The 134032-nt window shown below is 65.6% G+C and overlaps 7 protein-coding genes across 13 annotated transcripts; 2 read left to right on the plus strand and 5 right to left on the minus strand.

The window, feature by feature from the left end:
- Nucleotides 1–7714: 7714 nt before the first annotated feature.
- Nucleotides 7715–25777, minus strand: CYTH1 (cytohesin 1). 4 transcript variants are annotated; one of them, XM_054221675.1, is made up of 13 exons: nucleotides 25707–25777; nucleotides 16582–16664; nucleotides 15459–15523; nucleotides 14636–14702; nucleotides 14310–14428; nucleotides 13892–13972; nucleotides 13639–13751; nucleotides 13419–13567; nucleotides 13206–13317; nucleotides 10163–10239; nucleotides 9796–9867; nucleotides 9275–9429; nucleotides 7715–9035 (listed from the first exon to the last, which is right to left on the minus strand). In XM_054221675.1, the coding sequence occupies exons 1-13, from the start codon at nucleotides 25726–25728 to the stop codon at nucleotides 8957–8959; spliced, it is 1194 nt and encodes a 397-aa protein (XP_054077650.1). In that variant the 5' UTR covers nucleotides 25729–25777; the 3' UTR covers nucleotides 7715–8956. The 4 variants fall into 4 exon arrangements, with proteins under 4 accessions (XP_054077650.1, XP_054077648.1, XP_054077651.1 ...); XM_054221673.1 differs by lacking the exon at nucleotides 25707–25777 and adding an exon at nucleotides 19335–19760; XM_054221676.1 differs by lacking the exon at nucleotides 25707–25777 and adding an exon at nucleotides 11853–11855.
- A 108-nt stretch (nucleotides 25778–25885) lies between these two features.
- On the minus strand, nucleotides 25886–36871 carry USP36 (ubiquitin specific peptidase 36). Of its 2 annotated transcripts, none has more exons than XM_054221928.1 (20): nucleotides 36749–36871; nucleotides 36085–36358; nucleotides 35791–36012; nucleotides 34888–34998; nucleotides 34486–34588; nucleotides 33771–33838; nucleotides 33282–33352; nucleotides 32795–32877; nucleotides 32355–32466; nucleotides 31919–32059; nucleotides 31526–31626; nucleotides 31081–31219; nucleotides 30153–30848; nucleotides 29367–29491; nucleotides 28272–28796; nucleotides 27829–27995; nucleotides 27253–27423; nucleotides 26862–26977; nucleotides 26639–26771; nucleotides 25886–26565 (listed from the first exon to the last, which is right to left on the minus strand). In XM_054221928.1, the coding sequence occupies exons 1-19, from the start codon at nucleotides 36752–36754 to the stop codon at nucleotides 26640–26642; spliced, it is 3363 nt and encodes a 1120-aa protein (XP_054077903.1). In that variant the 5' UTR covers nucleotides 36755–36871; the 3' UTR covers nucleotides 25886–26565; nucleotide 26639. The 2 variants fall into 2 exon arrangements, with proteins under 2 accessions (XP_054077903.1, XP_054077904.1); XM_054221929.1 differs by having other exon boundaries at nucleotides 36752–36860.
- Nucleotides 36872–37442: 571 nt separating this feature from the next.
- TIMP2 (TIMP metallopeptidase inhibitor 2) lies at nucleotides 37443–48182 on the minus strand. Its single transcript, XM_054221889.1, has 5 exons — nucleotides 47827–48182; nucleotides 40026–40126; nucleotides 39834–39942; nucleotides 39347–39471; nucleotides 37443–38967 (listed from the first exon to the last, which is right to left on the minus strand). The coding sequence occupies exons 1-5, from the start codon at nucleotides 47951–47953 to the stop codon at nucleotides 38767–38769; spliced, it is 663 nt and encodes a 220-aa protein (XP_054077864.1). The 5' UTR covers nucleotides 47954–48182; the 3' UTR covers nucleotides 37443–38766.
- Nucleotides 48183–51041: 2859 nt separating this feature from the next.
- CANT1 (calcium activated nucleotidase 1) lies at nucleotides 51042–55757 on the minus strand. Its single transcript, XM_054222009.1, has 4 exons — nucleotides 55696–55757; nucleotides 53420–54059; nucleotides 53042–53245; nucleotides 51042–52589 (listed from the first exon to the last, which is right to left on the minus strand). Exons 2-4 carry the CDS (start codon nucleotides 54036–54038, stop codon nucleotides 52219–52221), a joined length of 1194 nt encoding a protein of 397 aa, XP_054077984.1. The 5' UTR covers nucleotides 54039–54059; nucleotides 55696–55757; the 3' UTR covers nucleotides 51042–52218.
- Nucleotides 55758–56518: 761 nt separating this feature from the next.
- Nucleotides 56519–62287, plus strand: C1QTNF1 (C1q and TNF related 1). Its single transcript, XM_054221919.1, has 4 exons — nucleotides 56519–56740; nucleotides 59953–60115; nucleotides 60235–60380; nucleotides 60828–62287. The coding sequence occupies exons 2-4, from the start codon at nucleotides 59967–59969 to the stop codon at nucleotides 61376–61378; spliced, it is 846 nt and encodes a 281-aa protein (XP_054077894.1). The 5' UTR covers nucleotides 56519–56740; nucleotides 59953–59966; the 3' UTR covers nucleotides 61379–62287.
- A 975-nt stretch (nucleotides 62288–63262) lies between these two features.
- On the plus strand, nucleotides 63263–68835 carry ENGASE (endo-beta-N-acetylglucosaminidase). 2 transcript variants are annotated; one of them, XM_054221917.1, is made up of 14 exons: nucleotides 63263–63431; nucleotides 63565–63641; nucleotides 64068–64269; nucleotides 65470–65618; nucleotides 65735–65892; nucleotides 66008–66156; nucleotides 66313–66478; nucleotides 66838–66941; nucleotides 67132–67240; nucleotides 67350–67522; nucleotides 67743–67897; nucleotides 67997–68099; nucleotides 68192–68306; nucleotides 68425–68835. In XM_054221917.1, exons 1-14 carry the CDS (start codon nucleotides 63319–63321, stop codon nucleotides 68827–68829), a joined length of 2178 nt encoding a protein of 725 aa, XP_054077892.1. In that variant the 5' UTR covers nucleotides 63263–63318; the 3' UTR covers nucleotides 68830–68835. The 2 variants fall into 2 exon arrangements, with proteins under 2 accessions (XP_054077892.1, XP_054077893.1); XM_054221918.1 differs by lacking the exon at nucleotides 66838–66941 and having other exon boundaries at nucleotides 67759–67897.
- A 3021-nt stretch (nucleotides 68836–71856) lies between these two features.
- Nucleotides 71857–93761, minus strand: RBFOX3 (RNA binding fox-1 homolog 3). Of its 2 annotated transcripts, XM_054221522.1 has the most exons (12): nucleotides 93629–93761; nucleotides 78685–78936; nucleotides 77745–77882; nucleotides 77214–77267; nucleotides 76594–76686; nucleotides 75347–75407; nucleotides 75012–75065; nucleotides 74595–74727; nucleotides 73959–73998; nucleotides 73305–73366; nucleotides 72904–72982; nucleotides 71857–71901 (listed from the first exon to the last, which is right to left on the minus strand). In XM_054221522.1, exons 1-12 carry the CDS (start codon nucleotides 93728–93730, stop codon nucleotides 71857–71859), a joined length of 1113 nt encoding a protein of 370 aa, XP_054077497.1. In that variant the 5' UTR covers nucleotides 93731–93761. The 2 variants fall into 2 exon arrangements, with proteins under 2 accessions (XP_054077497.1, XP_054077498.1); XM_054221523.1 differs by lacking the exon at nucleotides 93629–93761 and having other exon boundaries at nucleotides 77745–77879; nucleotides 78685–78903.
- Between the last annotated feature and the right edge of the window lie 40271 nt (nucleotides 93762–134032).

Below are 134032 nucleotides of genomic sequence, written 5' to 3' on the forward strand. Positions count from 1 at the left end.
GCCTGCACCCTGGGCATGACCCACCGCTCACGGTTGCGAAAGGGGGGACACCTCTGGGTTCAGAGCATCGCAGGATGCCAGCGCCGGGGACACTCCTTCTTAATCCCACTCCGGCTGAAGTGTCCTGGGACGCGTCTCACCTCCACAATCTTGTGGATCTTTACGCCCGTGTCTCTAATGGCAGCGTAGCGCTTGCTTAAGGTGTTTGCTTTCCCCTCCAGGTCCAGGAGTGCTGCCTCCTTGTTGTCCTTCCTTTCAAACAGGGGAGCGGCCGAGCACTCCTGCAGGGAGAAGAGGCCAGGGCTGCGCCGCTCTGCTGGGGAAGCGGAAATCCCGGCAGGAGGCTTCCCGGGGAGGCACTCGGAAAGCACCAGCCCAAGCTACCTCCATCAACTGGCTGATATTTTCCATGTTCAGCTTGGCTTTCTGGACCCTGGTCTGCAAGTCGTACAAGATGTCTCTCATCTCTTGGATGTACTCCATGACGCCTGGGAGGAAAACGCACGCCCGAGCCCGGCAGGTTACGCAGACCCCCCCCCCGCCACGGCAGCCAGCCGGGGCCGGGGCACTGCAGGGCTGTTCACCGCAGCGGGGACACGCTGTCCGGCCCCCGCCTCACCCACCCACCCACCCACCCACGCCTGCAGGGTGGGGGTCCTCGTTTTGGGTGTGATGGCTGTGGGGACCCGAGGGTAGTCACTGGGTGGGGGGCGAGTTGGGGGATGGGGACCCCCCCAAAACACACAAGGAGGGTCTCTGGCTTTGGGCGGACAAGGAGGGAGGGGTTTATACCTTCGTGGTGCCAAAAGAGGGTGTGCTCGGCGCTGGCCAGCTGCCCGTCCACCGCCTCCAGCTCCCTCGCCACCAGCGGGACCTCCACCGGCAGCAGCCTCCGCTTCACCTGGGGAGCCAAGGCGGGCACAGGTGAGGACCCCCACAGAGGAATGGGGTCCCCACCCCACCCACACGGCGCTTGGGGGGCAGAAGGAGGCCGCTGTGATGGCAGCAGCAGCAGCTTGGCGCTGCCATGGGACAGGCAGGGGCTCAGGGTGCTGGCGATGTGCCCGGCGTACCCCAACCGTCCTCCCCCCCGGGCTTCCAGGAGCCCTTGCATAAGGGTCTCTCCCCTGGGGGTTGCCCAGCCAGTCTCAGCCTGGCCAGTGCTCAGGGCATGGAAAAGCAGCCGGATTGTCTCCCCTTTGCAACCTGCCTCATTGTACCAGCCAACGATGAGATCAAGGTTGTCCACAAACTTTTGGAAAGTCTTATTTTGAGCAAAGAGGCTCTCGGCACTGCCCGGGATATCCTTCTGCTGCTGGAAGTTCAAGTACTTCACCTCCCGCAGAACGGCGACCAGCTGCGAGACACACAAGGCTTGTTAGTAAAACCCAAAATGTCTCACCACAGCCTTCGAGAAAGTCGGATTTACATTCAGGTGGGTGATCGCTGGTGTTCCCCTGCGCCAGCACCCACCTCTTTGCTGAAGTTCACGCTGAGGACGGAAGAGCTGGGGTCCCTCAGGATCAGCGGCTGCTCCAGGCTGAAGTGACAGTCCTGCCCAGCGCCGCGTGCCCACTCCTCGTAGACCTTCTGGCGGTAACCTTGCAGCAGTCCCATCATTTCTTCGTACTTCCCCGACACCAGTTTAGCTTCAGCACTGACCATCACACTGTCCGGGTCGTGATAAAGCAGCAGCTGCAGCAGCAGGGCACGGGAGGATCTGTGCCAGGCCGGATCCTGCCCTGGCTGCTGCCCCGTGTCCCCTCAGGGTGACGGGGTGACCCACACGTACGGGTGGCTGATGGCGAACAAGTCCTTGTGTGGCCCCTCCAGCCGCTGCTGCAGCTCCAGGGCCCACTTCAGCTGCCCGGCCACCGGCGGCATGTTTTTGTTGATGGCTGGGTGCCCCCCTGGCGGCAGGGACGTGGTCTGGGCGTCATACAGCACCTTCACATCCTCCAGCTCGGCCTCGAACATCCCCAGCAGGGCTGAGTAGTAGGGGGAGACCTCAGCCTTTATCAACGGGCGCTCCAGCAGGGAGGCGAACATGTGCACCAGCTGCCGGAGAAAGAGGCATCTGCTTCCGTGCTCCGGAGTGTCACCGGAACGGCCCGGTGACACCCCCACAGTCACTCCCAGGTGCGGGAGCACCGCGCCAGCTGCCACCCCCGCACACAGGCAAGGACCCCCCATGCCCAAGGGCAGGACGCATCGAGCCAGGGGGACACATGTACCTTCACAGCGGATGCCAGGCAGTTGCAGTCGTCAAAGCCTTGGCAGAGGATGGTGGCCAGCCGCCTGTCCACGTCCTGAATCTTCTTCTGGAACTCTGCAAAGTCTTTGTCCAATTGCTGCCAGCAAGAACAAAACGATTTAAGCCAGTGTGCTGCCTTCCCCGGTCCTTCCTGAAGGATTCACTGAGCCCAGGTTGCCCGCGACCTGCCCCAAAGCGAGCACACGTGCTGCCATGGGGCGGTTTTACACCCAGCTCTTACAGCACGTTCTGGCAAGCCGTTCTTTTTTTCACTTAGCAAATGCTTCCACTTCCATGCCATTCACTCACCTCTTCTGCGGGATCTAAGGGATCGTATTTGCAATCAGCGAAACTCTTGCTGAGTTCAGAGACCTCCTCGTAGATCTGAAACACGGGGCTCCCGAGGATGTTTCCTCTCACTCCTCCCAGCTCTGCCTTCTCCAGCTTCAGGAACTCTATAGCCGTCTGGTACAGCTCCTGGTGAGCACGAACCACCATCTCACCCGGCTCCTCTTGGTGCCAAACCCCGGCTCCCCGTGCCCCGGCGTGGCGGGTGCGAGCTCACCGCTCCCGAGGAGCATCCTTCCCAGGGATGCTCCAGGATGCCCGTCTGGTCCCGAGGGTGTGGGGACGACGCCACTGCGCTCCCAGCAACGCAGCGTGCTGGGCTCCCACCCCCACTCTGCCCCTCGCCTGCGCCGCAGCCCCCGCCTGCCCCGGGGCTGGAGCGGAGTTTGCTCCGGTGCCACTTGCAGGGGACCAGCCCCGCGTCCCCGGGACAGGGGGGGCTCACACGTCCCCTGGCGCTGTGCCCTGAAACGCTGGGCTGTCACCTCGATGGTCTTGAGCCTGCGCAAGAAGGAGTCCATCCTCCCGAAGACCAGGGAAGGGGGGAACTCCCAGAGCTGTGGCTCCTCCTGGAATCGGAGAGGGGCCGTGGGTGAGCGGGGCTGGCAGGGACGGGGGCCAGGTGGATCCGCACCGTCCCCCGCACCCACCGGGAGCAACGCGGGCATCAGGTTGGAGCAGTAAGTGTTGTAGGACTGGAAGAGCTTCTCTACGGTGGAAATGCTCAGTTTTATTCCCTCTAAGGTCTCTTCGGTCTCTCCTTGCAGCCCCTTCATCACGTCCTCAGGGCCCAGGAAGTTGCGGGTCTAGGACAGCGGGGGCCGTTGGCAGAGGGAGTGCGGGGGCTCCTCCTGCCCCCGGCCGCCCTCCAGCCCCGCGGGCTCTCTGGTGGTTGCCTGCAGCCCACCCCTGCCCCAGACCCCCTCCAGCCCTTCGTGGGGGCTCTGCTGGTCCCCTGACTGGGACATCCCTACGTCACCCCCGCTGGGCTCCCCACGCCTGCCCCGTGTCACCCCTCCAGCGGCCGGAGGCGGCGGCGGTGGCTGGGTGCTGGGGCTCTACCATCTCAATGAGGAGGTTGCAGATCTCCTGCAGGACGACGACGACGCGGGCGGGCGCGCTGTAGTGCTGGCAGTGAGCCCGGAGCAGGCGGACGGTGCAGAGCGCCCTGTCCACGAAGGGCTGCAGCTGTGGGAGCAGAGCCCCGTTAGTGCGGGGCCGCGGCCGCGCTAACGAGGATCGGGCAGAGCCGACGTGGGTCTGCACCCACAGCAGCATCTGGGGCTCAGCGCCGCCGCCTCTACCCGCATGAGGAGCCATGCTGTGCCTGGTTATTCTGGCACATATGATTTACCTGGGAGTAATCCGCTTGCTCCATCTCCTCCAGCAGGATCCGAAGCGGTTGCAGGTGGAGGCTGACGTCCTTGGCTTCCTCCAGGCCTGCGCCGGGGGAGAAACTCTGGGTTGGGGACAGGGAATCCTCACCAGAGGGGCGAGTGGCAGCTGCCCACCACGTCACCCGGGGGCTTACCGGCGCTGACGTCCTTGAACATGCTCTGGAGCGCTGGCCAGTAGCAGCTGTTGGCCTTCTCCAGCGTCTCGGCCAGCACCGCCACCCGGGGCGAGAGCAGCTGGCAGGGGAGAGGCGGTGGGCTCAGCACCGGGGTTCAGCGCCAGGGACACAAGGCCACTGGCCGGCCACGGGCGAGCAGTACCTGGTCGTTGATGCACTGCAGGTTGACTGTCCTGGTGTGCCAGAACTCGAACTCGGCCCTGGGCAGGGGGTGCAGCCCCTCCAGCAGTGGCTGCGCCGAGTCCTTGCTCAGGATATCTCTGATCTCGTGGGACCACTCGATGACGATGGTCTCGATGGAGTGCAGCACCGAAATGTCCACGGACCCTGCCAGGCTGGAAGGCAGACGGGTTACGTCCAGCACCGGGACTGGCCCTGAACCGCCCCGGGGGAGCCCCACGCGCTGGCTTGTGGCCACCTCCACCAGCACAGCAGCCAGGCAGGACCCTCCCCAAGATGCTCTGCCGCTGAGCAGCGGCGGTGCCCAGGGATGCTCGGGGACCGAGCTGGTGTCCCAGCTCCTGTCCCTCCCAGAGGGACTTGTGCTGCCCCGGGCCCCTGCAGCCCCCACCTGTCCAGGATGGTGCTGGAGCCATCCTGGCTGTCCAGATACTCCGGCAGTGGGAGCAGCGGCTTCCCCTGGATCTTCCCGCCCATCACGAACATCTCATTCTTCAGCTGGTGGGCTTGTCGCGTGATGTCCTCCACCACCACCCCGGGCCAGCCCGCCACATTGTCCTCGCTCAGGAGCAGGGGGAACAGGACCTGAAGGAGAGGGGTCGGTCCGGGGCTCGGTCGGGCTCTCCCATTGCAGACGGCAGCGTCCAGCCGTGCTGGTTTGCGCAGCATCCCCTCTTGCTGCCCGTCCAAGCATGGTCTCAGCCCAGCTGCAGCTGCGGCAGCCACTGATGGGTTTTGCTGATGATTTTCTCATCAGCGTGACCGGGAGCCCCCTCAGCCTGTGGTGGGTTTCCAACTCTCGCGGGCTGGGGAGTGCCGGCAGCGGGGCAGCGAGTGCACCCTGGCACACGAGCAAAAGCCCCCGGCACTGAGGAGGAGGAGGAGGAGAAGGAATGGCAGCGGCTCCTGGGGCCTGACTCAGCTTTCGGGTGCTCTGGGCTGGCAGTTCTCTGAGCGGGAATATTTATGGGAAATTTGAGAGAAATCCACCCAGACATTTCCCAGCTGCGGGGCACAGGGAAGGGGGAATTACGCTGAGTTTTTAAAACCACAGAGAGGAAGCGATTCAGCTGGGGCCTGGGAGAAAACAGGGCTCGTGACCTTCACCCAGCTCTGTCCCGGTGGGGCTCGGGCAGCACAGCGGGAGCCACCACGAGGCCAGGACCAGCGCCTGGGGCCTTTTTTCTTCTGTTAATTTAATTTAGTTTCTTTTCGAGCCCACCTAAAGTTTTGGCTACAATGGCCCGCAGCGGGTCTCCAGGCGGCAGCGGCGTGTGCAGGGAGCTTGGCACGTCCCGCTTGCCCCACGCCTGTGCCCGGTGCCCGCCCCTGCGGGCGACCCACCTCCTCCACCACGGTGATGAGCTGCTCCACTGGCGAGGGGCCGATGTCTCCCACCAGCAGCGCGCTCCGGCAGTTCTCCCGGGTGATGTTCTCCTTCTTCTTCTTCACAAAGTAGATGCCTTTGCCCTTGAGGGCGGGCGGGAAGCAGGCGTTGGGCAGGAGCTGCCCGGCGGGGTTCAGCCCCAGCACCAGCTCCAGCACGTCCTGCTGCCTGAAGAACTCGTCCAGCACAGCCCCGGCCTCCTCGCTGCCCAGAAACTTGTTCCACTTGTCCGGCTGGATCCGAAGCAGCAGCGTGGCAAAGCTCTTCAGCAAGCCATGCCGCTCGTCCGACGCGGCCGACATCCCGCCGGCACTGGACTCGGCCACGGCTCCCCTGCGCCTGGGGGCACAGGGGGAGCAGGCAAAGCCCCACTCAGCTGTGCAGACCCCACACCCCAACCCCTCCACACTCCCCTTGCTGCCGCCCCCACCACCCTCAGCTGTCCCTCTGCACCCTGCAGCCTCACGGGGAGCTGCTGGTCCCATCCCTGCCTGGCCCCATTATGCCCCCCAGCTCCATCACCCCCCCGTCTGTGCCATCCTTGGCCCCATTGTCCCTCCAGTTCCATCACTCCCCCCTGTCTATCCCATCCTTGGCCCCATTGTCCCCATTGTCCCCCCCTCAGCTCCATCACCCCCCCAGTCTGTCCCATCCTTGGCCCCATCGTCCCTCCAGCTCCATCACTCCCCCCGTCTATCCCATCCTTGTCCCCATTGTCCCCCCCCAGCTCCATCACTCCAGCTCCATCACTCCCCCCGTCTATCCCATCCTTGGCCCCATTGTCCCCATCATCCCCCCCCAGCTCCATCACCCCCTCCAGCTGTCCCATCCTTGGCCCTACCATCCCCCCTCTGGCTCCATTGCCCCCCAGCCTGGCCCATCCTTGCCCCCGTCCCCCCCCAAGCCTGCCCCAGTCCTGCCTGGCCCTACTGCTCCCTTCTCTGTCACACTCCTCAGCCCTCCAACAGCCTCCAGCTACTGTCCACAGCCCAACTGACACCGCTACCGGCCCCAACGGACACCGACACCAGCCCCAACCGACACTGACACCAGCCCAACTGCCTTGGAACCGCAGGGCTGCCCCCCGCAAGCGTCCCTCAGCGAGGGCTGTTTGCCCACGTATCCACCACCCCGGCTGGACCCACGCCGCGGTGCCGAGGGCTGCCCCGGCTCCCCGCCATGGCCTGGGTCTCTCTCTGCACCATGCAGGCGGCCGGCCCAGCCTCCCCCGGCCCCGGTGCCAGCGGCACGGCCGGCACAAGCTCTGCAGTTCCCAGTTTGCCCTTGGCCCTAACTTAGCTTTTGATCAGTCCCATTTACAGCTGGTACCACCTGGGTACGATCGTCGCGTCGCAGGCAGGGCAGGACCCTCCCTGGTGCTCGGTCACCTGGCAGCCAACAGAGGAGCGCTGGGATGTGATCGAGGGGTACCCCAGGGGGTGCCCCACCCCCCCCCTTGTCCCCAGCCCCTCTCACCGGTGCAGTGTGCCCCGGCTGTGCAGCTGGGGGGTCCGTCACCGCACGATCCAGCCCCCAGGTCCCTGCGGGTGGGCAGCCGCCCCCCTGCCCAGCCCAGCTCGGTGCCAGCCCTGCTGCACACCGGGACCGGGAGCTGGCCCACCCCGGCAAGGCCACCCCGTGCCCGGGTCCCCAAGGCACCTTCCTGGTGGCCAGGGGGAGGCTGAGGGGAGCTGGCGAGGGCACAGGGCACACAAACACCGGCCAGCGCACCAAGAAACGAGAGGCCTTGAACGGGAACAGGCAGCGACTCGAAGACGGGCCATGTTGGCCGCAGCATTGCCAGCTTCATCCAACGTGGCATCGCTGCGGGGCTGGACACGGAAATCCTGGGGCTGGGCAAAGCGTGGACCCGGTGGCAAAGCCGGGCCACAGGGCAGCGGCTGGCGCTGGGGGCCGGGGCTCCCACCCATCCCAAGCCGCACACAGACCACAGGAGGCCGAGGCTGAGCGTGGTTCGGCGTTTATTTGCTGCAGATCCTCAGCACTAGTTTACAAGGCCGTGGCAAAAAAAAAAAAAAAAAGGTTAGAATAAAAAAATCCTGCCACCCCCCACCCTCCGGAGAGGCCTCTGCACAGAACAACCCGACATACAAAATAATCTAAAAGGAGAAAACTATACAGGAGTATTTACACCTCTGATAAATAGACTAATACTGATCCAGGCGCGTCTCTCCAGACCGTGCGTGGTGGGAACAGGACAAGACACGGGTGTTTACGAGGCAGAGGCGCAAGCCCCCGGCGCAGCCAGCCCCCCTCGACAGCAGCCATCCCTGGCGCAGGCTCTGGGCATGTTTCACCACGCGCTCGGGAGCGAGGGCTCATGCTCGAGGAGACAACGGCCACCCCCGGCATGGCCTCGCTGAGGGAATCGCGCTGCCAGGATGCTTCCACCCAGTGCTGCCAGACCAGGGCCCTCATCCAAGCTGTGTCACCCCACGGCTGGGCGAGGACACGTCTGTGCCCCTATGGCACCACTGCACACTGTGACGGTGATAACTCCCTGCCCCTCAGCCCCACCCTGCGCCTGCAGTGACCGTCCCCGGTGCAGGGGACAGCTGGGGGGGGACCAAGGCAGTGGCGTGGGGAAGCCCAGGACAGACTCAGGCCCGCTACAACGAGGGCCAGGAGTTGTCCCTCCGCGGGGACCCCCAGCCGCCCTGGGGGTGCCACCCTTCACCCCGGCACCTGCAGCACCCTGAAACCGCCAGCTGCTAACCACCGGCCATGCACCTTCCCGAGGGGACACCCCAAGTGCTTCAGGACATGGGTGCTGGGGGACCCAGCGGTATGTGCGGCCCAACGCTCGCTGGGGGGATCGGGAGCGGGGAGGGTGCCCGTGACGCCCCGGCTGGCTGAGGCAGGAGGGGAGGATGGTACAGACACGCAGCACCCCCCATCCCACAGCCCATCCTGGGGACAGGACGGGGCTCCCTGCGCGCAGGGGTGTTGGTGTCCCAGTTCAAGCCCGTGAAGATGCTGTCCTGGAGATGAGGCAGTGATGGCGGGGGGGGGCAGAGCCACCGCAACGCCCATGCCCCCTCCTGCTCCCCACGGTAAAGAAACTGCGAAGCTGAAGCTGGGTCCTGGGCCCCGAGGGCCAGGCTGCAGCGTGGCCCCAGCCCCGCAGCCCTCCGGGAGGGGAGACGCTGGGGCTGCCAGGGGCACACCGGCCTCGCAGGGCCAGCGGAGGCTGCTAGTGTCTCTTGGTGGAGGAGACCTTCTTCTTCCTGGCGGCCAGCATCTCATAGAAAGGGTCCCGGCTGATGGCTGCCCTGGTGGGGGAATGAGGGCTGGGGCTAGCTGTACAGCCTTGGGTTAGCTGTACGGCCAGGCAAAAACTGCTGCAGGGCTGGGGCTGACCTCGGGCAGGTCCCTTTGCGCCCCTGGGAAAGCTCCTTCCCCCCCATCCTCGCAGGGTGCCCCGGGAAGCCCTGCCGGCTCCAAGTGCAGCAGACAGGTCCCCGCTGTGTCCCTGCCCGGTGCCGTGCCACCCGCTCCTCGGAGCACTCACTTGATGCACTTGATCCACTCCTCCTTCTCCTCGGGCGTGGGGGCCGAGATGCGGTACACCGTGTGGTTCCCCTCCACCACGCGCCCGTCCGCCTCCGTCTTGCAAGCCTTGATGACCTGGTCCTTGTTGTCGGGGATGTAGAGCTCAAAGCAGTTCTAGGAGGAAGGAGACCATTTAGAGGCAACCCCCACTTCCAAAGTGGACCCCAGGCCGGGAGGGACAAGGCAGGGCACCGGGGCTGCTCCCCTGGCACAGCCACCCCCAGCGCAGCAGAGAGGGACGGACACGCTGCGACCGTCACCCCACGGCCCCCAGCCATCGCGCCCTGCCACCAGCCCTGGACACCGCGGTGACCAGCCCCAGGCCACTGTGATGGGTGGAGGCAGAGACCGCTGTAGGGCCCTCCCGCCTCTCCCAGGGCATCCCTCGGGGGCTGCAGCCCCTCCTGGCCCCTACTCCTGCCCCAACCAAAGCACCAGGGCTGCCCCCCCAGCCCCAGGGGACCCTGCCGCAGCACTCACGGGCTTCTTCGAGTCCTCCACCTCGCGGATGCTCAGGTTCTCCAGGGGGATGATGCCACGGGGCTCTTTATCCTGGTGGGGCCAAGGAGAGGTTTAGCCGCAGGCTGGACACCCCCAAACCCCACCCGCGTGCCCCCAGGCAGGGATGGATGCTGCAAACACCCCTCTGCCCAGGCATTTAGTGCTGGCCTGAGGGCCACGTCCCACACCCCTACAGTCACCGGCACCCCAGCACAGCGGGAGGCAAGCGGCCAGCCCCGCGCCGGGATGCTGCGCCCGGTCTGTGCCATGCAGGCAGAGGAGCGCTGGGCCGGATCCAGCGCCCATCCCTGCCCCGGCTCAGCGCACCCCGAGCCGAGTCACTGACCGTCGTGTACTCGAAGTAGTAAAGGCAGTTGTCGGTCAGGATGAACCAGCGCCGCTTCCACGTCTTCACCCTGCCTCCTGGGGGCAGAGAGGGGCAGGTTGGGCACAGCCCCGGCGGAGCGCGGCCGGGGCACGCGCCGGGAGGCTCGCGGCACATGGAGGCTACGGCAGAGCTGGAGCCCACGCGGACACACACAGCCAAGCACCGGGCGCCGGGGCGCAAGCAGAGGCAGGCAGCCCGGCGGGCGCAGCAGCAGCAGGCAGCACACACCACGCCGGACAGGGGACGAGCAGGAGCGGAAAGCAGACGGATGAGGATGGAGGTGGAGGGTGACGGGGGGTGGGGGGGGCCGAGCCGGGAGCACTGTGCCCGTTCCCACCCAAAACACTGATTCAGCGTGGCCAGAGGATGCTGCAGCCAGGCCCCTCTTGGGTGACGCGGGGACTCTCTGTTCGCACTGACCACGGTCCCGCTGCGTCCCAGCCAGTGCAACGCGGTGCCGGGGCAAAGCGTGAGCCCAGGGCCACGACATGCGGACTTTTGGTTTGTAGAGAGTTTCACAACCACCACTGCAGAGGGAGAAGCCACTCCCTGGGCTCGGGGACCGCTCACCCCTGGGCCCGGCACCCCCTCCACTGCGCCAGCATGCTCTGGCCACCGTGGGATGCCGGAGTGTGCTGCTGGTGCTGGGGGTGCTGCCACCGTGGGACGAGCACGCAGGCCGTGCTGCCTGGGGCCAGCATGGCTGTGAGGAGGCACCGTGTGCGCTGGGGACCCCCATCCCACCGGGAAGGCCCCGTGTCTCCCTGCTCCCCCATGCCCGCTGGCTGCCCACCCCAGTCCCTGCTCCAAAGCCAGGCTGGCACCAGCACTTCCTAGAGGAAAAAGTCCCTCTGCCTCCCTCCAGCCAAGCCCACCCCAAAACCTGGGGCTTGACCCTCTCCAGCCCTGGCCAGGGCTGCAGGTGGGAAGAGGCCACGTGCCAGAGCAGGGTCCCACAGCACAGGGGGAGCCGGGGTCTAGGGCCCGCAGGGGTGCAGGGCTCCATGGGCTCAGGCAGCGCTTGCAGAGCCGTAAGGAACCAAGGGCGGGTGCAGCCCCTAGGGAGGCACCAACGCTCCCCGGCACCCCGTGGCTGCAGGTGGTGGAGCCAAGCAGCGCCGGCACCCAGCGTGGGGACTGCCGCGAGCCCCCAGTGCGGCACAGACGGCTCCTGCCTGCTCCCACCCAGCTCCAGGCACTCACCACCCCCAAGCCCCCCGCACATGGACTGAAGCCCTTCCTGAGGACACCCCAAATCCGTCCCCATCCCTTGTGGCACCGAAGGCAAAGACCCGCTGCGGCCAGTCGAGCTGCCTGCGCACACGGCGAAGCACAGACAGGCGGGTGGCCCCCACCAGTAGCTGGGCAAGGAGCGGCCCCCGTCCCCGTCCATCCCCGGGCCGTGGGGTGGCACCAGGGCAGCGGAGGGGGCCAGCAGGCCGGGGGGAGCGTTCGGCATCGGCGGGGCCAGTACCCCGCGTCCCTGCCCTGGTGGCGGCAGGAGCGGGGCTGTCCCCTCGGCAGGCGAGGTCCCCGGGGCGGTGCGGGTGGTTAGCAGCAGCAGCAATGAGACTAATCACCAGCAATTAAAAACGAAAAGGAAACGAAGCCCCAGCGGCGTGAGCAGAGCGGGGAGAGGGGTACGTACCTCCTGGAGTTGGGGGCAAGGAAAGGAAGAGCCAAAATCATGGAAACATACAAATGAGGGAGAAAAGAAAATTAAAAAAAAAGGAAAAAAAAAAAAAAAAAAAAAGAGGAAACCCCAAAGAACCCCCCTCGCCCCGCGCGGGTCAGTGGGGCAGGGCTGCAGCAGGGAAGCCGTGAGGGGCCGGGCGGGCGGCACCGCCGCGGGGGCCAACCTGCCCTGGCTCGCTGTGGCTCTGCGGGACGGATCTCCTCAGCTGGGGGGTGCAGGACCTGGCTCCCCCCACCCCATGGCCTCCCTGTGGGTCCCTCCCTGCCCCAGAGTGGGCTGATTCGTGGCAGCTGGTCTGGGGCCCGCAGCGGCTCTGCCGCCTCTCTGCCCCCCTGCGCCGCCAACAGCCCCGACAGCGGCAGTCGCCAACATGCCGGGCAAGGCGCCCTTCCGCCAGCGGGACACTGGGCTTGCTCAGGGACAGGAGAGGCAGGTCTGCGGCTCTCCCCTGCGTCCCCCCACCCCAGAGCTGGGGGGCAGATGGGCCCTGCTCAGCCCCAAGGCTGGGCTCTGCACTGGTCAGGGCATGGTGGGGGGCAAGGCCCCTCTCCCATCCCGAGGGGGTGGCAACATGGCAGAAACACCCCCCGGTGAGAGGACAGAGTCCCATCCCCAGCCAGAACCCCAGGGAAAGGCCCCCACTAGATCCCGCTCCTGCCAGAACCCCGTCCCCCCTCGCTTAACCCGGGCAGAGGACTCCCCAGAGCTGCCGAGAGGAGAAGCCACAGGAGCCAGGGCGTGGAGCGGGCTCGCCGGCCTCGAGCCGGGCTGTGCAGCGGGGCCGCGGGGATGCCATGCACGCTGCCTGCATGTGGAGCCGGGATGCGGAGGTGATAATGCTGTGGGAAGGTGAGGCAGGGACCAGTCTGTGGCATGGAGGGGGGGGACACACGCAGCCTGGGGCAGCTCGCCGCTCGCTCCCGGGGGCCTGCTCCGACAGGACCCTGCTGTGACTCGGTGACGAGAAGGGCCTCGTGGTCTCTGTTCTCCGACACCGGACCCTGGTGCCATCTCTGCACCCCGGGGCTTGCCCAACCTAGGGGCAGAATCCCCCAGGACGCCCACCCAGCCGCACCGCGGGGCCTCATCAGCTGAGTCAGCTCCTGCCGCCCAGCCCAGGGAAGATGGAGGGCTGCTGGACCTCTACGGGGGCTGTGCCCCTGTCTGCAGCCTCCTGCCCCCTCCCCTCCACAGGACCACGCTCCAAGGAGCCAGGCCAGCAGGAGAGGTGCAGGCAGCCCAGGGGCGTCGCACCCACAGCCCAGCTCCTCCCCGGGCCGCGTCTGCCCGGTTGCCAGCACTCACCTAGCTTCAGCAGCCAGCCCTCCCGGTCTGGGTTGAAGAAGGTGTGGGTGAGGTCATTGCCATCGTCCTCAGGGATTTTGAAGGGTTCGTTCTTGATGCTCTCATAGAGATTCTGGTACAATGATACATGGCGTCAGCTCTGCTCCCCTGAGGAGCCCTGCGGCAGGCCAGCTCCACAGCCCAGGCCTGTCCCCTCCGCGTCCCCTCCCTCACCCGGAGCAGCTCCTCAGGTAGGTCCCCCCCATCGTTGATGCCACGGTTCATGGCGATGAAGCGCTCTGCCGTGGGTTTGTCCTTGACGTTGGGGTTGTGCAGGCTGGTGTTCAGCATGATGATAGCAAAGGAGAGCACGTAGCAGGTATCTGCAGGGGCAGAAAGGAAAGTCAGCTGCAAGGCAGGACGGACGGGGAGAGGGGCTGGGACAGGCGCTCACCTGTGGACTGGAAGACGCCAGGGTTGCACTGGCAGTACCTCTGGGCAAAGGCCTCCATCATCCGGTCGATCTTCTGCGCCTCCCCAGGCAGCCGGAAGCTCCACAGGAACTGCCTGTGAAGAGCGAGGTGTCGCACTGCTTTGGGGGCTCCATGTGCCCTCCGGCCACGCTCACGTCGCAACAGCCCCCCTGCCAGCCCACTGCCCATCTCCCCTGATGGGACACGGCTCAGCTCCCAGCCCCCTTCGCTCACCGCAGGGCCTGCACGAGGTTGAGGTCAGTGAACTCGTGCAGCTCCACAAAGGCATGCAGGACTTGGATGTTGAACTCATCCCTGCGGGAACAAAGCCAGAGCACGAGGGATGCATGATCAGCAAGTCCTGTGACTGCCGAGCGGCCCCACGTCTCCCTGCTCCCCTCCAGACTCTGCTCAGCTGTGGGAGGAAACTTGCAGCTGCCCCCCGACTCGAGTCCTGGGCTAGTTTGCACACACTGGCCTCTTGCAAGTGCTGACCACGGATCGAACATCCCCAGCCGGTCCTAGCACTCAGGTTGCCCAGCCCCCCGCGTACCCCCACTCAGCTGCCCTGGAAGCTCAAAGTGTCCCATCTCTCAGGTGGTGAGAGCCCAGGGCATTCCCAGGAGACCCAAGCCGCCCCAGGCCAGCATACCTCTCGCCCAGGTAGTCACCGATGGCTGTCTTGTTGAGGCCCTCTCCCTTGTACAGGAACTGAGCGATATCCTCGCATGTGGTCTTCAGCAGGTCGTTTTCGATCAGGAACTGGATGCCCTGGAGCGGTGCAAGAGGCGTTGCTCTGGGGCTTGCTGCTGACCCCGCCAGCCCGCCCGCTGCCTCCCCAGCCCCGGCCCTGGGTGCTGGCTCTGCCCCGGCCCCGGTGGGTGGCCAGGCACCCGGACCACAAGGTGGCAGAGCCCAGCATGGCCCTAGATGGGCTGGTGAACTGCCCCGCTCCCCGCCCAGCCCACCCTGCAGTACCTTCTTGGGATCCATGTTGAACTTCTTCCTGCCCATGGCCACCTGCTTGTTCCTCTGCATGTTTTTCCTGCAAGGCACAAAGCAGCTCTGAGCACCCAGGAGGGATCTGGCTGCCTCCTGCCTGCCCCGTCGCCCCTCGGGCAGAGCACTGCGCGGAGGGGACAGCCTGGACCGAAAGGGAGCCCAGCAACTTTGACGGGGCCAGGCCCCCTGCGTCAAACCTGCACAGGGTGAAGCCAGCACACTGCTCCGTGTCTCTGCCCTGCTCCATGGCAGAGCAGCATGGGGCTGCTCTCGGCCTGACGGGGCCCGGAGCAAAGAGGAGCTGCCATGCCCCGTCCACTGGGTCACCCCGTGCAGAAGGGGTGCCGGGTACAGCACCTCTGCATGGGGGGAGGCTAGGGCAAGCTGGGTGCGGCAGGGCTCTGGGCAGAGCAGCCTTCAGCCCCCAGTGGGGCCAGCAAGAGGGTGACAGCCTTCATGCCCCAGTGAGTGATTGGAAACGACGCTGGGAGTCAGCTCCCGTCGGCCGCTGGGACCCCCTAATCCCAGGCTGGCACCGCCTGCGCCAGCTCAGAATAACAAAGTCCCACAGTCGCCGTGGCCAGACAGAGGGGCCGAGGCTTGGAAAAACAGACCTTTGGAGCAGCAGTTCAGACTGGGATCCTGCTCCTCCTAGGATTTCAGAGTGCCTGGGAAAGCCAGCCGGACCAGCACCCATGGGATGGGGCTGCCCACGGCTCCCACACGGTGCAAGTGAGCCGGCGTTCAGGGGAGGGGACGCAGCGGAGGCCATGGGCTGCCTCGACAGCAGAGGACTCACCTCTCCTCCGTGGACCCCAGGTTCTCGATCTCATTCGTCACTTCTGCTATCTCATCTTTCAGACGCTGAGGGGAGAGAGCGCACTGAGACAGGAGGTGCCCCCCTTCCTCCCTCCCTCCCTCCCAAACCCTCCAGCCCTCCCCCCTGACAGTAGCCCTGGGGCCATTCCCCCAGGAGGCTGCAGCAGCCCCTCCTTCCTTCCTTCCCTCCTTCCCACCCCGAGTGCTGCCCTGGGGCTGAACCAGCTCGGGGGACACTCACAGAGGGGGCTGGCTGCACCCCGCTGCTAATCCCCCTGCAGCATCGCTATGATCCGAGTGTGCAGGAAGGAAGAGATTCAGAGGTTAACAAAATTACCCCCTAATCCCTTTAGATCATGCCCAGCATATGGCAGTAATTAGCCCCTGCTGCCTTAATCAGGGACACGGCTGACAAGTGTCCCAGATGAGCGCTGACCTCGCAGTCGCTTGCCAGGGCAGTGGCCTGGCCCAGAGACACGGTCCCTGCCCGTGCCAGGGAGGGGCTGGCACGGAGACGCCGGTGCCCCGGGCTGTGGGGAATGGCACAAACGCACAGCCCGGAGCTCCGCAGGGCGCAAGGAAAAGCCACAGCTGCCTCGGCCCGGCAGGGCAGGACCACATCCCCTGCTGGGACCCTCGCCCCAGCCCTGTTGACCCGCAGAGGCAGCGCTATGGGCAGCAGCTCACGGGCTCCCTGCAGCAGCTGCCAGTGCCTGCCCGCGGGTGCAGCTCCCCCTGCCCTGTGGGTCCAGCAGCTCCAATCCTCTGCCCCAGAAGGTCCACAAGAGCCCTCAGGGGCTGCAAGGAGCCAGGGGCTGGCAAGGAAATGAGACGGAGCACAAACCCGAGCCATGGCCCTGCTCCTGCACGGGCTCTGGAGCACTGCATCCCGATCCCACAGCCGTCACACACAGCCCTGGCCGGGGCAGCCTCTCCTGGGCCACCCTCCCCGATCCCAGCAGCAGGGGTGGGGTGGCAGGCACCCTGACCAGTGACATGGGCAGGGAGATCGTCCCCTGTCTCCCAGGGGACAGCCCTGAGCAAGAGGCTGCTACACCCAGGACAGGGGGATTGTGCACGGGTGGTGGCCCTCAGCATCACACCTGTATGTCAGCCAGCAGCTCCTGCTTGCGGCGGCGGATGTTCTCCAGCTCCTGGCACTCCTCCGGGGTCAGGTCACTGGGCACTGGGCAGAGACACAGTCAGGTCAGCATGCGTGGCCCTGGAAACCATCCCCACCAGGCTCCAGACGCAGCCGCTGATCCTGGCCGGCAGCGTGGGGCCCGGCAGGAGCTGGGCTGTGGAGCTGCCGGGTGCCAGGAGGAGCTGGGATGGTGAGCAGTGTCCATGCAGCGGCTGAGTGCCACCGACGGCATGCGAGGAATGCGAGGGCCAGGGCATCTCCCCGTAGGGTAGCAGCAGCGGCGGGGGAGCCGGGCGCTGCCCGTTCCTGCTGATTCAGCCCGCAGCAGCAGGGCAGCGAGGGCAGCAAGGACCAGCACGGCCCCTGGACCAGCTCCAGCATTCCTCCCCGCGGCCCTGGCCCTCTGCTCTACCCTAGCTGGGCTGGTGTCAGTGCCCGTCCCGGTCCCTGCTGTGGCTGGGTGGCTCTGTTGTGCCCCACCACACTGGGCTGTGCAGAGGCCTGGGGCCCCACAGGTTGCTCTGCCGCACCGGGCCAACCCCAGAGAAAACCAGCTCCTGGCTGCCCTTGCAGATCCCTCTGTGCTGGATCCATCCTTCCGAGCCAGGGCCCGGAGCTGGCGCACCCTCCGGACAAACCTCGCCCACACGCCATGACATCTACACCTCCCTGTCACCCCATGGCAGCCAGGCACCCCCTTCCCAACACCATCCCCAAGGCTCAAGCCCGGGGCTGCCGCACGTCCCGCCTTGCTCCCGAGCCCTACAGCTCCTGGGACATTCCTAGTGCTCCCTGGCGCGTGACCTCCCGTTCCACAGTGACACGGCATCCCATTTCTGTTCCCTCCCGTCCCCAAGGTCACCCGCTCCTCCAGCAGTGCTCCCGTCCCTCTCTACCACCCGCGCCTGCCACCTCTGCCAGCGGGTTCCAGCAGCTCCCTCGCACGTCACACCAAGGTTGCCTGCGAGAACACCGAAGCACCAGCCCTCCAAAGTTCTGTCCCCGAGGGCGGTGGCAGCAGCACCCGCCGGCTCAGCCCTCACGCCGCCTCCCGCCCAGGGGTGCCGGGGACAGGCGCCCGGCAGGGCTGCCACCGCCCTCTCCTTCCCCAAACGTCACAGCTCCATTCTGCCGAGGCCCTGCGTGCCACCACGGCTGTGGTCTCCAGGCCACAGCTGCCACCAGCCCCGACTCACCCACAGCGTCCCCAGCACGACCGCCTGCCCCGTACCAGCGCCCACGGACACCACGTGCCTTCGGACCTCAACCGCACATCGTTTCTCCCCGCGCCGCCGCCTCCGTGAGAGCTGCGACCACGCAAACCGAATCTCTGAACTCAGCACTTCCCTGGCTCCGCTCGGGCTTTCTGATGAACTTCCTCCTTCGCAAAAATCCCCCGCTGCCACGGTTGGAGGCAGCCTCAGCTTGCGACACCATCCCTCCAGACGCGACAACAACAGTTCCCAATATTTTCAGTCTCTGACGCCAGGAAGTATGAACCAGACAACCTGGCTCATAGCACCAGGTTAAAAGTTATTTAAACTTAAAATACCGTTGGTCTTTCCTTATCGACACATCCAAGCACCTTTCGCACACCCCAGCGCTGTTCCCGCAGGGCTCGGCCCCTCCTGCCCGGAGTCCAGGGCACCCGGCAAGCCCAGGCTTGCTGCGGGGGGGCCGGGCTGCATCGCACGTCCGTTGCCAGACACAAAACCCTTTAAATCCCTGAGCTGCAGCACACGCCGCAGGACCCTCCTGCCCGGCCGCGGCCGCAGGGGAGGTGAAATTCGGTGCCAGGCTGGACCTGTCCCGAGGCGAGCCGGCCGAGGGCTGCAGCCAGCAAAGCGAGCCCCGGCAAGAGCAGCTCTGCCTCCCCCTGCCCACCTGCGAGCGGGTTGGGGGCTCGGCGGGCCCCGGGGCAGGCGCAGCAGAGGATGAGAGGCTGCAGGGCTGAGGGGGCCGGTGGGTCTGTTCCGGAGCTGGGGAAGGTCCCTCCCCGCCTGCGCTGCTGCTGCGGAGGGTGAGCACTCGTGACAGCAGCCCAGCCATGTCAGCAGCAGCCAGAGGAAGAGAAACCCCAGACGCAAGAGCTTTTCTGGGGAAGGAAGAGGGCGTTAACCCTTCCCCGGTGCTCTGCACAGCACCCACCCGCAGTGCTGAGCGGAGCCCAAATGGCTCCCGAGAGGCCGGCGAGCCTTGCCGTGGGCTGCAGGGAAAGGGAGGCCGGAGCAGGCGCTCGCTGCCCCAGCTTCATCCCAGCACGGGAGCTGGGGGACAGCGGGACTGTGGGGACCCCAGCACTGGTGTGTGCTCCCCACCATCATGAGGCCCCAGCGCAGGGGGCCCGGGGGCTCCGCAGCTCCTGCTGCTGGCAGCCGAGCCTGAGACCCTGTATGCCGGCGGCAGCAGGAGGGCACAAGGGGCACCGGCAGGATTTGTCCGTCCGTCCCAGGCTCCGAGGTCGCTGGGGCCTGTGGCAGCTGGGAGCAGGAGCAGCAGCATGGCCCCCACTCCCGCCGTGCCCAACACAGAGTGAAGCCCCCTGAGGCGTGCAGAGACTACGCTCCCCCCTGCCATGCTCCTTCCTACCCCGCTGCCCCCAGACAAGCAGGCAGGGCCAGTGGCACGGGAGCGGGGCAGATGCGGAGCCGCTCACCCGCCTCCCCTCGCCCCGGCCCCACCACCCTCCCCATGTCCCCAGGCCAGGCTCACCGCTGCCCTCCGCCCTGAGCACCATCCTGGCAGGCCCGTCTCCAGCAGCTCCGTCGGCTGTGCCTGTGCTGCCTGCGGCTCCGGAGAGCTGCTGCTGTTTTGGGGCGCGGACACCTGCCCGCCCCGGTGCTTCCCGGGGTGACTCAGGGCTGCTCCGGGCCAATGAGCTCTGGGGACACCCGGGCGTCATCCCGGCCTCGCCAGGAGCCAGCACCAGCAACACCCTGTTCCTGCCGCAACGAGCCCGTGGCCGCCAGCGCCTTAACTCCTCTGCTCCCGGCCGGGCGGGGAAATGGGGCAACCGGGGCCCTGCTCCCCCTCCTCAGCCTGGGGTCAGGGGACGTGATGTGTTGGGGTGCTGGCCAGGCAGGCACAGGGGGCTGGCCCAGCCCTTCCTTCCTTGAGGGCTGCCAGGACCCTCAACCCAGCACATCTTGAGCTCGCTACGGCAATGCTGGGGCCCCCCACCGCACCAGACCCCCGTCCCAGCCCCACAGCTCCCTGTCCGGCTCTGCCAGACCCCCTGTTACAGGCCCAGGTCCTGTCTAGGCTGTAAGGACCGAGCCCCGGGCAGGACCGGGAGGGCTGTCCAGGCTCCGCAGCAGGAGCGAACCCCCGGCACGTCCCCGTCCCGCTGTCAGCTGCCTGGAGAGGCCGCCTGAGCCTCGGCCGCCTTGACTCAGCTAAATCCTGCTCAGCAGCGCGAGATGGAGAAACAGCACCCAGAACGCTGGCTACGGAGCGAGGGGAGGAAGGGCTTGGGAAGCCTCGTGTTGGTCCTTTGGCCCACAGCTGTGCCGCAGCACTTGCCAGCCCTCCCGCCAGCCCACGCCATGCCTGCGCCGGCCGTGCCGGAGGGGCAAAGGCACCGGGTTTAGGCAGTCCACGGGGACGAGCCCAGGGTACCGCCAGCGGCTGTCCCTGGGCGCTGGTGTGGGGTGCTGCTGCCCGCTCCCGCCATGCCCATGGCTGGGGGGGCCCAGGGGGCCCCCAGAAGCTTCCTGCCCGTCTCAGCACACCACATCCTGTTTTCACCGCGCCGCGCGCACATCCTGGGTTGCGTCAGCCCCATCCTTCCCCACCGACAGCCGAGGTGCCTCAGGAGGAGTTTGGGGACAGGCAGCTCCAGGAAAGACCCTCCCAGGCGTCCAGACCCCGCACCCGGAGCCAGCCAGGGCCCTCGTGCTGCTTCGGAGGAGCGCTGCCCATTGCCCCACTCCCTGTGCCCAGAGCTCCCCAGGGAACCCACATCCGCAGCCGCCTGCCTCACTCCCTGGCAGCTCCAGGCTCCCACACCCCCCACGCACAGAGCCCCAGCCCACGGTGTGGCCAAGCAAGCACCGGCTCGGCCGTGTCCACACGCACCGAGCAGGTGCCGGGAACACAGCCCGGCAGACACCTCGCTTGCTCCCCGCACTGTTCACCGTGCCAGGCCTCAGGAGGCGCAGAGCCTGCTGCTGCTCGGCCTCAGCTGCCAGCAGGGCGCAGGGCTGGCCGGAGGAGGTCTCACACCCTCGTGCCCCACGGCACAGCCACCCTCGGTCACAGACTCGGGGCAGGAACCCGCAGACCGCAGCAGCAGCTCACACAAGGGGCCAGCCTACAAGGGCAGCTCCAATGCAGCAGGCGCTGGGCGGCGTGGCACAGATTTCGGTTTGGAGAGTGCTGCCCCGAGCTGCCCTTGCAGCTACAGGCACCTGCAGTGGCGAGGGTGGCCGAGTGCTCACGCATCGCCCAGAGCAGGGCAGGTGGGTGAGGGGCCGGGGCAGGACCTGCCACAGCCGTGCTGGGCTGCGTGCATCCTCCCGGCCACTGCCACCAGCTCCTGAGCCCCCCCCCGCCCCAGCGTGGCGCCCACCACCGGTGCGGGACAATGCCAGGCGAGGCAGCCCAGTGCCCAGCTGCCCTGCCAGGGCTCAGCGCCTGCAGAAGCCGGAGCCTGTGGAGGCCGGTGGTGCGCGGGGGAAGGAGGCGGCGAGACAGCGAGGACTCTCTGTGCCGCTGTCAGCAGGAGCCATATGGAGCCGGAGCCGTGGGCACCGCCGCATCTACTGGGGGGACAGGGACCCCACGGTGAGCAGAGGGGAGGGCACAAAGCGCCTACCTGCCTTGGCAGCCACCGAGGGGCAGAGGAAGGCCTGGAAACTGGAGGCACAGAGTTCGCTGACCGTCCCCATGCTGCGGAGGTCCGACTCCGACGGGGCAGGCAGAGGCCTGGCAGGTCCCGTGTGGCTGAGCAGCGGCTCCCCGGCGCCGGGGCCCGCGGGCAGGGTGCAGGCAGGTGAGCCGGAGGACTCCCCGCTCTGGCTGGAGCCGGGGAAGGCGGCTCTGGCAGGGGAGCTCCAGCGGCGGGAGCCCACGCACCAGCCCCAACCAATCCCTGCCGCTCCCTGCCTGCACACCAGCCCCGCTCCCTGCCTGCACGCCAGCCCGCTCTGCTCCCGATGCTCCGGATGGCAGCTCAAAGCCACTTAGAGGACAAGGAGTTTGGGAACTCCCCGGCAGCCCCCCCGCCCAGGGCCGTCTGCCCCCCGGCAGCCCCCTTGCCCCCGCGGGGGGCCGGCAGTGGGGTATTTTTAGAGCGGTTTTATCCCTCCGTATTAGAGCATTAAGCATCGGGAGCCGGCGGTCGCGTAGCAACCATCACTGCATAAAGGAAGGTGCACCAAGAGACAAGGCGGCTCTGGCAAGGCGTGGGGAGCAGGGGGTGCTGCCACAGCCCCGGCTCGTGGGGCGCAGGGCCCAGGCGCTGATCCCGGCACAGCCCCAACAGGCTCTGCCTGCCCCGCGTGCCATGCACGGGCAGGCCCGCTGCGCCTTCTGCCAGCCCCCCGGCAATGCCGGTCAGACGGCTGAGCTCCGGGCATGCCCCGGCGGCAATGGAGGTGCCTCCTGCTCTGCTGCGGTCCTGGAGTACAGGGGGGTCCTGCAGCAGGAACCAGGGGGATCCTGCCCTGGGATCCCGCCCCCCAGCCCCACTGCACCTGCGTCCCCCCAGCAAACCCAAACCGGACCGACAGCTCTTCCCCTCAAAGCAGGAGCAATCCCTGAGCGCAGGGCATGGCCGTGAGTAACAAACCCCAGAGCCTGTTGGGGCACGAGGCAGCGTCCTGTGGGCAGCCCGGCCGCCGGCTCTCGGCTGCCAGGAGCCAGCAAGCTCTGCTCGCCTGCGCCAGCAAGCACTGGGACGCGCTGAGCTAGGAGAAACCTGAGCCGGGCAGGTTCACCAGGAGCCCTGACGGGGCAGGCAGCAGGGGAGGGCACCCTGGAAGAAGCTGCCCTTGCCGGCAGAAGAGTGTAGGTCAGGAGGGGACCCTGGCTCCCAAGAGCAGTATGGCTGCAGACAGGAGGAAAGGCGGAAAAAGGCAGCTCCCAGGGCTGCGAGGGCGGCCAGGTGCTTGCTGCTGACATGACCGACCTTCTAGTTTCAGCACCGCTTCCCCTTTCCCAGGGGCCACAACGCCAGGAGGCAAAAGGGCAGGTGAGAGGAGCCGGGGGGCTGAGCCGGGCACGTGGTATGGCAAGCGCCCTGGACAGGCATCTGGAGAAACCCTCGGGCAGCAAGGGCACCCATGGGTGTTCCAGTTGGCTTGAAGCAAGGCCAGGCGTCATCTCCCTCGCAGAGCGACCCAGACACCCGGCTCGGTCCTCGCACCCTGGCCAGGCAAGGCAGGGTGTTTACAAACATCCCAGGATTAAGTTAACCACAGTCTCCAGGCCTTGATCCTCCCGCCTGCCGGAAAGCGGGGCCCCGGAGAGCAGCCTCCCCCTCCCTCAGGCCCAGAGCAGAAACGGGCCAAAACAGCTGCTCAGGGACACGCGGGCCTGGCTGCATCCCTGACGTGTAATTGCTGAGCGTCAGCGACGTGGCTTATCATTCCCTGCTGCCGAAGATCTCAGGAGAGGCACGGGTTCATTGCCTCTGCCCGAGCCCTGCCAGCCCCTGGCTCTGCTCTCTGAGCCCGGTGCCGTCTCTCCACTGTCCCCGTGTCTTTGACCTGGGAGCCCCAGAGCTCTGCGGAAGAGCCGCTCCCCGCACCGGGCCCAGCAACTTGCCTCGGCTCACCCCTGCGCCATGCCAGGGGAGGAGCTGGTGTGTCACTGGCAGCGTCCCCCCCTCCAGTCCCCTCAGCGCCGAGGCGCATGCTGTGGTCAAGGGCTGCCACCGAAACCGCTGAGCCCACACCAAAGGGCCTGCCAGCAAAACAGGGCTGTGCAGAGTGGCAGTGAGGAGGGGGCAGGGATTCCCACCGGGTAGGGACCCCCAGCCTGCTGGGGAATTTACAGCCCACCCTCCTTCAGGGATCTCCCGCACCTCACACAGCCCATCCTGCCTCCTGGCACCAGCCATCCTACCCTAGACAGCGAGGCCCCCGAAGCACAAGCCGCTTTGCGGGAGGCTGCATCAGCCCCGCTTAGAGAAATCCCTTAATCCCCCGGGCCAGAGCGAGCAGTAATCCCTCGGGTGCAGCAGGATTATCAGCACTGCCCAATCCCCCTTGCCCCAGGGCCGGACCTGAGCCAAGACAGGGCCCAGCTCAGGACACGGTGCCAGGACGGGATGGCGCTCCCTGCAGCAGGCCTGGGTCCCCATCACAACACTGCTGTCCCACCGCTCCAGAGGCACTTGCCCCTGCACCTCCTCGCTCAGTCAGCTCTGGTCTGGGGATGGTTCAGCGTCACTATCATCCCCGCAGGGAGATGCTGGGAAGGGGGTGGGAGTGCAGCCCCACGCCCTGGCAGGAGCGGGGGGAGCCCGCATCTGTGCCGCCAGCTGCTCACCCCGGGATTTGCTCTCTGCTGAGGCAGACGGCTGGAGAGGGGCTGCGTATCGCGGGGCAGACACTGGCGTCAGCACAATCCCACCAGCAAGAGCCTCCCGCGTTGGGCTCCCACCACACTGAGACCTCAGCAAACCGTCCTCTGCAAAACCAACAGAGCTCAAGGGCTTCGGGAGAGCTGTGGACCGTGATGTCCCTGCAATAGGGACAGCAGCGGAGACCTGGAGGCAGCTGTGCTGCCCATTCTGAGCGCCGCCCTGCGGTACGGTGAGCGGGCAATTTCTGATGCTGAGAGGCAACCCGGGACGTCTTCCAGGCAATTCTGGGAAGCAGCAAGAGGCTGCTCGCAGAATCGCTCCCTGCAGTGCTCTCCCACTAATGGGCTGCATACAACAACGCCCATGCTGGGCCGCACACACCAGCAGGGCTGGGCGCTTGCACCTTATCTCACACATTAAACTCCCCACCGCCGAGTGCAGTCACTTCTGGGTGGAACAGCAGCCTCCTAATCAGCTGCGTTGCACAACTGCGGCAGGCAGGAAGCTGGCCCGTGAGCCAGCACTGCCAGCACCAGCATCTTCACCGGCACCGGCAGCACCCGGGTGACCTCAGCTCCCTGGAAGAACAGTCACCAGCACGGCTCACAGCATCGGGACCTTGGTTTCAGATCTCACCCAGAGAGACCCCAGCCTCCCCCTCAGCAAAGTCCTCGCCCAAGGAAAACCCACCTGCTCACAGGATTTAGAAAGTCGAGGCACAGGCAGTGCCTTCCTGCCTGATCCTGCTCCTCTAGACATAGCGGATGGAGGAAAGCGGGAATGCAACCTGCATGTGCACCAGAGGGAACCTGCAGCCCCTGAGCCAGCTTGCCCCGGTCAGCTCACCGTGGGCACACAGGACCGGGGTGGTTTGTGAGACATTCAACAGACTCCATCCACCCCAGCCTGCCCTGCGGATCCGCAGAGCCCCAACTCCCGGCAGCGCTCAGAAGCATCATCTGAACACGAAGTGTGAGCGGCGGAGGGAAGGTGTGCAGGCTGCGGGTCCCGGAGCCCGGCAGCACCGGCACTGCAGGCAGCAGGTCCCACACCGCAGCAGCAGGTTCGCGGCCCGGCAGCACCGACACTGCAGGCAGCGGGTCCCACACCGCGGGCAGCTCGCGAGCTGTGGCAGCAAAGCAGCGGCGGGGGTGAACCCGGGGAAGGACGAGGCCGTGCCGCCAGCGAGGCGGGAGCGCCCGGGGGGGCCCCGCGCCGGCTGCGGGCCCCGGTCTCCTCCCGGTGCTTCCTCACCGCTCCCCGGCCCCGCCCGGCCGACACCGCGCGTGGGCGAGCGGTCGCCCTGTCACCTGCGGGCGCGGGTCCCGCCGCCCCCGAGCCCCGGCCCGACCCGGAGCCACCGCCCCTGGCCCCGCACCTGGGAGCGGCCCCCGCCCCACCAGGGACCACCCCCCCCCCCATCACGGGCCGCCCCGGCGCCTCGCTCCTGCCGCCTGCCCGAGGCCGCGGGACCCGCCCCGGCCCTCCCCTTCCCCCGCCGCGCCCGGCCCAGGTGGGGGTCCCGGAGCAGCCCGTCCCGGCCCCGCACTGACCGTAGCCGCCCTCCTCCTCCATCCCGCCGCCACCGCCGCTCCGGCCCCGCCCGCGTGACGAGGGCGCCGAGGCCGCCACGGGCGGCGGCACGTGACGCGGGCGCGGGCGGGGCCGCGCAGGCTCCTCCCCCCGGCGCCGCCAGCGAGCCCAGCCCGGACACCGACACCGACAGAGACACCACCCGTTTATTGCCCGCCGTCCCGGCGGCAGCGCCCCGGCCCTGCGGGGACCTGCCCGGGGCGGGGGGCCCAACGGTTCCACTGCGACTCGCACAGGAGGACGAGGGGGGACAGGGAAGGGTAAGCCCTGGCCGGGCAGGGGGGTGGGAGGTGGGGGCAGGAGGGGTCAGAGCATCCCCAGGAGACAAACACCAGCCCTGGTGCTCCCAGCCCCGCAGTGGGGGCCGGTGTCCCCCTCCCCAGGGGTGGCACGTGAACCCAGAGCAGCAGGGATGAGCTGCAGGCACTTTCCAGGAATCCCCCCCAGCCTTGAACTCCAGGCTGGGGGGGAGAAGGGGCTGCTCTAGCCCCAGGCAGAGGCACAGAGGAGCTGCGGAGGAGCCTGAACGAGGCAGGGGAGCGGGTCGGAGCTCGACAGGCTCCTCCGCAGCCGGAGAGCAGAGGGAAGCAGCCCCAGCCCACAGGGACCCCGGGGCCTGCAGGGACAGCAGCTCCCAGAAGGGGATGGCAGGGGACAGCAGGGGACAGCAAGCGCTGCATGACCCCCAGGGCTAGGGGCAGGGAGACATGCAGGACGGCGTCCCCTCCGCAGCAGGGTCCACCAGCCAGGACAGTACTCCCCAGCCGGTCCTTGACCCAGGATGGCTCCGTGCACCGGCTGGGGGACGCAGATCTCAACCTGGGAGGAAAGGAGCGGTGTTAGCACCCTGCCAGGCAACTGCCCCCCTCCCTGCCACCCTGGGCTCACTCACCTCAGAGCCGATGGCTCAGGCTGGTCACCTTGGCAGGATGTGTCACCGACCAGAAGTTGCGCCTGTTCTGCAGCTGCTGGAAGGAATTGAAGTGTCTCCTCCGCTCCCGCTTCATTTTTTTAATCTTCTTTACCTGTCCAGAGGCAGGAAGGCTCCTGGGGTCAGAGCGCAAAGTCCCCCGTCTCCCCCCACCCACCCCAGCCAGGACATGGCCAGCACCCACCTTCCCTCTGTCAAACTCCTCGTCCCACTCATCGATAACAGTCTCGCTCCGGGCCCACGCTGCGTCCCGAATGGCGTCCTGGCTGACAGCCGAGATCTCGCCCTCCCAGGTCAGGACTGCAGAGCAGCACGGTCAGCAGGGAGCACCACGCTGTGCATGCTGCACCCGCCTGCACAGGGCCCCTGGGGCAGCGGCAGCAGCCCCTCGCTCCAGCACCCCCAGCAGCCCCTCGGGCAGGCGCATCGGCCCACCTCCCAGAGCCCCACAGCTGTCTGCACCGGTGCTGGGGGCAGCTCAGGCCCTGGCAGAGCACAGAGGGCTCTGCCCACCTCCAGGCCTCGAGGCAGGGGAGCTGTGTGGCTGTTCGCCCACCCAGGTGAGCGGGGATTACCTTGTTTGCCATAAGCCTTGTCCAAGGAGTTCCTGAGCAGCTCTTCCACCACGCTGGACTCCTCCTGGCTCCTGGGTGCTGTGCCAGCCCCACGGCCGGGCTCAGGGCTCGGGGCAGTTGGGCAGGGCCCATACCCATCTCCAGCCTGGCTGTCCCAGGCACGTGCTGCCACTGCGGAAACAGGCGGGGTGAGAAGGCGGAGGGAGCAGAAGGGAGCTCCTGTGTCGCTCCATCCCCAAGGAAGGTCTTGCCCCAGGAGACATTGTCAGGATTTAACAAGGTCCTGATGGCCCATGGTCTTTGGTCATATTGGGGCCCCATCTTCACCCCTCAAGGGCCCATCCCCTCGAGTCTGGAGAGGAGCACACCCTCACCCAGGGTACAATCAGGCTGCTCTCCTGCACAGCGGCACACAGGCCTGCGGGCAGGCCAGCCAAGGACTGGGGTCAGGAGGACGGGCACCTCCAGGCAGTTGTGGGGACCAACAAGCACCAGGGACTGGACACCAGTGCTCTGAGGGGCTGTGTGGGCAGACGAGCAGCCGGCTCCAGGCAGGGTGGAGGCACATGGTCATACCTGGAGCGCTGTCTGCAGGGTGGATGCCGTTGGCAGCCGGCTGCTCCGAGGCTAGGCTGCTGAGGCTTTCCCTCCGCTTGCGCTTGCGGTGCTCGCTCTCTCCAGCCCCAGCCTCCACACTCCGCTGCTGCTTTGTCCTCCTGGGCTCCATCTCAGCCCTCCTAGAGCTGGGGAAAGCAGGAGGGGTCAGCTCGCTCTAACCAGACCAGAGGGGAAAGCGTTCGAGCTCCCTGCAGGGCAATGGGACGCAGGGACACCCGCACCCCAGCACTGGAACTTGGCGAGGGGTGAAACCACCCCCAGCAAGCCAGTGCTTCAGCTCGCTCCACGGCAAGGCTTGTCCCACCCACAGAAAGACACGAGGCACCCAACCACAGCCCAGGGAGCCTAACTTCAGGCAGAGCGGAGGTGCACAGGGCTCTCGCGTGACCCTAGCCCCTCACCTGCCCGAGGACAGTGTCCCAGAGCAGTGCTCTTCTGTCTCCTCCATTCTCCTCTTTTTCTTCTTCTTCTTCTTCTTGACTGGGGAGATGGGCTCCGTGTCCCGGTAAGTACTGGGGTCTGTCACTTGCTGCTTGGGCCGGCTCTCCAGGTCCTGACGGCCCGGGCCCTCCTGGCTACCGCTGGGACCCTTGCTTGCCACCTTCTTCCCCGTGAGGGACACCGAACCCTCCCGAGCAAGATTTTTCTTCTTCCTGGGGGGGCTGGAGACTTCATCCTTGCCCTTCACAGGTGGAGCATGAGGGCTGCTGTCTGCTCCATGATGATGCTTTCGCTGCTTCTTTTTGGAGGAACCAGGGGTGGTCTGGCTGGGCCCCCTCTCCCTGCTGCAGGGAGGAAGGTGGTGCGAAGGGTGGGCAGTGGAACCGTTGGTCAGGGGGGAGGCTGGGAGCCAAGGGGCTGAGTTGAGGATGAAGCTGAAGGTGGGCTTTTCAGGATTTGGCAGTTTGGGAGCAGATGAGGACAGCCTGAAGGACAGGAAAAGAGGCTGACATGATCTGAAAGCCAGGTCGGGAGCAGGAGCGCCTCTCTCCCTTCCCACCCCGAGGTGCACGAGCACAGCACCCAACTGCTACTGTCACGGCCACAAAGTCTGAATCAGACCCTACTCTCAGAGCAGCAGCTGCAAGCGCACAGTGACCCTGCAGCTGCCCAGCGCCAGCCACGCACAGGGCACACACTGTCCCACGGGGGATTAGCAAAGAGCGAGTGTTGCTGCAGCACATGCCGATGGTGAAGGTTACAAGGGAGACCTGGAGCAAGATCTAGACCAGGCTGGTGCCTCCTGATCCCACAGGACACTAATACGTGGTCAGAGCCTGCAAAGCTCCCTCACACCCTGTACCGACAGTCAGAGAATCTGCCCTGCTTCTAGGATCCAGAACAAGCACTGCCAGCCAGGAGAACAGGAGAGCTGGCTGCCAAAATCACCCTCTGAGCCAGCTGTGATGCCAGACAGCTGCCTCGTGGAGCACCCCACGGCTGCTACTGGCCTTGCTGCTGTGGTGCAGGAGCCTGGGAGCAATGGCACCGCTTACCTCGACTTGCCGAAAGGCCAGGGAGTGGAGTCGGGGTGGGTGGTGTTCGTGGGGTAGGTGTCAGCAAATTGTGGGTGAGGTTGTGCGTGGCGATCACTTCTGCTCGCCTTCCGCGGGGTGCTGCCCTGCAGTTATTGACATAAATAAAAACTTGGTGGTCTAAAGAAAAGAGGTTTCCGTGAGCCAAGAGGAGAAAATAAAAAGGGGAGCCCAGAGAAAGGGGAGGGGAACAGACACAGACGGGGGGAGGGAAGTGAGGGGTGGTAGAAGAAGAATCAGAAGTGTTTTCAGTTAGAAGCACAAAGGAAAAAAGGAAGGAAGGAAATTTAAAGAACAGAAACCCCAGCACACTGTCCTGCGCCCTGGCTGCACAGTGGCACGCCGAGGGCCAGTCCCACACTACTGCCCAGGGAGAAGGAAACTCTGCAGCCCTCCAGCTGCGGCGTCGCCTGCTCCCACTCGCCCCAGGGGACACGCTCCCCGAGAAGGCTGGTGAGACCGCTCTGCTGCAGGGGCTGGCACAGCCACCCCTCCGCCGAGCACGAAGGCAGAAGCCATTTCTCCTGCATCACTCAGCGATGTGAACAACAGCGGGGACCTGGCCCCACTCCCCAACCCAGAGGGAGGGCAGAGCCACTGCTACAGCCCTGGGCTGAGGGGGTCTCCCCACCCACTGCCGGCTTAGCAGGACACCCAACATTAGCTCTACCCTCACCCTCAACACAAGCCCCAGTTCAGAAGGCACAAGGCTCTTACTGAAGTCTCTGGGCAGATGCTCAGACTCACCTTTTTGGCGGAGAGTGCCAGCTTCTTGGCCGGTGGTGGTGACATGGTGCTGCTCAGCTCCAGAGCAGCGCTGGCCAACAGAGAGGATTTCAATTTTGCCGGCTTGGAGTCTTCAGGGGCAGCCAGCTCGGCGCCGGGGCCCTCAGCAAGGTCCGTGCCACAGTCTGTTTCCTGAGAGGTGCAGAAGCCGCCGGATTCGCTCTTGGCCTTCTGGGACACTTTGGCCAGCTTCCCCGCTGCACCGTGTGCTGGGCTGGCAGCACTGCTGCCGCAGGAGTCCTTCTCCAGCGTCCCGGCGTTCTCCCCACTGCCCCCGGGCTCCTGGCTCGGGCTGGGCTCCAGCGGCAGCTTGGGTGAGGTAGGTGGCTGCTTGCTCTCCCAGGAGCTCTGCTGGGGCAGCTCTGCTTTGGCCCCATTTGTGTTACTGGTGTCGCAGAAGCCCTGAGCTGCTCTGGGTGTGGGAGGCAGCTGCGGGAAGGAGAGCGGCTTCTTGGGCCTCCGGGCTGCATCATTGGGCAGCGCTGTGGACGCGTGGGTGGCTTTCAGGGGCAGTTTGGGTGATGGGAACCCAGCAGGCACCTTCGGCGGAGCAGTTCCATTCTGCAGCTTCGGCCCCATGCCAAACGTGCTGCGGGCCACAGGCACTCCAACCTCCTCCGGCCCCGGCAGCTTCTTTCCCGGCAGCGTGTCCGCTCTCTAGATACAGAGAGAGAGAAATTCAGCGAGGAGAGAATCCAAGGAGACAAGGATGCAGAGTGATCCTGCCCTCCCTGTCCCTCACAGAACCCTTGGCTCAGCAGGATCCCTCCTGCCCATTAGGAGCAGCGCGCCCACCTCTGCACGAAGCTGCAGCCACCCCCCCTCGCGGAGCAGGCAGAGGGGCAGCAGCTCCCGGGAGCACTGGCTGAGAGCAGCCCTCAGGACTCACCCGGCCCATCAGCGGTGAAGACAGGGGCCCGTTGGTCACGGTTTTCTTGACCTGATCAGAGATGCTGCCAGTGCGGCCAGGCAGGCTGGAGGCAGCTTTGGCAATGGACCCCTCTGAGCTCTTCCTGGGGCTGGGGATTCTGGTGAAGGCAGAGAAGCGCACGCATTAACTGCGAGGGTTTGTGCGACTGGAACGCTCTTGTCAGAAATGCACACAAGAAACAGGAGCCAGAGGCTCCGAGGAGGTGAGGTGCTCTTGATCTACAGCAAAACCATGACAAGGGGCTGGACCTCTCCCTGCCACCCTCCTCCGGGCCAGTGCACACACGTGGGCATTGGGGCTACTTGGACCAAGCTCCTTCCCACAGCCAGGCAGGTGCTGACAGCCCCGTCCCAAATGCTGAGAGCAGGGGACAGAGGGACTGGGGGACGCAGGGTGCTCTCACCTCAGGTAGAACAGCACATAGGCCTGCTGGTTGAGGACCACTTTGATGTTGCTGCAGCGGACCAGGTCATCATTCATTTGATACCACTGCCCATTGCTGGCCTGCAGAATGAGAGAGAACATGGTTGGGCTGTGTCCAGGGACTCTCCCGGCCTGAAAAGCAGCAGGAATGGCACCTGTCAGCAGAGCTCCTCTCCCCAAAACACCCACAGGTGACCCAGGGCCGGCAAAGGGACTTGGTAAGAGCAGACCCCCACACTTCCTGCGGCGGAGCACAGCCTGTAACCCCCATCCAGTGCTCCACACCATCCACATCTGCTGAGCACCCTCCTTTCTGTGCACACAGGGACCCACGAGCACCAAAGGGGGTGCCAAGAAAGCACCCGGGGCTCACCTTCACGTAGCAGTAGTAGTGCCCCGCGTGGCAGCTGTACCCAGAGTGCACCAGCACTGCATAGAGTCCATACATGACAGGATCCCCGTTGTTCTGAGACATGTAAGGGCGGATATTCAAGAACTCGGGGTACCCCACGTCCTGCGGGGAGAGGATGGCTCAGGAGCCTGTACAACAGACGCCTTTCTTGCTAGAGCAAGAGTAGCCCGGCTGTCCTACGAGTCCCATCTCTTAAGAGAGAGGGACCAGCTCTCCCGAGGCAAAGGGCATAGTGATGAAGATGCCAGGACGAAGCAATCTCCCACCGCACAGCCGGGGATAGGCTGCAGGCCTGCGGCAGAGCTCGCACTGCGCACCGGACCACCTCCCACCCTGCCCTGGGCAGCAGGGCTTCAGGCCAGGAGACAGCCCCAGCTCTGGATTGCAGAGCCCTCACCTTTGTGATTTTGCCTCCACCGAAGTTGGCAAAGCGCTTCAGCGAGAGCGTGAGAACATTGGAGGCTCGGTGGATGGTGAAGCGTTTACTGGCCGACACTTTCTTCTTGCATCTGCACAGGAAGATCTCGAGCTATTCGAGCTGTTCCACCTCCCAGGTGATTGCCAGCCCTCGCCAAGCGGCAAACCCCATGGCAATGACCCTGCTGACACCAGGCACTGCTCCAGGGCACCTGCTCACGGCCATGGCTGCTGGCCCAGGTCCTCCTCATGATAGGAGGGAGCTGAAGAGCGGCAGGCTTCATCGCAGGCTTCCATGGCCACGTACCTCACAGTTTAGCCATGGAGCAGGTAGAGAAGCCCTCCCGTATTGCAGCTTTCCACCTGCCTCCCACCAGCACACCAGCGGGCCCCCTCCCGCCTGCAGCCCCACACACTCACTTGGCACACATGTAGGCATTCTCCCCGCCCAGCACATCCGACTTCACAAACAGCTCCAGTGCCCGCACTATGTTTGCGGCTTGCTGCAAGGACAGAGGAGAGGTCAGGGCACGAGCAGCCTGTCCACACAACAGCCCAGCTCCCTGCCAAGACGCTGGCCCCAAGAGATAACACAAGCACAACGCCACAGACTACACCAACCCCGTGAGCCTACCACCAGCTTGGCATTGGCCAGCATGCCACAAGGGATGGCTGCACTGTCCCCCCCCCACGGAGACTCAACAGAGGAGTTGTGGCTCATGCTCAGGCAACGGGCACTGCTCTGCCAGACAGAGAAGGCAGCGCAACAACAGAAGCTGCCTCCCTCTTGCCTGCACCATGCCTTGACCCTGGCAGGTCAAGAGCTTTGAAAGTAGTAACGGTGCAGTTGCAGGAACATCCCCCATGAGAGCCGAGCTCCTCCCCATCCCCGACTCTGCCGCCATACCCTGATCTCCAGCGCCAGGTCCAGGTAAGGATCATAGGTGTCCGAGACCGTCTTGCACACTGAGCACTTCACTGCAAAAGAAAGAGCAATGGGTGCGCCCCGGCACCACACCTGCGCCCACCACCACCCTGGCACAGCACAGGCACCCGCAGTATTCCCCCTCTTCACGTTTGGGCTCTGGGATGTGAGCGCCAGGATTCACAGCCTGGCAAGGAGGAAGGCTGGCAATTCCACTACGTGCTGGGACAGCAAGCGTTGCTAGATAGCTGGCAACACAGGCTCCTTTGCTGGAGCTGGGGACCCACAGCCAACAGCTTTTTCCATTGCCACAACAGGGGTCATGACCCACAGGCATCACAAGACCAACCAGCTGCAGCTCTGGATAGTTTACACACGCCTAGCAACCTTCCCAAGATTTTTACTGCACAGCTCTCAGGGAAAGAGCAGCTCTGAGAGTCACAGGCCTGGGACCCAACAGCCAGCACTCACCACGGGACCGCAGGTAACCGCCAAAGATCTGGTGGACCAGCGTCGTGGCCTGGGTCTGGCGATCCAACCTAGAGACAGCAGCACCGGATCTCACACCGCCCTCCACAACGGACACCCCCACGGGCCACCGCTGGGTCCTCAGGACACCTCCCCTGCGCGCTCTGGCCAGCGGATGGGCTGCAGAGCTCTGGGAGCAGCGGGAAGTCACAGCCTCTGCCCGTCTGCTCTCCCAGTGTCGGAGCTCAGGGGGTGGCACCAGGCTCCGATGTGCACCTTCCTCCAGAAAGAGCAGAAACTCCTGGCTGGAGCTCAGAGCTGGGCACTGCAGACAGAGGCAATGCAGACTTCCCGGGATCGAGGGCCTGGGGAAAAGCTGCTCAGCCACAGAGCTGGAGCTGAACTAGCAAGCATGCCTAGATTCCCAGCAACTGGGACAGGATCCAAACCCACAGCAGCCTCAGGACTTGGGGACAGGACCACAGCTATGCTGGGGTGGAGATGTCAGGAGAAGGGAAAAGGCAGACAACAGCCCAGAGCTGTGTCACAGAGGGGCAGAGGGCTGGGCCATCCACCCGAGGCCCCTGGAGTCAGTACCTCCCTCTATGAGCCAGACCTGAGGGACACATTCACCCCACAGCCCCCTCCCGTGGGCACAGGGGACCAGCAAGGGGACAGTGGAGAAGAGCAGTGACGGGCCATCAGAGGCCCCACATACTTGGTACAGCCATTCAGGCAGGCCTTCTGCATGGCATCAATGGTGTAACGCAGGAACTCGTGCGCGTCCTCCTGATTGCCGAACCGGATGTGCTGGGCAATCTCTGCAGGAGAGGGAGGAATCAGCCCCAGCACCTGCTGCAACAGAAACAAGCCCCCCCCACCTCGGGGCAGCGACTTCAGGGTTTGAGCCCCCTCAACCCAAACCAGATGTCAGACTCATGCTGGCCACAGGGGAAGCCCCGCACAGCCCATGAAGTCATCAGCCCCTGGCAGGGTCAGTGAGTCATCTCAGCAGAGCCATCTGCCAAGACCTGCCCCTATCTCAAAGGTTTTGCTCCTGCCTTAGTCACTGCTCTCCTGCACGGGCTACGGGAGGGAAGGGGAGGGCAACCATCCTTACTCTTGAGGTCTCGGATGAAGGACACTGGCTTTATTGCGTTGCCGCTGTTGGCAAAAGCCTGGATCATGTGGTTCTGCATAACGCACATCATGCAAAATCCTCCTTGGTGACCTAGAGCAGGAGAGAAGACAGGACGTTGGGGACAAACACAGGAGAGACGGAGGCAGAACAGGGGAGAGCGGATCTCTGGCCCAACACAGCTCAGCCACTCTCAGTTTTCCCTACGAGCTCTGTGCTACTGTACAGCTACCTCTGGGGCATCCCGGGTACCCAGGGACCAGCACACGCCACCCTGGCTGGCACAGCCCCAGTGACAGTACCAGCCACCGCAAGCCCCCAGACAACACAGCATCCACATGGATGGGAACCAGGTCACAGGTACTTGCTGGAGGAGCCCACAGGTCGGCCCTGAGGAGCAGATCCCACTGGAGCCCTATGGATGGGGCTGCGAGCCCCATGTGCTCACCTTGATCACAGCTTGGAGCAGTGCCCACTGGGTTCCCTTCCAAAGCCACCCATCAACAGCACTGCCTGCCTGTGGGCAGCCTTCTGCCCTGCCCTCAGGGAGTCCCCATAGGCAGGGGCTGTTTGGGACCCCCAGCTCAGCCTCCAGGAAAGCAGCAGATCCCCTTGGACCCATCTTAGTCCTGGCTACGCCCAGCAGAGACAAAGCCTCCCCAGAAATAAGGATGCAGAGCTTGGGAACACTGCTACGGCCAGGAAAAGCGAGTCATATGCAGGAATGACCGCTCGATGGAGAAAGGGGCAGGAGGGAGCTGAGAAGGCGCATCCTGACACCCGCGCAGCCCTCGCCAGAGCCACGCGCAGAGGTGCTGAGCGCAGCACTGGGAGCAGGACATGCGGGCGCTCCTGCTCCCCGCCGAGCCGGCCCTCCCCACTCACAGGTGCGGCTGTGCTCCTTGGAGAGCAGGTAGTTGGCGAGCGGTGGGGTGTAGGTCAGGCACTGCACTGTGGAGTTGAGGAAGCAGGTGTTCCCCAGGTTCTGCAGCCCAGCGCCGATCCGGTAGATCCGTTCCCACTTCATGGAGAGGCGCTCCACGGGGAAGAGCACCTTCTGGGGCGCGGGGACCCCATCCCCCAGACCGCTCGGGGCATGGCTGCCACCTGCGAGGAGAGGGGTGCTGAGCCGCGGGGGTGCGTAACGTGGGGAGGGCCCCCCTCGGCCCCTCAACCTACCCTGCTTGCCGGGCGCTCCCTCCTCAGGGCCGCGGTGGCGGCCGGTGGCCTCGGCGCGGGGGTTGAGCAGCACGTACTTGCCCCGCAGCAGCTCCAGGTGCCCGGAGACGCCGCGGCTGGCGGGCTCGAACTCGATCTTCTGCAGCAGCACCTTCTTGGCGGAGGCGGCCAGCAACCGGCCCAGCTCCCCTTCCTCGCCCGCCTCCCGCCGACCCGGCTTCAGCGCCTCCTTCAGCTTCTCCACGATCGGCATGGCGGGGCCCGGAGGCCCCGGCTGCGGGGAGGGGGCTGCCGGTCGGGCGGGGGCGCCGGGCGGTTCCGCTACCGCTGCGGGGCCGCGCGTTGCCGGGGCAACGGGTCGCGGCCTAGGCCCGCCCGCAGGCCCCTGCCCCTGCCCCCGTCCGCGGGGCCTAGGCCCACGGCACGGCCCCCGCCGCCGCGGGCACCGCGCCGCCCGCCCGCCGCAGCCCGCGACCTTGAGCGCCGCCGCCACGTACGGCCTGCCCGGTACCGACGCCCCGCCGCGCCCGCCCCACGGCAACCCCGCGGACAGGGTAGGGGGGGAGGGAAAGGGAAGGGAGAGGAGAGGAGGGCGGCGCGATGCGGAGCGCGGGCCCCGGCGCCGCCGGGCCCACCCGGTGCCGTCCCGCCCGGCCGCACTCACCACCATCCGGGTCCCCGCCGCCACGCGCACGTGTCGCCGCCGGAGCGAGGAGGAGGAGTCGTCGCCGCCGGAGCGAGGAGGAGGAGGAGGAGCCGCCGCCGCCAGCTGCTTCCGCGCCCGGCCCGCGAGGGGGCAGTGCCAACGCCGGACACGCCCCCCACTGTTGACGACAGCCCGGGGGCGGAGCTACGTCCGGGGGCGGGGCCACGCGGGGCGGGGCCGGTTGGGCGGGGCCGCGGCTCCATGGTTGTGCGCAGGCGCGCGGCCCCGCAGCGGGGGCGGCCCCGATCCGGACCCCGCCCCCCGCCCCCGTTCTTCCCGTTCCCGTCCCCGTTGTTGCCCTTCCCCGCCGCGGTCGGCGCTGCCGGGAGTGGCTGAGAGCGGCCCCTCCCTTCGCCGCCCTGTTCGTTGCCCGGCGGATCCGGGCTGTCACTCCCGCGGGATCCCGCCCGGTGCCCCGGGGGCACCGGCCGCTCGTCCCCCGCCGCCGGCGCAGCCTCCCCACCCCCGCCCGGAGCCGGTATGAGCCCGGCGGCTGGCGAGGAGAGAGAGAAATTAGAGCACAGGGAGCACAGAGGCGGTGGGAAACAAGTGGCGATATTGACTGACAGACAGATACCAGCGACAGCAGCAGCGGGTACAACCATACAGAAAGCGAACGGGAGTCGTATATGGGATTGATTAGAGGTTGGGGTTTTTTTTTTCTTTTTCTTTCTTTTTAATTTTTCTCTTTAATATGTTGAAATGGCCCAGACTGGTCCAGTACGACATCTTAAACCTCCCAGGGACGCACAGCATGAAAACGCCCCCGGAGCAGGGCTGCGGGGATGGTTCCCGGCACGCTCCCCAGGGCTGCGGGACGGGGCGGCGGGCGCACCGGAGCTCCGCGGCACACGCCGGTGCCGCTGCGACCTGGGAATGGCTCAGAGAAAGCGGGGCCCGAGGTCTGTGGGAGGATTCCCTGGAGGGGACGGGTTTTCCTGCGGCTGTGCCAGGTGCCGGCCTCCATCCCTGCCGTGGCAGAGCAGGGAGTGGGACTGGCCGGGATGCTGCAGCGCTGCCAAAGGCCAGGGCTCGGCTCAGCAAACAGCTGCACGAGGCGATGGTAAACACCCTGCACCGTGCCGCCGGGGCTCCTGGGGACCTGCTCCTGCCTCGGGTGCCCTGCCGGGGGGGAATGCCCTGCCAAGCCCCGCTGCCTGCCAAGGCCGGTGGGGCTGAGCCCATCGGCGGTGGCAGAAGGGTCTGGCAGCAGCTTTCCACCCATCCAGGGGTTTGCGGTGGACCCCCGTGCAATGCTGGGGAAGGTGGTGAGTGCCGTGCTCACCTCTGCGTCCCCATGGGGCAAGAAGCATGTGGAGAAAGGGGCAGCAGCACCCAGGTGCATGCAGGGGGGTCACCCCAGCCATGCGCCCCTCTGGCTTTTTGGGACATGGCGCCTGCGCAGGAGCCATCCAGCCCTCTTGCACAGAGACGGGGCTCTGACGCACGGTAAAGCCCCGCCAAGCCCGGGCCTGGCGAGCTGTGCCCTTCCTGCACCCCAAAGGGACGGACAAGCAGTGGGTGGGGAGGGGGGTGGGGGGTCCCTGGTGCTGGAGGGTGTCTGGGGATGCTGTGGTGGGGAGGGCTGTCTGGCAGGAGCTGCTGGGGCGGTTGCCTCGCGGCAGGGGCACTGGTAGACCTGCTACGCAGACGGGGCAGCTCCCGCCACTCACGAGGGCTCCATTCCTTCTGGGGCGCCAGGGCTGAGCGTGGCCGGGCAGGGACGTGGCCCTGGTGGGGGGGGTCCCCCTGCGCCCCACTCAGCCCTGCCACTGGCATGGCCGCGGGCTGCCAGGTGCCTGCGACGGAGCGGGTCCCCGTCCCTGCCCCCCGCACGCATGTGGCAGGCGCCGCAGCCCAGGGGCCCCCGCAACCGAGCGGATTTTCATGCTGTCTCCAGGAATTGATATCAGCGTGGACCAGTCTAACATCTCGCAGGTTTTTTTCTACTGGCTACTGGAATGCGCTCGTTTGGCTTAGGGGTCCTCGATGTCGAGAAACTCTTGCTTGGGGGGGGCCATGCCGCGGTACCAGGCGCACGAGCCGTCGCTCCTCTTGATGCAAGCGTAGTGCTTCGCCTGCCGCCCGTCCACGTTGTTCTTCTCCATCGCCCAGTCTGTCCAGAGACACTCGTCCGAGGAAGAGACGAAGCAGGGGATGGAGAGGCAGCGCGAGATCTGCGCACAACAGAGACCGTCACCCACCACCCCCGGGGTGGAACGCTGGGGCGGGGGGAAGCAGCACAGGGCGGCTGGGGCTGGTGGTCCAGCTCTGGACCAGGGACGCCAGGCTGCCCCATCCCAGCAAGGCGCAGCAGGGATGTGATCCCGATGCAGGGGGACTGAGGGGACCCCTGGGTATGGGTACCAGGGCTGGCCTTGGTTCCCAGCCAGGGAGAGCCAGAGGCTCGGCAGCCCTTCCCGTATCCCCGGCTGTGTGCTGTGCCCCCTGCACAGCATCATCCCTGAAGGACGGGGAAGAGCATCCGACTGCGGAGCCTGCGCCCACCTCGAGGCTGCAGACCCCCCCGCGGTGGGGGGAGCTGCCCGTGCTCACCTTGCACTCGCAGCCCATCTGGTACCGCTGGTTTAGGCTCTTCTTCTGGGTCGGGCTCAGCGAGTCCCAGGTGGAGACCAAGTCGCAGAGCGTGATGTGCATCTTGCCGTTGCCCTCTGACTTGCCTGGGGAGAGGCCACACCGACCGCTCAGAGGGACCCCCCAACCCCTGGGACCCGACCTTGACTTGGGGTGCCGGGGGCTCAGCCGGGCCTGGGGGGCTGGAGGCTGCTGCAATCCGTCCCCGCCCGCCATGCACTGTCCCCACAGCCCCAGGGAGCAGAGGCTTGTCCCCCAGCTGCCCCTGCCACAGCCCGGGGCTACCAAACACGGCCAGGACACAGCCGGGGGGGCCACCGAGGGCTGGTGGTGGGAGCCAGGGGGGCGCTATGCACAGGGAGCGGGCACGCAGGCGTCTTGGGAGGCATATCTCAGGGCCAGCCCTGCCACCAACGTCCCCCAAGAGCCCTCCCTCATGGCCACCCACCTGCGATGAGATATTCCTTCTTCCCGCCGGTGTCCAGCAGCCGGCCGCACACGGCAGTGGACGGAGCCGTGTAGATGAACTCTATGTCCTTGTCAGGGCCCTTAAACATCTGGAGAGAAGGAGCAGGAGTGAGCAGCTGGCGCAGAGGCTGCCCCGTCCCCCCCGGTCTCCTGCCCCAATGTGCCTCGTTACCTTGATCTGCTTGATTTCATACTGGATTCGTTTGATCGGATTCCCATATATATCGTTCCCCGAATCCACCTCTTTCGCAGAGACGGCTTTTGCTCGGATCACTGCAACGGAGAGACGTCGAGGTCAGCGGGGGTGGCTGGGGACCAGAGGCGCTGCCGGGTGGGACGGTCCCACTCAGCCCCCCCATCCCACAGGGGCTCCCACCTTCGCGCAGGGCTGGCTGCCCGCAGCGAACCCCCCGTCCCCCCTGCAGACACCCAGCTGCCCGTGGACCTGGCTGTCATGTGCTGTCCCCAAAGGGACAGGGCTTTGGCATGCACAGGACGGCGACGGGCAGTGTTGCAGCAGTGCCTTCACGGCGGGTGATAAGGGAAAGTCACCCCAGGATTGCCCGGCCCCACTGCCACCAGCCGTGCTGGACCAGTCACCCTTGGCCAGCACTGGCTCGGTCCCTGCCCAGCCCCTGCTGGACTCATGGGCACAGGTTGGCCCTGCCCGGGCTCGTGCCTGTCACCCAGATGGCACTGAGACAGCTAAAACCTGCCAGCAGCGTCCTGGGAGCACCGCACTATTTGCCCACTGTCATTAATTAAACCAGTCTCTGATGAGGGTCCCAGCCAAGTGCCCGCGTGGCCTGGCAGGGCTGGAGGAGAAAAGGGCAGAGGGAGCTGTTTGGAGGGTCACCTTTGGGTGCAGAGGGAGGCAGGAGCCGTGTCCCCATGGCACCATCCCACCAAGTGCCCCCACAGGCAGCCCGTGGCGGGGTACCCGTCCCCACCAGGTCCTCGTGCCCTGCAGCCCCCTCCCAGAGCGGCCAGGCCAGGGAACCCACCCAGCCCCTCCAGACCTCCACCCTGGGGGAGCGGGGGTCCTGGGGTCAGGCTGCCTTTGCCCCCCGCAGCCGGAGCAGGGGGTCCCCATCCCACCACGGAGGGGTCCTGGCTGCCACGGGGTGATGCTCTGGCTGCCGGCTCCCTGCCAGACCCCCAGCGACTGCGCGCGGAGCCTCACACCGTGCAGGCGCAGAAACCGCATCCTCCGGGGGCCGCGGGGCGTCGCTTCCTGCCCTCGCTGCCTGCGAAAATAACCCGGGGCCGCCGAGGGCTGGGGCAGCAGAAAAACACGTCCTGGTGAGGGGAGGCAGCGAGCTCCCCAGCCGACAGCCCCATGTGGCCCGGCCAAAGGCAAGAGCACCCCCGGCTCTGCGCAGCCCCGGTGCCGTCCCAGTGCTGGGTGCCAAGGGACAAGGTCGGGTGCCCCACGGCCAGCGAGGCCGCAGCGCCCCGGAGCCTGGGGACAGCTCTGCCCTGGAAGGGTCCCTGCGGTCACGCTGCCAGCGCAGCCCGGGGACACAGAGCAGCACGTGAGCGCTCGGCACGTGGCAGTGACCTGCGGGGCGGCCGGGGCGAGCAGGGCAGGCAGGCGGCAGGCAGCCAGCTCACCCTTACTCACCGGCTCAGGACACGGTGGGCTGGTTGGGTGCCACGCTGTGCAGGTCGCAGCCGCGTGTGGTAGCTGCAGCCCCTCAGGCGTGCAGGGTCTGGGTCCCTGCGCCGAGACCTGCGGCTCGCTGCCCTGCCTGGCTCCCTCCGATGGCGTGGGGATGGGAGCTCCCGGCCGGCCCCAGGCAGCACCGGGGACACTGATGGCGCTGGGGACAGTGACAGCCCCAAAGCCGCAGCTCCTGCTCAGCATCCTCACAGCTGGGGAGGGGGCCTGGCTGCAGGGCAGGGGCTCGCAGGGCTCCCCCATCCCTCGGGGGCACCCCTGGCCCTGCCAGCCCCGCTCCCCGGGCATGCCTTGGGGTGGGGAACGGGGAGCTGTGCTTTGGCCAGGGGGGCAGGAGGGCAAGCGCCAGCCAAGCTGGGGACATGGCTTGTCTCCCCCACCAAAAGGTGCTGGGGTGGGAGCAGCCGGGGGCTGCCCGCCAGCCTGGCACAGACACGCTTGCCTTCTTTTGCCTGGCCCAGCAAGGAGAGGGAATCTGACCGCACTCTATAAATACCACGGGGGCACGCAGATGGGCTATTTGAGCTGAAGGTCGGCGGGGCACTGCCCCACGTGGGTACCAGTAAGTGCCGACTGAGTTTAGTCTGGAGAAGGTGGCCACCAGCACGACCAGGGGCCAGACTCCCCAAAACAGCCGCTCCCATCAATGTGGCACTCGCTCGGGGCAGGGAGGTGGATGCAACATCTGCTGCTACCAGGGCTGCACGGAGGGCTTTCCCGGCCATGCTCCCTCCCCCGGGGAAGGGCCCGGCCCCCTGGGCACACTGGCAGCACAGCAGCAGCGAGGCCACGCGGGACGCCCCACGCTCCTTGCCCGGAGCAGGGCGAGCCCCTCGGCATGGCCCCTGCCCGGGGCTGGAGGAGCTCTGCTCAGCGAGCGCCGGCTCCGTCCCTGCCAGCAGCGCGCCTGGGTTACGGCAGGCAGGGCTGCCCCTCACCCCCGACCCCGCGTCCTCCCGCGTCCCCCTGCGCTGCTCCGCACCCGACTGCGGCGCAACTTGGGTGCATTCAAGCTGGAGAGCCGCGCGCCGACTCCGTCCCTGCGGCTCCAGGCGCGGGGAATGGTTACTGGTTCAGTGGGCTCCAGCCTTTTCCATTCACGTGCTGATGAATCACTTGACAAAAATGCAGCCCAATTCTAGGCGGATTTGTTCTGAACAGTGCGGCTTTGTGGAGGGGACGGCTGCGCTGCGCTTTCCCCGCCAAGACCCCAGCGGAGCAGCCAAGCTGCTCTGCACCAGCCAGGAACCGGAGCGGCGAGGAGGGCGTGCTGCAGGGACGGCGGAGGGGAGTCCTGCAGGAGAGCCCGGCTGAGATCCCCGGGACGAGGAGGCAGGGCTAAGGGACGGAGAAAACCCCCGGGTGCCCAAGGACCAGCAGCCGGACCTCCCCAAATGCCAATGCCCCATTGGCTGTGTCACCCACCGCTCCTGCCACTGGTCTGGACAGCCACCAGCCGCGGGAGCCTGGACCGTTGGTGAAGCTCTCCCGGCACCCGGGGTGCACGGCACGCACAACGCGCCATCAGCACCGGATGACCGAGTCTGACCAGGACAATGCTGGAAATGCACCTTCCCCAGGCAGGACGAGCTGTGGCAAGAAGATGCACCGTGGAGCAACCCTGTCCCGGCAGGGTGGGAGCCCCACCGGTGACAAGCCCTGTGCTGGCCCCCAGCGCTGCACGTGCAGGCACCCCGTAATGAGGACCCCGGACCCCTCTGGGGGCAGACCCCTGCAAGGCAGCTGGTCCCCTCACTGCCCTCTGCCACCAGGGTCAGTCCCACCGCCTTGGCAGTGCAGGGGGCTTCACCACCATGCCGGAGCTGCCGGCTGGCAATTCCCTGCCTCCGCACTGGGAGAAACGCCAGCGTTTGCCTTCACCTCTGCACAGAAGCTGCTGCATGAGCAGTGATGCGCTCACAGCCGGGGCCTCTGGAGACCCCTGTCCCCTGCCCACCGAGCAGGGCTGCCCCCTGCTCCTGCTGCCTTGGGGGACTCGGGGCTGGGGCCAGTTCCAAGGGCTTTCAATAGCCCCCCACACACCTTGCTGCAGCTGCCTCGGCACGGCCCATGGCCGCCTCCCAGCCCCGCTCCTCGCTGCCCGTCCTGCCTGTGGCGGGATGCAGGAACAGGCAGAAGGGCCGGCAGGGAGAGGGGCATCTGCCCCTGGCTGCAGAGGGATGGGGGCCACGGGGAGCTGGTGGGACATGGTGACTTCCCACCCTGACCAGCCGGGGCTGCCTGCGGCTGAGGAGTCCAGGGCATCCCGCAGCAGAGCGGTCCCAATGCCACGGCGGGCAGCGGGGCCACCAGGAAGGGCCCCATGCTGGGGCCCGGCCGACCCCACGCTGCTCCCCAAAGCAGGCGAGGAGCACGCGACCAACTGTGACAGAGACGGGGGCAAACAGAGTCACCCAGAGCCACAAACCCACCAGGACGTCTCTCTGGACTTGCCAGCTGGCAGGATGCCGTCCTCCTCAACGCCTGCTGCGCCGCTGCCCCAGCTCGAGGGCTGCACCCCGTGTTTCTGGCTGCTGAGCTGGGGGTTCCTGCTGCGGACCGTTGCCATCGCAGCAGGAGTGGGCAGCCAGTGGGGAGATGCTGCGAGACCCAGGTTCTCCCTGGGGAGGAGGAAAGGGAGTCTGGAAGCGGTGACCTGCCCTGGCGAGACCTGCCAAGAGGGGAAGCTGCGTGGGTGCTGCCCTGCAGCCGGGGTGGATCCTGCCATCGCCCCCCGCCAGCTCAGGGGGAAGCTGCTGAAAGTGCCCGCCTGTGTGTGCCCCACGGGCAGAGGGGCTGCACGAGGAGCCTCGGCCCACAGACTCCCCTCCTGGCCAGAGATGTGCCGAATGGCCACCCCTTCCTCCGCCATCCAACCCCAGTCCCCACCGTGCGGCCCCGCCAGCACCCACCCGCGGCCGCCCGGGAAGCGCCGGTGCCCACAGACCGCGGGGGCTGCTGCCGGGCTGAATGGCCAGGGAACAAAGCTCCCTTCTCCGGGGCTGCTGGCAGCCGGCTGAGCGAAGGGGCCGCCTGCCAGTGCCAGCACTGCCCGCCCCGCACCACCACCCGTCCCCGCACTGGGGGCAGCCCCAGGGTCACTCCAGCCCTGCCTGAGGCCAGTGGAGATGGAGAGCCGGCAAACGCCCCCGGGAGGGACTCAGCCCCAGCCCTGCCTGGCACATGGGCAGCAACCAGCGCCCGGGTGCCTGCCCGCACCCCGGCAGCCGCAGGGGCAGCAGAGCAGGGCACCCCCGTCCCGGCACAGCAGCGGGGTGGTTTTGGGGATGCCGGAGGGATGTGGCACTGAGCACGGCAGCCCCACAGGGAGAAGCAGCGGAGGTCACGGGGGCTCCCCGGTGCACGGCAGCGTCCGTGGGGAGGGGGGAGGCAGCGCCCGGGCGCCAGGCCCCGCTCGCCGCCGGCCTGCGCGGGAGCCATGGGTTGTGCGCTGCCATGGCTGCCTGCGTCATTCCAGCCCTCTGACGGGAGCGGGACGGGGCCCAATCAGCGGCGGCACCAGCAGTCAGCCCACGGCCCCTCTGCGCCAGCCGCACGGGAAGGGCTGCGACCACCGGAGCTCGGCAGGGCGGCACTGGGGACCCACAGGGCTCAGCAGGGCCCCCCGGGCAGCCGCGCTCCCCCCGCAGGGGCTGCTCCCACCTCTCTCCCCAAACCCTCAACCCTGCCCGGTCCCTGCTGTCCCTCCCCTGCTTCCACACTCTCTGCACCCCATCCCGAGGAACAGAGCGCTGGGACTACTGGGATCGGTGCAAAGATGCCAGGGGCCACATCGAAGGTGCCCCCGTCCTGGGAGGCACACTGAGCCCCTGCTCTCCACTGCTCCATCGGCCCCTCCTGGCACTGGCACTGCCACACAAGGCCAAAGCCATGGCTGTGCCCAGAAGAGCTGAGCATCACCTCCCTCACCCCCGACATTCCCACGCTGCTCCAGAGGACACCAAGCAGAAGCCCCTGCAGCCCCTGGCCTGGCCACATCCTCGGCATCTCCCGACAGCTGAGCATCTCCCATGGCTGAGTGGCCTCAGCAGACACAGAGTGGCCCTTGGCCTCCATTGCCCGGGCATGGCCCCGGCAGAGGAATGGCAGATGGGGTAGCCCTGAGCCCTTGGGCCCTGCAGAAACTCACTGCCCATCTCATGGGCCAGGAAGCGCAAGCTGGCCAGGTCCCTTGGACCAAGTCGCCAGCTCTGGTGATGTGACCCCCAGCCCCTCCGGCACCCCATGCCCAAGGCAGACCCGCATCCGCCTCCCCCTGCCCCACCTGGAAATGCAGCCCTCCAGCTGCTCCAGTCCCGCTCCGTGACACAGAGCGGAGCCTCATCTGGCTGCAGCGGCATGAGTGAGGGCAGAGTGGCCGTGGGGAGGCACAGACGATCGTGGCAGGCACACCCTATGCCATGGAGCAAGGATCCCAGCACCCACACTCACACAGCTTCCCCCTGCCGAGTGATGAATGCGAGCCCTGCAGCTTGTTGGCTACCCTGGGTGCACCAGGCACCGCAGGGCATCAGCCACCTCCAAGCCACCACATCTCCACCGAGGGCCCAGTCTGGACACAGGCCACTCCACCCCAGCAGGACCCAGCACCCCAGGCTCTCCCTGGGCTCCGTGCGCCCACAGGGATGGAGCTGGCGGAGGAGCCTCCCAGCCCCAGAGATCATCCAGGGGCAAGACAAGAAGCACCAAGAAGGGCAGGGATCACAGGATGCAGGAACGGATCCATGTTGTCTGGGAAGAGAAGGCTGGGGAGCTCGTCCCAGGATGAACCCTGCTCCCCCCAGCCCAGCACTGTCCCCACCTCGGGTCACACAAGACCAGACCAATCCAGACCAGCCGTGCAGGGGACTCAGGCTGGGAGCCAGGAGGTGCCAGCGCTGCGGGCAGCGCAGCCCGGGAGGATGCTGCCTCCACAGGACAGGTTCCAGATGCCCGCAGGACAAGCACCTGCGGAGGGCAGCGGGGCAGCCCCGTGCTGCCCGGCCACGCTGCGCCCTCCCGGGGCAGGGCTGAGACAGCCGGGGCTGCCGAGACAGACGGTGACTCAGCAGCTGAGTCAGGGCTGAGCCGGCACCCCAGGACGGACAGTGAGTCACGAGTGCCCCGGAAAGCTGAGCTCTGCGACAGCATGACGGGAAGCCACAGTCCCACTCCTGGAGCGGGCCCGGGGGATCCCGTGCTCCAGAGGCACCGGCTTGACCAACAGCTCCGAAAATTCAGTGCTCCATTTTGTCTAGAAACCTCCCTGTTCTCAATCTGCTTCACAGCATGCTGTGCCCAGCAGCAAGGCCAGGCAGCGCCGGGTACACGAGGGAGCAGCCAGATACCGAGGGAGTTACTCCCACGGAGAAGAAACGCCAGGATCTGGGTGTGGAAGGGGTGAGGGGAGCCTGGGAATCCGTCAGGAGCATCCTGGCTCCCGAGCAGGGCATGGGGCAGGGCCGTCCAGAGGTTGGGGCTGCCTAAGTGTTTGGGAATGTTACCTCTCCAGCTGAGCCTGGGAACAGCCCCGCAAAGGAGACTGTCAGGAACTGGGGCTGGTCTGTTTATTTAATATGTTAAAATTTAATAAGGGCATTATTCATAGAAAGAGGAATCCAGATCCCGGCGCTGCCAAGCCCTCCCTTTCAGCAGCATCCAAGCCGAACAAAGTGGGACGGGGGAGAGGAAATGCCTGGAAATAAGGAGCAGACGGGAGGTGACCGAGCCCGACGGCCGGCCCTACCGGGCTGGGTGCCGCTGCCGTGCGGGAGGCGGCCGCGCTCGGAGGGCCCCGGCCTCCCCTGGAGCCGCCCGCTCCCCGCGCTGCCACGTCCCACCGCGGCTCCACCGGAGCTGCGAGGGGCCGGGTTCGCCCGCGGGGCCGGGGCTGCGCGGCGGGGACCCGGCCCGGCCCCCGCCCGGGGAGCTCCGCCGGGCGCGGCCGCGAGGGTCCCCCCGGGACGGCGGGAGGAGGGACGGACACACCCCGGGCGGACGGAGGCACCGGCCGCGCCCGACCGCGCATCTGCTCCCGCCGACACACCCCCGGGGCCGGCCGGGGCGCGGAGCCCGCAGCGCACCGCACCGCGCCGCGCCGGCTGCGGGCAGGTGCCGGGGAACGGGGCGGCTCTGCCCGCTCCCTGCCCGCCCGCTCCGCGCCAACTTTCCGTCCCTTCCCCCGCCGGGAAGTTCGCGCGGGCCACTGGGGCCACCGGGGCTACCGGAACCGCCGCCGGGGCTGCGGGGCCCCGCGGGGACAAAGCGCGGGGGGGCGGCGGGCGGCGCTCACCTACGTCGGCGTTGCAGAAGGCCTGTTGCGGGTGGATGGGCGAGCAGCTGCAGGCGTCGGCCGGGCGGGCCCTTCCGAGCAGCAGCACGGCCAGCCAGGCCAGCAGGCTGGGCAGCGCGGCGGGCATCTTGCGGCGGGGCTGCGGGCTCGGCCACCCGCCCGGGAAAAGCCGCGGCCACCGCCCGGCCCGGCCGAGCCGCCGCCGGAAAGTTGGGGGGCCGGCAGCCGCGGCCCCTGCGCGGCGTTGCGGACGCTGCTGCGGCCGCTGCTCCGCTGCCTTCTATGGAGGTGTTTTCTTCCTTCCCCGGCTGCCGCTCAGCCTCGCTTTTTAATGTGCTCCGGGGATTTGCTGCTCCTCCTCTGCATGGCGCCGGGCCAGCCGCCTGCTCCCGCCCCTCCGCAGGATGCGGCTCCGCGCTCGCCTCCCCCGGCCCGGCCCGGCCCGGCCCGGCCCGGCCCCCGCCGCCGGCACCGGCCGCCCCCGCCCCGGGACCCACCGCCCCCTCGCCCGGGCGGGCGCTGGCGGCAGCGGGAGGGGAAGGCGGCGGGGGCTGGCACCGGAGCCCGGCCCCGGCCTGCGCCCAGCAGAGCGGGGAGCTGCAGGGGAGGGCTGCGATTATGTCTGTGCCCAAGCATTTCCTCTCCGGCTCCTCCGGCTCAGCTCATCCCACCGCTCCCGTCCCCTCGCCTTCTCCCTCCTCCGCATCCACCGCACGGCCGGGCGATGGCCGCGCTCACCCGGGGGTCCCGCACCGCTGTGCCGTGCCCACGGCCCTTGGCCTGCAACCACCGGCCCTGAAGCGCGTTTCCAAAAACCCCACCTCGTCCCTGTCCTGGCTGCATCACCGCGGAGGGTGTCAGGATGCTGCCGGTCACACCGTACCTGTACTCCAGCAGCATGAGCGAAGCGGGCAAAGAGCCCAGCTCTGCCTCCGGGCACGGACACGGCTCCGGAGCACGGCAGAGCCAGGTGCTGCGGGCACACGCTGGTGGTGACAGCCAGCACCGCGGCCACACAACCCGCTCCTGAGCCAGCCTCTGGCCACAGAACTGTCCTGCCACGGCTACTCATGTTTGAAGGAGGTGTCAGGGCTGCTTGCCCTTTAGGATGAGAAGAAGCAGCGGAAACGTGGGCAGCCGAACCCGCTCCAAGCCCTGCTTGAGCCTGCAGGGAACCTGTGGGAGGTGGCTGCATTCACGCTGATGGGATGCTGGATGAAACCTGAAGACAGAACTCCAGGTCCCTGACTCCGCTGTGGGGCACAGGGTTTGCAGATGCTTCGGCAGCAGTTGCCAGGAGTCCTGCCGGCCCAAGGCACCAGGTGCTGCCGCATGCCCAGGTGCTGCTGGGCGCTCGCGCTGCTCCCAGGGCACCGCGGGGCTGAGGGTCTGGGGGCCCAGGGGTTCTGTAGCTTGTTTGTGGCAAGGCAGGGGCTGAGGGTCCTGCTGTCCATGCCGCACCGCTGCCCCGGGCGCCTCCCAGGCCGCTGCTATCCTGCCTGCATGAGGGGAGATGTCAGATCGCCAGGAAAAGGGCCAGGACAGCTGGTGGGATGGTCTGGGGGCACAGGGGGACATGGTACAGGGTGGCCCCGCTTCACAGCGGGGTGCAGAACTCCCTGCCTGGCTGAGCCCAGGAGACAAGGAGCCACACAGTAGGGACAGCCACAGGGACAGCCACCGGCACAGCCCCGGGACCAAGACAGGTGCTGTGGAGCTGCCGACCCTGGGCCAGGAGAGTGAGCGAGGCCGGGAAAGGCTGTGCCAAGTGAAGCGCAAGGCAAGGGCAAAGTGGCCGATGTGGCCCGTGGCCAGCTGGCACCTGGGGTGGGCTGGGGACGCGCCCCGGGTGCTGCATGGCCCCAGAGGCCACGTGCACGGGCCGCATCCAGCTCTGCCCGTGGCACTGGGGATGGGTCCGTGCCCGGGGCAGAGCTGCCCCGCAGAGGAGACGAGCGCATCTGCTCGCAGCCCAGCGCCACATGAGTCATTGTCTGGGCTAAACGAAAACACGTGTCCAGCCTCGTACGCGCTCCTCGCTCGGCTCATGGAGGTGCCGGACACTGTAAACAGGGGCAGGGGAAGGCGGGGGGGGATGTGGCCGGCCCAGCTGGGCTCTCGGGAGGGCTCCCATCTCTGCCAGCTCTCCCCACTGCGTGTCCTCCCATCTGACCACAGCCAGTCACCGCATGGCTGGTCCCACAACAGGGCAGTGCCGGGGCAGGTAGGGGAGGCATGGGGGGCCCAGGGCCAAAGGAACCCCCCTGAACCGCAGTAGCCAGTCCTAGCTCTCTGAAGCCCTGCCTGCTGGTAGAGCTGCCCACAGGGCCGGGTGGCAGCAGGGACCCCCCAGCCGCAGGGCAGCCCGAACCCGTGGTGGTGTCAGCTGGGGGCTTGTGCCCAGAGCAACGAAGCAGCCACTTATCGAGCTGCGCCCCTGCCGGCTCCCGGGGCACAGGGTCCCTCCGACAGCAGCATCCCTGCAGGCACCCGGGACTGCCAGGAGGTCACCGTGGTGTCACATTGGACCCGTCCCCATGGGGCCCCAGACCACAGCTCTGGGGGGAGGGGGGTCCCGCTGCACAGCCAGGGTGGCGGAGAGTCCTGGCACCACAGTCACCCTGTCCCCCATCGGCTGCCCTGTGCCATCAGCTCTCCCCTGCCAAACCAGAGGGTCACCACGGAGCCAAACACCAGCCCCGGCCCCTCGCTGGTGGCTGGTGTGAAGCTGAGCTGCCCCACGAACAGGGGCTCGGCTGAGCCGGGGGAGCGTGGGGCAGGCCAGGAGCTGCTGTCCTTGTGGTCAGTGGGGTGGGAAGGACACCCCGGGGGCCTGCAGATGCCCATGTTTTGCTCTTTTGGCTCCCTAGAGTGGTGCAGGTTCCTCCCAGGGGCTGCTGCCATGATTTCACAATACTGCTGGCGAGCTCGGGAAGGGCTCCCCAGCCAGCCAAGCCCGGGGCTGCTGCGAACGCTTCCCAGCTGCTGCCGGCCTAAGGAAGCCAAGCTGGTGCTTCTGGCTCTCCCTCCCGCGCTGAGCACAGCAGCCCTTGAAGCAGGGATGGCCGAGGTGCCTGCCAGCTCCCGGCGGCTTCAGTCCAGACCCCGTCTTTTCCCGGAGCTGACAGCTCTGGGTCCAGAGGCACTGCCGGGGCCTGAGCCGTGCACAGCCAGGGCTGGGAGAAGACACGCAGCCAGAAAACCACGTACCTCCTTGGGGTGCGGGCTGGGAATGGCGTGGGGCCGGGTGTAGGGATGTGTCCACAATTACACCCAGCCACGGCTGTTGGCCCCATCAGGCGCTTGGGGCCACGCTCGCTTCCCCCAGCCCCATGGGCAGAGCCACTGTGCTGGTACAGCAGCACCAGGAGTGGCTCTGGCCCCAGCTGCCGGCGCTTGAGGCCTCTAAAAGCCTCTTCCCTGGTGCTACTGGCTGTGTGGGAACTGCTGCGTGCCCCCTGGAGACGCGGGCACAGGGACACCCCCACAACTGCCTCCCACATGAGACTTTCCCCAGAAAACAGTGCCCAGGGCTGCCATCACCCTGGCCATCACCTCACCCAGCATACGAGAAAAGGGAAGGAAAACCAGCTGCTGGGGAAACAGCTCGATGAAATCCCCCATGGTACGTCATGGCTGGCCCTTGCCTGCGACACCCCGCTGTGGCCCCGTCCCCCCAAGTCACCCTGACCTCAGGAGAGTCATGAATGGGGCAGGATCCAGCCAATTGTGCTCTCAAGGATGCTCCTCCACACAGGGATGCCCTTCCCCGTGTCTCTGGTGTATTCCCAGTCAGGTGCTGGGGACATGGAGAGGAAGGAGGGTGGCCTCAGGACAGGCTGCCAGCACGGCTGGCTGCCAGGGCCCGGGTCAGACTCGCTCCCCCAGGCACTGGGACAGTCCCGGTGCTCCGGCTGGACACCCCCTCCTCCACCCGGAAGCACCGCAGCATGGCAGGATGTAAGGCAGAGCAGCGGAGCTGGGGCTCAGGCTCCTCTGTGCTTGCAAACCCAGAGCCCAGATGTCACCAGAGCCACCGACTCACCGCAGAGGGTTTCTGTTGCAATTAGGGGCTGGCCGCTAACGGCTGCGGCGTGGGGCCTGCCTGGGGAACCGGCGCATGGGAACTTCGCCATCTGACTCCTGGGCTGGGGCTCGCAGCACCCTGTGGTGGCAGTCCCTTGCCACCAGGTGCCACTGCCGAAACACTCGCACCACGCCTGCTGGAGCAGAGCCAACGCTTTACAGGAGACGCCAAGGCCAACTACAGAGCTGGGAGCGCTGCCCAGCATCCCCCGGCCCAGCCCGGGGCAAGCGCCCGGCCAGGAGCTGGCAAGGCCTGCCCAGCGCCCTGCGGCCTCCCTCGCCCCTCAGGTCCAGTGCAAAAGTCGCTTAAATAAACTCAATGCCCTCGTATTTCACACTCCCAATCTTGGTCTCGGGTAGGAGGAAGCGCCCATCCAGCGTGAAGGCCATGATGTAGCTGGCGATCTTGCCATTATCCTCTTCCGATTTCAGCGCCACGATGATCTGGTCGTCTGTGTCCGGGATGAATTTGAAGGATGAGAAGCCGTGGGTGGGGATGACCTCGCCCACGCGTCCCACCGTCACATCCCCGAAGTCCTGGGTGGAGCTCAGCAGCAGGTTGGTGCCTCGCCGCTCGTCCGCCTTCTCGTTGTAACGCTCGTGGCTGGCGCGGCGCGGCAGGAAGAACCAGCGCTGCAGGGTGTCACTCCAGCAGGCCGACTCGTGGATCAGGTAACCTGTGGCAGGGAATGGTGTCTGACGGCACGGGGCAAACGGCTGGGGCAGGACCTTTCCCCGCTCCAAAAGACACCGCAGCCAGGGAGGTTGCAGCCTCGCGCAGGCAACCGCTGTGAACATTTACACCTCCTCCTGCCCCACTGCCCATGCAGCAGCCCCCGAGTCCCTCCCAGACTGGGCAGGGGCACCCCAGCACAGCCTCCTCTGCCCGGGGGCCTGGCTGCCGGCACAGCGCCGGCTGAGCCACCCTCCAGCTGCTCATGGCACACACAGGGGAGGAAACCAGCCAGGGCAGGCTCTGGCCTCTCCACCAGGACAGGGGGAGGTCTCTGGCCTCCAGCATCCTTTAAATCTCACACCAATCCCAGTATCTATGGGGAGGGAGACCTTAGCCCTGGAGCCCGCAGAGGGTGTGGGACACGGGGTGGCAGGAGGGAACCTTGCTCAGTACCTGGGGGTCGGATCCCCGCCGCAGCCCTCAGCGCATCGTAGTTCGCCACCCAGTTCTCATGGTCCATGTCGCCCTTGTAGCCGATGACCTTCACCCACTCGGGGTTCTGGTTCACCACCTCCCCTGTCGTTGTGGTCCACTCCTTGCCCAGTCCCCCCACGTAGAGGTGCTCGTCCTTCACCGCGAGCCACTCCGCCTTGAAGCCTGCAGTGGAGAGAACAGCATGAGCTGGGGCTCGGCCAGCACAAGGACATCAGACTGGCCCCCATCCCAGCCGGGCTTACAGGGTCACAGAGAAGATGCATCCCACTCCCGCGAGCCACAAAGAACCAAGGGCTTCACTGCTCTGCGCCTGCAGGGCAGGACGGGGGAGCTCACCTTTCCCCACTGTGCCGTCCCCGTCCGGGAGGATCACCCAGGGCACCACCTTGTTGCCCTCAATCTGGTAGACCACTCCTGTCCGGTCGTCCACGGTGTACAGCTTCCCGTTGAAGACGACCAGCTCGGAGAGCTCCATGCCCCTGCCCTTCTCAGCCAGGTGGGACTGCAGCACACTCTCGTCTTTGTCCCATTCCACCGTCACGCTGTCCCCGCTGTCCGACAGCACCAGGTAGCCCTTCTTCAGGTAACTGAACCAGGTGTGCTCCTCAGAGCCCCGGGACTGCGTGTCCAGGTCTGCGATGACTCCGATGCGGTAGCGCATGCCATCGGGGTTTCTCTGCGGTGGGGACAGCGGGTAGGTGTCATTGTAGCGGTCGCCTGCCTGCAGGCTGAGCCGCCAGTTGCGAGGATTCGGCGGGATGGGCCGTGCCGGGGAGGACCGGTGCAGGCAGAAGAGCAGCAGCACAAACCCCACGCAGGCTGACGACAGCACGATGGCCTTCCAGCGCAGTCGGAAGCGGGGGTCAGCACCCTTGGTCATGGACGCAAGGACAGGCAGACCACCCACGCTGATCCGGAGGGGGCTCATAGACTCATGGCAGGGCGGGACGCGCATCAGACCGGGGGCGAGGAGAACCTGGTGGAAGGAGGGGAGGAAGCAGGTCAGCAAGCTGGAGCCTGGCGCTGCACTGAGCCACGAGGGAGAGGCGAGGAGCCCCATCCCCTCTCCTGCAGCAGCAGAAGATGCTGTTGCCTCAAGCAAGGGAGGGGGCTTCTTTGCTGCTGGAGCAACTCTCAGACCCTTCTCACCCCCCCTCTGCTCTCCCAGGCCACAACAAGCCCCGGCACACTGGCAGGCATGCATGACCTGCTCAGCACCTCTACCTGCTGACCGCAGCACCCCAGGCAGGGAGCCGAGGCACCCCTGCCCGAGGCGAGCCCTGGGGACCCACGTCGGGGTGTCCTGCTGAGCAGTGTCCCCGCACAGCCCCAGGGAAGAAGGGGATTCCTGTCCGGCGGTGAGGATGATCCTTGCTGCCTCTGGAGCGGCCGGCTGGGCAGATCCAGCTCCCGCGGTCCCCAGGAACCGGCCCCACTGGCGAGCAGTGAGCGTGTCCCCAGGCCCCACGGGGACACGGTGAGACACGTGGCAGCTCCGCCCGAGCAGGATACCAACGCCTGAGCAGGAAGCGCAGCGCCCGGGTCCAAGGGACACACACCTTGACGTGCCCAGCCTTAAAGCCACAGCAGCCCCCCCCACCCTTCTCAGGCCTGCCCATGGTCACAGCGTCTCCTCTGGGCGAGACACGGCTGTGGGCGCCATCCACCCACCTGGGCTGTGCCCACCCGCAGGGCCAGGGTGCCAGCAGCGCCTGTCCCTGCCACCTCCCTCCGTGTGGCACAGGGGACGCGGCAGCTTCCCGGGCTCCTGCAGACGGGCACTCCAGGCTGCGCGGGGAGCAAGCAGCTCCTGGGGACTGGAAGCTGCCCCAGTGCCCCCCTGCTCTCACCTTGTGCCATGCAGCATGGAGCAAGGATACCCTGGGCAGGGCAGAGGGGGTCCAGGGCTGTCCCCAAAGGGCCGGTCACTGGCCACGGTGGGGCCCCAGGCCTGGCGCTGGGCACGGACTGTGCCCCCCGCGGAGGCTGCGCCGCGGGGCTCTCAATGTGCCTTTCAGCAGCCCGAGTGCGAACAGAGGCTGCATTGAGCGTGGGGGGCCGAGCCCCACGCAGGCGGGTGTGCTCCCGGGTTGGCGGGACGCGGGAGAGCCCCCGAGGGACGGCTGCTGGCCCCGGCGCCCCGCTGCGGCGGGGGATGGACCCCGCGGGGAGGGAGCAGCCCTCCGTCCTGCCGGGACCCCGGAGAATCGCCCGTGGCAGGGTCCCGGGGACCCCGCTCAGTGCACTGGCCCCCACTGCAGCTGAGGGATCCCAGCACCCCGCCCTGGGCACGGTGAGGGGGACCCCCGGCCCCCCCGGGCATGGACACGGGCGACCCCCGGCCCCGGGGACCCTCGAGCTCCTTCCCCGACCGAGTTGCCGGGAAGGCGGCGCGCTGCCCGGCCTGAGCGGGGTCTTGAGGGCCCCCGGGACCCCCCGCCCGGGGGCACGGACCCGGTACTCCCGCCCGAACAGGGGTCTCGGGGCCTGCCGTGCTCCCGCCCCAGCCCGGCGGGAACCCCCGTGCTGCGGGCCGAGCCGGGCCCGGCCTCTGAGCCCCACGGCGACGCCCGGCCCCCGCGCCCGCCCGGGCCCCCGCCGTCCCCGCTCACCGCCCAAGCGCCGCCGCCCGCCTCCCCCGCCGCCGCGCGCAGCTGCCGCCGCCGCCGCCTACAGCTCCCGGCAGCCCCCGCGCGCCGCCACGGCAGCCGGCAGCGGCCAAACCACGGCGGCGGGGGCGAGAACTACAACTCCCGGCAGCCCTCGCGCGCCACCGCCGCCCCGCCCGCCGCGCCGCGGGGACTGCTGGGGGCTGCAGTCCGCCCCGCGGCCTGCCCCGCGCCCGGGCCGGCCCGGCCAGCCCGGAGCCCCGCGCCCGGGCGGGTGGAACCCCGCCACGGCGGGCCGCGGTGCGGGGGGCGAGCCGGCCCTGGGGGTGGTGTCTGCTGCGGCCCAGCCCCCGGTGGGCCCAGCCCGGCGGGCACGACCCCGGTGCATCCCCCCCGGTGCAGGCTGGCCCCTGCCCCTGGCTCCTTCTGCCACGCCAGCGCTGCGGGGACGCGCCCCGTGTCCCCCCGCTACTTAGGGTGCGGGGACGGGCCCTGCTCAGCGCTGCGGGGACGCGTGTGCGTGTCTGGCTGCCAGCGCCCGGCCCGGCCCAGGTCGGGGTTGGGCAGGCTCCGGTGCCCCCGGGGCTGGGGAGCGGCAGGTGGCCCTCCCGGCGTGGGGCAGGGTCCTGCCCCCCAGCACAGCTGCGGCCGCCGGGGTCCCAGCCCCACGCGCCGGTTCTGGCATCTGGAGGCGCTTCCCAGCACGTGCCACCCCCGCTCCCTGACCTCGGGCCAGCGCCGGCCATGGCCGCGGGCCCGGTGCTGGCAGGCGTCGGGAGCACACATGGTTAACGGCGGCCGCCCGCGCCGCTGGGCTCACATCTGGCAGTGGGAGGGCTGCGCGCCTCGTCCCGCTCCTCCGCTGCCTCCTTTACTTTCTAGAAAGTGCGTTTCCGCCCGGGGCCGCGGGAGCAGAGGAGGCTGTTGGAGCGGGAGGCAGCCGATCGCAGCAGGCAGGCTCTGCCCCGAGGCCGGGGCTGGTGGGGAGCAGCGGGGGATGCTCTAGGGAAGGAAAGGCATCGCCAGGAGGGAGCAGCCCTGCCCGGAGGTAGGTGGGTGGCGAGTTTGGGGGGACCCTGCAGGCCTGGGGTCCAGCACCCGGGAGCTGCATCTTGTTGCGTACTCGCCCGCGGGTGCTGCTTGCGGTGGGTGCTGCCCGCGGTGGGTGCTGCGGAATCGGTGCAGACTCACCCAGGATGGTGGGTGTCCCGGGGCATGTCCAGCGAGGGAGACCCGTCCCTCCCCCTGCGCCGGTCAGCGGGGTGAGGACCCTGCCCTGGCTGCGGTGGGGACCGCAGGGCTAAGCCTTACCGTCCTCTGAGGGCACGGCCTGACCCGCAGCAGCTCCGGGAGGGCAGGGTGGGAGAGGGTTACAGCTGGAGCCTGCAGCACAGGCTCGACCCTGCACAGATCCACCGCGCCCCCCCCCAGCCCTGCCCAAAAAGCCAGTCCCCATGAGCATGTCAAACCCAGGGCTGGGCCACCCCTGGATATGTCTGTGGGGGACACGGTGGCTCCTGGGGTCCCCAGCACAACTCACTGGTCCTGCCGGGTAACGCAGGAGCTGGAGGGCTGCGACCTCCCTGTTGGTCCTGCACTGTGGCTGCCCCACGCAGCTCCCACCCTGCTGCCCGCCAGGTCTGGGCTGCGCCAGGGGCAAAAACAGCTCCGACACCATCCGAGCTGCTGCAGCAAAAGGCGGGGGGGAGCCGTCCCACCAGCATGTCCCTGGACGCCAGAGGCATCCCAGCTCTGGCTGCTGCAGCTTGGGGAGGGCTGTATCCACCACCATGAGTGGGGAGGACGAGGTGGGCATGCAGCTCCTGCTGCCCCCACACTGCCCCACTGCTCTGAGTGTCCTTTCTCCCCCCACCCCCGGATTTGGTCTTGATTCATCCTGGTCTTTATCACTGCCTGGAATGTATTTCAGGATGTTTTGACTTGCAGTCTCAAGGCTTTAGCAGCCACTGAATTTAAATCCCCAAATTGCTCCTGGAGAGCATCCAGCCCCGACAGGAAAAACAGCGTCCCTTCAGCAGGACTGTATATGTCTGTATGTATGCGGGCACCTCCTGCCCGGCATGCCCCCAGGGCACAGGGGGAGACATGCGCTCAGAGACACACTTGCCTCCGTTTCCAACCCTATGACAGCCTGGGAAACACACTGCCTTTCTCAGTGGGAATTTCCTGGTGAAGGCTTTCTTCTCCTGGTGGAGCAGTTCCCTGTGAAGCTGCGTTTTCCCCAGGGCTGAGCCTACTGCAGGTCCCAGGGGAATGCCTGGTTTGTTGATCCCAGAGCTGAGGGAAAGCCACAGGCTTCCCAAAACCCCAGCGGGCTACGTGCCGTGCTCACTGGCATGTGGTTGGCACAGCTGGAGGCCAAGCAGGGGGAAGAGAGCCAGGGACAAAGCTCCCCGGGATGATATCTTCTCACAAGCCCCTGGCTGGCCTCCTCCATGCCCCTCTATCCATGGATCTGCTTCTCCCCTGCCTGCGGAGCTGAGCACGGGCAGGCAGCAGGCCAGGGTGCAGGCAAGGAGGATGCGGCGCCAGGCTGCCGGCACACAGTGCCCACAGCCCTGCCTCTCCCCACACCCGGCAGTGCCAACGGGACGAGATAATGTGGCAAGAGGCGGAGGGGACGACACACACACATAGGCACCGGGGAAGTGCATGAGGGGACAGGCCCTTTGCAGAGGGTGTGAGCAGTGGGAAAGCCCTTTGGAGCCTTTCCCCCCAATCCCTCCGCCCCTTCCCGGCTCCAGCAAATGTGACTCATAAGCCAGGCATCCATCCTGGCCTCGAACACCCTCCGAACCCGCTGCCGGAGCACGCCTGCCCGGTCCTGGACCCCACCAGCCCCCACGCTTGGGGACAACGGGAAGAGCCTGGTGATCACTGACTGGGGACCTAGAGAGCAGGCGTTCACCAAAACAACAGGATTCTGCCCCAGAATCCTTCCCCATGGCCCCACCCCCAGGACAGGGGAGGGTGCTGCGTGGGGCCCTTTGCCTGCTGGGGCAGGAGCTGCAGGACGCCGGCAGAGCCCGTGGGGCACAGCCCCACACCCCTTTGGGGAGCAGCCTGCCCCATCCCGGCGCTGCAAGGTGTGGGACAGGGCGGCCCACGCTCACAGCCCTGTGCTGTGCCCCGTGTCATGCTCCGGTACCACCTCAGACCCTGCTGCTGTGCGATGCCGGGTGGCTGGGCAGTGCCACATGCGTGTTTGGCCGTGGCTGTCCTGGTGCCTCGGGGACGCAGGGTGAGGTGTTGTGTGCCCGGCCCCACACCTCGAGCGGATACGGCTGCGATAAAGCAGGGAAGGGCAGCGGAGCTGCCCAGGTTGGGCCATGGTACCACCAGCTACCGCAAATATTAGCTTTGGCCCCACGCAGGATGTGGGCTCCCAGGAAGGTTTCTCCCCATGGCGGCTGGCTCCCAGCTGGGGCTGCCAGCCCCCATCTCTGGAGAGGCCGGTTTTGACTCCTTGCAGACTCTCAGATGAAGGCCTGGGCAGAGGGGTGGGGGCCGAGGGCTGGCAGCTCCTGAGGCACAGGAGCCCCTTTCATGGGGTCTATGCTGACGGCATCCCAGCATCCTTGCACGCTCCAGGGAAGGAGCGGGGCTGCAGACACCCCCTGCCCCGGGCAGGGCTGGGGTCCCCCGTAGCAGGCAGGTCTGCACCCTGGCATTTGCCCCACAGCGTTCGGAACTGCTTGTGCTTTTCCCAGGTGCTGACACCCCGAGCTGCTGCTCTTGGGCGTCCATGGGAGGCAGCTGAAGCTGGCCTGAGCAGGAGCAGCAGCGCTTGGACAGCCAGCCGGGCACTGCTGCTCCTCTCCACCCCGGGGTTCCTAGAATAACCCCTGCTTCCGTGCATGCCAGGGCTCCGGGGGCTGCATGGCCCCTGCTCTCAGCTTGTTGCTGAGCCCAGAGCCCCAGCACTGCCCCAGACATGGGTCTCCCCAGGTGTTCACTGCAGTGTCACCGAGACACATGGCCGAGCTAAAAGCAGCTATTTAGGTACAGATGGTCCCTGCAGCTGCAAGAGATGTGTGTGCCCACGCTGCGGGCTCTGCTGGGGAAGGGCTGCTGCAAGAGCAGCCTTTTGTGGCTGGAAGCGCAGCTGTGCCCTGCCCGGGGCTGCCTGGTGCAGCAGGTCCTGTCTGTGGGACAGTGCAGGGCACGGCAGGGCGTCTCTGCAGCTCCTGGCTCTGCCAGCCCTCGCTGTCCCCCTCAGCCATCCCTGGCATCTCACAGGGCACTGCCACAGCATGGAGGGGCTTTGGGCGCTCGGTGTCCTGCTGCTCTCCTGTCTGCTGCTGCCCTCGCCCGCAGTGAGCCAGACCAGCCCCAGCCCTGACCCCGACCGGCGTTTGCGGCGGGACCCTGAGGAGGCACCGTCCCAGCACCACGCTGCCAGGTGAGGGGACCCCGGGGCCGGGGCATTTCACAGCAGGGGCTGGGACAGCCCTGGCACCGCAAAGGGCCCCGGCCCCCACCTGTAGCTCCCTGTTGCGCTTTGCTTTCTGCCCTCCCCAGGGCCACATGGGAGCAGAAGCCCAGCAGTGCCCAGGAGGGGCTGCCCCCCCGGCCCCGCTGCGTCCGCTGCTGTGAGCCGCCCGACCAGCGCTTCTCCTACCCCCAGTACCAGCCCCTGCCTCAGATCAACATGACCATCCTCAAAGGTGAGGGCTAGTGAGACCCCGCGCTGCGACACTGCTCGTGGCTGAACCTGCAGTCTGGGCACCCCGAGCCGCCGGGCACCATCAGCCTGGCCGGTCCGCCAGCATCACCCTGGGGCCAGCACAAAGCTGGGCTCCTAGTGCCGGCTCTTTGGGGTGCCAGTGTCGCACAAGCTGGGAGTGAGAAGCTGGGGCTGGTGCCTGTGGTCCAGCGCCTTGCACAGGCAGAGGGGCAGTGGGCAGGGGACACTCTGGGGCATGAGCTGGTCCTGCTCTGGTGGCCTCTGGGCAGCAGCTTTGGAGGCAGCATCAGAGCCCAGGGAGGGGGCAGGGGCTGCGGGGGTCCCTGCTGTCTCCATCCCTTTCTGTTGGGCAAAGGGGCTTCCAGGGCACCGGGGTTAGAGATGGCACCTGCCTCTGATAGCGCAACTGGCCTCTTGCTTTGCCCAGGCGAGAAGGGGGACCGTGGTGAGCGTGGCATGCAGGGCAAGTACGGCAAGACCGGGGTGGCCGGCAGCAGGGGCCACGCGGGACCCAAGGGACAGAAGGGCAGCGTGGGCGCCCCGGGGGAGCGCTGCAAGAGCCACTACGCTGCTTTCTCGGTGGGCCGCAAGAAACCCCTGCACAGCAACGACTACTACCAGACCCTCATCTTCGACACGGAGTTTGTCAACCTCTACGACCACTTCAACATGTTCACGGGCAAGTTTTACTGCTACGTCCCCGGGATCTACTACTTCAGCCTCAACGTGCACACCTGGAACCAGAAGGAGACATACCTGCACATCATGCGCAACGGGGCAGAGGTGGTGATTCTCTACGCCCAGGTGAGCGACCGCAGCATCATGCAGAGCCAGAGCGTCATGCTGGAGCTGCAGGAGCAGGACGAGGTCTGGGTGCGGCTCTACAAGGGCGAGCGCGAGAACGCCATCTTCAGCGATGAGTACGACACCTACATCACCTTCAGCGGCCACCTCATCAAGTACAGCGGGGACCCCTGAGTGCCTGCTCCCCTCCCCTGGGGCGGGTGTCCGAGGAGCTGCTGCCGCCCCCTCGCCCAGGGCATGCCACCTGCCATTAAGCTGTTAGCCCTGCTACGTGCCACCACCCCCAGCAGCTGCGCGACTGTGTGATTAACCCCAGCCCCAGCTCCTCAACACCGATCGGATGCACCGGGAGGAGCCGAAGCCATTTCCAGCCTCTGCTGCATTTGTGACCCGGGCAGCAGCCACTCGCCTGGGGCGGGCAGGGAGCTCACCCCCACCCGTGACTGCTCCAGAGCTGGGTTTGCTGGGCACCAGGTGTTTGTGGTGCTGGCTGTGAGCTGGCACCATCTGAATGGGCTTGATGGCCGGTGCCCTGGTGCGAGGCAGCACAGACACGTGCACCGTGTTCCTCCCTTGCCCCTTTCGCACCATGACATGCTCTGCAGGCTCTTTCTCCTGGAAGAGGGCAGAGGATGCTCAGCACCCAGCAGGAAAGGCAATAAAACCACTAAAGGCCCCTCTTTCCTTCTGTGGAGCTGGGTCCCAACGGTGCGGATGTTGCAGCATGTCACTGGGTACCTGCTGGGCTGACACTTCCCCCAGCGCTCCTGCAAGGGAGCGGATTGCATCAGTTCCCCTCTGCAAGTTCCTGTCCCCGTCCCCTCTGTAAGTCCCCACCACCGTTTTCCCCCAACCCCCGCAGCCTCTGCTCGGTGCCAACACTGCCGAGGAGGGAGCTGGCTCCCCACCGGCAGCCCTGGGCACGGGGTCTTTGGCCTCAGTCGCTTCCTTTTCAGTTAGATTATCTGCTGGCCAGGCTTTGTATTTATGTAGAGGCAATAGCAGAGCAGGGCCCCGGGCAGCATGCTGCCCCCCAGCTCTCTGCACAGCTTGTCACTACATTAAACACCCCACGACTGCGAGTCCTACTCACACTTCCAGTGGTTCCTCTTGCTTTGTGTGTGCATGGAGGCTCCGAGCAGCTCAGGGCAGGTTCTGGCTCCCGCAGAGCCATGGGCTGGCATCGTGCTGCTGAGTGGTAGTGGAAGGGGCGGACAGATGGTCCCCAGAGAGCCAGGGAGACTGAGCGGCTCTGCAAGAGCTGGAAGCTGAGGGCAATAACAGACCCATCAGCTGGCGAGCAGGGCAGGCTGGGGGCCGGGTTTACCAAGAGTCTGGATCATCTGGCAGGTCCACGGTGATGAGGCAGGACCGAAGTCAAGCTGGGAATCTGGTGGGTTGGGGTCCAGCAGGTGGGTCCATGTCTGGGCAGGGCTGGAGACCAGCATCTCCCCCAGCACAGCAGGGAAGGAAGGGAGGGCTCAGGGCTGAGCTTAAATAGAGCCCCAGCCCCACAGGTGGGGGCCCAGGTGAGGCTGGTCAGAGCTGTCTAGGGCTGGTAGTGCCCCCAGGGCCCCTGCACTGCTGTCCCCACAGGGCTGGCCCCAGGGACGCTGCAGGAGAGATGGAGGCAGATGCACAGCAGGGCCTGTCCTGGGACACACGTCCTGTCCTGGGACACATGTCCCATCCCAGGACACATGGTCCGCCCCAGGACATGTGGCCCCATCCTAGGGCATGTCCCATCCTGGGACACATGGTCCCATCCCAGGACACATGGTCCCATCCCAGGACACACGGTGCATCCCAGGACATGTGGCCCCGTCCCGGGACATGCAGCCCGTCCCGGGACACACGTCCCATCCATGGGACACGCGTCCCCATCCCGGGACACGCATCCCGGCCCAGGAGACGCGGCCCATCCCGCTCCGCCCGGCGCAGGCGGTCCGGGCGCGGGGGGCGGTGCGGGCGCGGGGGGCGGTGCGGTGCGCGGCCGGGGGCGGTGCGGGGCCGGGGCGGGCGCGGGCGGAGCTCTGCGGGCCGCGCCCCCGGCAGAGCCGGGCCAGGCCGCGGCCGGCGCCGCCGTCAGTGCGGGCAGCGGCGGCGGCAGCGCCATGGCGGAGGCGCAGGAGGGGTCCGGGCGGCGCGGGAAGAGGGCCGAGGTCGGGGCGGCGGAGCCGGCGGAGGCGGAGGCGGAGGCGGAGCGGCCCGGCCGGCGGCGGCGGAGGTGGGCGTCGGGCCGGGCTCGGGGCCGGGCTCGGGGCTCTGCGGGCCGGGCGAGCGCTGGCCGCGGTGCTGGCCCGTCCCGTCCCGGCTGCGGGTGCCCCGGGCGGCCCGGCCCTCACCCCCCTCCCGGTCAGTTTCCAGCCGGCGGCGGAGCCCCGGGGAACCACCGTCCTGCACGACACCATCAGCGCCCGCCCGCAGCCCCTGCCAGGTGAGGCACCACCGGGAGGGCGCCCGCCGCGCCCCGGCGTCCCCACCGCCACAGGGACGGTGCCAAGGTGCATGGGCAGCACTCCCCGCTGACCCCGTGCCCCGTCTCCCCGCTGACCCTGTCCGCCATCTCCCCATCTCCCTGCTGACCCCGTGCCCCGTCTCCCTGCTGACCCCCTGTCCCATCTCCCTGCTGACCCCATGCTCCATCTCCCTGCTGACCCTGTCCTCCATCTCCCCGTCTCCCCGCTGACCCCGTGTCCCATCTCCCCGCTGACCCCGTGTCCCATCTCCCCGCTCACCCTGTGCCCCGTCTCCCCGCTCACCCTGTGCCCCGTCTCCCCGCTGACCCCGTGTCCCATCTCCCCGCTGACTCCGTGCTCCATCTCCCCGCTGACCCTGTTCCCTGTCTCCCCACCTGCCCCAGCGAGGCACTTCGACACCAGGACGACCGAGCCCATCAGCTTCTTCTTGTCCGGCCTGGAGGAGCTGCTGGCCTGGCAGCCCGACGGCAACGACGACTTCAACATCTCCGCCGTGCCGCTGGCGAAGCGCCAGCCCCCGCTCCACAGCAGGAGGCCCCGGACATTGGTGTGCCATGACATGCGCGGCGGATACCTGGAGGACAGGTACGTGCTGGGCGGAGAGGAGATGCGGCAGCGGGGCTCAGCACCTCAAACCTCTTCTACTTCTGCTTGGTTTGTTTCCTGATGCTTGGCCGCAGACGGGCAGGGATCTGCAGCGGTGGCCCTCGGGGGTCCGTATTGGGACCAGTACTGTTTAATGTCTTCATCAATGACACAGACAGTGGGATCGAGTGCACCCTCAGCAAGTTTGTGGATGACACCAAGCTGAGTGGTGCGGTTGACACACCTGAGGGACAGGATGCCACCCAGAGGGACCCGGACAGGCTGGAGAAGTGAGAACCCTCATGAGGTTCAACAAGGCCAAGTTCAGGGTCCTGCACCTGGTTCGGGGCAGCCCCCAGTATCGTCACAGGCTGGGAATGGAGGGATGGAGAGCAGCCCTGCTGAGGAGGACTCGGGGGTACTGGTGGATGAAAAGCTGGCCATGAGCTGGCAATGTGCACTGGCAGCCCAGAGAGCCCCTGCATCCCGCGCTGCATCCCCAGCAGTGGGGGCAGCAGGGCGAGGCGGGGGATTCTGCCCCTCTGCTCCACTCTGGGGAGACCCCCCCACAATGCTGCCTCCAGCTCTGGGGCACCAACAGCAGAATGACACGGAGCTGTTGGAGCGGGGCCAGAGGAGGCCCCGGAGATGCTGGGAGGGCTGGAGCCCCTCTGCTGTGAGGACAGGCTGAGAGAGCTGGGGGGGTTCAGCCTGGAGAAGAGGAGGCTCCGGGGAGACGTTATTGCAGCCTTTCAGTACCTCAAGGGGCTCCAGGAAAGATGGGGACAGATTGTTTAGCAGGGCTTGCTGCGATGGGGTAATGGCTTTAAACTAAAAGAGGAGAGATTCAGACTAGATATAAGAAAGAAATTTTTTTATGCTGAGCGTGCTGAGCCCCTGGCCCAGGTTGCCCAGAGAGGTGGTGGCTGCCCTATCCCTGGAAAAATCAGGTCAGGTTGGGTGAGGCTCTGAGCAACCTGATCGAGTTGAAGATGTCCCTGCTCGTGGCAGGGGGTTGGACTGGATGACCTTTGAATGTCTTTTCCCACCCAAACTATTCTGTGATTCCATGATTCCATGGCTCAGTGCCACCGCTCTGCCCAGGTCCGTGGGGTGTGAGTCAGGCTCCAGCCCAGCCCCGCAGCGTCCGCCGGCGTCCTTCCCGTGTTGCTCAACCTTCTTCCCTTTCTGCTGCTGCAGGTTCATCCAGGGCTCAGCCACACGCAACCCCTACGTCTTCTACCACTGGCGGTACATCGACATCTTCGTCTACTTCAGCCACCACACCGTCACCATCCCGCCCGTGTGCTGGACCAACGCGGCGCACAGGAACGGTGTCCCCGTGCTGGGTGAGGGCAGGGCAGGCGGCAGGGCTGGCGGCTGCAGGACCAGGTCCGGGGGAGCCTCACGCCCGCAGTGGGTTTGCCGGGGCACGTGGCCGACGCTGCTCTCGCTGTGTCCCCAGGCACGTTCATCACGGAGTGGACGGACGGGGAGAAGCTGTGCGAGGCGTTCCTGGCCGGCGGGGCGGAGGCGTACCGCACCGTGGGCAAGCAGCTGGCCCGCATTGCCCAGCACTACCGCTTCGATGGCTGGCTGGTCAACATCGAGAACACGCTGAGCGTGAGCCACGGTCGCGCCCTGCCCTCCACCCTGCCTCCTGCCCTGCCCTCGCGCTGCTGTGGCACGGGGCCCCTCGCCTGCCCCGTGTAACCTCCCCTCCGCTCTCTCCTGCCAGGCGGCGGCGGTGGGCAACTTGCCCCCCTTCCTGCGGCACTTGACGGCGCAGGTGCACAGCGCCGTGCCGGGGGGGCTGGTCATCTGGTACGATAGTGTCCTGCAGAACGGCGCGCTGAGATGGCAGAACGAGCTGACTGAGGAGAATAGGTGAGGCCCAGGCAAAACCAGCCCTGAGTTGGGGGCGTGAGCCCACCCCAAACCCAGCGCCTGGGGTTGGTCAGGTATGGCCTGCGCAGCCCTCGGTGGGGTGAGCTGCAGGGACAGCCGCAGCGTCCGCCCTGCCACCCTGACCCTCATCCGCAGGGTGTTCTTCGACGCCTGCGATGGGCTGTTCACCAACTACAATTGGAAGCAGGAGCACCTGGAGCGCACGCGCGGGCTGGCCGGGCCACGCCACACCGACGTCTATGTCGGTGTTGATGTCTTTGCCCGCGGCGACGTGATCGGTGGTGGCTTCGACACTGACAAGGTGGGTGTGCTGAGGCCGGGCCACAGTGGGACCCTGGGCCTCCCCCCAGGCACAGGGCTCTGAGCTTCCACTGATGGCTGTGCCGTGCCGTGCCGTGCTGTGCCGTGCCATGCTGCTAACCTGGGGACGCAGCAGCAAGGAGTGGGGGAACCCGGAGCCACTGGGCTGGCAGCCGCGCATGGAGAAAGAGCTGGAGGATCCCAGTGCTGCAGTCCCTGGGGAGGGAGATGCCGCAGCGCGTCCCTGTGGTGTTGTCCTGCCCCACCACGGGGCCTGTGGGGTGTGGGGGAGTGGGGACAGGGCAGGTGACAAGGTGACTGCCTGGCCCAGCCCGCGATGCTCACCGCTCATCTCTGCAGTCCCTGCGCCTGATCCGCCAGCATGGCCTGTCCGCAGCCATCTTCGCTCCCGGCTGGGTCTACGAGCACCTGGGGGAGGAAAACTTCCTGCAGAACGAGAACAAGTGAGGGCGGCTTGGCGGGGTGGGGGGCCGTGGGTCGGGAGGGGCGGCAGGACAGGGCTGCAGGGAGACCCTGGTTGCCCATCGGGACTGGGCTGGCCCTGCTCTGCCCCAGCCGGGGTGGTCCCCGATGCTGTGCCAGGGCAGCGGCCGTGTCAGGGGTCTCTGCTCAGACACCCGCCTTCTCCTCCAGGTTCTGGGCCTCGCTGGCCGAGTACCTGCCCACGCACAGCATCAGCACGCTGCCCCTCGCCACATCCTTCAGCCTGGGCATGGGCACCAGCAGGTTCCTGGCTGGGAAGGTGGGTGTGGGGCGACGGCTCGGCCCCGGCCAGGCAGGGGTGGGCTGGGCAGGGGTGTCCCCGCTCCCGGCCCCCCTCTAGGCTCAGCTCAGCTCACCCCGTCCTGCAGGAGGAAGAGCCGGGGCCCTGGTACGACCTGAGCGCGCAGGAGATCCAGCCCTTCTACCCGGAGCGCGAGGGCAGGCTGAGCACCAGCTGCTGCCTGCAGGACGCCTGGTGCGGGGGCAGCTCCCTCAGGGTGCAGGGGACCATCCCGCCCGGCGAGGAGCACGTGGCCGTCCGGTGAGTCGGGGGAGAAGCCCCCTTGCCACCTCCTCAGGGCTGGGCTGGCACCGCGCCGGCACGGCCCACATGGCGCAGGCAGAGCTTTGCGGCCCCGCGGCCTCGTGGTGAGCGTGCCCGGGGCTCTGCCCGCACTGCCCAGCAGAACTAACCCGATGCATCTTCTCTTTCTCTCTTCTCTCTCTCTCTGTCTCTCTCTGGGTGGATTTGGGGTCATCAGCCTTTTCTCTTTGCAGATGCCGGCGCCCCCCAAGCTCTTCCTGACCCTGCTCTACAAGCTGGAGGGGCCGCACCCTGATGAGTTCGCGGTTGCGCTGGAGCTCACCACCTGGGACTCGGGTACCTGCCACGAGGGCAACGTCACCTCCCTGCCTGGTGAGGACCCTGCCCCTGTGCGCTCTGCAGCGAGCACCCGCTGCAAGCGCGGGACCAGCTCAGCCCCTCACCCTCACTGACCCCCGCTCCCTCTGGCAGAGCCCAATGGCCGGCACCACCCCCGGTTCCTCCCGGCACCGCCACCTGGCCTCGCCAAGCTGTTTGCCGTGTGCGACCGTGGCTCCAACGGCTGGACCAGCCGGTGAGTGCCCTGCCAGCACCCTGTGCCCGTGGGCAGGTGGGGCCACCCCAGGGCCGCCCGGCACCGTGTCCGCTCTGCCCCTTGCCTCTCAGGTGCTACGAGCTGGACCTGCAGGACTGCAGCCTGCGAGACCTCTCCCTGCTCGTGTCCCGCCACCAGCCCAGCCCGCGGGAGACGTCCTTCACCTGCCTCCTCGGGGAGGTCCGGGTGAGTGCGGCCGCTGCCGGCTGGGAGCCACCTGCCCCAGTGCTGCCCCACGCGGCCCCATGCCAGGAGGGTGGGTGAGCACCCGCTGCTCTTGTCCCCAACGTGGTTCCCTCCGCAGGTGCTGGACGCGGCCAGCGTGGCGGCCTCCCCGCCGGAGGTGCAGAGCGTGTCGGCCTCACAGCTCTGGTGGAAGGAGGGCCCCGAGGCGGAGCAGCTCTCGCTCAGCCTCACCCTGCGCTGGGCCTTCCCGCCCGGCCACGCCGCCTGCTTCCGCGTCCTCAGCCTGGGCGCCCGCTGCCGCCGGGGCCAGACGTCGCCGCAGCTCCTGGGGCTGGCACACGCCTGCCTGTACCGTGCCGTGGGCCTGGTAGTGCCGCGGCCGGCGGCCGGGCAGTCCTGCCGGCTGGAGCTGCTGGTGGAGCCGGTGCTGCGTGACCAGCTGCCCGTGGACCCCGAGCGCTGGGGGCGGCTGGTGTTGGTTTACTCCGACCCGGCCGGCAGCGCCAGCGGAGACGGGTATTAAAGGCGAGCGTGGCACAGCCCTGCGTCCGTGTCTGCTCCGTGCTGGTGGGTGGGCTGCGGGCGGGGGGCATGGCAGAGCCGCTGCCAGGGGGGCTAAGAGGGTGGGTGCTGCATTTCCTCACCCTGGTTCAGCAGGTCCCTCTTTGCCCACCGCTGTCGCTGAGCGCAGCCCTCACCATGGGGGTCCACAGGGTGCTGGCCAGGGCCCTGCACCAGGGACTGCCCAGGGACCCCCTGCGCCAGCTCCTGCAGCCCTCGCCACCTGCAAACTGTGCATGTCCAGGCTGGGGGTGCTTGCCCTGAGACCTGCCCCCCCGAACCCTGCACCCACCTTGGGGACCAGCCCGGCTCCGCTGTGGTGCTGAGCCCCGAGGAGCATCCCAGCGCCGGCAGCCGCTGCTCCCGTCCCCCACCACCCACCTCAGCACCGCCCGGCCCCGCTGCCCTCGCCCCTGGGCTGGCAGGACGCGGCAGTGCCCCGGCTGCCTCCCCTCCATATCTTATGCGGAGAAGGAGAGAAAATTTATAGCAGCAATTATTTTCTCACAGTCTGGTGAGCAAGCAATTAGGAGGCAGGGAGCAGGCGAGCGCGCCGCGCAGCGGGGTCACCCAGCCCCAGCTCCCTCCCAGCGCCGGCCCCGGGCCCACAAACAATGCTGGCTCCTGGTCAGGAAAATTAATATGTCAGCAGTTAAGCTGCTGCTCCTCCGGTGGGGAACTCGCTCTGAAATGAATTATCTGACAGTTTGAAAAATGAAGGGCTTGGCACAGCCAGGGGAGGGCTCCTGCCGTGCTGGCACCCCATTACCTTGCCAGGGCGAGGCCGGGGGCCGTGGTGGGACCCCCCTTCGCCTGCTGCCAGCTGCAGCCCCCTGCCCAGTGGCGTGCCGGGACGGCCAGACCCGCTGTGCCCATCGCCCCCCGCGCCAGCATCCCAGTCAAAACCTGAGTCGCCCTGGTTGAAGAAAGAAATCTTTATTAATAATTTCAATAATAATAATAATAATCCTTGTAATAATAATAATAATAATAATAATAATAATAATACTGTTTATTAGAATGGTCACACCTTTGAAGCATACAGGATGGGCCGGTGCCAGCCTGCGCGCCGGCGGCCGGCGCAGGGGTTTGCTGTAAGGAAGAAGCCAGTACAGCGATGGAAGGAGCTTTGTACAGGGGCGGGGGCGCGGGGCCAGGGGGGCCGGGGCTATGTACACCGGGAATAGAAAAGGGGGAGCTCGTTGCTGGAGCGTCGAGGGGCGTCTGCAGACTATAAAGTGAGGTTTGAGGAGTGGCGGAGCCACGCGGGGTGGGGAGGAGGGTGGGGGGCTGAGCATGGGGCCGCCCCACAGGATGGGGCTGCACCCCAGGGTGGGCTCCACGGTGCCCTGTGCTGCCAGGCGCCGGACCCGGTGCGCCAGCCGCTGCAGACCGACCCTGGGGCTCGGGCCGGTCCCTGTGGGTGATGCCGGCCCCCAGTCCTGGGCAACGCAATGGCCAAGACCCCACACCGAGGGCGGGCAGGGACGGGTGGCCATAAGCGTGTCCCGCACCGCAGAGCAGGCGGGAGTGGAATCGGGATCGGGACAGTCCCCATCCCGGCTCAGCGCAGGGGGCCGCACGCGGCGTCGGTCAGGGCTGCTCCCTGCGGGGTGGGAGCCCCGGGTGCGTCAGGGGCTGGAGGGGAGGGAAAAGAGGGGAAAGGGATCGCAAGCGAGTTGCAAGCTCCTCTTAACAAAAATTCCCTTTAAAAGGCAGAGGCTTGTGCCCCTGCAACGCCCAGCGCCTCAGCAAAGCGGCTGCGCCGCCACCCCAGCTCCACGCGGGAGCCGAGGCCTCGCACACTCGACACGCCGATGACCGGCAAGCGCCGGAGCTCGGGAAACACGAAGCCGGGTTCCCACCCCAGCGCCCGGTGCCCCGAGCTGGGGAAGGGGCAGCGTGCCGCAGCTGAAAGGAAGACGTGGTGCCCAGGCCCTGCGCCTGGGCGGGCGGAGGCCCCTGTGGACGCCCCCCGCTCGGCCGCGCCGGCTCTCCCTCCCTGCCGCGGGCTGCGGGGCCGGGGCGGAGAGGGGCTCCTCCGGCACGTCCGGCCGGTCCGTGTTCGCCGCGGCGCTCCTCCGGGACTCGCTCGCTCGGTGCGTGTGTGGACAGTATGGGACTTTCACTTGGCTGCTGCCGCTTTGCTTTTTTTTTTTTTTTTTTGTTGCTTTGCTTTTAATTTTTTAATTTTTGATTTTTTTTTTTGTGTGTGTGTTTGTGTGTGTGTGTGTGGATTTTTTTGCCCTTCCTGGTCCCAGAAGGAAAACGGCCGCGGTTTCACTACAACAGAAACAGAGAGGCAGGTCTGTCGTTGGAGCGGCCGCGGGGCAGCCTGGCCGGGAGGGATGCGGCCACCAGCCCGGCCCCCCAAGCCCCGCACCGTGCCCCAGCCCTGCAGCTGGACCCCTGCGCCGCAGCTTCTCTGCAGAGCAGTGCAGTTGCCCTGGAGAAGCGGGGGGCTGCCCCCCCGGGTCCCACACCCGCCCCAGCCCGGCTCCATCCCCAAGGAGCACGCAGCAGCCCCCGCCGGCTCCTGTCTCTCTTATGGGGGGCAGAGGGGCTGCTCCAGGGCTGCCGTTGGCACCGAGCATCCCCTCCTGCCTCACGGGGGGACGAGCCCTCGGCACCCCCAGGGGACTCGGGCCGCAGTGGAGCTGCCCGGGGACCCCGCATCCCGACTCCGGCAGCGGGGTGCCACTGGGGCCGAGGGCCGGCCCCGCTCCCCAGGGATGCCGGGGGCAGGAGCTGGGCAGCACCGAGGCGCAGGGCTGCGCCGGGGCAGACGGATGGTGCAGGAGATGCGGGCGGGCGGTGGGACGGAGCCGTAACCCTACGGGGGGCTGCCGAGGCCCCGCGGAGCCCGGCCCCAGCCCCAGCCCTGCGGGCACCGCGGTTCCTCCAGAGGCTCGGCCTCGGCTCTGTCTGCCTGGTGTGTTTGGTGCTAGTGAGCGTCAGTGCTAGTGGTGGGGGGGCTGTGTCTGTCTTGCTAGTAGGGAGTGAAGCGGCTGTACCCTCCTCGGTATAGACTAGCCTGCAACATCAAAGATGAAAAAAAAGCCAATCAGTATTCGAGAGAGAGGCAAAGCCCAGTTCTTCCCTTTTTTTTTTTCTTTTTTTTTTTTTTTTTTTTTTTCTTCTCTTTAAAATGACACCAAACCGCTTGTCCTTGGGACGTGAGGGGCGGGCAGGGCCGAGAGTGCCCAGCGCTGCCCGGGCTCTGGGCCAGCTGCGGGCGCTGCCTTGGGGCGGTGCAGGGCCCAGGGGCTGCAGGGTGCCTCGAGCCCCCGTGCCCGCAGCACGGCACCACCGTGGCCAGGCTCCTGCGTGCCTGCGGTGACCGCGGCGGAGCCCGTCCCTGTCCCCGCTGCGGCGCTGGGCTGGTACCCACCCTGCCCATCCCCACGGGATGGAGGGGCTGCGGCCCCCCGCTAGCGGCTTCCCCAAGGCTGGGGGTGCCAAGGGGTGCTTGGCAGCCCGACCCTGGCCACAGCTGGGGGTGAGTGGGTTAAAAAAAGGAAGAAAAAGATGATTTGGCTTTGAGATCTTGCCTATGAGTGGGATTTTTCATCTTTGATGCTGGCTGTGAGGCTAGCTAAAAGCCGAGGCGTGTGGGTGGCTGCAGGCACCGGCGCACGCACGCGTGCTCCCTGCATGTAGCTGCAAGCCAGGGATCAGAAAGGGGGTCCCGGTCCCCGGGCAGCGCCCTGGGGTGGACAGACCCCCCCCCAAGCCAGTGCTGGAGGCAGTTGGGCCCCAGGAAGCAGCGTGTGCAGACGGGAGTGCACGGGGTGTAATGGGGCACCTGCGGTGGAGGCACAGGGCTGGGGGGGCTCCTCTCTTGCCTGCCTGGGACAGAGCCAGGCAGGGGCTGCACTGCTCCTGCTCCTGCTGCCGGCTCCCCCTCCCACAGCCCCGGCGCGTGGGGCTGCCCCTCGCCCGCCCTCGCACCCCGCAGGCTCCCCGGGCCCCCCCTCTCCGCGCTGGCTGCAGTTCACGCAGGGAAGCAAAGAAAGGCCGCGGGGGCTGCTCTTACCATGGTGCCGATGCTGTACGTGGCGGCGGGGCCGATGGTGTGGTGGTACGGGTCTGCCGCTGCATACACTCTGCCGTAACTAGAAGCAAACACAGTGGTGGGCGTCAGTGACCGGGGACGGGGACCCGTCTCCCCTCAGCAGCCCCCCCAGCCCTGGCCACTGCATCCCCCTCCTGCACCCCGGGACCTTGACGCTTCTCCCTGCCCGGGCACCAGTCCCAGCAGGAGCCCAGGGCAGCGCGGGGACCCCAGTTTGCAGGACACCCTCGTCATGCCCAGTTCTGTCCTCGCCCCGTGGGACACAAAAGCTGGTGTGTGTCGGACCGGGTGGTGGAGGGGGTGAAATGGCGCATCCCCCCCCCCCCAGGCCCGGAGCGACACCCACGGGCAGCGGTGCTTACCTGTCGCTGTATGCTGCCGCTGCTGCCGCGGGCTGGGCGTATCTGTATGCGGCGTAGCCCCCCTGCAGCACAGGAGAGACTGCGGTCAGGGAGGGGGGCAGCACCTGCCGGGGGGGTCTCGGTGGGCCAGGGCAGCCGGGCACCCCTGGGCACTGCCACGGAGCAGCGGTGGGACCCTGCGGGGAGCCAGTGCCCGTGCCACGCGGCGCACACCAGCCTCATTACCATTCCCCAGGGGCTTTCACAAACATTAACCTTAAAAAATTAAATTTCCAGAGGAGAGAATGTCACCTCCCTGATCGCTTTAATGAGGTGTCACGTTAGATAAATCCTTCAGCCGCCTGCCTGAAATATCGCCAACGGCTTCTTAAATATGGAGGTTAAATGCCGGTGTAAGACAGCGCACCGGTGCTTGGCAAGGCCGTAAATCCCAGGCGGTGCTGGCCCCGCGAGGGTCTGTCTGGGGGCACAGGACTCGTGTGGTGCCACCCTGCTCGCTCCGAAGGAGCCGCGCTCACATCCACGCTCCGGCTACCCTCCCCAGGGGAAGGGGCTGGCTGGGGAAGAGCCCGAAGTGGAACCACCCGATGCCGCTCACCCCCCGGCCCCGGCACAGGGTCCCAGGCATGGCCCAGACCCGGTCGTGGCACTTACGTAGATCTCGGCTCCGTAGAACCCGTCCTGGTAGACGACCCTGCAAGCGAGGCGGAGGCGTCAGAGCCTGGCCGGTGTCACCAGCCAGGGTGAAGCCGGTGAACTGGGGGAGCTGCTTCCAGCAGCGCAGCCGATGGGTGAGGAGTGGTGTCCGGGCAGCTCGAGGGCACGTCCTGAGCTGGGAATGCCAGCAGGGAGGGCAGGGACATGGGGACGGGCGGAGGGCACAGCCAAAGGCAGGAGATGCCACAGGGATGGAGGAGTCCGGGGCACGATCACTGCTGGGAGCGGCCAAGTGGCCACAGATGGCCATGGCCGTGCCTGACACCGGAGCGGCTGTGTGTGCCGGGAGCAGGAGTGTTTCTATCAAACCGACTGGCACAGCGGGAGCACCCATCTGTGTTTTGGGGCGCAGGCGCCTGGCGAGCACGTGGGTCACCCCGAGGGGCAGAAGGGGAACCCCCCAATGGTTTCACAGAGCCCGAGGCCAGGCAGGTGCTGGGGGAGCTGCAGCCCGATCCCAAAGCGTGAGAGCCCGGCAACGCTGACACTGATGGCAGCAGAACAGGAGCAACACGGCAGCAGACGGGCGCCGTGCCCCGAGGCCGGCAGTGCCCCCGCCGCCCGGGTACTCACGCGCCGTAGGTGGGGATGGGTGGTGGCGGCGGCGCAGCCCGGAAGGTGTTGTAGACAGCGCGTCCTCGTCCCCTTAAGTGTGCCCCTCGGTAGGCCACAGCTGTCCCTGTGGCAGGGTATGGGAACCCCGTTACTGCAGGAGAGAGGGACAAGCGTGGGCTTTCTGCAGCAGCTCCCGACAGCACAGGGCTGGGACCCCCGCAGCCTCCCGTGCCAGAGCCTGACTGTCCCCACAGCCTGGCGGGGACACGGGGACGCTGGGGCAGGGGGCCGGGCCGGGGGGAGTTGTGCATGCAGGGGTGAGGAGGGGGCGAGGGGCCGGGGCCGCTCGCTGCTCAGAGCAATGGTGGTGCGGGACACGGCGCGGAGCCGACGCTGGGGGAATCTGCAGCGGGGCTGTCCCCGACCTGACGTTACCTGCGTAGAACTCGGGGCCATAGACTGCTCCCACCACCGGGTTCAGCTTCCAGCCTGCGGGCAGGGAGAGACGGTGAGGCCAGGGACACCCTCCCTGCTGCGACCCCCCCACCCTGAGGGGCCACAGCTCCCGTCCCCGGGCGGATGCAGGGCGTGGGGTACCCGGGGGGGCTGCGCCCCAGCACTGGGCAGGGAGCGTCCGCCCTCGTGTCTGCCCGAGGACGCGGAGGGCATTTGCTGCGTCAGCTCAGCCCAAGCTGGCAGCGAGGGAGCGCGGGCGCCCCGGGGATGGCCCTGCCCGCCGCAGCTCCGGCTCTCCTGGCGCTGGTCCTTACCGTTGGTGTAGGGGTTGGCAGCCTTCTTGTTCGTCATGACCCGGGCCGTGGCGTTGTTCACCTGCGGAGAGAGGGGTCGGGAGCTCAGCGCCTGTGGGCAGCGGGGCTGGCGAGGCTGCGGTCCAGGGCCCGCTCGGCTCCCTCGGCGCGCGTCACTGCTGCTTCAGGTGCCAGAGCGAAGGACACCGGCCGCGGGGGGAGACGCGGGAGCAACCTCTGCCTGCAGCTGCCCTGCCGTGACGCAGTCCTGCCCGCACCCCGGCTGGCCCAGGCCTCCCAGCTCCTGCCCTGGCTCCAGCGGCGAGTGTTGGCCGGGCTGGTGGCCGATGCCCCGACCGCTGCGGTGCCATGCTCAGGACAAGCCCCAACGTACTGCCACCAGGCTCGGCCACCTCCCGTCCCCACCCCACGCCTGGCCCTGCCGGCAGGAAGGACACGGTTGTGGCAGGAGCCCGGGTCACTCTTGCAAGCTCCCGCGAGCTCCTGCCCGGCTTTGTTGGACCATGTTCTCCGACAGACAGAGCCTGTCCACGGGGCATCGCTGTGCCCTGCCAGGCTGCCCTTCCCTCTACTCAGCACTGCTGGGGATGTTTGCATCCCGCTCCCTCTGCCATGCACTGCCCCGCTTCCCACAGCTCGCCGGCAATCAGCAAGGGTGCTCCCAACGAACGGGCAGAGCCTGATCCCTCCGCCTGGCTTGAAGAAACAGCAGCCTCGGGGGCCAGGCAGCGCGGCAGCTGCCTGCCCAGCGGGCATGGGAGCCCTGCACAGCACCCTTCCCGCCTGGGCGCAGGGGAGGCGGGGATGCACATGGAGCAGAGCACCCCTCTCCTCCCCGCAGAGCCCAGGGCGGCTGCGTGGTGGGCACGGGGGCTGCGGGCAGCTGGGGTCTGCCAGAGCCCTCTGTAACTGGGCAAAACGCAGGCAGTGCCTGGGCCGGTGCCCCGGGTGTCCCCGCACGTGGGAGGTTCCTTTGAGCCGGACGCTCCTCATGCCAAGTGATGTCCTTCCCGGCAAGCGGCACACATGCTCCCGTGCCGCATTCACGGACACATGCACGCGCCGGGACAGCCTCCCCTGGGACATGCGGGAGCAGGGCGGGACCCGGGGCTGCCCCAAAGCGTCCCCTGCCCCAGCTCTCCCCTGCCCGCCGTCCCCGGGCAGCTCTGCCCTGCCTGCAGCCCCCGGGCAGGGCGGAGAGGACACACGCACACGCAGGCATGGCACTAGCACACTTATCTGAGCACCTCAATCTTCCGGCCCTCTACGATGGTGCCATTCAGCTTCTCCCGTGCCCGGTCGGCATCTGTGCTAGTTTCAAAAGTTACAAACCCAAAACCCTGTGAGCAGAGGAGAAAAGGAGAAAGAAAGAGACAGAGAGAGACAGAGAGAGGGTGTGGGGACAGAGAGAGAGAGGGGGTGAATCAGGAGAGCTGGCGCAGGAGAGGAGGCTGCCGCAGTGCAGAGATGGAGAGCCTGGGTCAGGGCCCCCGCTGGCTCCGGGGGTCCCGGCTGAGGCCCCAGCATCGCCCGTGAGCTGGGAGAAGAGTCTGGGAAAGGGGCACAGAAAGCAGGGAAGATACAACAGAGACATCCACACACAGAGGGACACGAGCTGCCTGTGCCGGCGGGGGCAGAGTGAGTCCTCCCCTCCCTCCAGCGCTTGGGGCACAGGGACCCGCACGGCCCCCCCCCCGCCGGTGTAGGGCAGCGGGACGGGGCTGCCCCGAGATGGGGTACCCCGTGCCTAGGTCCCGCGGGGCAGGAGAGGAGGGAGAGCAGGCAGAGGAGCCCCCAGGCATCCCAGCTCCCCCTGGCCCCCTCCCCGGGGCTCGCCGTAACGGTGCCGGCAGCCGGCAGCACCCACCTTGGAGCCCCGCTCATTGAAAATGATCTCCACATCCAGGATCTTCCCGAATTGCTGCAAGCGGAGAGAGCAGAGGCGTGAGCACCCGCAGACCCCCTGCCCCTCTCCCAGGGCTGCCGGCACAGTGCTCTGCGCCCGGGGGACCCTCGGTGCCATGCAGGGGAGAGCCCCCGTCCCTCCCATGGCACCCCCTCTTCCAGGACTTGAGGAGTATCACCCAAAATCTCATTAGCCTGCACGGTTCTGAATCCTAATGAGGGCTGGGAAGGGGAGAAGGGGAGGGGGACAAGGGCTCTGTGTCACTCCCCCCCGCCATGCATGGGCCTTGGTCTCCCAGCCCGGCTGTTAGCCAGGGTGCAAATCCTGCAAACCACTGCTCCCGGCCAGCAGTGGCACGGAGGTGCCCGGGCACGCCGCGGGCTGGGCAGGACGGACCCTTGGGATGGGACACTGCTGGGGTCCCTGCAATGCCACTAGCAGCACTTGAGCAGAGAGCAGTGGACACGGGTGGCTGGAAGGCGCCGGACTCACCCCGAACATTTGCCGCAGGTCGGGGTCCCGGAATCGGAAGGGGATGTTGGAGACGTGTAACCTCTTGGGCTGCTGCTTGTCTGTGTTGTCTGAGGAGTGTAGCTGCTGGCTCTCTGTCTGTGCCGCCTCGTCTGTCTGCTGCAGGAAGCACCGCCGGCCATCAGCCCCCGGCTCGACTGCTCCGCATCCCCCGGTGGGGGTCCGGGCTCGGGATCTGTCCCCCTCCCCTGTGCTTGGCCCTGCCTGCCCCTAAGGACACCCTGCAGTCCTCAAGTTCCGGGCAGCACTCCGTGGGTCTCCTCACAGCCCTGCGAGTCAGGGGGATGCCGGAGGGGAACTCTGCCTGCGGGGAGTCAGGGAACGCCCAGCCTGGGGTACCAGCCTGAGCCCTCACCTCGGCCGGTGCTGCCAGCGGGGTCAGGGCATCACCCGCCTCATGGGTGACAGGGACCTGGGGGGCTGAGCGCTGAGGGGGGGCACAGGGAGCACACCCTGGGGAGGGGGAGGCCTGGGAGAGGGCAGGGGGTGACCCACTGCAGAGAGGCGGCCAGCATCGCGTGGCCTCGCACTGGCCTCTCTCCCCGCTGTTAGCCCAGTGGCACGGTGCCCAGGGGCCGTGACCGTGGCACAGGGGTGTGCTCGGGGCGGGGGGTGGCAGACCCCGCACACGGGCTGGGAAGTGCTCGGCTCAGCACTTTCCCCGGCGCTGCATTACAACCCTGTAATTGAAGCTATCTGGTGGGAAGGCAGCCAAGCAGGTAGATTACAAGTGATTAGAAATGACGGGGGGGCGGGGGGGGGGGCCGCAAGGGACAGAGGCGGCTGCTGCGGCACCCAGCCCGGCGCCCCGAGGGACAGTGGCCAGGCAAGCACTGCTGCCCCGGCACCCCTGGCGTTGCCCTCGGACCCCTGCCCACCCCCCCGGACACTGCTCCCTTACCGGTACCGTCTGCGTCCCTGCTATGGACTGTGTGCTGGCGTCGGTGCCCGGCTGCTCGGCGTGGCTCTGTGCTGGTGTGTAGAGGGTCATGGCGTGCTCCGGTACTGTGCTTTGCCCCGAGTAGTCCTGCGTGGGGTGGGGGTGCGGCGGCGCGTACTCTGCGGGGATCCCGTTCTGGGGGGGCGGGGGGTACTGGGCCGGGGGGTAGGGCTGAGCCATCGCGTCTGGCGGAGCCGTGGCGTCCTGGTTACCCTGCCGAGACAGCGGCACCGTCCCCCTTACCCACCGATGTCCCCGGGGAGCCTGGGCTGCGACCTGCCCCGGGGAGGGGTCCTGGTCCCTGCCGCCGGCCCCCGGTCCCCCAGCCCCACCGCGCCCCAGCCTGTGGTGTCTCCCCCCAACCCCTGGGCTGGGTCTGTGCCACGGCAGCTCCTGGGTCACACTGCCCGCAGTGCAGCCCCCCATCTTCTCCCGCTCCCCCTCCTCCTGCCTGCCCGGGGCACTGGGGCTGAGGCAGCAGGAGGATGGAGCCCACTGGGGTTTAACTGGGGGAGCTGGCACACCACCCTCTCCTCGAGGATGGAAACCAGGGCAGCCCTGGGTTTGGAGCCCAACACGGGGCAAAGCAAAGCAGCATCGCTCCGGGGGGGCTGCACAGCATCAGCGCCCACCGGCTACAAACCCAGCATCCCGGTGATGGTGGTGGCAGCAAAGGGGATTGGGGCTGGGGAGAGGAGGGATGCTGATGGCCCCTTGGAAAACACCAGACAGGGATCAATTAACTGCTAAATATTTGATTAGCCCCTTTGCTCTAATGCAGCCGGCCTGGCCGCCCCGGTCAAATGGGGTGAGCTGCACCCACACCACGGGCCGAGGGCTGCCTTTTGCCTGCCAGGGGGGTGGCGTGGGGCTGCCAGCCAGCACCTCTCCTGCACACCCACCCACCGCCCACCCTCACAGCCCCACATGCACCCGCGGGCTCTCCCCCCTTGCACACGCGTGTGCTGCACCCGCCGCCGCACACAGACGCCGACTGCGGCGCACGGCCCCCGCCAGCCCCTGAGAGGCTGTGAATGCTTTGCGCCGGCACACGGGGCAGCGCGGGCAGCCCCTCGGATGCTTTACAACCTGCCGCGGCAGCCTCTCGCCCATGAAATACATCTGTGGCTCAGCCCGTGGAGACAAGCTCCTTAATTGTGTGTGTGGCCGATTTATGGTGCGGAGGGATGGCGGGGGGCAGGCGGGGGGGGCCGCGCTGCCCGCCGCCATCCCCCAGCTGGCAGGGCCGTCGTGCCTGCGAGGGAGGCAGGGGAGCCCGCGCCGGGGGCACGGTGGGGACCACATGCAAAGCCAGCGTGAATAATCCCGCTACAGATCTGCAAGTCATCGGCAGGCTCGCCAGCGCCTTCCCGCGCTGACTCAGCTGCTCAGGGACGCGCCAGATGCACCTGCCAGTGCGGGCTGGGGCTGCCGAGATGCTGCAGGACGGCGGAGCCCCATCCCCGGCGCTGCCCCCCGGCCGGACAGCCGGACCACGCTCCTGCCTGCACCGCAAGCACCAACACACCTCGCGGGCTGGAGCATTTCCATCCGGCGCTCAGCCGCGCCCCAGCACCCGAGCCTGCTCTGGGGAGCAGGCAGACGCCGAAAAGTCACAGCGGGCACACTCCCAGCGCCCGACACTCCTGCCTGCACTCCTGATGCCCAGCACCCAACCCTCCCTGCCTTGTGTGCATGAACCCAGCAGCAGGCGCAGCCTGCAGCACTCCCACACGCTCCACGCTGGACGCTCGTCCTTGCTGTCACCACAGCCAGGATCAGCCACCGTCCCAGCGGGGCCGGGCACTCCTACCCAGGCAGGAGGAGCCAAGCAGGCAGGAGGACGCAGATGGGTACCGGGGCAGGGACCGTCCCCACCTGCCCAGGTCTTGGGCCCCACTGATTCCTCACCAGCCCGTCCCGACAGCCACCTTCATTTCTGTTATTAATTAGGGTTGTCGCAGTGCTTGTCAGCCCAAGTATTATTTCATTCAGGGACCATTAGGTTCCCCTGTTTTGCCGCTCGCCATCGCTGGGGCTGCTGGTGCTGCAGAGGCACAATCTACGGCTCCCAGCACCTCCCTCCCGCCAGCGCTGCCGTCCACGTCCATCCCCGGGCAGGGACGGGGCTGCTCAGCTCGGTGGCAGGGGGCTGCCAGGGGCGAGGGTCCCGCGGGGAGGGGGATGTCGACGGGTTTGGCTGCCTGATGCTCCCTGACATCACGGGGAAGCAGCTGCTGCTCAGCTCCGCACCCCGCGCTGCCTGCGTCCTCCGCTGCCAGCTGCCTGGGGCTGCCTGCAGCGTGGGAAAAGCCCCGGCCCCCCTGCTCCCCCCGGCGGGTTACTGGGGCCCCAGCCCCACAGCAGGCCCTCAGCCTGCACCAGGAGCAGCCCCTTCCCTGGGTCCCTCCCTGCGCCCAGTGCCCGGGGGGTCCTGGGGACCCACCTGCACCCCAGGGGAGGCAGCTGGGGAGGCACCGACGTGGTGTGGTGCCGCCCCGTGGGTGCCAGGGACAGGGTGCTTTGACAGGCATCCCCCACTCGTGCCCTGCACGTTCCTCCTGGGGGCCTGGGGGATGCTCCTGCGCTTTGCGGGGCAGTTTTCCGCATTTGCGTTAAAAGAAATTCTGATTATTAATGGCCCATGGCCCTCATTTAGTCAATGAGACGGGAGATTAGTGCAGTGCCCAAGAACGAGTAGGGAGCAAAGCCGGCAGTACTTAACACAGCACGGGGGGGCACAAGCAGCACCCCACCACCCGCGCTGCCCGGGCATGGCACCGGCACGACCCTGTGCCGAAGTACCACAGACCCCGGGACGGCAGCGGAGGGGCTGGGATGGGGAGTCGAGGCCCTCGCTGTCAAGGGGAGAAGCAGCTCGGGGCAGTGCGGCACACGCTGCTGTGTCCCGCAGGCTGGCGGGCGTCCCGCCGCCTCCCTGCGCCTTGGCAGAGCCCCGCGCTCAGGAGACAGGGCTGGGGGAGCCCCCGCGGCCAGGGGAGCCCCCCGAGAGTGGCCCCATCCAGCTGGCTGCAGGCCACCGCTCCCTGAGCCCAGCCCTGGAGGGCAGGGTCAGTGGGACCCCGAGGTCCCCTACGTGGTGTCCCCTACGTGGTGTCCCCTGCGTGGTGTCCCCTGCGTGGTGTCCCCTGCGTGGCGTCCCCTGCCCTGCCTGCGGCTCAGCCCCGCGCCACAGCCCTGCGCAGCGGCTGCCGCAGCAGGCAGGGGGTGGATATCATCTTTAGCTGATTAAATGTCCCTCATTAACGAGTTTCTTTAATTAATGAAGTTTTTTTGTTTGCTCCACTTGCTTTCTCCCCACCGCACTCTGCCTCCTCAGCACAATCCAGGCCATTTCCTTTCAAGTCATTTAGCGCGTGGGGCCGGTTCCTGCCGACGCCGCACTTTGGTGATTGTGCCTGTCAGCTCGGGGCTGACGACGCCATTTTTAACATTTGCTCCTTTTTAAGAAAATAACGCACCAGGAGCCCCCGAATGCAGAGGACGTGTCTGAGCAATTAGCGGAGCGCAGAGCGCCTGCGCTAACGAGAGGGCACCCGCTGGCCCCAGGCACCCTGCAATGTCCCGCCAATGCCTCCGCCCGCGACGCGCGTCCTGCCAGCACGGCACGAAGGTGCAGCGTGTGAGCACACGAGCAACTGCCACCCGCTGCCACCCACCTCCGGCCATGGATGGGCAACATGGTGGCCCCGCGGTGGCCCCGCAAGGCCAGCCAGCGAGCCGTGCCCACGCTCAGCCAGAGCCTCTCCTGGCACACGCCGTCACGATTTACAACCAGCCGGCTGCCTGTCCTGGGGCTGCTCCCCTCGCCCGCAGCCGCGGCACCCACAAACGTGCCCAGAGTTTTCTCCAAAAGCCTCACGGCCATCCTGCCACCTCAGCCCGTTCCTGCTCTTGTCTTCGGTCCAGGGAAATCCCCACCCGGCCAGCTCTGCTGGTGGACGGCCCCTTCCCATGCGCTGTGCTCGGGCCAGTGCTGCTGGTGCAGGGGCAGCATGGCACCGCCTGGTCATGGCACATGTGCAGCCTGGCTGGCCAGCAGCGTGCCGAGCCCCTGAGCAGCTGGGGAGGGGGCACAGTCCCATCACCACACACCTCCCCACCGCCAGCGAGAAGGGAGCCATGAGAGCTCTGGGAAGAAAAGGCAGAGCGGATCCGCAGGCAGCCAGCCCAGCTCCGGCCCCCGATGCCTGCGGCTGTCTCGCTCACTCCACCGGGAACCAGCCACCCGCCGAGGGGTGCAGCGAGGGGCTGGGGTCCCCACCACAGCATCCACGGAGGCCACCAAGATGTGCCTCCAACTGCAAAGCCTCAGCGGGCAGCACATCCTGCAGGCAGCGCGGGCAGGCAGCAAGCACGTTACCCTGACCCAGAGTGGCTCCTGCTTGCTCGCTCGCTGTCAGGGCATCCCCTCTCCGCACGGCGAGACAGCCCGAGGTCAGACCGAGCGCGGAGAAGGGTGTTGAGCAATTCCCGGAGGGCGCCCGAGGCTGCGGCTCAGCCTGCGCCAGGGCAGCTGCTCGCTGCTGCAACAGGTCTGCAGCGCGCTGCTGCGACGGGACGCACCGTGCCTGCCTGCAGGACACGCAGCTGGGGACGCAGCGGGGCAGCGCGCAGGGAAGCCGATGGCAGCGTCCGCCCTCGCGCCCGCTACCTCGGAACAGGGCGGTGCAGGGCTCAGACAAACGCCCCGGCGGTGGCGGGAGGGTCCTCGCACGGCCCCACGTGCCCCCCAGGCACCCAGGGGCCACACGCGGCCGTGCCATCACCGCAGGCTGCCGCGAGGCCGTGCCCAGAGCAGCTCGTCTGCGTGACAGCCACAACGTCCCCCCTTCGATCCAGCCGCTCGCTCATGCTAATGACTGTCAACATGAAACAGAGGCCGTGAAGGGGAAGAAAATTACTCCCTGAAAAGGAATTGACTGATCCCCGTCATTTCTCAAGGAATCACTGACCTGTGAATATTTCATTACCCAAAATGCTGCGCCATCCATACAAAGCAGCGCGCCCGGCCCCGAGCAGGCACCAGCCACAGAGCCCTGGGCTGCGGCGGGGGAGCGGGGTCGGGGTGCTCACCACGGGGACGTCCCCAGCCCCGAGAGGGACAAGCCCTGCCCGCGCCGGGGGCCAGCGGGAGACAGCGGGGGGTCGCTTCTCCTCTCCAGCCCAGAGTGGGGGCCACCGTGCCCCTACAGAGAGCTGGGTGGGGGGGGGACGGACACACAACGGGGGAATCACCCCCCTGGGAAGGAGCTGTGAAAGGAGGTGAGGAGCTGCGGAGGCCGGAGGTAGCAGCCGCCGCGCTTAATGTCTTCATTAGTGGGGAGGCAGGGGAGGGGTGAGAGCTGCTAATGGCATCTGCCAGGGATGCTGGAGCGGGAAGCTCTGCAAGGAGCAGCAGGGCTGGAGAGAACAGGCAGGACCCGAGGGGCAGCAGCGACAGCGCGCGAGGAGGAGGAGTGGGGGAAGGCAGGGCAGCCTGCTGGCATGGGAAAAAGACCATTTTTCCAGGCTGCCACACACTGTCCCGGCACCTTCCGCCCCCCTCCTTTGCGCCAGGACCCTGCAGGACAGGAGCTGCCCCTCGCCCAGGGCAGCGGGGCTGGCTCCTGCCCCATGACTCGCTGCCGGCAGCGCCCGGCCGCCTGCGGCTGCCAGGGGCCAGGGCACGGCCAGGGCCGGACGCTGCTTCCCCTCCACCTGTGGGAGCCCAGGGAGGAAGGACGTGGTGGCCAGTGGCCATGCAATACCCGAGGTGGGAGAAAGGAGAGGCCAGCCCGGGCGCAGACCTGCCTGCGTGTCACCGTCACCTCCTGGGTGGGGCAGGGGGGAAGCAGGGTCCGGCCCCGGCTCCCGGCTCCACCAGCCGGAAACTTCGGAGCTGAGGCCGCATGAAATATTCATGAAGTAAATGGTGCAATTTCATCTGCATTCAGCCAACTTCATGTATATTTCAGAGTATTATGAAATGATAATGTTGTGTAACCGAGGCGAGACGGGGGTGCTTGGGGGGGCTCCCGGCCGCCCCCCATGTGCGTGTGGCTCACATCGCCCAGGCTCGCATGTACCTGTGTTGTTGCGCCGGGGAGGGACCGGGCTGTGTCACTGCCGGAGACATGCCAGGATCAGGCCTGCAACGAGCGGGAGGACGGCAGCTCTGGAACGCGCAGCACTCTCCTCCCTCCGGAGCAGAGTCCGACATTGCCGGCGGTGCCGGGGCTCACCCGCAGCAGCTCCCAGCATTGCCGGCGGTGCCGGGGCTCACCCGCAGCATTTCCCAGCGGATGCACCTGTGGGGCAGCAGCCAGAGCAGCCCCCTGGCACAGCTGTTCTTACAGGCACGACGGAGCAACGCAGACCAGGCGTACGCAGCGTTGTCTGGGATTGCCAGCAGAACCTTGGTCCCCCACGGCCATCAAAGGGTTGGGGACAGGAGGGCACACCAGGCACGAGCTTGGCTGCAGAGCCTGGGGACCGGGTGGAGAGGACACAAGTCCTTGCAGCATCTGCTTGAGCTACCTGCTCCTCCTGAGCCTGAGCAGACACCGGAGCATCCGACGCGGGGACCCGTCACGCTGCAGGGACTGTGCACCAGAGTGACCGAGCCATGCTGGAGGGTGACCCGTCTCTGCTGCCAGTGGTCCCAGGGGGCTGCTGCCTTCTCCGCGGCGCTGGCAGGGGCTGGGGGCTCTGGAGAGCAGCTGGTAGGGGCTGCCGCTCTAGGAAGGGCTGCAGGGTGCCTGGTCCCTGCTGCACTGAGCGGCATAGAGGGGCTCTGGAGGTGACATCTTCGGGGGTCCCAGCCCGCACTGCTGAGCTATGGAGCTACTGGCAGCCGAGTCCGGCCCGGCTGGATCCAGACAACTCAAGACACAGCGAGCAGCAGGATGAACAGCCGGATCCACCGGCCTCGCGCCTCCCCATTAGCACCACGCCAGCTCCAGCCGCCATCCCCGCACCCTGCCCCACAGCTCGCAGGTCCCCGAGGAGCCCACGTGGCACTGCCCGGACCCTGGCCCCGCTCCTGCAAAGCCCTTCGCACCCAGGAGCCCACGCATGGCCACCTGTCACTGTCACGCCGCCGCCACGCTGGGGCTCTGGCCCAGCCGCACGTGGCGCTCGCTCACGCGCAGCCTCACAAGCGCGCGCATGCTCGCACCGGCCAGTGTGGGTGCTCGGGGAACCGCGGACCCGCGTGTGCACCCGGACAAGCTCTCTCATGCAGCCCTCTCTAATAGGCAGTCAGGAGCATAATTTTTCCTCTAATTACATATTCAGCACTTCTGAGAAAATGAGATTTTGGTAATTCAATTGGACTGAGAAGCAGGGCTATAATAAAATGAAATTTGTAACAATCGCGCAGTTAAATTAGTTAAATGGAGAGGAAGGAGCTGTGGAAAATTGACCCCTCGATCTCCTAAAGACTAATCAGACATTTGAACCGAGTTGTGCTAACAAAGCCCCCAGGGTGTTGCGGCGGCAGAGCGAGGGGGAAACCAGAGACGCCGCGAGGGAAGAGTTGGAAAACAGCCGGGACCGCGTGGTGCCGCAGAGGGGGACCCCCCCCCGGCCCCGGATCTGGTCCCAGGGTGGGATAGGATGGGTTTGGTGGAGAGGGTGCCAGAGCGTGATGGCCAGTGCCACGCTCTCTGCGGCACCGGCCATCGCCAGGACCCGGCGGCCAAGGCCCAACGCCGTCCCGGCGTTGGGCCTTGGCCGCCGGGTCCTGGCAACGGCCAGTGCCGCGGAAACTACTGCCCTTACCGGCTCCTGGACACACAACGCATCCTTGCCGGGCGCTGGGGCACGAGGGTGTACAGAGGATGGCGGGTGGTCCCTCTCTGCCAGTGGGGACCGCAGGGACGTGGGCACCCGTGCCCTGCAGCCCTGAGTGGGGACAGCCACCGCAAGGACACCAGGACAGGGACGGGCACGGCACGCTGGCCGGGAGACGGGCATCCCGTGAGCTGGTGGGGCTCTGCAGCAGGTACAAAGTAATTAGCCTCAATATTTATCTTGTTGTTCGTCTTTTTTTTATTTTTTCTTGTGAAAGAAAAAGAGAAAAAGACGAGTTTCTCATTTGCAAGTTAATTAGTCTAATTAGCTCTAATTAAGAGCTCCCCACACAATGCAGATCACAAATAAGCTGCCACTGTCGCCTGCTCCTGCTCTTCTCTCCCCAGTTTTGATTTTCGACAAGAGCCGTTTGAAGGCTGTGGCCGGGAGATGCTGAAGGGGTGCAGACACGGCAAGGGGGGGGGACAGGACATGGGATCCCCCCAGGCTGGGGGCTGCTCCCTTCTGCAGCCAGCGCTTCTCTGGGCACGTTTGGGGACTGCTGCTCCCCCATCCCCAGAGCTCACCCCGGGCTCTCCTTGCCCTGCCCTGACGCAGGACCCGCATGGCCTTCTCCTGCTTTCCGCCCCCCCGGCAGCTCCTGCCTGCACAAGGGGCTTTGCCCGCACGTCCCGACCAGCCCCGCTGACGGGGGACGAGTTGGCCACGCACACGATACCCGCGTGTCCTGCCGGCAGCCGGAGCGGGGATGCAGCCAGCACAGCCCGGCTCCCAGCCTGGACCCACAGGCTCAAGCTCCGGCTCTGCCAGCGCAGCGATGTCCCTGGCCGCGTCCCCGGCCAGCCTGGGCCAAAGGACAGGGACAGGAACATGCCAGTAAACACCGGCCTCACCGTCGGTGCCCGGCTCTGCCGCAGCTCGGCTGGAGGGGGCCGCGAGAGCCAGGGGGAGCACAGGCTGAGGAGCCAGCGTGCCACCCGCCCTGCCCACCCCCCCCACGCCGCCAGGGAAGAGCTGCCGCGTGGCGCTGGCAGCGATCATGTCAGCTTATGTGTCATTTTCTACTTGGGTAACGCGAGTGGTGAGGGATCGCTGCTCGGAGACGGGGGGGAAAATCATGACAAAGTGCTGCAAACCCGGCACTCCGGCGAGGGGGAGCGGGAGCAGCCAGACCTGCCTGGCCTCCCCGCCACAGGGCCACCGCCGGGCACGCCGGCTGCCACCACCCCTACATCCCGCAGCAATCTCCCCGGCTCTTTGATGGAGGGGGAATAGCCGAGACCCCCGAGGGTGGGAGCAGGACACGGCTCCGCAGGCTGACCTCGACAAGCCTTCCCTGGCAACACCGGCCTGTCCGCGTGCCGAAACCCCGACAGCACCAGCACGGAGGCGGGGGCTGCCCGAGCGCCGCTCCCAGCACCATCCCCACAAACTCCCTCCTCCCGCTGGGTCTCCTTCCAGCGCGCGTCTCACTCACTCTAATGGGTTCTCGCTGCCAGGGATCACATCTCAGCCGCGCTGCTCATGCCGGGGCTGGAGCGAATCCTGCTGATGCTGTGCAAACCCTGGCTGCCAGGTCCGGGCAACGCAGCCGGGATGCGAAGGCTGCTGGGGAGGGGGCCCTGTCCCAGGGGGCACCGGAGCTGGCCACCACCAGATCCGTCTGGGTGCTCGGGAAGGTGCCAGAGGGCAAAGTGAGAACCCGGCGGGGAACACCGTCTGGCGACAGTGGGGCTTGTAGGGGATTTGGGAACCACACCTGACCCCCTGCAGGCAATGCCCGCAGCCCTGGGGGATGCCTGTCCTGCGGCAGCCACCACAAACCCTGTCACCTGCTGGGACGTGGCCTTTCATCCCTCCTGACTCTGTGCCCAGGCCAGCACCTCCCTCAACCCAGGGCCCACGAGCTCGAGTTGGGGAAGGGCTGCTCCCGGAGCTGCCAGCGGGGCTGCAGTGCCAGCAGTGCCACCACTGCCACGTCCCTTGCCCTGGGGAGGGAGGGAGGGAGGGAGGGAGGGAGGACGGCTTGTTCCACCTGGCTGGATGACCGCCGAGGAAGGTGGCGCAGGTTAAAGCCCTGCTGGGGCTGCTACCTGCTATGGCCACGCTTGCCCGTGGGCAGCCTGCTCAATGGCAGTGGCATTTCACAAGCCAGCAGCCCCGGCGTGGCTGGGATTGCAGAGCCCCCTGGTCACACGCTGCCGGGCTCACACCAGCACGGCGGGGCTTGCCGGGCGGTGGCCATCCCAGTGTGCCAAGGCCCTGGCACGAGCAGGGATGTGCAGACCCTGCCCCGGCGCCCTGCCCAGCCCGCGGCTGCCCTGTGTGCCCGGCACCGCAGGGCTGCCCCCACGCTCGACCTGCACCCCCGGGGCCTCCCGTTGACCCGCAGCGCTTCCCGCTCAGCCCAGCCCCTGCCCGGCTGCCATGGCCCCAGCAGGAACGTCGAAGCCATGGTGTTCCATGGGCTTGGAGCCTCCTCTGCCCCACCGCCCCAGCTTGGGCAGACCCAGCTCCTTCCTCAAACGCTTGGCTCCCTCCTTTGCCAAGGCACCCTTCCCAGCATTCCCTGATGCCGGTGCTTTCCCAAACCTCTCTGCACCCTCCCGGCGGTCCAGCCCCACGCATGCCCAGCGTGCCCGCTTGCCAATCCCAGCTGCATCTAAGGGACTAATGCCCTTTCAGGAGAGGCCATCGTGCCCCTCGGTGTCCCCACTGCTCGGAAGCTCCACCACCGAATCCCGTCACAGTCCCTGGGAACGGGGCAGCATCACGCCTGCTGCCTGCAGAGGCGCCCTGCTGACGCCAGGGTTGGTGCCGGCAGGGTGACAAGGTCCCTGCGGCACCCAGGCGCAGGAGCCCCATCCGGGGCCGACAGCAGAACCCGGCGGCAGCACTCGCCCCACGGGGACAGCAGCTGGGAGCCAGGTCACCGCCATGACTCCACAGATCCCCAGAGGAGCACCGCCAGATCCCCGGAGGAGCAGGAGCCTGGGGTGCTCGGCCCCGGTACCCAGCATCCCACCCGGCCATGGCCACAAACCCCAGCACCGGCCTGGCCCTGGGGCAGCGCAGGGAAATCTGGTTCCAAATGCACCTTCCTATTTCCCGCTGGGTGCTGAGCAAGGGCGGCCGCGGGCCGGGGGCAGCCAGGGGCGGTGGGAGCCAGCGTGGGCAGCCTGTGCCGGCTCCTAATTAGCCTTTCTTCTTTGTTAAACCATACCCCCTCCACCGACTGCCTGTAACGCTTTAAAGAATGATAGATACTAAATCTAATTTAATCTACTCATTCACCCATCACTATAGTACTAAAATAGGAATATACCTATAAAAAGAGCATCGCCAGGCAGTGTAGGCCTAAATTACAGCTATTGTGGGGAAACCAGCTTTGCAAAGCTAAAATTAATGTCAGTGTTTTCAATATATTAAAAAAAAAAAAAAAAAAAGGAAAACACGTTTTTTGCGGCTTTAAAGCCTGCCGGCCGCCGTGGGAGCAATGTGGCCGCTGCAGTGCGGGCGCTCGGCCGGAGCCGGGAGCCGCCGCGCCGGGTCTCGCATCTGCGCGACACGCAAGCAGGGGGAGAAACCAGGTTTGAAACGAACCCGCTGCTGCAACACGCTACAATGCTGCTCGGAATAGACTTGTTCCCTAAAAATATAATATGCTAAACTTGGCAGCAGCCCTTTTAGAAAGGAATTTTCCAAGCTGCCTTTTGCAGAGGCTGTTTCCCAGCGGGCCGGGTGCTGCTCAGCCGAGCCTCCGGCACCGCAGGCTGGGCAGCGCGGTGCGACCGTGGGCACCGGGGATGCCCCCGGCGAGCGACACCTCGGGGGCAGCTCTGCGGCAGGTTTCAGCCCCCTGCACATCAACCTGTGCTGGTATCCAGCCCTGCACGCACATTGCTGCCTGTGCCCAGGTCCGCGCCGCACTGGAACGCCGGTGCTGAGCCTCAAAACCCGGGTCTGTTCCCGGTCAGCACCGTGCCTCGTCCTGCAGCGATTAGTTGCTCGCTTGTAATTACAGCGCAGACACTTTTTAAGCAGTGTCCGATTGCTCTGTTGACGAAATGCAGCCACCAAAGTCTCCCTCTGTGCCCAGGTCCTCGCTGAGCAAGAGCTAAACGTTTCCACCAGGCCCCACCGAAGGATGCGGAGCTGCCACCTGCCCCGCCAGCTCCGGCGCCGAGCGCCATTCCTGCACGCAGTGCGGCTGCACCACGCCGAGTGCCACGGACCACGGCTCCCAGGGCCAGGACCGGGGTGGCCTGGCAGCCACATGGGGTGAGCTGGGCTGAGCGAGCTGCAAGGTGCCCGCAGCCGCTTGGACGGGCCATTGGCACCGCCGGAGCCTGGTGGCAACTGGATCTTCCCTGGCGCTAATTGAAGTCTTGCAGACAACTTCATTTCTTGGTCATTCCTTCAAATACCATCACTATTGAAGATGCTGGGGAGCTACGAGACGTGAGCGGCCTCCATGGAACAACCACAGCAAACACCCACAAGCCTCCCGTGGGGAGAGCACACCCCTGAAGGGGATAAGGCCAGTTACTGCGCACAGACCCCATGGCCCCCCAGCTCTGCTTCCCCCCGGCCAGCCCAGCCCGGAGCAGCCAGTCGTTGGGTCCCGGCGCAGGAGGAGATGGTGGCCAGCACAGGCCCCTGCGGCCCCGGGGCTCAGGCACCATCCCACGTACGTGCCCACCCCAGGTCTGACGCAGTGATATCTGTCTCCCTGCGTACACACACACTCCGGTCAGGGAACCGTAACCCAGGGGGTCTAAACCGAGCCCCACAGACCCCACGCCACAAATGCCTTCAGGGAGTCAGTTAGACCGCTCCAGGCGCCCCTGGCCATGCACAGGGGGGTTGAGCCGGCTTGGCCAGAGGCGAGCTCCAGGTGGGCACGTGCCCCCGGGCAGAGGCAGCAACGCTCCCTGCGCGCTCCTCTAGCGCAGGCAGGGCAAAGTAGTGCAGGTCCAAAATCTGGAGTGAATTTGGGGTAAAGCACTGCTGCAGAGTGAACACCACGTGCCAGGCAGGCCCATTGCTCGGCCGGGCAGGACAAGGAGCCGGTGGCACGGTGTGCCCTGGGCCCCTTCCCCATGCGACAGCTGCCAGTGACGACTCTCTGCCTGACGCCTCGTCGCGACACGCACCAGGAACACCCTGTCCCCAAGCGCCGGGTGCAGCGCCTCAGCAAGGGACAAGCCCTGGGAAGAGGTCGGAGATTTTGGCCTCCGTTGCGCCCATTAGCTGGCTGAAAATCCAACTCCATCTCTCTTAATAAAACCCTCCTTCCTGGCTTGCCAGTCCAGCCGCGGTGCCAAGGAGCAGGAGGCTGCTGGGAGAGCAGGGAGGATGCGACGCTAAACACGACGTCCAAATTAAAACAAACAGGGTGGCGGGGGAAGCAGGAGCTGCGGGGTGCAGGGAGCCGCACACTGGGGAAAGGCTTCTCCTTCCCAGGGACCCCAAACTCCCGCCATGCACATCCCGGCCAGGGGCCGGCAGCCCATGCCTGCCCGCAACGCTGCCAGCCCTGCTGCAGCCCCAGGAGCCGGCCAGCAGCGCAGCCCATCCGTGCTGGAGCGCGCCGCAGGGCGAGTGGCATGACCGAGCCCCCGGTGGCAGGTGGGGGACGAGGGGATCCCAGGGGACGAGGGGATCCTGACCAGAGAGGGAAACCTCTCACGCTGCCGCCCGCTCCCAGCAGAGGTTCCAGGCCCTACTGCTGGTTCAAAGCATCCCTGCACTCCCCTTCAGAGGGACAGAAAACCTCCCTGGGGACGGGTGGGGGCTCAGGGGCGGTTTCTGCTCGGTGTCAGATGTGCCTGGGCAGCCGAGCAGTGGCCGCGGGGACCTCGGCACAGCCTGGGGAAGCCAAGACCGAAACCCAGCCCAGCCCCAGCTCTCCCCAGCCTCTGCCTGCAGGAGGGTGCAATAAATCACGCACCCGTCTTAGCCGGCCTCTGCAGCAGCCCCCGCGTGAGCCCCGGCCCCATGCACATGCCACGGCCGCTGCTGCACTTGTATAACCAGCGGCAGCACCGGCTTTGCCAGCCCCATCCCCAGGGTGCTGGAGAGCCACCCTGGGCCTTACTGTCCCCACCGCCAGCGTGGCCGTGCTCCGGCCGCAAGCCCCCTCGGACGCAGGCTACGGACGTCCCAAGGTGGGGAAATGCTTCCCAGCCCTTCCCTGCTGGGGCTGGAGGGTTTGCACCTGCGCCGCCCGTCCTCGGCTGCTGGGTGAGCCGCGCAGGCCACGCCGAGCGCGGTGAGGATGCTATGAATTTTTAAACTCCTGAAAGCACAAATGGAGCACTTCGCCTGGCTGGGAGACGGGATTTCCGATGCAGCAAGGAGGCTTTTGAAGAAAACGCTGCCTCTCCCGAGCTGTGCTTCCCCTGGGACAATGAGCCCGGAAACCCAGTGCACTGGGTCCAGCGCGGGACCTGAGGGCAGCCCTGCAGGGCAGCACACCCTGGCCAGAAGTTAAGGACCAAATTGATGGCCCAGGGACCCTCTGGCCAGGCTGCCCGGTCCTGGGGCTCGCCTGGACCTGCCGCCCCCCTGGGTCCCTCTGCAGCACCTTCCTACCGACAGCGACACAAACCCACACGCACTAGACCCCGCGGCCCGGCTGTACACACACATACGTGCACACGCGTGTGCATGCACAAGCTCATCTCCTTCCCTTCTCCCCGGAGGCTGCTCAGGCCACGCAGAAGCCTCATTCCTTTTATCTGAGCATCCATCATCACCCCTCGCCTCTGCCGAATGGCAGCAGCGCCGAGGCAGGGAAAGAGCTGGACCCGCGCCGGCGGCTCTGGCTGCCGCACTGCCCGCGTCTCAGCCCGCGCTCCCAGCCACCTCGCCAGGGAAACCGGAGAAACCCCAAAGGAACCGCGGCCGAGGGCCACGAGCCACCACTGCAACACAACTCGCCGGTGCCGCGGGGCTGGTGCCGGAGAGGCCCCGCAGCCAGCGAGGATGCGGTTAAGCTCCAACCCTCCGCCGAGAGGGAACCGGCCAGAAACACGTGTGAACCGGAAAGCAAAAAAAAAATCCCCCGGAGAGGGTGACTTACCTGTTGGAGGTAGAGGAAGGCTGGAGGACAGGGGAGAGAGTGAGGAAGCATGCCTGAGTTGGAGACAAGGAGGCAGCCCGAGTTAGCCATGGAGCACAGCATGTGTCGACAGGTAGCCGTGAAGCTGCTCGCGGGTCCGTCCTCTTCCGCACACCGCGATCCTCGTCTTCCCGGCTGGCCCCTCGGGCTCTCCCCTCCTCGGCCGTCCCTCCCGACCCCTCGGCGCTAGGAGCGGGGATGCATCGGCGGCAGGCCGGCCGCCCGGCAGCAGCGCTCGCCTTCACTTCGGTGCCATTAGACACTGGCACCGAGCGCTCGGTCTGCAAAGGGTGTGTGTGAGCCAGAGCGGGAGCGGGGAGAGAGAAAGGAAGGGGAGGAGGAAGGGAGAGAGGGCGAGGGAGCGAAATAAAAGGGGTGGGAGTTGGAGGAGGAGGGGGAGTCCCCTGTGCATTCAGACATCAAACAGAGCTCTGTATAAAATGAAGAGAATCCGTAATGACATGAGAACAGCTGATCCCGCACTTAACCCCTCCGCCGCCGCTCGCAGATGCTTCCCCGCCGCCCGGGCAGCCCCCGGCAGCGGGCTGGGGCCGAGCGGGCAGCGCCGGTCCCGCGGGAAGAGAAGGGTCTTACCGGGCGCTCGGGCGATGCCCGGGACGCGGGGACGAGCAGCCCCCGCCGTGGGGGGGTGGGTGAGGGGGGGTGTGGCGGCGGCGGGAGTCCCCCCGCACGCACAGCGCGCACGTGCAGGGGCACCCCGCTCCCCTGGGGGGGACACGGGCGGGAGCGCAGGGAGTCATGCAGCACACCCAGCTCCGACCCCCCCCCTCACCCCGTCCCGGAGCGGCCCGGGCCGGCCCCCACCTCCCCCCGCCGGAGGAGCCGCGGTCCCGGCGCTGCCCGCGCCCCCCGGGCACAAAGGGACCCTGCGACCCCCCCCCCCCGCCAGCCCCGCGGGAAGGGGGACTCCGGCACCCCGGGGTGACACGGAGGGGCCCTGCCCGCGGGCTCCGGCTTCCCCGCGCTGCCCGGAGCCACGGGGACCCCCTGCCCCAGCAGCGCCCGCCGGTCCCGGCAGAGCTGGAGGGGCTTCTCGGCATTTGGGACTGGGCCCTGAGGCATCAACAGCGCGCACACCTCTGTCACAGCTGCCATGGCAATAGCCTACGTGCCGGTGCCTGCGAGGGACAGCCGCCATGGGCACACACATGTGCTCGTTCGGGTCCCCAGTCCCACCACGCACCTCCTCCTGTCACGGCCCCACGGCAGCCCTGGCACCCTCGGGTACCACAGAGCTTGGCGCTGGCACGGGCGTCCCTGCCCCAGCACCCTGCACCGCTAGCATTGCATCGTGCCCGACTTCAAAGCCATGGCCAGCAACGAAGTGGCCGGGACGGCATTGTGCTTGGGTATGTGGGAAATGAAACCTGGGCTCAGCTCAGTTTCCATCTTGGCCAAATGTGATGCACAAAGGCAGGTCTGTGCCAGCAGCTGCTGATGCTCCGTCTCCACCGGAGCCTCCTGCACACGACCAGCCCTATTCGGAGGCTGGGATTTTCCACAGTATCCCCAGACATAGCGACACGCTGCAGTGTCCTGGTACACTCGCAGCGGTTCCCGTTTCTGCTGCAGATACTCAACAGCAGCGGCGTGTGGCACGGCCGGCCCAGAGCCACCAGCCAAACCTGGTGGAAACAAACAGCTCTAGGAAAAGCCATCCTGAAGAAGCGGTGGCCAGGGCCAAAGGGGTGCCAGCCCCCTCGCAGGGTCCTGCTGCTGGCGTGACCACGCTCTGAAGAGACCACAAGGTGCCAAATCAAGGAGGGGGCATGGGGCTGACGCAAGGGTTTCTCATCACCACATCTCACAATACCGAGAGCCGAAAGGAGCCTGGCAGCGACGTCTGCTACCAACAGCATCCTCCGGCCACCGCTCCCTGTGAGGAGCGTGGGCTGCAGCCAGCTCCTGTGTCCCACCACAACCGCTCGCCCTCCAGCTCCCAAGAGACCACAACGGATCCCGATGCAGCGGCGCATCCTGCACACCTGCTCAGACCCCACGCTCCCCACTTGCCTCCAGCTCCCCTTCCCCAGGGACTCCGTGGCCCCGGTGCCGCACTCTCCTGCACGCTCCAGTGCCCAGGGCAGGACATGGGGCAGCTTTGCAAGAGCTGAAGGACACGCATGTCCTCCCACAGCCCCTCGGGCAGCTGTGGGGAGAGGGGCCCCACCAGGCACCCACATGCACCTGAGCACTACACAGCACCCTGGGTCGAGAGACATCCTGGGCAAGGTGACGGGCAACTCCAAAGGCCTCAGGCCGGTCTGGCTCCACGGTGGCTCCTGCACGGCTCTCAGGCAGGGGTGAGAGGGAAGGGCAGGGCCCGGCGCTCTGGGCGCGCGGTGCCCAACCGAACAAACCACGTGAGCCGGGAGCCGGCTCCAGGATGAGGTAATGCGCCTGTCCTCCCCTGCGCCACAGCCTGGCTCCGGGCAGGGTGACTCAAAGGTGCTCCTGGCCGGTGGCAGCGCCGCGAGCCCTGGCACTGCCCCCAGCCAGCAGCCCGCATCGCGGGAAGGTCCGGGCTGGCTCCGGCTGCGGGGCAAGGAGAGACGCACGCGGAGCGACGCGCTGGGCAGACACCCCGACCCCGGCCCTGCCTGTGCAGACCCTCTGCATCACCATCAGCAGCAGAACTGGCCATGTTTCCCAGGATACACACCTCGGCAGTCGGGGAACTGGGCACGTTTCCAGGAGCCGAGGAGAGTTTGAGTCTCCTCTCTCCCTCCTCCAGCCATCACCAACATCTGCCTGGCTGCAGAGATACCCCCACGGCAGCAGAGACTCCCTGTGGGACACAGGCACGGCAGGGCTGTGCCAACCCACCGTCCAGCTCCAGAGTGGGGAACACGTCCCTGGCCACCACCGCCTGATTTCCCTCGCCCTGCTGCTCTCAGTCACCCTGGCAGTGACACCATGCTGTGCCGGGGCAGCCCCACAGCGCCCGGGCCCAAGGAGTCCCGGCCCACAGAGCCACATCCCCGGAGGAACCCCTCCGAAACTGAAGTCTCCTGGAATGAAAGTTTATTTATCTGTTTAATTAAGATGTGTTCACCAGGCGCACAGACCCCGTTCCATCTGTCTCACTTACAGCCGCGTCCCAGTAAAATTAAACCTAATAAATATCAGACGAGGGAAAGCAAAGGGCACATGTAAGATATATGATCAAAGGCAGAAGTTGCACAGGGCTGCAGTTCTAAGCACATCTTTCTCTCTGCCCTTCGGGGATGGGTTGGCGATGCGCTCCCATGCACAGGATGGGGCTGGCTTTCCTTCAAATCAGCACTATTTTCATTTTTTATTTATTTTAAATGAACCCTTGAGGACTCCTTGGTTTTGTTTTCTGGAAGAGGTAGAACAAAACGGCACCGGGACAGGAGTGGCCTCGGCTGCTGGTCCGGAGCCCAGCGAGACAGCGGCACCGAGGGGCAGAGCCTGCTCCGGGAGGGCTGATGGGCACGTACCCAACTGAACTGCGGAGGGAACACCCCGGGGAAAGGGTGACCCTTGGGGCTGCTCCCCCGCAGCTGGGATGCACCGGCTGCCTGTGCTCAGGAGCTGCCGGGAGGTGCCCGAGGTGGCCGGTGCGGCATTGCCATCTCCCGGGGAGATGGCAGAACCGCCGGGCACTCAGCTCCCCTCCGAGGCACACGCACTGCGCCGTTTGGAAACTTCACCCAACCGAGGAGAGGTCTCCCAGGTCTGCCTGGACACCAGGGCCAGACCCTCGACGCACGGGGTGCAATGGGAAATCCCAGCCCCAGTCCTCACCGGGATGCCATCCCACACCCCCTCCTGGCAGAGAGGGATGACGTGGTGGCCCACGAACCTACCAGGGATGCACCGAGGGGACGCAATGTGCAGCCACAGGTGGGCTGCAAGGGTCCCGTGTTTAACGGGACCCCCGTGGCACCCCCCGGCCATGCTCCTGCAGTGCAAAGCCGGGACGTGAGCCTGGTGGCTGCTGCTCAGGAGAGCTGCCAGGAGCCAGGCCGGGGCGCAGCCGCCGGTGCAAGGACCGGCCGGGTCAGTGCTGCCGGCCCCCACGGGGTCAGCCTGCGAGGGCAGTGCCAGCAGCCCTGCAGCACCCAGGGAGCAGGGCACCCACCTCGTCCTCCCCTCCCACCCGCTCCAGAGTGCCCCCAAGCCATGGCATTCATTAATTAAAAGCTCATTAGTAGGTAGTCATAGACATAAAGCGATTAGATGAAGGCGCTGACAGATCTGAGCTGCCGCGAAGTGAGGGGAAGGTCCCGTGTGCCCCGTTGGCTCAGTCGCAGTGCCCCAACGCTGGGCGCAGACCAGGACAGTGACAAGGGACCGACAGAGGTGACGGGTGACAGCACCACATGCCATTAGACTGTGCCCTGCTGCAGAAAGGTCCCTGCCCGGCACCCCAGCCACCTCCACGTCATCGCTGTGCTGCTGCTCCCTCTGCCCGAGCTCCCCCCAGGCTCTCCCAGACCCTCCGCCAGGGCGGCATGAGGATTTACCGGGACTGGACTGGGATGGGGACGCCTCCCCCAGCACTTGACAGGCAGCAAGAAGTGCAGGAGTTGGGGGCCGTGGGGGCTGTGCAGGCTCCCAGGCAGGGGTCCCCCGACCCTGGGACCTGCCGGCACAGAGCACCCAGCACCAGCACGAGAGCCAAAGCGCTTCCTCCTGCCGCCAGCATCGCCAGCCCCCGCCATGCTGCAGCTCCCGGCCCAGCCGGCCCACCTCACACCGTCCCAGCGCCACAAGCTGCCCCGAATCCCCGCACGCCCCCCCACCCCTGGAGACAGCCGCGCAGCCGCCCGTACGTAGATCGCTGGTTTCTCGCTCCATCTCCAAACGACAGATGTGGTTTAAACCAACCGCAGGCGTATTGGAACCCGATACGGCCGTTACGGAGCAGCCCTGCCAGGGCACAGGGACCCCCGGGCAGCGTGGGTGGCGTGTTGGGAAGGATGCCCCGGCTCCCTGGGGATGCCTGGCCAAGCCTCCTCTGCACCCAGTTAAACTTCGTCCTCCTCTTCCTCCTGCTTCTTCCTCCTCTTCCTCCTCCGATGGCTCTTGGAGGTCGCTGGATGCCCTCCTCTGCTCTCAACTCCCAAAGAATCCGGAGATTGTACTGAAAACCTCCGCCCTGCGCCTTCCCGCACCCTCGTGGCTGCTGACCCAGATCCTGCCTCTGTCCCCGGCTGCCGCCTCCCTGCGGCCGCTGCGACCATGGGGTCACAGATCCCCGGCAGGGGCCTTGATGTCACCAGCACCCAGGTACGACCTCATCCGGTGAGGAGGGGACCGTGACCAACACACGGCACATATCTGGGACAGCACCTGCAGCAGCCGGGAGGGGACAGAAATGCAGGGAAAACACACGGAGGTTTAACGGGATCTAGGGAAAAACACCACCTCACTGAAACCTTCCTTGCCCGCTGCAGGGGGGACGGACGGGGGCCTGGGGATGCTTTGGCATCCGTCCTGAGCTGCCAGCGCCACGCAGAGCCAGAGAGCGGCTGGGCCAGCACCTGGGGGTGTCCCGCTGCCCCTTGTGACACCCCTCCGTTGCCCTTCAGCCAGCATGGGCACCTCGGCACCCCCGGCGCTCCCCACAGAACAGAGCCCGGGCTGCAGCCATCCCGTGAGATGTGGGAGCAGGGACGCCGGTGTCCTCCCATCATCCAGCATGGGCAAACGGGGCACAAGCACCTCCCAGCAGCCGGCCATGTCCGAGCTCTGCCCCACGGGACACACAGCAGCTCTCACGGGGACACGGTTCACATTTGCGGTTGGGCAGGACAAGTGGGAGGTTGTCACCGCAGCAGCGAGAGAACGTGGCTTCTCGCCTTCAGTCGGCGCGGCCCTTCCTAAAGCCCTTTCACTCGACAAAATATTTACATGAAATGGCAACTAGGCTCCCTAGATTTAATGAGAATTAACGTGCAGGCAGCAGAACTGTGGCAGAACAGATGCTGTCGAGCACCTTGAGCTCGTGGGCCGGGCGGGCAGCGCCAGCAGGGCTGTGGCAGGTAAAATGGCTGCACCGCGCTCGGCAGGGCCGGAGCCATGGCCACCGCAGGGCCCAGCGCGGGATGGAGGGGGATGCAGGAACGATGGAGCGTGATGGGAGAAACAAGCAACTGCAGACCCGGGGACCTGAAACGCTGCACTCCCAGATCTCCCCTTCCCGGAGATCAGACCCGCTTGCCCGACCAGGGGTTCCCAAGAAAACGCACCCCCCGAGCCCGTGCAATGCTGCACGTCACCTCGCAGGCTGCAGCGGGGGCTTTGGCATCAGCCCATGGGGTGACACTGCAAGGGGCAGGATGGGACGGTTGAGGCTGCCCGGGGGGGTCAGTGTGTCCCCGAGCAGGGGTGTGCGTGGCACTGCTGGTGCTGGGCACGGGACAGCCGGGCTGGGACGGGAGCGACAGACAGGTGACACGGACGGGGGGGGGGGGCACGAGGTGGGAGGTGCTCTGGAAGCAGACACTCAATCCTCATTATAAGGCTTTTTAAATGCACAGACAGGATATTAGCGTTTAAACAGGCTCTAGGACTCCAGGGCAAACTTTAAAAATCATAATATTTATAGAACCCTCCTTCCACTCGCCCCACATGCTCTTTATTTCGCCTGCAATTACTGCTAATTTGAAGACATTTTGCTTTGGCATCTCAGCCTGTTGCTGTGTCGATTACCGAGCCACCCGCTGCCGCCTGCCACCGCAGCGCTCCCGACGGCGGCCACGCTCCTGCCACGCAGGGAAACCAAAGTCTCCGCTTCCTCCCACGCTCGCGACGGAGAGACGCCCACGATGCCAAGAAATGATGCTCGGCCGCCCTGCCCTCGCCCGGCCTCTCTCCTGGCAGAGCTGGGGATGCCACCGCGTCCCGCGTGACACCGAGACTCGGCTGTCCCAGGCTTACCGGCTACGTGCACTGTGCGGGATGGGGAAGGGAGACCCTCGAGTGCCACGGCACTGCCCACTGCCCACTGCCCCAGGCAGTTCCCACGGGGACAGGCGTCCTAGCACCGCTGCCCTGCGCCCTGCACCGGCTGCAGCTCCATGAAGCCACGCGGTGCCTATGGAGCCGCAAGCGGAAACTCCAGAGCAGTTTGCTTTCACAGCCGTGGCGGCTCATTAAGTCCCTGGGCAGAATTAACGCCCCAGCAGGAGAAGGCTCTGCGAGCCCCGACAGGCTCCTGACCGGTGGGGATCAGCGGCTGCACCAAGATCTCTCATGACAAAGCACCTTACGCCTGAAAGCTGCTTCCCCGAGAAACAATGAATTCGCATATTATCCTCCTCCCTGTAAGCTCCTTTCTCCACATCCCCCTTCACCCGGCTCCTTGCTCCGAAATCCAGGGGAGTGCGGCTCCCTGGAGTGTGTGATCCCCCAAAGGCTGCCGCAGTGCCCCCGGCCCCCGCTGGCTCAGGGGGAGCAGGAGCAGGAGGGAGGGGGTGGAAGGAGCTGGTGGCACTGGATTAAGCCCCAGTTTGCGGGCTGGGATACCACGGGAGCCCCCAGGACGGTGCAGAACCTGACACTTAGCCCGGATCCTGCACCTTTGGGGAGGACGTGCGGTCCCGCAGGAGGGATGTGCAGCCCCTCCGTCCCTTCCCCACGCTCGTTGTCCCACCCATGCCGCATTTGGCATCCGTCCCGAGCAAAGCGCCTGGACAGACCCCATCATGTCCCCCTCCCTCCTCCCCATCCCTGCTCAAAGCCTTAGGGGTCTCATCCGGCCCGCCCCTGCCATCCCCTGGGTGCTGACAGCTCCGCTGGCGCAGGGCGAGCCTGAGCCCCTGCAGAGCCCCGTGCTCCCCCCCAGCCGTGCCCCCCAGCTCCGGCCTCAGCAAAGGACAACCAGACCGAACCGCGTGGCCCCGCGGGCTCCCAGCCACCCGAACAGGGACTGCGGTGCCACAGAGGGGCCTCGGGTTCCCACGGGGACCTCAGCAGCCTCGGCCACCGACTTCAAGCTTGGGATGAAAGTATGGGGGCCGCCCCGCAAGCCGCCTTCCAGATCCCGGGTGGCACCCATTGGGGACAGACCCCCAGGAGAGGCTGGCTGCTGCACAGACCCATCCCCTGAACGCCCCAATGCCACCACTCACTCACGTCCCCTCCCAGCGCAGCCTCCTGGGGCAGGCTCCACAGCCCACCACTCGCTGACCCGGCATGGCCAAGAGGGGCTGGGGCAGGGGGGTGCTTCTGGGCAGCCTCCAGCCACCCTGGGGGGGCTCGGAGGGAGCAGAGGGGAGGCAGGACGGTGGTTGGAGGTGCCCAGGCAGGGACCCCTGCCAGCCTGCGCCACTGCCCCAATCCTTCCTGATGCCGGGCCTGCCTCCAGCACTGCAGCCCATCCCCTGCCAGCCATGGGGCAGCGACCGCCTTGCCGGGGCAGGAAAGCTCTCCCTGGCTCGGCTGGGAAGTAAAAACGGCAAGAAACGACCCCAAACCCGAGCAAAACGCCACCAGAGAGGGAGAGGAAACGCCCACCCTTGGGGGTGGCACCTACCCAAAAATACATCATCATGTCGGCAGCGGGGTGCTGAGGCGTTCGGCGGGAGGGCGGTGGGCTGCTCCCCGATGCCGGCTGCGCTGGGTGCTGCTGCTCCTCCTGCGTGGGCTCGCTCCCCTCGGGCGCTCGCTCTCTGGCTCCAGCGTCTTGGCTGGCGTGGCCGGGGGCCCCGCGCTCGCCTCCCTCCCCGGCACAGCGTGGGCGCTCACCGTGGGCCGCCCGCGCTTCAGAGCCGGCTGCTGGCGTCTGACATGCTGCTGCTGGGCGGCTGGAGAGCTGGGGCCGGAGGATGGATGGGGGGCAGCCCCGGGAGTGCAGCGGGGCAGGGGCTTATTCACCCCAGGGAAAAAAACAGGGGAGAGGGAGGGATAGAAATGAAATCCTCTCTGGCGTCCTTAGGATCCAAGGGGAGGGCGAGCGAGCGAAGGGGAGCTGACCCGCTCCCCAGCCGGAGTGCCCAGGTCGGGGTCGGGGGTCCAGTGGCCAGGCTGGGCGTTGTGGAGGCCGGCAGCGGGTGGGCTCCCGGCGCAGCGTGGGCTCCCGCGCTGACACCCGGAGCAGCCGATGTTCTGCCTCAGCGTTTTTCAGGCTGCCCTGTCAATAAGGGAATCGGCTGCTCTCGCGGTTAACCTGCGAGGTGCCAGCTGGCTCCCGGCGCCCCGGCAAGCAGCGGTTTGCACGGCCGCCCGCCCCCCACCTCTGCTCCCGGCGGGCAGGAATGCTCGGCCAGGATCGGATATCTCAGGGGAGCCAGCATCGCCCGCTTTGCAGGATGTGGCCAAGCTGCGGCCCGAGGGGGCCAGAGCCAGCAGCCCCCTGTGCGGGAGCAGTGGGGACAGTCCCTGCACGAGCCAGCTGCCCTGCAGCCGGGATGTGGTCGCCGTGGTCTGCACGAGAAGGGCACCCAGAGGTCCCCACCAACACCGGGGCAGCGCCGTCCCTCGAGCCCCAGCATCACACCCCAGCAGACCCCCAAGACAGAGGCTGGACGGAGACCCCGCGGCTCTGCCCTGTGGGATGGGACCGGCCGAGATCCCGCACGGGAGGTGGGGACAGAGCTGGCACAGGGTGGGCAACGGGGACAAACCCTGCTTGGGCTCTGCAGCCCGGTGGCAGCGCAGCTCGTCCACCCATGGGGCAGGGGGCTCCGGGGGCAAGATGGACCTCCCCCGCGGGGAGTGGGCTCCCCGGGGTGCGCGGCGGGCACGGCGGCTCGGCAGCGGGGCAGCGCTGCTTGTCAGGCACTAAATCTCCATCCTCCTGGGGCACCGCGCAGCGGAGGGGAGCGAGGGGACCGTGTGCGCTGAACCAGATGCGGGAGCAAGGGAATAAATAAGAATAAGGGAAGGCACAGGAGCGAGAGGGGTGGCAGATCGGTCTCTGGGGCCCAGCTGGCTCTGACATCTCCAGCCCCATAATCATATTCAAAGCAGAGCCGGGCTGAGGCATTTCTCCTCCAGCACAGCAATAAAAGAAAGCAACACTCTCAATAATTCAGCACCAGGAGAGGGTGATAAAGCAGAGGAGCCACCACTGCAGGCAGCTGGGGTGGGGGGCTTCCCATTCCCTCTTATATCTTGGTGATCAAACCCTCTCTCCTCTTTCTCTGTGCCCTACAAACACAGCCCCAGCCATGGCCCGGTGCCCCACAGCCCGCTGGACCCCCACGCTGCTGCATGGGATGCACTCTTGGTGTGCCAGAGGCATGGGGCAGAGGGGCCCAATGCAGCAGAATAAAACCCCTCTGTCACCCCGCAAACGGAAACCTGGGGGGGGTCCCTGGGCAGGGGGCGGCACCATCCTGGAGCCAGGGCAAGGTCGGCAGTGGGAGCGTTTCCCCAGCTCAGCCCAGCTCTCTTCCCAGTGCTGTTTCACCTTCAGCATCCCCAGCCCCGTGTCCACGCGTGCCCCTCATCCCGAGGCACCTCTGCAAACTGTGCCCGGTCACCCCACAGCCAAATCCCAACTCTCCCGTACAAACTGGGCACTGGGGCTGCTTGGCCGCAGGACACCGACCCCGTTGCCGCCTCCCCTCCGCTGCCGGGGCACATCTCTCCAGACACAACCGCGCGGCCGCGACCTGACGCGCTCTGGCCACCTGCAGACCACGCAGCTGGACACCGGGAGGGAGCGCAGCCCTTGCTTCAGCACGGGGAGCAAGTCGCAAAGGCATCAGTACAGACATGGATGCCAGAGGTGGGGCGAGCCCTGGGCCCGCAGGGAGCCCCAGCGATCCCCCGTGCCCTGCCTGCCCTGCAGCAGGGCTGTCACATTCCCCAGACCGGCCCAGCACGGAGCCGGCCGAAGCCCGGACTCTCACTCCCGCACTAAGCGAACCACCGTGCCGCAGCAGCCCCGGCACCCGGCCCTGCAGCCCACGCCGCTGCCGCCGACCAGCCCATCCCTCCCCGAGACTCACACCACAGCGCAGCCTTCATCCGTTAACCCGGGCTGGTGCCTGCGAGCCCAGCTCCCCCCCCAGCCTTCCCACTCCTTCTCCACATTCCTCACGGCATCTCAAGACCCTTCTGGACCACGACCCCCTCCCCGCGGGTCACCTTTGTCCTTGCCCTGTTGATGACAGAGACAAGAGCACTCCCCCCCTGAAATGCCTCTTTCCCCCATCGCTTTTGCACAGTGACGGCTCCCCGATGCCCAGCACCGCTGCCTCGGCCACCGCCACCCCCCCGGTCCCACTGCTGCACAGGCTCCTTCGGACCAGCGCCGGGGCACGGAGGGATGGACACGTCAGCGTCCTCATCCCCAGCCCCTTCTCTTATCTTTGCTGCTCTGCTTTACCGGCTTAGAGCCAGGGGGAGCACGGGTTTGGGCTGTACTCAGCAGGATGGACCTTCAGGGGGACGTGGTCCCCCACCCTGCGATGGGACCAGAGTCTGCTGCCATGCAGCAAGACTGCCATGCGTCAAGCCCAGCAAGACGAGGTTATGACGGGAAGGGGCCGCCTCCGTCTGCCCAGCGGGCATTGGGCTAGCAGGGGACACCTGGCCTGGCCCCCTCTTTCACATGCAGGAGCCATCACCTGCCCGAGGTGGGTCTCAGTCTGGGGGAGCTGCTGTGATACCTCACGGCACAGGCTGCAGGAGCCCGGGGGCAAACATCCTTTGCGGTGGGCAAACACCCCCTGCAGTGGGCAACTGCCAGGTCAGGGCCAGGACCCGGGGCTGGGGGCTGGTGCCACCCTGGTAAGGACCCAGGTTCCTCAGGGACTGCTCCCGGGAGCCGCACAGGGCACGGACAGACAGACAGACAGACAGCAGCGTCAGCACACACGGACACCTCACAGACACCGCAGCCCTCGTCCCGCCTCACCCGGGACTCACGCCACTCATGTCACGCCTGCGTTGGGGCTCAGCGCCTGGCGGGTGCCAGGGGCTGCTGGAGGAGAGGAGGGGGCAGCCTTCCTCCCGGCCCTCCCCGGCACACGGCTCTGCGCCCACCCGCCCCTGCCGGACCCTGGAGCCACGGGCAGAGGGTGCTGTCCTGTCCCCCCCACTCAAGTCCCCACGCAGCTGGGGCAGCAGCACCCATCGCCTGCCCCCGAACATGCAGGTTTTAGCATGCAGTTTTGCCATGCTCAGAGGGACCCTGGGCCCCAGGAGCACTGGCTCAGCCGCTGCCCGAGCCCCGGAGCAGCCCCTCGCCTCTCCGGCCCCTCACACACAAACACCTCCGTACCTTTTATTCAGCCCAGCTCCTCCTGCGGTGCTCGCGCTGGGCTCTCTAAGAAAAGACAAGAAAGAGGAGGAAGGATTAAAATCAATGATCACCATCGCTAACCTGCTTACAGTCAATGCTATTTGCTCATTGACTGGCAAAATGCTCGAATGCGAGTATGAACGTGAGCGTTCTCTCCCCGGGCGCGCTGGGAAACCTGCCCCAGCCAGGCCGGGGGCTCTGCCCGGGGCAGCTGAGCATCCGCAGGGGTGATGGGAGCCGCAGCCCTGCCTCCAGCTCTGCCGGCGCTCCTTGAACCCAACCCGGCTCCTACAGACCACGGGCCCCTTCCTCGGCTTCCCCGGGGCTCCGCCAGCCCCGGCCCCATGCACAGCCTGCGGCTCAGCGGGGCTGGACAGGACACAGCCAAAGCGCTGGACACGCGGCCAGTTCGGCGTGCCCCGAGCCCTCTGCCGTGCGCACCCAAGGTAGGACTAGAGGGAATGGATTAAAACTAGAGACGGGTCGATTCAGACTGGACGTTGGGAAGAAGTTCTTCGCCATGAGGGTGGTGAGACACTGGAACAGGTTGCCCAGAGAGGTGGTGGAAGCCCCATCCCTGGAAGTTTTTAAGGCCAGGCTGGACGGGGCTCTGAGCAACCTGATCTAGCGGGAGGTGTCCCTGCCCAGGGTAGGGGGGTCAGAACTAGATGATCTTTAAGGTCCCTTCCAACCCTGACAATTCTATAATTCTAAGGATGTCCCCCAGCAGTGCCCATCCCTGCCCTGCGCTCCCCGGGCAGCGTCACGCGGTGTCACGCATCCACGAGGAGCGAGCTCCGCAGCACACGGCTCCGCTGCTGCCGTCCCAGCCCCGGGCACTTCATGGAGAATATCGCCAAATTTCAAAGAAAACTTCCTGAAAGCTGCACTTCAACTAATTGGCTTTTGCAACATTGCCAACCCAAACGTTCATAAATCATGTCAGACCCTCAAAAATAACAAGAACAGCTTATACATCACGAGAGGTTTGGGTTTTTTTTTAACAAGAGGAAGTGAGGGCTGTTTCTGTTTGTTAACTGCTGCTTCGGGGACCCGGAGGTGCCGAGTCCCGCAGCCGCTCCCCGCCAGCCCGGCCGGGCAGCAACAGCTCCGCTTGCAATGGTTGGAGCCGCGCGGCTCCTCCGACCCCCCGAGACACGGCAGCCCCCACGGGGTGCACGAGTGCGGGTGTAGGGACTCCGTGCCCGGGGCTGGGCGAGCAGCCGCTGCCCCAAACCCATGGCCGGATCCCTGGGAGCGCGACCACAACGGGTCCGGTGGCCCGGCTGCACGCAGCGGTGGCTCGGGAAGAGCGGAGCCGGTTCCCAGGCACTTGTGTTAGCAAACACGGCTCTGAGCCGCACAGCAGGATAATCAATTATGGTAATTCCTGCCTCAATGAATCAGATTCATGGAGGAGCACAGCTCATTAGGCTGGTGCTGACTTCCATTAGTGCTCTTATGATAAAAACCCTCCAGAAAGCTCTCGCCCAGCCAGACGCGCTTCCCCGGCTCGGGGGTCTCCCCACACCAGGGCAGACCCAGCCGTGGGATGCGGGTGCCCTGAAGAGGTTGGTCGGGAACTCCCTTGTCCCCAGCAGCAGGGGGACACCCCCGCAGGGCCGGCAGAGCCTCCTGCCCTCCCGCCTCGCAGCAACCGCTCCGGTAGGTCTTCCTTGGCTTTGCCAGGAAAGCGCTCGCCAGGATCCCTGGCGGGGGATGGCAGGAGCCGGCAAAGTGGGGGGCAGAGACCTCCGGCGTGTGCTCCGGCAGGTTTGGGTGTGCTGAAACCCAGACAGCCTGTTCGGCAATGAATAATTGAAGGACGCTCACTCTCCTCAGGGAGGGACGGTGATGGGTAAAATCTCATTTCCCAAACACGTTTCCCAAGGAAGGTGCCTTCTGAGAAATTCCCTGCAGCAGCTCCGGGCCCCGGCAGTCGGGATGCGCCGCGCTCGCCTGCGCGGCCGGGGAGCTCGCCCAGCCCGGCACCAGCCCAGGCAGAAACCTCAGGTGGTGCCAGGCCCCGCAGGGAGCGGGATGCTCCGTGAAAACCTCTGTCCTGCCGCATGCGCCAAAGCAGGAGAGGAAAAGCCCCGGCCGAGCGCTGATGGGAGCGGGCCAGGAGCAGCGCAGGGCTCTGGGCGATCGGGCTCAGTGTCGCTGGGGGTGGATCCTGCCCCTGTCCCTGCTCTTCTGGCGAAGTTCCGGGCTGAGCGGCTCCGCATAGATGGGACCCGCATCCAGAGCGGGCGAGCCCAACGCAGCCCAGCTCACAAACAAACCCCAGCCCAGCTAAAACCACTCGGATCCAAAGCGGGGTGTCTGCACGGGACCCCTGGAAGCACAACCTGTGTCACGCAGCCCGGCACGGCACGGAGCCCCACGGACGCTGCACCCCAACAACCCCCATCCCCACTTTGCAACGTGGGGCAAACCCCGCGGCAGGCCTGGGCCAGCCGCCCTGCTCCGCTGGGAAACTTCTTGGTAGTTTTTCAAAGTACGTTTTGACCCCCCTTCCCTCCACCAAAAATCCTAAATTAATTTTGCTTTTAATTAAATTCATTAGCAAAGATTATCTGGCTGAGGAAAAATAATATCCTGCCCCTCCCCCAGCAGCCCTCTCTATTTATATCCCCTATATACATAAGCAGCAGCGAATATTTCTTTATGGGCCATTAAAGGTTTAATGTTTAATTTATAACCACGTTCTCTGGCGGGCGGGATGGCCAGGCACAATGTCAACACTTTTAATTAAATGAGAAGGTGGTGGTTTTTTGTGGGTTTTTTTGTTGTTTTTTTTTTTTTTTTAAACTAAGATAAAACGCCCCATTCCCAGCAGCTCCTGGAGGTGTGGGGCTGGGGTAGGGGCAGGGGCCGGCTCCGGCAGCGCAGCTCTGGGGCCACAGGTCTCCGACTGGGGCAGCTCCCCCCGCCGCGGGAGAATCCTCGCCGTTGACAAAGGGCACCCGGAGCCCGTCAGCCCGCAGGGAGGGGATGGCGGGACACGGGGTGTGCGCCCGCTCGGCACGGCCCCTGCCAGCATCACCAGTCCTGACTCCGGTTACCAAAACACCAGCCTGAGTAATTGCTGTGAAACTTTCAACCGAAATTCTTGCTGCAACTTCTGCTCGTTCCCTGGCACTTCCTCCTGCAGCATCGCCGCCTCCTTCCTCCCTCCCTCTCTCCCGAGGAGGACAAAGTGCTTTCAACACGCGCTTCGCCCATACCACCCGCCGGCAGAGCCGCGTGGCACCCGCTCACATGCCAGGCGCTGCCGGAGGAGTCTGGCGTTCCCGGCTCTTCCCGTCAGCATCCCTCCCACAGCCCCTTGTCCCACCCACGTCCGACACGGGGGCACAGGAGCGAAGGGGCAGCGTGTCCGGCCACAAGGCCCCGGGGCCGTTCTCGGTGCTCTCCCAGCCGCGGCACCCTCAGCTCTTGGCCACGGGAGAGCACAGCCCTTCCTGCCTGGAACCCGGAGAGGGGCAGCTCCGCGGAGGCAGGTTCCCATTAATGGAGTATTTTATCTTACGGGAGAGATTAAATCTCTGTACAGAGAAGCGCGAAACAGCTGAGTCAGCAGCTGGCTGGGGGGCGGCAGGTTCAGCCGTAAGCATTTGGCTCCGGCACAGCACTTCAGCGCTTCACCCTCCTGCGGCCACGCTCCGCCGGGCAGCGTCCAGCCCCAGCACCCAGCGCACCCTGCGCACTGCTCTCCCCGTCCCGGCTCGCGCCGGGATGGGCAGAAGGGCCGTGGGCAGCACGGGCGGTGGATGGCACCAGCCCCAGCCCCCTCGTGCTGCCGGGCAGCCCCACACCCATCCTTTGCCATGCTGCCGGGCACCAAGCGAGCCGAGCACCCTGTGCCACTGGTGGGCTGCCTTCCTCCCTCCCTCCGCCGTTATCCTTGGCACCACAAGGCCGGGTTGGCAGGAGGTGTGCCGGCACGGCTGTGCCCGCAGGAGTGTGCCAGGGCAGCGGGGTCCAGACCTCGCCGTGGGCACAGCCCTCGGCAGGCAGCGCAGGTCCCCAGCCCGTCCCTCCCCGTCGGGCTCTGCTGCCCGATGCCTGCCCGCACCGTGACGGGTGTCCCTTGCAAAGCCGTGCCCCTGCCACTGCTCCCACGGACACGACTCTCGCGGGTCTGCGCTGGCCACGAAGCCAGGGGAGAGGCAGAGAGGCCACTCGCTGCTCACGCGCCCGCGACCGCACACACGTGCACGCGAAGAGCAGGCGTGCGAGGGCTGGACACCACCGTCGTGAGCCAGGGAACAGAGTGGTGATGGCACTGTGCCGCTCACTAAAAGCATGAGTGTCACTAAATCAATAATTCATTTACTTTAATGAGATAAGTACTTTGAAAACTAATTGCAAACCTGCTCCATTTACTCCAACCCGTTATAGCCTTTAATGTAAATGGCAGAAACGCTGCTGGAGGAAGGGGAAGGGCTTTTGGTGGGAGATGGTGTGTCGTCCTTCCCCCTTCTTCTAAGAAAGGGAAATATCACTCATAAACGGGAACACTGGAAACCAAAGTGACCGGCGGAATCACCGACGGTGGAGTGCGGTGAGCACCCAGCCCACCCTGCCGGGGCCACCACTGTCCCTCTGCACATGCTGCCACCACGGAGGGGTCTGCCAAGACACCACCCCAAAGGACTGTCACCAGCACCGGGGAGACGACGGAGGGGCAGAACGTACACCCGGCACGCGGGAAGCGCCGAGCTCCACCGCGGCTGGGAGCTGTGATCAGCCCGTGTGTAATTAGCAGAGCTGATGGGCCACCAGGCACAGGCAGAAACCACGCGTGGAGCCGTGACTCGGGTGCGGGGGGGAGCGCTTCCCCAGCCTGCTGCCATGGCTGCCGTCCCGGCAGCGCCGGGCTCACAGCTCTGCCTTGGCACAGCCAGCGGGCGCTCTCCTGGCACTGCCCGTCCTGGCACTGGGGCAGCAGAGGGGACAGGGCACCGCTCCTCCCCCGTGCAGCAGAGCCCCCAGCCGGACCACAAGCCGTCCACCGCACGCACCGCAGGTGGTCGCTGTAACAATTCACGCTCGTTATAAAACCCACCACCGTATCGCTGGCACAGCATCCTCCACCGCCCGCCGGCAGCTGCCAGCTCCTCCTGCCTCTGCCCCTTCCCACCCCCCCAGCACGGGGCAGCCGGGGCGGGCAGCGCAGGCAGAGCCCAGCGGCGCAGGCAGGGGGGAGCAACGCGGCACCCGCCTGCACGGGGAGCAGAGGCGGGCAGGGGTGTCCTGCCAGGCCCCGGCACCGTTCCTGAAAAGGAGCGAGCAGCTGCCGGCTGCGATGCCGACGTGTTCCTGAACGGCAGCCGGAGCGGGAGCTGGACGCCAAGGGCTCTCTCCTCGCTTGCTGGAGCAAATGGCAGGTCATAAAAAGGAACCGTGACAGAAGAGAAAATGTTCCAGAGTCCACAAGGACCAGTCCAGGGTAAATCCATCTGCTCAGCAATTTAGCTAGAAAATCCTTTCCAATCATCCGTGCTGTAGGGCCTTCACCCCCAGCGCGCAGCCCTGGGCAGAGCGTTTCCCACTCTGGCAGCCACCGGCAGCTCACGCGGGGCTGGGTGATCCCACGCCACCTCCGGTGGGGACACCTGAGGACGGGGGTCACGCCACCCCTCACAGCACACCCCCAACAAGGCCACGCTCCAGGGACCCTCTCGCTGGCACTGCCGCAGCCGGTGGCAAGGGGGGGACCCAAACCGTGTGCTGTGGGCAGGAGGGACGGTGCCCGGGCAAGCAGCAGGGAGGGACCCCGGGCAGGTCTGGATGGAGGGACCAACAGCAGCACCGGCTGTGCGGGCTCTTCCCAGAGCTGCCAGCTCGCTCGGGAGGAAGAACGCACCACCCCTCCCCAGGTCCCAGACCCGCTGCACCATTTGCGGGATGCAGGAGGGCTGCTGGGAAGCCCAAATCCCAGCCGGAGCTCCGTGACCGGCCCTTGCCCCCTCCTGCAGGCAGAGGCAGGGAGGCAGCCCTGCAGCAGCCTCAGCACCCCCCGAGGGGAGACGGGATGGTGTACCCCCCCCCCCCCCCCGGCAGGGGACAATCCCCGCCTGGCCGCACAGCTCAGCCTTCCACTGCCGCCGCAGCGCGGGCAGACCCGGCCATCTCCCCGCAGGCATCCCTGCGAATCCCACCTCAGCCGCTCCTGTCTCACGGAAAATCAATGGCAAGCATCTCAATTAATCACACCGGGGGCAAATTGATTAGGAGCCTAAATAAGGTCAACATGGTTGTCTGCTTATAGGGTAGGACCCCTTAATCATCATTTTATCTGCAATAGGCTGCGGAACCTGCAATCACACCGTCTCCGTGAGCGTGAAGGGATTTTTCACTCATCTCCTGCAATTGCTCGGGCCAGCAGCGCGGGAGCCATGGCTCTGCCGTAACGGAGCTAAATTGGAGCGTGCAGCAACCGCCCAGCCACAACGCAGCTGCCAGACTGGAGCAGGAGACCCCCGTGGGCCACCGAGCCCCGCTGCCTCCTCCAGCTCAGGGGAAGACAAAAGCAACGAAGCGCCACCGCCCCGGGTGCGGCGCGTTCCCTCCTGACCCCAAACCCAACGGCTTACGCGGGAGATTTGATTAGCCCTGTCTTTATCTTAGATCGCACACCTGAAAACATCGTTAGTGGTCACGATGCCACTGAACCTTTGCAGAAACCCAGCCCCAGGTCTCTCAGCTGCCCTCGGCAGCTGGAACCCCCCGGCCTCGGGCTGCTCCTCCAAGTGCCCTGCTCCCGGTCCCTGCAAAACCTGCCGCTCTCGGGGCACAGCGCAGCACGCTGCTCCGGCTGTTACAGCCTGACTGTCCCCTCCGCCATGGGGCACAGTATTTCACCCAGTCCCATGTCCCCAGCACGCGCTCTGCACGGCGAGCAGCACCGCGGGCTGGGACCCCGCACCTCCGCCACGCGCTGCCCGCGGCCCCTCCGGCACCGGCACGGCCCTCGCCTCGCCCCCACACCGCAGCCCAGCAACACGCCACTCCCTTCTGTTGCAAATACAGTTATAAATATTATAATTTTGTTTAATATTTAATATAGTCAGGTTAAATAAGCATTCCCAGCCCCATAAATAATCATTAACAGAGGGTTCTAATTGTGCTGTTGGGATCCTGCTTCATGACTTATTTAGAGGGCAGACGCTATTCCCATCCTCGGCTCCCCCGGACACCATAAATCAACCTGCGGCTCAACCTCCGTAGTGAGAACTCGATGGGACATGACGGAAGGAGACAGCTCCGCTCCGGGGGTGACCACCACCGAGACCACTCGCTGCAGAGCGAGGGAATGACGCGGTGGCCAGCGGGACGGCCAGGACCAAGCCGGCGAGGACAGGGGGAGCGGAGGTGCCGGAGGAACCCGCAGGAACCCGCAGGAACACCGAGCATCCTGCAGCACCTGCCATTGGGGTCAGAGCGAGGAAGAAGAGCCAGGCGTGTCGGGGCGTCCCGGCTGCGCGCACCCCGGCCAGCCCCGGGGCGGAGGTAGGGGGCCGGGGGGCGACTGCCCAGCACGGGGGCTGCGCTCGGCCCCCGCGGCTCCCCGGCTGCCGCAGCAGATGGAGGCGGGGTGCGGGGGGGCACAAAGCGCAGCAGGGCGAGCAGGGGACGGGGGAGGCTTTTATCCTAAACAGAAACCTACTGTAAAATTGATTGGAAACAATAGCAAAAAAAAAAAAAAAAAAAAAAAAAAAAAGAGAGAGAGAGAAAGGAAAAACCAAACCACCAAAAACGCCGGGCGCGGAGCGAATTGGCCAGAGGCGAGCGCTCTGAAAGCGCAGGAGAACTGAGACGCAGAGGACAACTGAAGTGCAGGAAAACCTCCCTGTAAGAGTGTTTTCCCCTTAAGGGATGCGTTGATGCATTGCTTTAAAAAAAAGGTTTGTTTTTTTTTTTTTGCTCTCTGTAGCTTAATTTCATCTTGAAATGAAAAACTACAAAAGTAAATGGAAAGAGCCCTCTCCTCCACCGAGCCCAGACGGCCGCTCGCCACCGCTGGGCTGATTCCACCGGCGTTCTCAGCCCTGTGCCTGGGCAGGGATGTCCCCCCCGTGCCGGGGAGAGGGGTGCTGGGGACGCAGCTCTGTGCGCCCCGCGCCGGACGGACACGCTGCCACATCCAGGGGGAGCGGGGACACCGGCCCAAGGGAATGCCAGACTCTGCCCCGCTCCCCAAACACCTTGGGCTTCCCCTGCTCCCAGGGCTCCTCCTGGTGCCGTCAGCACAGTCACGCTGAGGGGTCTGTCCCCAAACGGCCCCCGCTGCCCTCCGGCCATGCGGGCGGTGGTCCAGGGCAGACCCAGGCGCAGCCCCTGGGGTGGGGACACCCCTCCCGCCCCCCCAGCAGTAAGACCCCCCGCCGCAGGTCCCAGCGTGGGCAGTGAGCGGGTCAGCATCCATCCCTCCGGCCTGGATTGAGTTTCCATCGAGCCAGCGGGCTGGGGCAGGGACCAAGCGGGGAGGCAAGCCTGGGGTTTCCATTTCATCTCCGCACTAGTTTCTCCTGCTCGAGTCAGTACCTTCATCAAAGAGCCTGGACAAATATTAATGCTAATGAAGCAGCAGCAGCGGGGCTCTCGCAGGGCAGGGGAGCCCCGCCACGCAGCACCAGGTGCCGGCGCAAGGGCAGAGAGGATGGGGAGCCCAGCCCCACGCAGCCCCAGGGGTCTCGGGACCCCACCGCAGTGTCTCCAGCGCGTCACCCAGACCCTGCACACCGCGCCGTAACGCGGATGTCAGACAGACAGGACGCTTGCAGGTGTCAGACTGACATACAGGCTCCTTTTCCAGCCCTGTGCCCTGTTCGTTACCCTCAGCAGCTCCGATCCCCACAGGAAGCACGGAAAGACCCCCAGGAGGTTCCCCAGATCCAGAGACGGACACAGCAGAGGGGACACACAGGACTCCGAGGTGAGAGCCCCTCCGGAGCAGTTTTCGGTGTCTCTGGCACATTTGCTCCAGCCCCTGCTCAGCCCAGCAGGTTTTACCCCAGCACACGTGTGCGGGGCTGGTCCCAGCCAGCGCCAGCCCCGGCTCCGGATTGCAGCTCTGTGCAAAACGGTGTATTTTATCTTTATGTGTCAGGATTTATATAAAAAGGGGATAGTTCAGCTCTAAATGTAATGAGTTGGAAGAACAGCCCTCCAGTGGCTTCCTCCAGCTAGCACGGCATCAATAACATCGATTGCTAAAAATAACTAATAACCCTGGCCCGGCGTGGTCAGGAGCGCTCCTCCCTGCACAGGGTCCCCGAAACAGCCCCCGCGCACCCCACAGCCTCCCACCAGCACAGGTCTGACCACCCCAGCACGGCGAGGACGGGCACAGCCCCCCAGCACAGAAGGGTGACGGGTCCCGGCACCGCTGGAGGGATGGGATGAGCAGAGGGGACGGGGGCGCACGGGGGCTCAGGGTTGGCAGGAGGGAAGAGCCCAGCAAGGAGCTGGAGGAGCCACCGGCAGGAGCGGACTGAGGCAGAGGGACAGGGAGGGAGGCAGAAACTGCTGTTTCCGATGCAGAAACCCCTCCTGCACCTGCAGCCACTGGCCCCGGGGCCTCAGCTGTGTTGGTCCGGTCCCAGCACTGCTGGGTCACCCCCACCGTGCCAGAACCACCCAAAATGACGCCGCAGGAGGTGGTGACCGATGGGAGAAGAGCACCAGCACGTTTGTGCCCATCGTCCCTCTCTGCGCACAGGGACCTGCCCGGCCCCTCCCTGTGCAGAGCCATCACTCGGGACTTGGAATCCTGGCGAAGCCGCTGCAAGACACGATCCCTCCCCTGGAAATGGATGCGAGGGGACCAGTAAAGTCCCCGTGTCCGGTTTCTCCAACCCTGTCTTTTCTGCCATAGCACATTCCCAGAGAGGCACAGGGACGCTCCCTGCCTCCTCCTGAGGAGCGGGCGAGAGCTGGGATACCCTGGGATCAGTGGCACGGCACAGAGCACTCCTCCTTCCCTCCTGCCGAGCTTCCCAGAGAGGGACCAAAAACTAAAGAGGGAAGGAAACGATAAAACTCCAGCCCGCAGTTAGGGAGAGTTATTTAGTCTGTTGGAAACAAGTCTAACTTAATAGAGAAGAAATAAAGTGTTTTAAAATTAACGACATAAATGTCAGCCCTGATCGTGGGGATATTAAACTATATGGTTATTTGACTGCCTTCCGCAAAGTTACCTCTCCCGCACACGCCTAGAGGCAGAGCGAGCACGAACCCCGGCACTGAAAAACGCTGCCCCTGCCCAAAGGCAGCACCAGCCCGTCGCCAGCCGGAGCCCCCGCGGAAGCCGCCCGCTGCCAAGAACACGACCCCCTCCCAGCAGCCTGGGAGGGCACGGCAGGGCTGCGTCCTCCCCAGGCGCATGTGCCCCTCGGCTGGGCCAGCAAAAGGCACTGGGCGCAAGCCTGGCCGGTTCTGGTGGCTGAGCAGCAGCGACCTGCTCCTCCCGCACAGAAAAAGCCCTTAAACCCATCCAGGAGCGGAGAAACACACGCTGTTCCTGTAAAAGTAATTTTAAACCCCCAAAGACTCTTGTCCTGATGTTGGCAGGGACACTGCCAGAAACTGCCATTGAAAACAAATTAGTCCATGGAGCGTGGTCCTCCGCAAGCGAGGTCACTGCGGTGCGCGGGAGGGTGGCTCTGCTGCCACAGCGAGCATCCCGCCCCGGCGAGCATCCCGTCCCGGCTCCTGCGACCTTCTGCCCCAGCCAAGCCATCTCCCGAAGCCCCATGGGAGCCGCAGCAACATGTGGGGGCTCGGGGGCCAGGGGGATCGGGGAGAGAGCACGTGGCCGGGGCAGCGCGTGCGGCACAGTGAGAGCACCCTTATTTGTAAATAATCCTTAATTAATGAGACTCTCAGTAATAGATGGCTCAGTGTTATTCCGGGCAGGGACGACGGCAATCTCCATTCTTCCACTTTTCAATTACGGCTTCAGGGAGGGAAGCAGAAACTGGCCAGGGTGAATTAGAGAGACTTTTGTCGCGTTTAATATCAATTCATTTTGCAGACTGCTGATGCAGCGGGATTTCACAGCTCGGAATTTATGGTTCTTTTGAGAGACATGCGCAAGAAAGGGGGAAAAAAAAAAAAATACTCTGCCATCAGCACAAAAACATAAACTCTACAGGGAAGGAGCGGGGGTCCAGGGGAGCCCTGGGGATCCCCCAAGGAAAGCAGCACCGGCCCGGCTGGGTCCGCAGCACCCGGTTGATCGCCATCAGGAGGAGCACAAGGAGCGAAGGCTCCCGGGAGACCCCGAGCTGCCCCTTGGCCAGGGTGCCCGTGTCCCACCGCGGCAGCTCCCGGGCCCTGCCCACAGCGCTCGGGCAGAGGCGCTGGCAATAACGGAGCCGTTATTACGCAGTGTTATTCGGCCCCAAGGGGGTTTTATGCAAAATGACACACAATATAAATGACTGTTGTAAACAGAGAGTTTAATAAAGGGCTGTGTGCGAATTTACAGCCTCCCCAAGGATAATTAAAATTATTTATCTACTTACCTAGCTAGCCGCCGGAGCAGTCTATTAATTATTATCTATTATACAGGGCCTGCTTTGCATGCTGCCAGTGCATTGCCTGCCGTCACCATCCAACATGGATGCACTGCAGCACGGGCAGTGCTGCGGGCACTGCCGCCCGCCGGCGGGGCCGGGCTTCTGAGGGCTGCCCGGGCCCCTCCAGACCCTCGGGGAGCTCATAGTCTCGGGGTCTGGTGTTTCGACGCCAGCCTGCAGCCAGGGAGACCCTGCCTGGGTTCACGAAGCACCAGCTCCACGCCGCCTGCGCAGCCCAACGGCAGCGCCGGGAGCGGAGACAGAGCACTGGGTACGGCACAGGATGATGGTCTCCGGTGCCAGCACCGCAGCCACACGCACCAGGGGACGGGCGGAGGGAGATGCCACCAGCATCTCCTGAGCCGTGCAGCCCCGCAGGGCCCCAGCAGCCTCCGCCGCCCCGCAGCCTGCCTGCTGAGAGCACAGAGGGGACAGCGAGGGCAGCGGGTGCTCCGTGGGGTGCCCAAGCACCGGCGTACCGGGCGCGTGGGGAGAGGCAAAGGCACGTCCCCCCGTGCCCAGTGCCGGCGGGAGGCGCGGCGGCCACCCCGCAGCCTGGCGCAGAGCTACCTGCTCCTCTCTATTTATTAGCGTGACAGAGCAATCATCGGTGCGGAGGCACTGGGATCCCCCGGCTCCTCTCTGCACATAAAGAGACCTCAGGGGGCTCCAGCGTGCGGATACTTAACATTGTTTTATTAGCTTAATAAACCCAGCCAATGCTGCCAGAATCTCCAAACCGGCCGTGAGCCCTCCTCACCGCAGCAGCGCCAGGAGCAGGGAGAGGGCACGGCTCTGGTAGCCTGGCTGGCACCAAGCGCCCTCGGCAGGGCATGGCCCCACGGCCCCGGAGGGCCCAGAACAGCTTGTCGGGAGCGGAGGATCCAGCTGCTCATCGCCACCGTGAGCACTGCGAGCTGTCAGCTCCCGCCAAGGCGCCATTAATCACCGCAGCAATTGCTCTCCCTGCCCCATCCTGCCCGGCTCCCGGCGTGGGGCGGTGGTGGCACCCAGCGCTGCTGCTGCCGCCAGGGCCCCCTGCAGCCCCCGGGGACGTGCTGGGACACGCTGTGTCCTCAGGCACCACACTGCCGGGGGGACGTTACCCCCTTGGCTGACTGAGCTCCGGCGGGTCCGACCCTGGCACGGAGGTCCCAGCTGGTGGCACAGGGCAGGGTGGGGGGTGGTGGCACCTGGGCAGAGGAGCACGTTGTCCCCCAGCAGCCACTGCAGCAGCGGGTCTGCGCTGCCTGCACGTGCCCGCTGGAGCATGTGAGCGGCTCCATCATGAGGAGCTGGAACCCGCTAGCGGGCTGCTGGGTGTTTTAATCTGCCGGGGTGGCTCCTCTCCCTCCGCCCTGCGGTTCCCGGCTCACGGCACTGCCTGCTTCGCTTTGATCCCGTACAGTTACACTTCCAGTCTCACAATCTAATAAAAGCCGCGTGATCAAATTCCAGGTCATTACTCAAGGAAAGAGACCCCTCCACGGCCGGCAGCAAGAGCTTCAAACCAATTAAAGCGAGCGCGGTGCTCCCTCCTGCCCGCCACGCGCGGGTCTCGGCGGGCCCCGGCTCGCAATAAGCAAGATGCAAAAATGTTAATGGAAGCGCTTAAAGGCCATGCCAGGGGGATTCTTGTAAATAAGGGCACTCGGCGAGGCGGGGGCAGCTTCTCGGGCTCGGCCGCAAGGCAGCACTGATAAAAGGCAGCTCTGAGCTCCGAATCAGTCTAGGACAGGCTTCTGGGAGAAAAGCTTGAGTGATTCCTCCTAAAACCCTCGGTGAGCACCCCTGCCCGCGGGCAGCCGGGAGAGCGGCTGCAGCTCGAAGGAGGAGGGGAGCGAGGGGCCTGGCTGCCACGGTGCCTGGCCCCGGGTCTGCTCTCCTGCCCAGTCCTGGGACTGGTGGCGTGGGGACAAATCTCCCCCTGGAGAGGGCTTGGTGGCAGTCACCACGCGAGGGACAAGGTCCTCGGCACAGGGCATCCCAGCCCAGCTCCAGGCCAGCACATCGCAGTCCACCGGCCACCCGCATCCCTGGCACTCGCAGGCGCAGACACACGTTTCAGATGTTAAATACCAAATAAAATCACTGTAACCAAGCCGGAATCGACCCTGGTGGGAGAGTCAATACAGACATTTAGCATGACGGCTGGGGATTGCCGGCTCCCAGCACCGCGGCCGTCAGCATCGATGCCGGTCTCCCGTGGGGAGGGGGCAGAGCCCGGGCAGCGCGGCGGGGAGGGGGACGGCATCAGGAGGCGGGGGCTGGACCCAGAGAGGAGCCCCAGGGACCTGGGGGGACAAGGAAGGGGTGAAGGGAGGCGCTGGGGACCTGCCCCGAGGTGGGCAGCGCAGGCAGGTCCCCAAGGGCTGCTGAGGGTCCCGCGGACACCCCCAGGCAGGGACCACCGCCCCGGGACAGAGCCTGGGGAGGGCTGGGCAGGAGCTGGAGCCGCCTGGTGCCCAGCTGCGAGCACACCAGTGCCCACGGGTGCGTGGTGGCGGATCAGACATCAACAGCCCATGGAACCACAGGGGAAAGGACGTCACCGGAGACACCTGTAACGTGCCACAGGCTCTGCTGCGCCTGGAGGGTGGAGGGGCCCTGCCTGCCCTGCCCAGCGACGCACGGGCACTCGGTTGCCTCCTTGGAAGCAGCAGCAGGTGTTTGCTCAGCCCAGCTGGTCCCGGGGAGAGAGGGAAGAGCAGCACCCGGGGCCGGCACCGCTGCAGGGAAGAGCACAGCGCAGCGTGCAGACCCGCAGTGGCAGGAGCGGGGACCATGCACGGAAAGGCAGGTCCCCGCCATGCTGCCCGGGCTCCTGCAGGGCTGTGCCGGCCACCGGTCCCTCCTGCCTCTCAGGGCCTCGGCAGCGCCCGGAGGGCTGCTACCGGCTGCCGGGAGCTGGCATTATTCCCAGGCGGAGACTCAAAGCACCCAGGCACCACGCAGCTGGGATTTCAACTGACGCTGCCGCCCCTCGCGCCCATGCGGGGAGCGGAGCGGGGCAGCAGCCTCTGGAAAACCCCCTCGACCCCCACCTCGCCACGGTCACCTCACGTTTGCCAGAGCAAACAGGGCCGTGCCCAAGCGCACCCCGGCCCTGCTGCCTTCCCCTCTCGCGGCCGCTCGCAGCCCCAACCTCCAGGATATTTATTGTTCCTTCCCTCCTAAATCACGGCTGCCGGCGGGGCGGCTCGCACTCCATTACGGAGAGAGCTCGCGCCGCGGCGCAGTTCCGTTTAGCTTGCAGAAAAAGCAGCCTCAGAGGAGAAACCCACCCCGCCGCTGCCCGGCGCTTGGCTGGGGATGATGGACGATTATGGACCATCTGCACTTTCAGGAGGGGATAGATTTATGAGCGGCACAGACAGCTAGAAGAGTGTCCATTACTATAACTCACTGGCCTCTTCAGAGATATTGTAATCAGGGCCCTCTGCTGCTGCAGCGGGAAAGTCCAGGTTAAGCACCGGCAGGAAGGAAAATCAATGATGTTTGTTCAATACAGTGCCGGCAGTGGGGGAGGGGGGGGGGGACGGGACAGCGTGGGGACCCCCGGGCAGCGGGGGACACTGCTGGCAGAGCGGGGCTGCGGTGCCGGAGCGCAGCACCGAGGACGAAGGGCCCCGACCGCCCTGGCACACGGCATCCCCGGCAACCATCATCTTGAGGGGTCTCGGCTGCCACATACAGATGGGCTGCGGCCACCCACCCCCCCGGCAGCAGCATCCATGGTCCCCTTCTGCTTTAACTGGGGACAGCACAAGGAAGGGGGCCGGGGAACCAGCCCCGTAACTCCAATGCAGCAGAGTCCCAGAGGAAAACAAACCATTTCGGATAATAATTTCGGATAACCGCAGTCCCACCATCTGCAGGGGCTTTGTGGCTCTCGCCCTCCTAGGGCTGCTCCCCCCCCACAACGGGTCTGTTGGGGGGCTCCTGCTGTGGCTGGGGGACACAGGAGCTGCGCTTCCCCGTGTCCCCTCGGCAGCCAAGAGCTCCCTGATCAGCACCACTATTTTTTTTTTTTTTTTTTTTTTTTTTTTTTTTTTTACACAACAGAAGTTGAAAAAAAGACAAATCATTACTTAGGAAAGCGTGAGCAAGAACCTCTCAGAGAAGTGGCCGAGCCCATCGCTCCTGCCCGGCCCCCCCACAACCGCTGTTGGGGAGCGGCTGGAAGGCAGCGGGGTCCCGCGGAGGGAGGGATGCTCCGCTCCTTCTCCCCGCAACCGGCGAAGGCGAGGTCTGGAGCGCGCAAGTCAGGTCCTGCAGCCCTTCGGAGGACGCAGCCCCAGCCAGAAGGATGCTGATGGATGCGTGCGCACGGCAGCACGTGCCTCCTCCGCACCCCAGCGCCCACCCGGGCACGCAGCCCGGCACAGAGAGCTGCGGCTCAGAAGAAAAAAAGGTTTGCAAAAGCCGTATCCAACACGAAAAGCGATTTCCCAAACTGGTTTTTGCATCTGCAGAGCAGCGCTCCTCCAGGAGCCGTGGGCAGCCAAGGACAGGGGCAGGATGGCTCAGCACCGTTCCGGTGGCTTTCAGCTCCTGTTCCAAGACACAGTGAGAAAGGCCAAACCGCTCACTCCAGAGGAGCTGGCAAACACTGAGCCAGCGACATCCCCGGACCGCTGAGGAGAGCCGCCCCCAGCCCTGCTCGGCGGAAACCGGGCTCTGAAAGCCCCTGCGGTGAGCGCTGAGGATGCCCAGAGCGTGGAGGAGGCCAGCACGCTCCTCCTGCGGACAGGACACCAACCGCCCAGGGACGGAGACGGGTCCGGCTCAGGCAGCCCCAGGGGAGGGGACGCCTCACTCCCCGCAGTGGCTCCAGCTGGGACCCCCGTTGTATGCACCCCCCTCCATCACACCTGCCCCCGGGAACGGCGCTTGGGGGGGAGGCTCCCGCAGGTGCCTCCATACCGGTTACGCCGCCCGTAAGTGCCGCGGTTCCCGGACACCCGCACAGCTTCACTCGGACCCCCCCAAGCCTTCCCAGAGCCCCGTGCAGCTGCAGGGATGGCACTGCAGCCCCCTCCCTGCTCTCCCTTCCTGGCACCCACCGCTTCCACGGAGAAGAGGTCTCCTCCAGCAAGCCTGAGCGCGCAGCGGCGGCAGGCTCAGCGCCTGTCCCGGGAGCAAGCGGGGCAGGAGGAGGGAGCAGACGGGATCTCTGAGCGGCGGAGGCAAGGAGAGAGATACAGGTTGAATAACAATGGTGAATTCCCCCGAGCTTTGGTGTTTTTAATGGTGGATTAGACTGTCAGGCAGCAATTAAATGGTGTAATAAAAAGCTAAGTGCTCATATTTCAAGGTTCCTGCCTCCCGCTCGGCGGGGAGGTGTGGGGCCAGGGGCTGCTCCCGCTCCCCACGGCGTCCAGCCTGGGGTTCCCGAGGAAGAGCAGAAGAATTTTTCAAAGGCGGTTTGCACACAGATTACACGGAACCTGTCGGATGTGGGATTACGGCGCACAAATCCGTGCAAACTTCCTTCTGCAGCCTTTGAACGTGCGGCTTTCGAACGAAACGCTTCTTGTGCCGCCTGTGGCCTGCTGTTCAGAGACACGCGGGGTCCCCACAAAGCCGCAGCCCTGCAGGCGCTTCCCAAGGAGCATCGCTTTTGTTTTGCTTAAATTGGGTAGAGAGAAAGAAAGGCAAACAGTCCCGAAAGTTAAAGGCAGATGAAGCCGGCGGGAGCCCGCTGAGCTTGGCCCCAGCCCCACCACCGCCGCACGCCTCCAGCAAAGCAACCAGGGCAGCAGCGGCTCCGGCTGCCCCCCAGCACGGAGGGGATCCGACCCTGCCCATCACCCGGAGGAGGCGGGAGGGCTGTGGCAGAACAGGCGGTGCCCCAGCACACACCTCCCAGCGCCAGAGCCGGGGCAGCCAGCACCAACCCTGACCCTCCAAGGACCATTGATGCTGTTTTCTTTCCTCCTCCGGCTCCGCTGTCTGCTGCTGCACCCAGAGCCCTCTTCCTCCTCCTCCTCCTACCCCCAGCCTTACACCCACAGCGGAAGCAGCGTTTTCCCCAGGGGAACACTGTCTTTCACCACCGGCTTCTTGCAGAGGCTGGGCAGGAGCAGCCACCTGTCGCTGAGACCCCCGCACCCAGAGCCCCCCACCACTGAGCCCCCCACCGCCGAGGCAAGGGGCTGCAGGCTGCGGCCGCAGCGAGCACCCGGTGCTCCCCGGGCAGGGAAAGCACTGCGGTACCTCCTTAACTGGATTGCGGAGAACTTCAGAGACACGGCAGGGAGATGGAATAACAACTCTATGACGGCATTTCCAAACAGCATTAACACCCATCACAACGCCTCTTCTGACACCCCCTCCCGATCCGGCGGAGAGCTTTGTTTATCCAACATTCACTCTGTCTGCACTGTGCTCCCGCAGCCTCCCGCAGCCCACGCCAGTGGGGCAACCACCCAACCCCGGCACCGCAGACCCACTGTGCCGGGGCAGGGATGGAGGGGCCGGTACCCCCAGGGGACACGCCAGCGCTCCGGCAGCTCTCGGAGGAGCTCATCGGCACCAGGAGCCAGGCTCCCTGTGGGAAGGTGCCGCGGTCCCAGACGGACTCTGACCTGGAGACAGGGTTTCCCCGCAGTGCTGCTGCCCTGAGCCCGGATGCGCTGGGGCACAGAGGGAACGATGACACACGGAGACAGGGAGTGCCCTCCCATGCCATGGCCGCCCAACGGGTGTCACCGGGGGTATCACAGCTCGGCCTGACCTCCCGGAGGAGCGCTGCGATAACCCCGAGCACAACCCGCAGCCACGCGCGCCTGCGGAACACAAGGAAGAGGCTGCAGGAGGAAAGATACCTTTAAATAACACTCCAAAACACGGAAACTTCATCTTTGAAGACACCCTTTACCATCACAGCCTTCATAATTCGCTACTTGTTCTCAAAACTGATAAATTTGAGAGGCATTGCATGCCAAGAATAGCAATAGCAGGAGACGTCCCTCCAATGCCAGTGGCATCCCAAGCTCCTCACTTCATGCCTGTCCCCTCCGCCCCCAGCTGCCTTCAGCAAGGCCAGGGGTGTGGGGCTGAGGCCCCCCCTGCCATCCGGACCCTGGGCAGGTCAGTGCCATGGGGCCACGGCCATGGGGCCAGTCCGGCAGCTCCGCCGCTGGCACCGGTGGTGAAGCCCCAGCAAACCCACGGCCAGAGAAATGATGGCGGGGGAACACGGTGCACAAGAGGAACTCACCCACCGCGACAGCCAGCTCAGCCCCAAGTCCTGACACGGCACCGCGGGAACGGCAAAACACGGAGCTTTTAGGGCCAAAGAGATTCTAGGAAACACCGCAGAAGAGAACCCAAAGCACCACCGACATTTCACAGGCAGAAGCGCTCCAGGGACAGACCACGATGGCCGGGATCCTGCTTTGCAGGGGTCCCAGGCAGGGCTGCGAGCGTCTCTGCGGTCCCCGGCCCCCTGCCCCAGCCCATGGCTGCGGGGATGCTCCCAGCCCTGCTGCCTCTCCCAGTGGGGCCGCGTGGCCAGCAGTGGGGCCAGCTCAGCCTCCCCCCTCTCCTGGGGGGCCAGAATCGCCCCCGGGGGTGGCTTTCCTCCCCCCTCCCTGCGCTCACCTCCCCTGCCCGTCACGCAGGGTTAGGTGTAATGAAAGGCATGTGCTTTTCTAACCTCATTGTGCATCTCGTGTTTAGGGCCCTTGCTTTATCAGTTTTTATCCTGTGTAATATTCATCACACTGGTTTATTTATGGGCCCCCTCTTCGGGAAGGTATTTTTCAGGCCTGGTGAATAAAACATAAGCCTTTGCTGCTTGTCAGAGTGAATGCGGCTCCTCTGATGTCAGCCTGACTAACGGCCTTTAGTTTTCTCCAACGACTGCACTTTGAGAGAAATTTATTTGTATTTGGGTTCGCGTTGGTTGGGGAGATGTGAATTCTTTCCCCTTCAGAATAAATGAAGCTCCAGCTCTCCGGCAAGGGGTGGGAGCGGGACGGGAGGGCGCAGACCCTTGGCCTCAAGGCATAGTGTGGGAGCGGGACCCCAGCGCACATGTCCCCCCCTGGACCCCCCCAGCAGCCGTCCCGCAGGCGGGAGAGACAAAGCCAGGCTGGGCAGGACCCGGCTCTTACCGCCACCGGAAAACCTCCCGTCCGGAGCCCTGACTGTGCTGGTCGACTGCCCCGGCGCTGCTGGGGAGCCCAGACCCCTCCCCATGCGGAACTCCCTTCCTTTGGGGACCCCCTTCCCCGGCAGCTCCGTGCCCAACGCTGGGTGCTCCCCAGCTCAAAGCAAAGAGAATCATCAAATCACAGAATGGTTTGGGCGGGAAGGGACATTTAAAGGCCATTCAGTCCAACCCCCTGCCCCGGGCAGGGACATCTTCAACTGGATCAACCTGGCCTGAGATGTTTCCAGGGATGGGGCAGCCACAGCTTCTCTGGGCAACCTGGGCCAGGGTCCCACCGCCCTCAGCGTGAAAAATATCTTCCTTCGATCTAGTCTAAATCTCCCCTCCTTAGTCTAAAGCCATTACCCCTTGTCCTATCGCAACAGGCCCTGCTAAAAAGTCTGTCCGCAGCTTTCCTGGAGCCCCTGTAGGGACTGGAAGGGGCTCTAAGGTCTCCCCGGAGCCTTCTCTTCTCCAGGCTGAACCCCCCCCAGCTCTCTCAGCCTGTCCTCACAGCAGAGGGGCTCCAGCCCTCCCAGCATCTCCGGGGCCTCCTCTGGCCCCGCTCCAACAGCTCCGTGTCCTCCTAGGGGCTGCTCTCCACCCATTCTCTGCTCAGCCTGTCTTTGTGCTTGGGATTGCCCTGACCCATGTGCAGAACCTTGCACTTGGCCTGGTTGAACCTCACGAGGTTCACAGGGACGCATTTCTCCAGCCTGTCCGGGTCCCTCTGGACGGCATCCCGGTGTCAACTGCCCAACCATCAAAAGGGACAATTAGCTCCTCCTTTCCTGTGACGGCATCTCCACCACGGAGGTAAGAAACATGCATTCCCTCTGCTCACAGGGATTCCCCTCGGCCCCCCCAGGGGCTCACTGCCTGCCCGGGGCTCCCTGGCCACCGGCACCGAAACACCAGCACCCGCCAGGCAGGAGCCTGCTGTCCCCGGTGCGGGTGCTGCCGGAGCCGCCCAGGCAGGACAGGCAGCGGGGAAGGCTCCTGCCTGGGCCACGCTCTCAGAAACCCACGTTCAGTGTTAGCAAAGACGATTTCCCAGATTACAGCTGCCCTGCCGGCTCCTGCCGCCGGCGGGGGACGGGCGCACCCTTGAGAGTGGAGCAATTAACGTCCCCAAGGCGGCTGCTGCAACAGCCCCGTGCTTGGGCAGCGCCTCCAGCGCACGGCCAGCGCCGTTTAATGGCAGGAGGGCAGCGGGGTTTGTCCCCCACTGCCACGTGCCCAGGGACAGTGGATACCACCACACACCCCGTGCCGGCAGCTGTTTATACCCGCTCTGCGCGTAACGAGACGAACCATGCCCGGAATGCCGTCATCTCACGCCAGCAGCAGGGGCTGCTGCGGGTAGTTCCGCAGCATGAAGCGCAAGGAGGAGAATCCTCCTTCGCAGCAGAGATCACCGCAAACACCCGCGGCAAACACCCGCGGCAGGCTACGGCCTCTGCGCCCTGCTCAGCATCCCCGAGGGCACGATCCCGAGCCTGGCGCTGCCACCCTGGCACCTGGTCACCACCGCACCGCGGGGCAAACCCTTCCCTTCGCCCGTTAAGGAATCCCTGGCTGTGACCCAAAACTCCTATTAACAAATCAAACTATAAAAACCAACAGAAGCAGCCAGGAGATTTCCCTCCATCATCTGCTAATTTATAGGGTTACTGGTGTCAGCAGTTTAAAAGAAGGAAAATTCTATCAAAGAGCCACTAAAACCCGGCGCTGCGCGCTTTAAAACAATCACAAACGTTCATCTGAAAAGACTGCTTGGGACATAATTCCTTGATGTTTAATTATTAATATTCTAGGCAAACTAGTTAAATTCTACTGAGGAGAAGGAGAAGCAATCAGAGTTAAAAATTAGCTGAAGGAGTATCATAAATCATTCCGGGGAGTATTTTGCAGATGTCCCACTGGAGCTGCTGGTGCCGAAAAGGAAGAGAGGGTCTGCGGTGCCCCGGGAGCCTCGGAAGGGAGCAGAGGGAACCGGCTGTGCGTGGTGCCCCGGAGACACGGGAAGGCTGCGGAGCTCTTTGCAGCGCCCGGAGGGTGCCAGCTCCCCGGAGGCAGGGAGCGGGCACCGGGCCCAGCGCGGAGGCTCCATCTACCACCGAAGGCGGCTGCGGCTCTGACCTCCCGGCTAGTCTTGGCAGCCGCTCTCCCGCTCCACCGCGCTCAGCTCAGTCCATCCGCTGACTGGTTTGTCAATACATCTCTCCGACGCTGATTGATGCGCCCCATTGCCCTCGGTACCAGATAAGCTCCTCTTAACACAGACATTTCTGTAGCCCATGATATTTGGAGGCACCTCGCTGGCCTTCCAGACCTCACACCTGCCCCTTCCCTGGCTCAGCACCCCCACACCCAGCCTCTGGGATCCCGGGGCTCGTCCTGACACAAATCATAGAATGGTTAGAGCTGGAAAAGCCCATCCAGTCCCACCCCCCTGCCCCGGGCAGGGACACCTCCCACCAGCCCAGGTTGCTCCAAGCCCCGTCCAGCCTGGCCTTGAACCCCTCCAGGGATGGGGCAGCCACAGCTTCTCTGGGCAGCCTGGGCCAGGGTCTCACCGCCCTCACAGCAAAGAATTTCTGCCTGAGATCTCATCTAAATCGCCCCTCTTTCAGTTTAAAACTGTCACTGCTCATCCCATCGCTCCACTCCCTGATCAAGAGTCCCTTTGAGTGCGGCCATCCAGCCAGTTCCTTACCCACCCGGTGGTCCCTCCAGCAAACCCACGTCCCTGCGATTCAGAGACAAGGCTGTCACACAGGACAGCGTCCGGTGCTCTGCACAAGTCCCGGTAGGTGACATCAGTTGCTCTTCCCTTACCCACCAAGGCTGTAACACCATCATAGAAGGCCGCCAGATTTGTCGGGCAGGATTTGCCCTTGGTGAAGCCACGCTGGCTGTCACCAATCACCTCCTTATTGGAGGTGACAAAAGCTTCCAAAAGTCACAAAGCCAAAGCCAGGCTCGGTGTCCAAATGCAGATCTTGGGGTGATGCCCACCATTCTCCCCTCTGCAGGCTCCTCAGCCGGGGCTCTGCACCTCCTGGGGGCCCCAGGAGGGTCCAACAGCCCCCGTCACCCACGGCCACCCTGCCTGCCCTCTCCTAACCGGTCACCCCAGCTCCACCAGGCACCCCTGTCCCCTCCCCGGGGCAGACCGAGCCCCCAGCCCCGCAGGCGGCGCAGCACCTGCTGCCCATACACATTCTGGGTTCAAATCCATGCTTTTCTACTTTTCCCCCCCCCCCCCAGCTTCCAATTTCTTTTCCAATATGCTTTCAGAAATCCCTCCAAATCCCCTCGGCGCAGCTCAGAGGGGAGGAGGACACACGGCGCGGCTGAGCCAACCTCCTGGATCTTACTGGGTTCACAGGAGCCACATACTGGGGCCTCCTGGTTCCCGGATCACGCACTACGGTTTTCTTCCCCCTCTCCTCTCCCTTCTTCGCAGTTTTGTTTTACTTATCTAGCAGAAAATAAGAGAAGCCAAGGCTTCTTGCTGCTTCATCTTGATTCAGTCCGTTTTATATCTCACCAATGCACGTACAGATTTCTTTGCTTCTTTATTTGTTCATTAAGACTTCAATAAAAGTGTTATAAAAATGCCCTTTTTTTGTCGTTAATTGCAATTTCTGTTTTAATATGCAAGTGTTGCTGGCTCTCCTCAGAGACTCCCCAAGCCTCTCTGTAAATAATGTAGCCACCCCAGCCCAACGCGCGCTGCCCGCTGCGGCCTCGCAGGTCTACCGGAGCCTCCTCCGGACCCCGCTTCTGCTCCGCCGGCCCCAGCGTGGGACATTCGGCAGAGCCCCCACCACCGGGCGTATGGCAAAGCCCCCAGCGCCGGGCTCACCGGAGGCATCGCCGTCCCCGCATCACATCCCCCGCGGGGGACCCCGAGCACCAGGGCAGGACCGGCTGCTCAGAGAGACACCCCCCCCCAACCCACGGGGTCGCCCAGTGAGGGGCAAGGAGACCCCCAGCTCGCAAGGATGTGACCTGGGCGGTCGGTGCTGTGTTTCCAAGGACCGAACTCCCTCCCCCAGCGGGGACTCTGCCGAAGCCTGGGAAGAAGCCGGGGCTGCGGGCAGCCCGCTCATCTCCGGGTTGCTACAAGGCTTTATAGATTGCGGTGCCACCGTTCAGCGATTCCCCGACACTTGAAAAGGCCCTATTATCACTTGCCGGTGTCTTTGTGCAACGCGAGTCATTTCGCTCTGATGTTTCCCATATTGAGCGTCTGCCTCAGGCTGAAATTTTGAGGGAAGTTTTAGCGAGAACAGTTCAAACATTTCCGAGAACAAGGCTGTGGGAAAATGCTGTTTTGACACATAAAAAAAAAAAAAAAAAAAAAAAAGAGAAAATGTTCTACAACTCTAACGCTCCAAAACCTCCCCATCATCCTGCAGCACGGAGCAGGACAGGAGGCAGCGGGTGGCCCCCGGTCCCCCACTGAGCCCCCACGCGACACACACAGCAGCCATCGCTTCTCCTGCGCTTCTCCCGCGCTTCTCCCCCTCCCCATAAAGCCAAGGAATAAGTCAAGAAAATGAAGGGGGAAAGCATTGCCGAGAAACCGAGACACAGCTCAGCCCCGGGGCGAGGGGCCCGATCCTGCAGCAGCACAGCCCATCCCCGTCACATCCCTCCTGGTACGGCGCGGGCAGTGCAACAGCCCTCCTCCCCCCTTCTCACCAAAACCCGGGCTGTGCGGCACGGGGCCGGTTACCCTGAGCCACATCTGCCACCAGCCGGGGCTTGGACACCCCCAGGGAGCGGAGATGGGCTCCCGACTGCCCAACCGGAGAAAGTTCTTCATCCCGACCCGAGGAGCAGAGCCCGGGAACACGCCGCTTGTGCCCCTCTATAGCAACCTATGGGAATCAATGAAATAAGAAGGGGCATGGCCATCAAACACAGGGAAATGAAGCTGTTAGAGACTCAAACTCATTAAATGGCTGTGATAACACTTTATTTTAATGGTACATTTAATTCATGCTTAATTCCAGGGGAGCTCCGACAGAAGCCCCTGTGGCATCCACAGGAAGAGCAGATAAATGGGTTGTGCTCAGTGCTGAGGCAACGAGCACCCGACAGCGCCGGCACGGTCGCACATGAGAGATGTGCGAACAGAAAATACATTCTGTGACGTGCATCGCTGGCATCTTTGATAACGCACCCTCAAGAAACAGGCTCAAAAAGGGACAGAAAGCTCTTCGGCGCCCTGACAACGGGGGTTAGCAGGGTCCACACCTGCAATTTCTACCCGCTCTCACGCCTGCAAAACCCACAAGCGCGAGGAGGAGCAGGAGCGCAGCGGGGCACGAAGGGACCACGCGCTGGAACAGCAGCGGCAGCGCGGCGGCGGAGCGGGTGCTCGCTTGCAAAAGAAGAATTCAGTGAAAAAAAAAAAAACTTCACAGCCAAAAACTCCAACTTCTGGAGTGAAAACAGCTCCTGCCAGCGCTGCTGCAGCAGCAAAACGCAGCAAAACGAACCCAGGAATTAGCTTGGCGTAACTACCTCTAACAGCCTACCAGTCAGCAGTAAAATCAACTTTCTGGTTGCTAATTCTGGATGATTGAACTGCGCAAAGCTTAAGATTTCTTTATGCCATCATTTTTCACTCTAAAAAAAAAATTCAAGACAACGTTGGGCTCTCGTGGCAAATGCCTGTTTTGGAAGCAAGCTGCTCTTGTGTATCATATTGTTCTGGTACCACATCACAATCTATCAAAGTCGGAGTCCCCAGAGCAAGAGAAATCAAAACATCATGAATAAAGTGCAACTTTAAAACTCCAGTAGTCTGACAGTGTTAGACTAAGCCTCCTAACACGCAGCGTTGTATTGATGCTTTCCCCTAATAAAGTCAATGCTGGCCTAGCTTCGCTGCCTACAGCGCATTTGCTCAATTAGAGGAGAACAAATAAGGCAAGAAGCCAAGATGGAAGCGGTAAACACTGCGCCGAGCTCGCAGGGGCTGCAGCACCCAAAGCTGCAGGTGCCTGCCCTGAACCCTCCGCCCGCGCCGCTGGCCCCGCGGCTGGGACGTGGGGTGCCCGCGCCTCCCCCCTTTCGTCCTCCTGCCCCGATGCTGCTGGGGCTGTGGGGCTCAGCACCCATCCGAGCAGGCGCAGCACCCGCCGTGGGACCCCACAGCTCAGGGCAAAGATGATGCCGTGGTGCGTTATCCAGATGTGGCGTCGGCTCTGCAGCCGCTTCAGGACCTGCCCGCATCGGGACCATGGCTCACTGGGACGGGAACGCAAAGGCGGCAGCAGCACAGGCTTTCACTGCGGTCCCTCCCAGCCCGGCAGAAACACCCAGCTCCTCTTTGCACCCGAACCACCAGCACCGCGGTACACGCGGTGCTCAGCTCCCGCTGCCGCCGGGCCCCGTGTGCCGGAGCCCCCCGGCACTGCCAGCACCCCGCGCAGCAGTGTGCCGCGGGTCTCCTCGGAGCCGTCCCACTGTGTGGGCTCACCACGTGCCCCCCGCAGCCGGGTATCGCTCTGATCCTCCCCGACATCTCCAGCGGGCAGAGGCTCCCTGGCTGCTATGGTGTTTTCTTGCCCTCGTGCGGTGCCTCTGGCTCCTGGTTAGCATTTTAAAGGCAATTAGAGCAGCCCGAGCCATGAGATTTGTCAGCTCTGGCTCGAGCAGGAGGGCACGCTGTCACACCTCTGCGGCTGCTCAGATCGCGCACCTCGATGCAGGGGCCGGAGCAGAGCCCCAGGGAACCGAGCAAGAGCAAAGGGGCAGATCAATGCTCCATTCGCCCACACAGCCCTGGGGATTTGGGCAGGCAGGGCGCCCATTTCACAGGTGGAAATGTAAGCTGCAGCATTGCGAGCAGCCAAGGATGCCCAGGCTGCAGCAACACAAGCCAGCAGAGCACCTGTCTCCACTGGGATGGCACCGAGGGGCCCCCAGGACACCCCCCATCCCACTCCGCCCAGCGTACCCTGAGCCACCGGAGCGGCTCTCAGCACTGCCATCTCCCACAGCCGACATCGCACATTCCCCAACGGGTCCCCATCCTCCCGCTGCCATCTGTGCTGGCACCGAACGCGGCCATTTGGAACACAGGGTGGAGGTACCCGAAAGAAAACTCCCCCTGCCAAGAAGAGTGAGCGCCGTGAGAGCCGGGCAGCTGCGGGGCTCGGTGCGTGGATAACTGGATGGAGCTGAGCCGGCCAACCGGGCAACCAGCAGGAAATATGGGCACGTGCAGCGAGAGCTGCAGCAGGTCCGGGGGGAAGCCAGGCAGATGGCAACGCAGGAGGGAGAAGGGAGGCAAGACCGAGGCAAAAGGGATGACAAATGGCAGAGAGGAGAGCGGCCGTGGGCAGGACCGGCCACCTCACGCTTGGACCAACAAACCCCATTTACACCAGCCCTGTCACCCACTCCCCGGCCCATCTCCGCGAGTGCAGGGCGAGGGCTGCAGAGGCTCTGCCAGCCCTCCCGGGGAAGGAGACCTTTGCTGCCCAGGAGCATCCAGCGAAGAGCCCGCTGCCACCCTGCCAGCCCGGGGCACCAGCACAGCGCTCGTGCCAGGCGCCAGGAACGGCCCGTCAGGCAGAACGCACAGGAATTAAAAAGCCGCCTGCGTGGCCAAGTCCATCGCCTCCCAGCGAGGCTCCTCTGGGCTGGCAAGTGGAAGAGCGAGGTTGTAACAGAAAATCTCCCCGCGGCTCCATCCAGTCTAAGAAGAATTAGATGAGAGCAGCTGAAATCCCCCGGGTGCCAAGAGCTCCAGCCTCGCCGCCAGTGGGAGAGGCGCAGGCAGGGCATGCGGGCAGCTCATGGCACCGCAGGCTTTGCCAACGCCAAGACCTCGGAGACACTCCCCCCCGCCGAGGGCAGCATGGAGCAGCGCAGGGGCAAGGAGAGGGCTCGGCTCAGCGGGTGCCCAGTGGCTCCGAAAAGAGCCGGGACCCTGCCGTGCCATCCCAGTGGCCAGTCCAGTCTAAACCATGACACAGAGCCCAGCCCTGCGAGGTGCAGCATCGCCGAGTCCCACACTCCTTCCCACGCCACCTCCCTCCGCCGGGGCGGAACGGCGTGCGCTGCCGTGGCCGCAGCACACAGACCTCCCGCGATTCCTCCTAAAGCTCCTTCTCACTGCAAGGGCCTTCCGCCGCTCCTGCCCGAGGCGGCACACAGACATTTCTTCGCACGTTTGAAAGCTCTGTCACATCCCACTGAGCTCCTTCTCTCACCACCAGCTCTAAATCCACAACCCTGACTGCGGGATTTCCACCCGGCCCCCGCCAGCGCGGCAGGGATGGCTTATGGCACCTCAGCTCAGCAGCAGCGATAATCCTCTGCCTTAT

The sequence above is a fragment of the Rissa tridactyla genome, chromosome 15 (genome assembly GCF_028500815.1).
Source record: "Rissa tridactyla isolate bRisTri1 chromosome 15, bRisTri1.patW.cur.20221130, whole genome shotgun sequence".
NCBI lineage: Eukaryota > Metazoa > Chordata > Aves > Charadriiformes > Laridae > Rissa > Rissa tridactyla.

What these genes read in the sequence shown, in the direction of transcription:
- USP36 (XM_054221928.1), bottom strand. An exon ending in GGGACACTGTCCTCGGGCAG is followed by an intron (nt 27,996 to 28,271) that starts GTGAGGGGCTAG and finishes TGCTTTCCCCAG; the next exon opens with CTCTAGGAGGGCTGAGATGG. An exon ending in CAAGGCTTATGGCAAACAAG is followed by an intron (nt 26,978 to 27,252) that starts GTAATCCCCGCT and finishes GCTGCTCTGCAG; the next exon opens with TCCTGACCTGGGAGGGCGAG.
- C1QTNF1 (XM_054221919.1), top strand. Translation starts at nt 59,967, where the DNA reads ATGGAGGGGCTTTGGGCGCTCGGTGTCCTGCTGCTCTCCTGTCTGCTG. An exon ending in TCCCAGCACCACGCTGCCAG is followed by an intron (nt 60,116 to 60,234) that starts GTGAGGGGACCC and finishes TGCCCTCCCCAG; the next exon opens with GGCCACATGGGAGCAGAAGC. An exon ending in CAACATGACCATCCTCAAAG is followed by an intron (nt 60,381 to 60,827) that starts GTGAGGGCTAGT and finishes TGCTTTGCCCAG; the next exon opens with GCGAGAAGGGGGACCGTGGT.
- CYTH1 (XM_054221673.1), bottom strand. Translation starts at nt 19,524, where the DNA reads ATGACGCCCGGGTGTCCCCAGAGCTCATTGGCCCGGAGCAGCCCTGAG. An exon ending in GGGCTGGCTGCTGAAGCTAG is followed by an intron (nt 10,240 to 13,205) that starts GTGAGTGCTGGC and finishes CTCTGCCCCCAG; the next exon opens with GAGGCAGGGTGAAGACGTGG. An exon ending in GAGTGGATCAAGTGCATCAA is followed by an intron (nt 9,036 to 9,274) that starts GTGAGTGCTCCG and finishes TTCCCCCACCAG; the next exon opens with GGCAGCCATCAGCCGGGACC.
- TIMP2 (XM_054221889.1), bottom strand. Translation starts at nt 47,953, where the DNA reads ATGCCCGCCGCGCTGCCCAGCCTGCTGGCCTGGCTGGCCGTGCTGCTG. An exon ending in GAAGGAATATCTCATCGCAG is followed by an intron (nt 39,472 to 39,833) that starts GTGGGTGGCCAT and finishes GCCTCTCCCCAG; the next exon opens with GCAAGTCAGAGGGCAACGGC. An exon ending in AGATGGGCTGCGAGTGCAAG is followed by an intron (nt 38,968 to 39,346) that starts GTGAGCACGGGC and finishes TGTTGTGCGCAG; the next exon opens with ATCTCGCGCTGCCTCTCCAT.
- RBFOX3 (XM_054221522.1), bottom strand. Translation starts at nt 93,730, where the DNA reads ATGCTGTGCTCCATGGCTAACTCGGGCTGCCTCCTTGTCTCCAACTCA. An exon ending in TGGCCCCGAGTTCTACGCAG is followed by an intron (nt 74,728 to 75,011) that starts GTAACGTCAGGT and finishes TCTCTCCTGCAG; the next exon opens with TAACGGGGTTCCCATACCCT. An exon ending in CGTACAGCATCGGCACCATG is followed by an intron (nt 71,902 to 72,903) that starts GTAAGAGCAGCC and finishes TTGATGTTGCAG; the next exon opens with GCTAGTCTATACCGAGGAGG.
- CANT1 (XM_054222009.1), bottom strand. Translation starts at nt 54,038, where the DNA reads ATGCGCGTCCCGCCCTGCCATGAGTCTATGAGCCCCCTCCGGATCAGC. An exon ending in GGACGGCACAGTGGGGAAAG is followed by an intron (nt 53,246 to 53,419) that starts GTGAGCTCCCCC and finishes TCTCCACTGCAG; the next exon opens with GCTTCAAGGCGGAGTGGCTC. An exon ending in GGCGGGGATCCGACCCCCAG is followed by an intron (nt 52,590 to 53,041) that starts GTACTGAGCAAG and finishes TCCCTGCCACAG; the next exon opens with GTTACCTGATCCACGAGTCG.
- ENGASE (XM_054221917.1), top strand. Translation starts at nt 63,319, where the DNA reads ATGGCGGAGGCGCAGGAGGGGTCCGGGCGGCGCGGGAAGAGGGCCGAG. An exon ending in CCCGGCCGGCGGCGGCGGAG is followed by an intron (nt 63,432 to 63,564) that starts GTGGGCGTCGGG and finishes CCTCCCGGTCAG; the next exon opens with TTTCCAGCCGGCGGCGGAGC. An exon ending in TTCCTGCAGAACGAGAACAA is followed by an intron (nt 66,942 to 67,131) that starts GTGAGGGCGGCT and finishes CTTCTCCTCCAG; the next exon opens with GTTCTGGGCCTCGCTGGCCG.